The sequence below is a fragment of the Salmo salar genome, chromosome 09, assembly GCF_965601325.2.
Source record: "Salmo salar chromosome 09, fSalSal1, whole genome shotgun sequence".
Classification (NCBI taxonomy): Eukaryota; Metazoa; Chordata; class Actinopteri; order Salmoniformes; family Salmonidae; genus Salmo; species Salmo salar.
The window spans coordinates 26081147-26212044 of record NC_138299.1 but is presented as its reverse complement, the minus strand read 5'-3'; the positions used below and the strand labels follow the sequence as shown (position 1 = coordinate 26212044).

At 43.1% G+C, this 130898-nt stretch overlaps 3 protein-coding genes across 7 annotated transcripts; 2 read left to right on the top strand and 1 right to left on the bottom strand.

Moving 5' to 3' along the window:
• The first annotated feature begins 17333 nt into the window (after positions 1–17333).
• On the top strand, positions 17334–27729 carry LOC106610961 (zinc finger FYVE domain-containing protein 21). 3 transcript variants are annotated; one of them, XM_014210701.3, is made up of 8 exons: positions 17337–17531; positions 21353–21403; positions 22637–22805; positions 23346–23421; positions 23623–23714; positions 24112–24165; positions 25365–25495; positions 25615–27729. In XM_014210701.3, the coding sequence occupies exons 1-8, from the start codon at positions 17364–17366 to the stop codon at positions 25648–25650; spliced, it is 777 nt and encodes a 258-aa protein (XP_014066176.1). In that variant the 5' UTR covers positions 17337–17363; the 3' UTR covers positions 25651–27729. The 3 variants fall into 3 exon arrangements, with proteins under 3 accessions (XP_082811806.1, XP_014066176.1, XP_014066178.1); XM_082955680.1 differs by lacking the exon at positions 21353–21403 and having other exon boundaries at positions 17334–17531; XM_014210703.3 differs by lacking the exon at positions 24112–24165.
• Positions 27730–32756: 5027 nt separating this feature from the next.
• On the top strand, positions 32757–93017 carry brf1a (BRF1 general transcription factor IIIB subunit a). The gene is made up of 19 exons (XM_014210704.3): positions 32757–33042; positions 33697–33906; positions 39376–39456; positions 45332–45505; positions 49435–49466; positions 50621–50693; positions 55783–55932; positions 56753–56846; positions 56964–57090; positions 57224–57263; positions 57382–57474; positions 58231–58494; positions 69579–69640; positions 69788–69869; positions 74730–74785; positions 75726–75994; positions 89080–89131; positions 92170–92320; positions 92498–93017. Exons 2-19 carry the CDS (start codon positions 33723–33725, stop codon positions 92527–92529), a joined length of 2016 nt encoding a protein of 671 aa, XP_014066179.1. The 5' UTR covers positions 32757–33042; positions 33697–33722; the 3' UTR covers positions 92530–93017.
• On the bottom strand, positions 49297–54156 carry LOC106610963 (BTB/POZ domain-containing protein 6-B). 3 transcript variants are annotated; one of them, XM_014210706.3, is made up of 5 exons: positions 53785–54156; positions 53291–53564; positions 53005–53095; positions 52793–52911; positions 49297–52359 (listed from the first exon to the last, which is right to left on the bottom strand). In XM_014210706.3, the coding sequence occupies exons 1-5, from the start codon at positions 53807–53809 to the stop codon at positions 51327–51329; spliced, it is 1542 nt and encodes a 513-aa protein (XP_014066181.1). In that variant the 5' UTR covers positions 53810–54156; the 3' UTR covers positions 49297–51326. The 3 variants fall into 3 exon arrangements, with proteins under 3 accessions (XP_014066181.1, XP_014066183.1, XP_014066180.1); XM_014210708.3 differs by having other exon boundaries at positions 53812–54156; XM_014210705.3 differs by having other exon boundaries at positions 53291–54156.
• Positions 93018–130898: the final 37881 nt, after the last annotated feature.

Below are 130898 nucleotides of genomic sequence, written 5' to 3'. Positions count from 1 at the left end.
AAATCATATAGGTGGAGCAATTATTGTTTGTTTGTTGCTATGTCATATCAAAAATAATCTGTAGTGTTATCCATTGCAAATAAATGTTATTAGACCTACTTTTTCCTAAATGTAAGCAGGTTTCCATCCAACCTTTTTATGCGAGTACATGTCGGATAAAAAATGTAATGACAGGCCGAATGGAAACAAATGTTTAGATAAACGTTAAAAATGTCGACAAAACAAAATACGCTAGATAGACAATGTGGATCTTTTTTTGTGTCGGTATAATGAATTATGCGGGAAATATCGGTGGAAACGCGTTTATGCGCAAATATTGATATAATAACCATATCGAAGTAAACGTGGAGTCACGCGATGACATGTTGTGTGGTTCTCCCACTACTACTCGCCGGGAAAACATGCAGTTATTAGGCTACCGATGAAATAAATGATGATGAATTTAACAGGAGATCGCGCTCTTGGTTAGAGCGCACGTGCGAATACCAGAGTGGGCGCACGTGCGAATACCAGATTGGGCACGTGCTATATGGTGAGAGAACCATCAGCTGAGTTGAAAATGGGATGGAAACCCATTTAACGAGTATTTTTGTTATTCGGTACATGAGAATTTAACATCAAAATGTATGTTTATGTGCACTATGTCATTACTCACAGCCGTTTAATTGCAACAATGTAATGTGATGTAAACATCTCTGGTGGGGAAATGCGCATATCGTTTTTATTCTGATTTTTTAATATTCGCAATTTCGCATGAAAATCTGTTGCTAATTAGATGGAAACCTAAACTGTGTTCGAATACTCATACTAACCGCACTATTTGACGTAAATTGAGTATATAGTTTGCTTATTGGTCATAGTATGGATATAGTTATTATGCCAAAGATTCTAACATATTTGTTGTTGGTAGAGTATTTAATTGTCTTAAAATATAGTTCAATTTATTTTTGTAAGGTAAGAAAATATGGTGTTTTGTTTGTAAATGTACATTTTTGAATATGAAATTTGGCCAAAAGAATGAAATTAATTTCATAATATTGTTTCAACTTATTTCTATCGTAGGTAAAGAATCCAAGCAGTACATCTCTCCACAATAGTGTAAAACCTTCATGAACGTGTTCAATTATAATTCTACTGATGTCTTGCCACAGATTCCTTACATGAATACAATGACAAAAAAGATGCAACACTGTTTCTGGGTGGTCATTACAAAAGGTACAATTTGAATTTATGTTTTTCTTAAAGTTCTTCATATAGTGGTTGGCAGGATAATATTTATGAATCATTTAAAAAGACATTTCCTTAATTTTGTTAATAAGTAGGTATGTGTGTGGCAACATCCCAACTTTTTTCCAACAGATATTATCAATAAAACCGTTCCAGTAAGGCATGACATAAGGTATAGATAGATACAACATCCTGCTGAAACAAGGCTCTATAGCTCTATTGTTGTTGAATGGACCAAAAGAAAAACCAATCTTTCCTAATGATGAGTCAACAGGATTAATAGTAGGTATTTTCTGAGGGTCAGGTCTTGACACGTTCCTGAAAAATAAAGCAACACCTGGGGGAATGGTATCTAAAACAATTGCAAAATCTTTAGGTGTAAAGTGATAAGAATTCCTTATAATAAGTAAAAGAAGTTGGCTTACCAATAGGATATTATTTCGGAACCAATATATTTTTTAAAAAGTGTCTAGATTATTCCATATATAATATCTGTGTGGAGAAAAAAATATGCTTATAATTGAAGGACCATGACAAGAAAACCTGCCGATTAAAAGCCAAAATATTAGGTATAAAAGTGGAGACTTTTTCCGTGCTTTTAGGGCTGATAATGCGATTATTTCGGGAAATGGGCGTGGCTTCACAGCTTTTTCAGATTTGAAGAAACTGGCGGAAAATATGCAGCCGAAGTCCAACGAAAGCGGATACAAATTCATTGCTTGAACTATTTATGACAAATGTTAAGCAATGTAATCATGACTTTTGAAATAAGTTACCTTACATGTTATGTTGGCTGACAATTTGTTAGCGACGTTATCCTTACGAACCACATACCTTATTACAGAAGTATGTACCGGTATGTTAACTAGCTAACGTTACCTGGCTACTAATACATCAAACTTGCCAGTATATTAACTATATGCTTACTAACTATTCAACGTTTATTGACTTTATTATTCCCGTCATTCTTAGCTAAGTGCCTTCTGCGTTGTCAATGGGCTTTCGTTAATTCGCTCTGGCTATCTACTCCGATTTCAGATCACTCTCGTCTGAATGTACCAGAGCGCAGAATAACTGATGAATTTACAAATGTTCAACACCTGTTGAATATGGCCAGTGTCAGTAAACCTCGGCAAAATGCGTAATTAAGTTGTTGCCAGTAGTAGTTACAGTTACAAACACTCTGGATAACATGAAAACTGCCTAACCAGCTCTGCTAGGGCGAGTAAAATATTCAGAGTGAGGTGTTCTCATTTGTGTCTTCTGGAAGTAGCTAGCCAGTTAGCTTGGGTGTGTGACTGGTTTTAAGGTCAGAACGCTTGAATCAACCCTACTCCTTGGCCAGAGTGTCCAGCGTGCGCTCTGAATCTGACAACATTTTGAATTTACGAACGCCCAGAGTGCACTCTGGCACTCCAGATTGAATTGAAGAACACACCCAAAGTCGTAAAATGTCTAGCTAGTAATTTCTTATGCTAACAATCTAGCAAGAGGTTGCATATAAACAGCATCAACTTCCGGTAGACAGGTGAAGCTCTCAACAGCCGGGCTAGACAATCTGGACCCTCTCTTTCTAAAATTATCTTCCGAAATTGTTGCAACCCCTATTACTAGCCTGTTCAACCTCTCTTTCCTATTGTCTGAGATTCCCAAAGATTGGAAAGCTGCCGCGGTCATCCCCCTCTTCAAAGGGGGAGACACTCTAGACCCAAACTGCTACAGACCTATATCGATCCTACCCTGCCTTTCGACGGTCTTCGAAAGCCAAGTTAACAAACAGATTACCGACCATTTCGAATCCCACCGTACCGTCTCCGCTATGCAATCTGGTTTCAGAGCTGGTCATGGGTGCACCTCAGCCACGCTCAAGGTCCTAAACGATATCATAACTGCCATCGATAAGAGACATTACTGTGCAGCCGTATTCATCGACCTGGCCAAGGCTTTCGACTCTGTCAATCACCACATTCCTATCAGCAGACTCAACAGCCTTGGTTTCTCAAATGACTGCCTCGCCTGGTTCACCAACTACTTCTCTGACAGAGTTCAGTGTGTCCAATCGGAGGGACTGTTGTCCGGACCTCTGGCAGTCTCTATGGGTGTGCCACAGGGTTCAATTCTCAGGCCGACTCTCTTCTCTGTAAACATCAATGATGTCGCTCTTGCTGCTGGTGATTCTCTGATCCACCTCTACGCAGATGACACCATTCTGTATACTTCTGGTCCCTCTTTGGACACTGTGATAACTAACCTCCAGACGAGCTTCAATGCCATACAACTCTCCTTCCGTGGCCTCCAACTGCTCTTAAATGCAAGTAAAACTAAATGCATGCTCTTCAACCGATCGCTGCCCACACCTGCCCACCCGCCCAGCATCACTACTCTGGATGGTTCTGACTTAGAATATGTGGACAACTACAAATACCTAGGTGTCTGGTTAGACTGTAAACTCTCCTTCCAGACTCACATTAAGCATCTCCAACCCAAAATTAAATCTAGAATCGGCTTCCTATCTCGCAACAAAGCATCCTTTACTCATGCTGCCAAACATACCCTCGTAAAACTGACCATCCTACCGATCCTCGACTTCGGCGATGTCATTTATAAAATAGCCCCCCAACACTCTACTCAACAAATTGGATGCAGTCTATCACAGTGCCATCCGTTTTGTCACCAAAGCTCCATATACTACCCACCACTACGACCTGTACGCTCTCGTTGGCTGGCCCTCGCTTCACACTCGTCGCCAAACCCACTGGCTTCAGGTCATCTTCAAGTCTCTGATAGGTAAGGCCCCGCCTTATCTCAGCTCACTGGTCACCATAGCAGCACCCACCCGTTGCACATGCTCCAGCAGGTATATCTCTTTAGTCACCCTCAAAGCCAATTCCTCCTTTGGCCGCCTTTCCTTCCAGTTCTCTGCTGCCAATGACTGGAATGAATTGCAAAAATCACTGAAGCTGGAGACTCTTACCTCCCTCACTTGCTTTAAGCACCAGCTGTCTGAGCAGCTCACAGATCACTGCACCTGTACATAGCCGATCTGTAAATAGCCTATCCAACTACCTCATCCCCATACTGTATTTATTTATCTTGCTCCTTTGCACCCCTGTATCTCTACTTGCACATTCATCTTCTACACATCAATCACTCTAGTGTCTAATTGGTATATTGTAATTACTTCGCCACCATGGCCTATTTATTGCCTTACCTCCCTTTTCTTACCTCATTTGCACACTGTATATAGATTTTCTTCAACTGTATTATTGACTGTATGTTTTGTTTATTCCACGTGTTGATGATCAGTTACTTGAGAAGGAGACCAAGTCAAAACGCTGGACCGGGTGGATTCAGTTTATAGTAAGGCAGTTTATTAAGAGACAAAGATATTTGCCAAAGCGTGCACGGACTCGTTCGTTTAGCTCATAGGGAACTAGCGGAAGAGAGCCCCGAAACATAGTGTGCGTTTAATTTATACAATGAAATAACAGTGTGTTGACGTAGGTTGAGTCTAGTGGGTCCGCTCTCCTGACTGGTCGATGAGTGGAGGGACGGTCCATTCTCCGGGTGGTGTCGACTTCCCATTGGCCCTTGGCAGTGTCCTTTGTCCTCGGAGTCCAACACCCCTAAGTGTGTGTGTGTGTGTGTGTGTGTGTCTGCTAAGTCGTGTCTGGGTGGTTGCGATAGTCATGGGGTGTTGTTTTTTACACCAGTGGTCAGTTCGTGTGGCTAGGGCGCTTCCTGTTTTGTCATGTTATGTGAGTGCTGTTTTGTCATGTTATGTGAGTGCTTAAGTCAGCCATCTGTCTCTGAGTGTGCTCGTGATTGGTATCAGTTGGTTGCCCAATATGTCTCTGGAGCCCTGCTGTGCGCCGCTGCGAAGCATGTCGTGCAAATGCCCTCCTTATACATCACTAGGTAAAACGTTAGATTATCTTTATTACAAATCCCCCTCTTCACGTCTTCAAGACGTGACAAAGAAAAAGGGGAACAAGCTGCAGCAAAGCGGGAGTGAAAACAAACAAACGGAAGTACACAAATTTGTCAGAGACAAATTTTGTGAGTCCCCCTCTTCACCCTTCATCTCAGCAGATAGCTTGTCAAGTCTCAATAGGGATTAAAATCATATCATTCCCATTACAATCCACCCGTTTTGCTAGATATTTCACATACATTATAACACATCTATTTTTATTGGATTCAGAAATTTCACACAAATTCAAACTAATTCATGCATCCCAATAGATGGTCTCATCTAACATGTGCTCCTCATATTTGAATGAATCCTCCACCTTGCTCGGCGGTAGGTACTTGTCGTCTCATTGATCTGAACTTTGACTCGGTCCGTAGCTCACCATCTGCTCCGTTATCCATCTCGCTAGAGTTCTGGTGATTAAACCTCTTGCACACGGGACCAAACAACAACCACACAACCCAAACACACTCATACAGGTGAAAGCAGCCCATAATACAGTTCTTGCAACACTTTTCCATTTCCCAAACATGAGCTGTGTTATCAGAAATGTACGTACAGCAATGAACCTAATCATACTACCTACACCATCCTCTTTGCCCGTAACCTATCGAGAGTCAGTCTATTTTACCAGGTCATGAGGGAGGTGGCGGATAATTGGTCAGAGAACCTCTTTACTGCATCCCCTGTTTCATTCATGAATCTCTGTTGATTAAAAGATGTCATTAATTCAATCCACATTATTATTTATTGTCAACTACCAACATAATGTAGTGTTAAAGCCTTCACATATTTGATTCATAACTTTGTATTCATCTGGAACCTCCCTGAGGATGCCAATAGCATCAATCTAGACAAAGCTAATCCCATCCTGATCAAAACTCCTCCTGTACCTTCTTTAGCCTCCTACAACTGGTCTCTGATAGTTAATTCGAACTGGTTGGACCAATAACCCCAGGGCGCAAGTTCCTAACCACCCTTTTTGGTAATTCCTGTCGTATGCGTCCTATGCTGGTACTAGCCCACCCTTCATCAGTTGTAGGTGCTATGAGGTTAAACATTTTCTCCTGTGCTTTCAAACCTAAGTCAGTCATATTAACAATTACCTTTCCAGCCATTAAAATCATCTTAATTCTCGGTGCCATTCTTGTATCTATAACACTGGTGCTCATCAGGAATTTAGGTGAACCGAGGTGGGTTGGCTGAGTACTTCAATCTGGCCAACCCATATTCCTGTACAGTTGTCTGCTTCCCCAGAAAATTGTTTAATGTTTACCTTAAATTCTACATCTTGATCTTCTTTGATTCCTTATTCTGTATGTCACTCATCAGTGTATTATATAGTTTATCTTTTACTTCTTCTCAATGACAACGGTATCCTATGATTAGTACCCGTAGGTGTTGGATCTGAATGTATCAGAAAGATTAGACTATGATGCAGCTCAGAGTCTCTACTCTTCCCAAAAACCGTCAACCCTCTCCTGCCCTTAGTCTCTCTGCTTGGTACCGCCCCATACTCACACCTCTAGGAGCACACACAGTGATGAACGGTCGGGATAGGAAATCTTCATTAAGGAGGTAACCCCCGGACCGTATTGGTTCTCGGTTCTTCTCCTAACTCTGTGTGTGATCATCCATGCTCATATGTGTACATACCTTTTTGCAGTGGGTAACGTGGACCCAAGTGACTCGCTCAGCTTTTCTAATGGCAAAGGCAATGGTTTAACAGCACCTGGTATGGGCCTTCCCAACGGGACTGCTTCCAGTTTTTTCTCCTCAGGGACTGGATCCACACCCAGTCTCCTGGTTGGATTGAGTGAATCACCTTCTCCTGTAATTCACCTGTTGGACACAAAATCTTGGACATACGGGTTTGGTTAAAAAACAGTCTTCTCATGTGCTCTGCTAGTATTTCTTCACTTCTATGTCTACCTGTTCTGGTATCTCTAACTCTGGCATTCTATAGGCTCTACCTAATTAGCTAAAATGTCATCCATCATTTAAAGAGATAGATCCCAGTATCAACACTAGGGATACTATCTTGTCCTCATTTTTTAGTTACCATAATCTTGTCCACCAAGTAAGTTGGGAACACTTCTACCCATTTGCTATGCTTATCTGTTATTTTTAAACACCCCTTCTTCCCCTCAATTTGGAATAGTTCAATAAGTCCATTTCCAAATGTTGGAATGGAAATTCTACAAAAATGTTTTTGTTCTTGTAGCATCCTATCCTGTTCTATCGCCTGCTCTACCATACTCCCCCTATTTATACATGGCTCAAGCCATGTATCAATTTTGCTGCATTTCTTAACAATGTCTTTTGTAAGGTTAGTAAATTATCCTTATGTCAGCCCTTCTCTTGTAGGATTGCCCCCTTTCATATACCACATGTCCAATTCTCCCTGGGGCATTCATCCTTAGCTACCCTGTGCATTTCTCTATCAAGTGTCCTATCTTCTTTAAGATTGAACAACTTCTTTCAACTAAATTATCATATTTTTTCCTAGCGAATTTTACCAAACATAACTTAAAATCAAAACTATAATACATGCCTATGGAGCCGATAGTCTCTCCATGTATTAATATCCTAACTAAATGAACCTAACTAAATTATCCTGCTATCTTCTATTCTTATGTCTTTTCTGTCTCTCCAGTGTTATTTCTGTCCTCACCTGTTTATAATTTAACTATGCTGGTCTCCACTCACTAACCGTTATCTAATTCTTCTATGTTACTTTTATCTTCTCTTCCTTGTTTATGCTCTCCTCCTTCTACTTCCAACCCATCAAGGTCTCAGCAGTGCAGGGGAGTACTAAATGTCTCATGATCTTATTACATATCTACCTAAATTTATCTCGATACCCTCAATAATCCTGGATTCCCTACAGATGTCATATATTCCTGTCCTGTTGGCTTAGAATATATCCTAATGCTTGACATAAGTCTACCATTTAAAACTTATTTAACAACAAAATATAATATTACTATTATATTAATTCCAGTCTTGTTGTGTTAAATCTCTTCCACTAAATACAACCACAGCTGACTTCCTAAGGGAAAATAAACTTATCTAGATAATGTAAAAAGTACCCCTACTTATCAAACGATATTCACGTAACATAATCAGATCAAAATGACTAATCTGAACTACTCCCCAAAGAAAAATTATTGTACCCTTTTCGTAATTTTGTCTTCTCATTGGTTCAAATTATCAATTGTGTCTAAGAACTTTAACTCCATCATAATTATCAGTTCTCCAAATGTCCTTAAAGTTAGTATCCCAAATGACCTTAAATTCACCATCCAATGGCTTTTCATTGCGGCTGATCAGACCACAAAAGGAAAAGTCACCAGTGGGGTCAAAAAGTCATACCCCCTTTTCAGAACCGTTTTTTCTTTCTTACTACATTAGACAAATGAAAGCTAATAACCTTATCTAGATTTCGTATCTCAAGTTCCCAGAACATTCCCTATCAAAAGAATTTCACGTGTTTAATTAAAACTCAGAAAATAAAACTTTAAAATGCCATGTGTGTCTACCCCTTTAAGATATCCTGTCCCTAGGAATTTTTCCCCAAAGAGCTAAGCGCTCCATATTCCATAAAATAACCACTTGGTCAACATTTCCTCATACTACACCGATTCAGAAACCCAAAAGTTAACTACAAACAAAACCTAAAAATGCTTATACTTCCATTGTACTCCCCCCAATCATTAGTTTTAAACTTAATTGAACATGCGCTACCCTTGGATACAATACTGTACTTCAATCTATGAAACCCCATATTTTAACGTACTATTTAACCAATTTGACCCAAGATTGCTTAAAACCCTAAAACCCTTTCAGTTTGTCTGCAAACCGGCCCATTCTGTTTGCTAGGAATACCCTGCCATTATACACAACTGTGTTTAATGTGCACCTTCCCTGTTAATATAAAATTAACTCCACCTGTAATTCACTTTAATGACTTGACATTTTTCCACGTAATGGAAACAGAGTATAATGTTTAAATACATAAACTTCCTTTTCTAATTCACTGGTGTTACCTAAACATTCAAACCAAGAATCAATAACCAGCTTCACATCACCAAATGTTTTCTTCCAGCCAAACATAGCTCAGCGCACATAACCAATTCTCTTCTCATCTTTTGTTTTACCCGTAAGCAAAAATATAACCCACTACTCAACCAACGTTCTGCCTTACCTCTATAGTAAGATTAAAACCCAACTTCACAACTTCCTCTTCTCTTTCAGCTTCACATTTATGAAATATCCAAGACTTTAAAAGTAACATGTAAATCGCCATACTTATAAAAAATAACATCATTCAACTCTTTCTCTGTATTCTATTTCCAGCAACAGACAACGTATCATATCAAAATTCCCTCGTTATTATTTTCTAATTAGTTAGCCTTTCAATTTAAACTAATCAAGCTATCAAAACGTTACATTTATATCTTAAACAAACGCTAGCAACCGTATCTCTCCAGGCAAAACATATCTTCTTACATTTTAGTCCCATGGTGCATGGGCTGGGATCCGAACCCGGGCCTCCCGCGTGGCAGGCGTGAAAACTAAACTATTCGAATGCATACTCGGGTTCAGTGTCTTCCACCTGAAGCAAAGGAAACATTAGGCCCCTATCAGCCTGACCAGGGTCAATAGCGGTGGTGATCAGCCTAGTAGTGTACACTCACAAAAATAACAAACAGGGGAGCTGATATCCCCAGCCTCTCCCAGGGAGGGAGGTACCCCGACCCTGGGCGTGGTGCCTTAGGTCGTGGAAACGGAAGCCATTGTCCCATTTTCCCCAACTAAGGTTTCAGTGGTTGGAATCGAATTTATGTAGGGCGCGCAAATCGGCCCTGGTTTCAGTCAAAGTTCTGGAAGGGGTTGGGGCTGGAGTGCAATGTGTAAGGTGGTGCCAAGGTGCTCCTGATTTACCTTTGACCTGGACAGAGTGTGAAGTAACTTCCTTCACTTCGTACGGCCCAGTCCACCTGGGTTCCAGCCACTTTCTCTTGTGGACCTTGACCCTCACCCAGTCCCCAACTTTTACCTTCAGTGGTGGCGAGTCTCCCAACAGCTCCCCCTCTTGGACCTTGCGGATCTGTGTGGAGAGAGCTGCAGAAAGTTCCGTCAGTTTTCTCACATAATCAGACATTACAATTTGTTGTACATCAAGGGCGGGCATATGACCTCCCTCCCTTGGTGGACCAGCATATTCAAACCTGCACATACCTTAGCTATTTAGCCTTAAGGGTTTGATTGGCGCGTTCCACGAGGCCCTGAGATTGGGGCCTGCACACCGACCCAAATTTGTGTACAATCCCGAATCTCTCCTCCACCTGTCTATTATTACAATTTAATCAATAATTATTTATAATTAGAGGGGGATACGCGGAACGTCCAATCAACAATACAGAGCACACAATTACACGTATCCGACTATTTATTGATGCTCCTAGCTGATGACCACTTCAGCTAGCCCCAATCTCACGGATATTTCTAGGTTAAATACTATGCACCCGACTATGTATTGATGCTCCGGGCTGAGAGTCACTTCAGTCCGCCCCAATTTCACGGAATGCAATATCACTTGTACCCGACTATGTATTAATGCCCCACACCAAACGCCACTTTAGCTGGACAGAAACTCACAGATACACTTTTACCAATCCCAGTTTCACTGATGCTACTTGGTTACAAACGTGATCAATCCCAGTTTTACTGATGCGCCTAGTCGAGCGCTATTTCAACTAGTCCCAGTGTACCGATGCAACTTGACCTAACAACTAATTATCCGACTATATATTGGTGCTCCTAACTGATGACCACTTCAGTTAGCCCCAATCTCACAGATATCTCTGGGTTAATTTATTTGCACCCGACTATGTATTGATGCTCCGAACTGAGAGTCACTTCAGTCCGTCCCAATCTCACGGAATGCAATATCCCATGTACCCGACTATGTATTAATGTCCAAACCAAACGCCACTTTAGTTGGACAGAAACTCACGGATACATTTTCAGGCCTATAACAGCAAATATCCTTGTACTCAGCCTTAACGTTTGTCTATATAATTTCGTACAATATTAACAGTAATTCATACTCACGCCCAGTACTACTGATCAAAATTTGGATAAAGACTATAATACAATATGCAGATTTTGTTTTAACAGGCTCTGCTTTCCTTTTTTAGTTGAGCTCGTTGATCAGTTTCCCGGGGCAAGCAGAATCGCCGATGACTCCTGCGGACAGGTCACCCGTCCTTACGAGATTGTCCCGGACTTGTCTCCTCTCACATCAACCATTAATGGACCGAATTCAGGAGTTTGAAACCATCCTCTGCTACCAAGTTTTGTTGATGATCAGTTACTTGAGAAGGAGACCAAGTCAAAACGCTGGACCAGGTGGATTCAGTTTATAGTAAGGCAGTTTATTAAGAGACAAAGATATTTGCCAAAGCGTGCACGGACTCGTTCGTTTAGCTCATAGGGAACTAGCGGAAGAGAGCCCCGAAACATAGTGTGCGTTTAATTTATACAATGAAATAACAGTGTGTTGACGTAGGTTGAGTCTAGTGGGTCCGCTCTCCTGACTGGTCGATGAGTGGAGGAACGGTCCATTCTCCGGGTGGTGTCGACTTCCCATTGGCCCTTGGCAGTGTCCTTTGTCCTCGGAGTCCAACACCCCTAAGTGTGTGTGTGTGTGTGTGTGGTGTGTCTGCTAAGTCGTGTCTGGGTGGTTGCGATAGTCATGGGGTGTTGTTTTTTACCCCAGTGGTCAGTTCGTGTGGCTAGGGCGCTTCCTGTTTTGTCATGTTATGTGAGTGCTGTTTTGTCATGTTATGTGAGTGCTTAAGTCAGCCATCTGTCTCTGAGTGTGCTCGTGATTGGTATCAGTTGGTTGCCCAATATGTCTCTGGAGCCCTGCTGTGCGCCGCTGCGAAGCATGTCGTGCAAATGCCCTCCTTATACATCACTAGGTAAAACGTTAGATTATCTTTATTACACACGTGTAACTCTGTGTTGTTGTATGTGTCGAACTGCTTTGCTTTATTCTTGGCCAGGTCGCAGTTGTAAATGAGAACTTGTTCTCAACTTGCCTACCTGGCTAAATAAAGGTGATATAAAAATGAAAAACATGAAAGGATACCCAGTGTTGCCAACTAATTTTCAGGGTAAGTTGCTAGAGGCAGGTTGATTTTGTCGTGTCTTTGAAAACCATTAACTGAAGACATGTTTATCAAAATAACTCCCTGTAATTATTATCATACGATTATAATGATTAATCGTTTAACTGTAATTAACTAGGAGATCGGGGCACCAAGGAAAATATTCAGATTACAAAGTTATAATTTTCCTAATATAACTTTCCTATATTATAACATTATATATTATATTATAGTATAGGCCGATTATCTACTGGTTTAAATGGTGTATTTTACCTCGCGTCCAGTCTCATTCCAAACGTCGTAAATTGTTGTATCTGCACGAACCCAGTCTTTACTAAAAGTCATCCATACATCAATTGTCTTAAAATCATTTATTTACTAAACTAAGTAATTCACAGAAAGCATACAAACAGTAATTATCGTCATAAAGAATTGGTAGAGTAATGTGACCTAGTGGGCTAAACCGACATGGCTGGTGTCTTGTTAAAACAAGGGTCATAAAGGGCAGCTGAGAAGACACTACAGAGTTGATAAATATTAACAATTGATATGCTAATCCTTTGCACATGAACGCTCACTCATTCGGGAACAATTGCAATCAATATATATTTACGCTCAGTGTGTGTCGGGATCCTTGTTGGAGAGTTCTGTTCTGTTGGAGAGTTTTGTCCGCGTTCTGTCACTCGGTTAGAATGGATCTTTCAAAGTGACATTCATTAATGTCGTTATAGAATGGATGTTTCGTCGGTCTTCGCGTTCAATGAAAGAATTTCTAGCTGCAGACTATTAATTAATATCAAAGACTTGTTATTATTCTGTCGGTATCGATAGTCTAAAAGTTTAACCACGTGGTATGGTTAAAGTTAAGTAGAGGGATGCAGGGTCAAACCTATTGGCCAACTCGTAATGGAGTGGAGGCCTGGTCTCCTGATAGAAATTCTAGGTGGGGGTTTTATACTGGAAATAGCAAAGCTGTCACATGACGCCTTGTCCTGTCTGTGTCCCTGGGGGCGTGCCGATGACTGAGTTAAGCTTTGAACAGAAATACAATTCTATCACATTAACCTCAGTACATAGCATCAACATATTCCAAATAGCTTTATCCTTATTCAAACATTTTATACAACCATTAGATGTAAGTCTCATCGCTGAGGCTAGTATATAAACCTTAGTATGGTAATATGGCAATATTGTCTCTCGTGAGTTTCATAAAATTGTACCCAACGGACCAGTTCGTAGCTGGATTCTTCACCGATCTTTTATACCTTCTCCAGAACATAAATGTCGTTCGGTTACCCCGTCCTGTGAGGTGGAAGAATCCTTTGGTCTCTTCTATGAAACCACTCTCTGTCTCAAAACTAGGCCATGAGGCAGGACATTCTCCTTTGGAATTTTTACGACCCCTCTCACCACAGCAGCCTGGGTAGGGGGAGGTAGGTAGGGGAATGGTGCATAGAAAAGGCCTGGTGCAGAGGGAGGGGGTTCAACTGTGTTCTCTGTACCCAGAGAGAGGGCAACGTCATGACAATTTGTTGCTAAATGATGTTGTGATGTCATTGCGTGATAACGTAAAACTGCGTTATTACGTAGAATACACAATAACGTAACTCAAATTGACTGGCCAATACAGCGAAAAATATGATTTGACATTTGTTCAGGTACAGACTCCCACTCTTTTCTGTTCTTCTGGCTGTACAATTTTGATTGAGACATGTTGATTGATGTTGTAAGTTCTGTTCAAGATCAAACATGCGTGACCAACTATATTCATTGGGTTTGGCTCGTCGAACCCGTACTACTGCTGCTGCAGTCAGCCAACAATGATTTGCAATTTGCTGAAATTGCTGCAGGCCTGCTGCTGCCTGTGCACGAGCTGAGCGCCTGCTGCTGACGTCACTCACAATGCACTTTTGCAGCCAGGCATGTGTGTTGTGACTGAGTGTGTGACAGAGAAAATCGTTTTTGTGTCATTTAGAGGGAAAATGCATGCATTTGAGTCACTTTTCAAAAGTTGCTAAAAGTTCAAAATTGATGTTTAAAAGTAGCTAAATTTGTTGCTAGCTGCTGTTTGAAAAGAAATTGCCAGGTAGTCTGAAAAGTTGCTAAATCTAGCAACAAAATTGCTAAGTTGGCATCACTGATTCGTTTACAGTATACTAAAATTAACTAATAGTCTTCTTCTTCTATGAGGTTTAACGGCGGTTGGCATCCAATTTGTTGCATTACCGCCACCTACTAGACTGGAGTACAACTCCCTTATACTTTGCTTGAAAAATACAAATGTACTAAATAAATACCCTACCATCTAACACTACACTCGCTAATTTCAAAACTATATAAAATTAATACCACCCTACTCCACTAATTAAATGTATTTATTTCTACCTCATGCCATCATCCTTAAAGGATGGGACATCACCACTTAACACACCCTTTAACTTCTGATGTCAAGTCTCGCACACCCAAATACCCCTCTGCAGCTGCCACCACAACCTCAATTTTCTGCGACTTCTGTCTCATCCCTGCATTACAGCTGATAACCACTGCTATAAATGCTAAAAATCCAATTTTAATGAAACATATTACTTTTTGGCCTATCCTTCTGTACGGGTATAGCTCTACTACTCTCACCACTCCTACCCCTACCCCGGTCAACTGCCCAGCACCCTCCACAGCAACCCACGAAAGCCCCCACCATGTCTCCCTCACCCAAATCCAGATAGCTGATGTTCTGAAAGAGCTGCAAAATCTGGACCCATACAAATCAGCCGGGCTAGACAATCTGGACCCTCTCTTTCTAAAATTATCTGCCGAAATTGTTGCAACCCCTATTACTAGCCTGTTCAACCTCTCTTTCGTATCGTCTGAGATTCCCAAAGATTGGAAAGCTGCCGCGGTCATCCCCCTCTTCAAAGGGGGTGACACTCTAGACCCAAACTGCTACAGACCTATATCTATCCTACCCTGTCTTTCTAAGGTCTTTCGAAAGCCAAGTTAACAAACAGATTACCGACCATTTCGAATCCCACCGTACCTTCTCCGCTATGCAATCTGGTTTCAGAGCTGGTCATGGGTGCACCTCAGCCACGCTCAAGGTCCTAAACGACATCATAACCGCCATCGATAAGAAACATTACTGTGCAGCCGTATATATCGACCTGGCTTTCGACTCTGTCAATCACCACATTCTTATTGGCAGACTCGACAGCCTTGGTTTCTCAAATGATTGCCTCGCCCGGTTTACCAATTACTTCTCTGATAGAGTTCATTGTGTCAAATCGGAGGGCCTGTTGTCCGGACCTCTGGCAGTCTCTATGGGTGTGCCACAGGGTTCAATTCTCAGGCCGACTCTCTTCTCTGTATACATCAATGATGTTGCTCTTGCTGCTGGTGATTCTCTGATCCACCTCTATGCAGATGACACCATTCTGAATACTTCTGGCCCCTCTTTGGACACTGTGTTAACTAACCTCCAGACGAGCTTCAATGTCATACAACTTTCCTTCCGTGGCCTCCAACTGCTCTTAAACGCAAGTAAAACTAAATGCATGCTCTTCAAACGATCACTGCCTGCACCTGCTCGCCCGTCCAGCATCACTACTCTGGACGGCTCTGACTTAGAATACGTGGACAGCTACAAATACCTGGGTGTCTGGTTAGACTGTAAACTCTCCTTCCAGACTCACTTTAAGCATCTCCAATCCAAAATTAAATCTAGAATCGGCTTCCTATATCGCAACAAAGCATCCTTCACTCGTGCTGCCAAACATACCCTCGTAAAACTGACCATCCTACCGATCCTCGACTTCGGTGATGTCATCTATAAAATAGCCTCCAACACTCTACTCAACAAATTGGATGCAGTCTATCACAGTGCCATCCGTTTTGTCACCAAAGCCCCATACACTACCCATCATTGCGACCTGTACGCTCTCGTTGGCTGGCCCTCGCTTCATACTCGTCGCCAAACCCACTGGCTACAGGTTATCTACAAGTCTCTGCTAGGTAAAGCCCCGCCTTATCTCAGCTCACTGGTCACCATAGCAGCACCCACCTGTAGCACGCGCTCCAGCAGGTATATCTCTCCAGTCACCCCCAAAGCCAATTCCTCCTTTGGTCATCTTTCCTTCCAGTTCTCTGCTGCCAATGACTGGAACGAACTGCAAAAATCACTGAAGCTGGAGACTCATATCTCCCTCACTAGCTTTAAGCACCAGCTGTCAGAGCAGCTCACAGATCACTGCACCTGTATATAGCCCATCTGTAAACAGCCCATCTATCTACCTACCTCATCCCCATACTGTATTTATTTATTTATCTTGCTCCTTTGCACCCCAGTATCTCTACTTGCACATTCATCTTCTGCACATCTACCATTCCAGTGTTTAATTGCTATATTGTAATTACTTCGCTACCATGGCCTATTTATTGCCTTAACTTACCTCATTTTCACTCACTGTATATCGACTTTTTGTTTTCTTTTGTTCTACTGTATTATTGACTGTATGTTTTGTTTATTCCATGTGTAATTCTGTGTTGTTGTATGTGTCGAATTGCTATGCTTTATCTTGGCCAGGTCGCAGTTGCAAATGAGAACTTGTTCTCAACTAGCCTACCTGGTTAAATAAAGGTGAAATAAAAATAAACAAAATAACCCATCTTCCTCTACTTTCTTCACTGCCTCAGCATATGACATCTTCTGCACTACTCTAACCCTGGAAACCTCAACCTGCCTCTCTCGCACGGCTGAACTAATAGTATGTAGTATACTCATTAAGTATGTACTATACAGTATGTTCGTATGGGTATTCGAACACAGTTCGAGTTTGTGTAGATGTTTTTCCTAAAATGTCATGAAAAAATGTGGGTGGGATCAGAAAACCAAAACAACATTGCTTTTCGTTTGCTCTGGTTCATCACATGACATCAGTGAATATACTCCACGCATTTATATTGGACAACGGCTCTGTCCATCAAATACGATGAGTGTTTTTCAGTTTGATCTAAAAAGAGGTTCTGGAAAAATGTCTACAGTGCCTGATGGCAAGAAATTGGTCCGAAGCCCAAGTGGACTTCGCATGGTCCCGGAGAATGGAGCGTTTAACAGCCCTTTTTCCTTAGATGAACCCCAGTGGGTCCCAGACAAAGAGGTAAGAGACTATTGGAGAGGAAATAACAAGATAGCAACGTCGCTCGGACTTGACTCTGTCTGTACGGGACAGTAGCCAGTTAACGTTACTTATCCCACGATTGAATGCCAAAAGGCGAATGATTATTATTATTAAAAAAATATACGTGTGCTTTTTATTTTATTTTTTATAACTGCCTAGCTACTTCATTTGGCATGTGTTGGTTTTTAACAATGTTAAGCAGTTTGCTAGCTGTAAATGTGATGCCCTAAAAACACGCCTCTTCCTTCGATACAACTACGTCGCGAAGTGACTTTTCGTAGGTAAGTTAACTAGGTTAGGAGAGCATTTTCACTAACCCTTTTGCTAACGTACTAGGTTAATTCTCCTAACCTGTTCCGAAAAAAATCCCTTCGGGTCGTAGTTGTATCGAAGTGGCGTGTTCAGCTATAAATACCAAAGAGCTGCCTGTAGTGTTCTAGCTAGCTAGTAAGTTAGACAACATGGAGCCGTCACTACAGTAGTTAGTTAGCTACGTTGTCAATTAGCTAGCTGCTTTGCATCAGGTGCCACCAAAATACAGAACCAAAGATGCCTCAGCAAGTCATTGCAATTCATATGACTGCAAGTTAATTAGAAGTTTTTTTTCTCGCCGTCTCTACGAGATGTCCACATGCATCATGATCTAGCCTGGGCAGCCACCATTGGGCTCGATGTGTACAGCCGGATGAAACACTTGTGCCCACCGGCATCCGGTTCATACATTAAAAAAAATCTGGCTCCAAAGGCTTCGATTTCCTCCTTAACTAGATTTAATGAAGAGAAGGGGAAAATATGCACACTTTATTGACGTTCACCCATGACTGTGTGATTATGCACATCTCCTACTCAATCATGAAGTTTGCAGATGACGCAACAGTGTCTGTTACTGACAACAGTTACTGACAAGACCGCAAACAGGGATTAGGTGAGGGCCCTGGCGGAGTGGTGCCAGGAAAATAACCTCTCCCTCAATGTAAACAAAACGAAGGAGCTGATCGTGGACTTCAGGAGACAGCAGAGGGAGCACCCCCCATCCACATTGAAGGGGCCGTAGTGGAGAAGGGGAAAAGTTCCTTGGCACGCACATCACTGACAATGTGAAATGGTCCATCCACACCGTCAATCATCGCCTCTTCAACTTCAGGAGGCTGAAGAAATTTGGCTTGTCCCCTAAGACCCTCACAAACTTCTACGGATGCACCATTGAGAGCATTCTGTCGGGCTGTATCACTGCCTGGTACGGCAACTGCACTGCACCGTCCGCAACCACAGGGCTCTCTAGAGGGTGGTGCGGTCAGCCCAACACATCACCGGGGGCTGACTGCCTGTCCTCCAGGACATCTACAGCACCCGGTGTCACAGGAAGGCCAAGAATATCATCAAGGACGACACCATTTTGTATACCTCTGGCCCTTCTTTGGACACTGTGTTAACTAACCTCCAGATGAGCTTCAATGCCATACAACTCTCCATCCTTGGCCTCCAACTGCTCTTAAATGCAAGTAAAACTAAATGGATGCTCTTCAACCGATTGCCTTACCTCCCTTATCCTACCTCATTTGCACATGCTGTATATAGATTTTTCTACTGTATTATTGATTGTTTATTCCATGTGTAACTCTGTTGTTGTATGTGTCGAACTGCTTTGCTTTATCTCGGCCAGGTCGCAGTTGCAAATGAAAACTTGTTCTCAACTAGCCTGCCTGGTTAAATAAAAGTGAAATAAAATTTAAAAATAAATAACTAAAAAGGACCTCCGCCACCTGAGCAATACTGTTTTACCCACTTCATATGTATATATTGTATTATTGTCAAGGCTCATCCTATATAACTACTTGTTTTTTATATAGTATACAAATGTTTCTATTCATATAATATCCATAATGTTTATACACGCGATATACACTGAACAAAAAATGTAAACGCAATATGTAAAGTGTTGGTTTCATGAGCTGAAATAAAAGATCCCAGAAATGTTCCAAACGCACAAAGAGCTTATTCTCTAAAATGTTGTGCACACATTTGTTTACAACTCTGTTAGTGAGCATGTCTCCATTTCCAAGATAATCCATCCACCTGACGTGTGGCATATCATCAAGCAGATATTACACAGGTGCAGCTTGTGCAGGGGACAATAAAAGGTCACTAAAATGTGTCGTTTTTTTTCACACAACACAATGCCACAGATGTGTCAAGTTTTGAAAGAGCATGCAATTGGCATGCTGACTGCAGGAATGTCCAAAATAGCTGTTTCCAGATAATTAAATGTGAATTTTGCTATCAGAAGCTGCCTCCTATGTAATTTTAGAGAATTTGTCAGTACTTCCAACCGGCCTCACCACCGCAGACCAGGTGTAACCATGCCAGCCCAGGACCTCCACAGGCCACAATCAACAGCCTGATCAACTCTATGCGAAGGAGATGTTGTGCTGCGTTAGGCAAATAGTAGTCACACCAGATACTGACTGGTTTTCTGATCCACACCCCTACCTTTCTTTTTTAAGTTATCTGTGACCAACAGATGTATATCTATATTCTGAGTCATGAAATCCATAGATTTTCCTTATATGAACTGTATTTAACTCCATAAAATGCAACATTTTCAAAGATGTTACTATTTTTGTTCGGTGTACATATTTCCTTTTAATATTTGGGATTTGCGTGTATTGTTAGGTATTACTGCACTTTTGGAGCTAGGAACATAAGCATTTTGTCACACTTGCGAAATATGTGTATGTGACCAATACATTTTTGGGGGGGGGATTTGATTATCTACTACCATGCTAGTGTCTAATGCGTACGAATTCTACTTCTTGATGTTGCGCCCCGCATTCAGCCAGGGGTAAACAACAGACTGATGGCACCTTAATAGGGGAGGAAGGGCTCATGGTAATGGCTGGAGCGGAATTAATGAAATGCTCCACTCCAGCCATTTATTATGAGCTGTCCTCCCCCAAGCAGCCTCCACTGGTCTGATGCAACCTGACTTGCCTAGTTAACGCAACATCAGAAAGTATCATTCCTAGAATTCCAGTTATTAATTAGCCACTCTGGTATGGTGGTGGAAAAATGTGTTTCATAAAGAAAGTACACTTTTTTTGTTTGTTTCCTAACCCACATTCTCCCCATTTTTAAATCAAGTTGAGGTAATCAAAGCCTTTGCTGCCTAAATGGAGAATGTTTTATGTACAAACCTGTCGCTGGGGACAGTACCTGCTGTGCACATCAAGCCCAGATGATAGTGGAGATCCATAAAGCCCACTAGCGGCTACCCAGGCTAATCATGATTATGACATGGGTCCACTTTGGAAAACACTTGAGTGGGGGATGGCCATGAGTCATAGCTGTGTGTGAACCTTATAGTAAACCTGTCCAGCAGCTTGTCACACCTCACTGCCTCTTCACCCATGTGTTTGAATGGTACACTGATCTTTAAGATGCTGTGACGTGGTTGCATTAAAACAGTCAGTGTTCGGCTAACTTTTACTTAGGTCTCTCTTTATGTATTGTCTCTCTTGTTGTGCTGTCCTATATTTTGGTTTTTATTTTTAATCCCAGCCCCTGTCCCCGCAAGTGGTCTTTTCCCTTCTGGTAGGCCGTCATTGTAAATACGAATTTGTTCTTAACTGACTTTCCTAGTTAAATAAATAAAGTCTGGGTATGTTACTGTAAGCCTTAGGTTTGTGATCATCTTAGTGTAAAGGCGAGGTCTTTTGGTAATCCATCTAAACTGTTTATCAAATTGTTGTGTCCATGTTTGAACTTGAGTGAACCAAAAGTATGTCCTTTTCCTCTTTCAGTGCCCAAGCTGTATGCAGTGTGACAAAAAATATGACTTCCTTACAAGAAAGGTTTGATTTACTATGATCCCGTAATATACATAAGTATGTGGACACTCCTTCAAATTAGTGTATTCGGCTAGTTCAGACACACCTGTATAAAATCGAGCACACAGCCATGCAATCTCCATAGACAAACATTGGCAGTAATATGGCCTTACTGAAGAGCTCAGTGACTTTCAAAGTGGCACGGTCATAGGATTGCCACCTTTCCAACAAGTCAGTTTGTGAAATTTCTGGCCTGCTAGAGCTGCCCCGTTTAACTGTAAGTGCTGTTATTGTGAAGAGGAATGTCTAGGAGCAACAACGGCTCAGTCGTGAAGTGGTAGGCCACACAAGTTCACAGAATGGGATCATCGAGTGCTGAAGCGCGTAGCGCATAAAAATAGTCTGTCCTCTGTTGCAACACTCACTACGGAGTTCTAAACTGCCTCTTGAAGCAACGTTGGCGCAATAACTGTTCATCGGGAGCGTCATGAAATGGGTTTGCCAAGCAGCTGCAAACAAGCCTAAGGTCACAATGCCAAGCGTCGGCTGGAGTGGTGTAAAGCTCGCCGCCACTGGACTATGGAGCAGTGGAACGCGTTCTCTGGAGTGATGAATCAAGTCCGACGAACAAATATGGGTTTGGTGGATGCCAGGAGAACGCTACCTGCCCGACTGCATAGTGCCAACTGTAAAGTTTGGTGGAGGAGGAATAATGCTATAGGGCTGTTTTTCGTGGTTCGGTCTAGGCCCCTTAGTTCCAGTAAAGGGAAATCTTAACACTACAGCATACAATGACATTCTAGACAACTCTGTGCTTCCAACTTTGTGGCAACAGTTTGGTAAAGGCCCTTTCCTGTTTCAGCATGACAATGCCCTTGTGCACAAAGCGAGGTCCATACAGAAATGGTTTTCTGAGATCGGTGTGGAAGAACTTGACTGGCCTGCACAGAGCCCTGACCTCAACCCCATCGAACACCTTTGGGATTAATTTGAACACTGACTGCGAGCCAGGCCTAATCGCCCAACATCAGTGCCCCACCTCATTAATGCCGACCAACTCCATATTAATGCTCGTAATTTCGGAATGAGATGTTCGACGAGCAGGTGTCCACATACTTTTGGTCATGCAGTGTATCATATAACTGTATTTAAATGTTTAACCTGACTTTGAGCTATACTGTTGCTTTTGCCAATAGGATACATAGTTTTGCCTGTTATGACCTCTGCTTCCCTTCCTCTTGTTCTGTTGATGTTCAGCACCACTGTCGGCGGTGTGGCCGGTGTTTCTGTGATAAGTGCTGCAGTAAGAAGGTGGCTCTGCCCAGGATGTGCTTCGTCGACCCAGTCCGGCAGTGTGGCGAGTGCAGCCTGGTCTCCCAGAAGGAAATGGAGTTCTACGACAAACAGCTCAAAGTGCTTATGGGAGGTGAGTTCAAAGGAATGAATCAATTGTGTAAGGAGGATACCCAAACTCATGGATGGATGGATGGTGGTGAGTGAGCAGGGCTAGGTCTGAGGTGATGCTGCCCTGCTCTACCCCCTCCTGGCTAGTGAAGTGTTGGTGCAGACCAGTGTGGTTATAAATAGGCCCCTTCCACTCTGCTTCACTCAGCCAGGCCTGTAATTAAAAATCCATTTGCAGCATGGTGAGCTCCAGGGCAAGGGCCTGCTGCAGTGGCAGGGACCTGGAGAGAAAGCCTTGTAGCATTTTGGATTAATGGGGTCATGTTAGCCAGATAGCATGGTCAAATAATGCTGTATCCTTTGTCTGTCCACGAGAGATTATACTATGTAAACAATCAAATTAAGATAGATTTTACTTCTGGGTTAACCAAGATTAGCCTTAGTACAACATCACCAGTGGACTGGGAGGTATCTACAGTTGGATGGATTCTTATGGAGGGATCTTTGATTGGCATGCTTTTTTTATTTGACTCACTGATAATGACTCGTCTGTCCTACTCAGGTGGTTCTTTTATTGTCACTTTGGGCACCTCAAAGACGTCTGAGACCATGATGTGTCGTCTCTCCAACAACCACAGGTATCGTGAGTGTTTTACATTTTACACAAAGAGAAAGTATCTAGAATGGAGTTATTTAGGTTAATGCTGGAAGGACATATACTGTATCTGTGCTTTGATAGAACCACTTTAGAAAATGTACATTTTCCAGTTGAAAGACTTTCAGTACATCACTGTCTCACCTCTCTTGCTCTCTTTTTATTTATCTCCCTCTCCACTCAGGTATCTTTTCTTTGATGGGGAGAGCCATTTTGAGGTGGAACTGTCTCGGATCTCCAGTATGCAGGTGTTGACGGAGGAGTCCACTCCTGAAGGTAAAGCTCTGGATCAGATGTTCTCTGGTTGTTTGCTCAGCCTGGCTTGATTGCTCTCAGTACAGAGGGCAGTATGATGACAGTACAGCAGCGATACTATGTAGCTCGTTGAATGCTTATTGATTTAAGAGACATGGATTCCTGTGGGTGGAGGAACTAGCTCCATCTCCTCTTTATGACCGGATGTATAATCATAAATCCACAGTAGAATTCTGTTGACTGTGTCTTTTCATTGTATTGATTTGAAACCCCTTAACCCCTTAACTGATCTAACAGCATGGTAAGTATACTGAGGTGGTGGTTGTGCCTGACTGTTTCCTCTGCTTTAATTTTAAAACACTCTCTCCCTCTCTCCCTCTGCCTCTGGGCGGCCTGGCCTTTCTCCTTATGACCTTAGAGAATGACATTCACACTTACACAAGTCTGCTGGACAGTCAGTATATCTCTGAAGGTTAGCGCTTTTATACTCCCTCGCCCCCCACTCACCCTTATTCCTCCCCATCTTAAGTTCACCTGCCCCCAGAGTTTGTGGCCCTGCTTTTGATAAGGATGCCTTTGATATCATTGTACATGCATTTTATATCAGTGGTAGAACAAAGGCGACGTCCTTAAAATCCGTGTCCCGTGCATGCTTCCATGGGGGGGATTGTGTGTAACTAAACACCCAGAGTGAGTCTCATTGCCCCTCTAACTGTGACCAGGCTGGTGTTCATTAGGCAACACCATATCAAAATACTTTATTTGACAGTTTCCATGTGGCACCTTCCTATTTCACTCTGTTTGGGCTGTTTTCTTCCACTTTGTGCCTACTGAACACAACCCAGCTCACAGCTCAAGACATCCAAACATATTCCCTCATTCCTATCAACTTCTTCTGTGAACGTCTGATATGTTGTTTATTTTCTCAAGTCTATAGATTTCTTAGTGATTTATTGCACATGCCAGTCTTTAACAAATAAGCGCTTGCATGTTTTGTCTAATCAATGTTTGTTATTGTGTCCTTTTGAGATATGTTGTAAGGTTACTTTTTTTTTCTCACCAAGGTCATTAGTTTGAACACCAGCCAGGTAGCAGTTTTGGTTTACAAAGTCTGAGCTGAAGCTTTTAGAGTACATCCCAAGATAGTGAGTGTTGTTACTGTACCTTACTTAACAACCTGGTCTTATAGCATTTTGTATTATTCTGTACGAAAATCCGAGACGCTCCATTTAGTATTATATGTTACGTTTCGTATGGTAAATATTTGTGGATGTCCGTCACCCATTTCGTATGATATGTTATGAATTATAATTTGTATTATATTTTACAAATTTGCAAAACGTGCAATATCTTACGAAGTTGCAAAATGTACAATATGTTACGAATTCTAGCTAGGTGGCGAATGTTAGCTTGGGGTTGGGGTTAAGTTTAGGAGATAGGTTAAAGGGTTAGCCAACATGCTAAGTAGCTAAAAAGTAGTCCGTAGTTAAAGTTGCTAAAGTTGTGCGTGATGAGATTTGGGTTGGTAGATGTTTGTGTTATATATTCACCCACCCTGACCAACCACCCTAAGTAACCATCTGTCTTATGTAACCATACGTAACATATTTACATGTACTATGTTACGTCTGGTCTGAGACCAGGCTGTGCTTAACTGTGTGTTGTGTCCAGGGGGAAACTCCAGGGCCAGTGGCATGTTGCTCCACTGCAAACCCACTGGCTCTCAGGACCCCCAGCAGTTACGCATGGAGGCAGCAGACGACAAGAAGACTGCCTCCTCATGGCTGGCTGCTATGCACAAGGTACACCACATTAACAGGCTGGCTTGTGTTTTAAAAGGAAGATTATATTTGATACTACTGGAATTTAAACTTCAGACCTGCCATTACGTACTGTGTATGTTGTCTCTGTTCCCTGACAGGCTGCCAAACTGCTGTATGAAGCTCGGGACCGGTGACTCATTGCTAAGATGCCCAGAGCCTGAGAGTGATGGCACAGACCAAGTGTTTTCTTTCCTACCCTTCCGTCTCACATTCTCTAGATGCTGACAGTGCATTTCAGTCACAATCCATTGAACTATTTGGCCAACCACCCATCTAATGCTGCTATTCTTAATGCTATCATAGACATAAGCCATTTGGCATAACCATTTCCCTTCACGTAACGCTTTTAAGGTCATTTGTTATGTGATCTGTGACATAGTTCAAGTTAAGTTTCTTTGTACATGCTGTCTATACTCTACTTTCAGTGCTGGCAGATTTGGATCCTTATCCCTTCCTTAGGGATCCACAGATTATTCACTGATTCTAGTGGTATATACACACACACACACACACACACACACACACACACACACACACACACACACACACACACACACGTATGTGGACACCCCTTCAAATAAGTGGATTCGGCTATTACATCCACACCCATTACTGACAGGTGTATAAAATCGAGCGCACAGCTATACAATCTCCATAGACAAACATTGGCAGTAGAATGGCCTTACTAAAGAGCCCAGTGACTTTCAACGTGGCACTGTCATAGGATTGCCACCTTTCCAACAAGTCAGTTCGTCAAATTTCTGTCCTGCTAGAGCGGCCCCAGTCAATTGTAAGTGCTGTTGTGAAACGTCTAGGAGCAACAACGGCTCAGCCGCAAAGTGGTAGGCCACACAAGCTCACAGAACTGGACCGCTGAGTGCTGAAGCGCATAAAAATCATCTGTCCTCGGTTGCAACGCTCACTATTGAGTTCCAAACTGCCTCTGGAAGCAACGTCAGAACAAGAACTGTTCACCGGGAGCTTCATTAAATGGGTTTCCGTACAGATCACCATACGCAATGCCAAGCGTCGGCTGGAGTGATGTAAAGCTTGCTACCATTGAACTCTGGAGCAGTGGAAAGCGTTGTCTGGAATGATGAATCACGCTTCACCATCTGGCAGTCCGTTGGACGAATCTGGGTTTGGCAAATGCCAGGAGAACTCTACCTTCCCCAATGCATAGTGCCAGCTGTGAAGTTTGGTTAAGGAGGAATAAAGGTCTGGGGCTGTTTTTCATGGTTCGGGCCCCTTAGTTCCAGTGAAGGGAAATCTTAACACTACAGCATACAATGACATTCTAGACTATTCTGTGCTTCCGACTTTGTGGCAACAGTTTGGGGGAAGGTCCTTTCCTGTTTCAGCATGACAATGCCCTCATGCACAAAGCGAGGTCCATACAGAAATGGTTTGTTGAGATCGGTGTGGAAGAACTTGACTGACCCGCAGAGAGCCCTGACCTCAACCCCATCAAACACCTTTGGGATGAATTGGGACGCCGACTGCGAGCCAGGTCTAATCGCCAAACATCAGTGCCTGACATCACTAATGCTTGTGGCTAAATGGAAGCGAGTTCCCGCAGCAATATTCCAACATCTAGTTGAAAGCCCTCCCAGAAGATTAGAGGCTGTTATAGAAGCAAAGGGGGGACCAACTCCATATTAATGCCTGATTTTGGAATGAGATGTTCGACGAGCAGGTTTCCAAATACGTGCGTGTGCGTGTGTGTGTGTGTGTGTGTGTGTGTGTGTGTGTGTGTGTGTGTGTGTGGTGTGTGTGTGTGTGTGTGTGTGTGTGTGTGTGTGTGTGTGTGTGTGTACACACAGAGTTTATTAAATTCTTTAAATGTAGTCCCATACATAGAAATTTTGTATAAACTATTTTGTTAAATATTCCTATTTTATCACAAAATGCGGTGTATGTACTTTTTACAGCTAAAATATTTAGTATAGTTTTTGTAGCACTTGTGTATATATATATATATATATATAAAAAAAAAAGTTTATTCCTACACTACAAGATGACTTAAACATTTTGTTTTCATGTTGGGTTGCTTTACTTTTTATAAATGAATTACACAGCCACAACACCAACAATCTAACCCTTAATCTAAGGGTACAATATGCTGTTTAATGTAACACTTTTACTTTTCTGTTTTGTTGGCTTATATCCAAGGTATTACGCTTCACATACCAAATAAAATACTTAAGACAGGTTTTCATTTTTGACCAAATATTATTTGTATTATCAAACCAGAGAATTGTGGACATTTAGCCGGAATCTAGAAGGTTGCTGATATTCATTGTTTTAAAACGTTTTTTTATCAGGACTGTTCCCAAGTAGGCTGCACTAATCAATTGTATTAATATGGTAACAGGCATGTTGACATGGTGTTTGCTGGATGTGTTTGTATGATGCATTGTGTAAAAGAAAAAAGCATGCTATGGCTATTCACTTTGAGGTCCTTTGATAGTCCTTGCTTAGTTCACAAGAATGTTGTCTAATGCCCGATGTCCACCAAATGCATATGCGTTTTGTTTTTCCGGAAGTCTAGCCCGCATTTACCATACTTGACACACATGTACTTTGCTTTTCACAGACTCCAACTAGCTAGCTTTTATCTAGTTGTACTTCCGTTTGTACCACCGCACTGTACGAACGAACGAGTTGAAAATATTTACTTCTGCCGGAACTCAGTGGACATGAGGCGTAAGATGCATTACTATCTGAATTCACTCACTTTTGTATTTATCCTTGCCATACGGTTCAGGCTTATTTTGCTGGACATATGCTGGACATATAAACTGTTTCTGCATGATGCAGCAGTATTTGAGATGGCCAGACTCAATTATTTCTGTTATCTACATTCAGTGTTCACTCAAGTTGAAATTGGTAGTTTTGCACTAGATGGCATTGACACATTTAGCAGTTATGGTAAGTACCACTGCTCTTTATGGTCTCCCTTTTTACAGTCACTGTCCTAATAGTAATCCTATTACAATCGCTAATAGTATGTGTCAAGAAATGTCCATTATTTTAACTCAAATTAAATTGTAACTTCTCATAAATTGTATTTACAAATCATGACAATGATTGTTGCATTATTAAATGAAAGGTCAATAATAATTTTAACCCTAGGATGCATAGTAAACATGGCGCCCCAATAATGCACAGGCTGGGTCAAAATTACCCGCTACTGTAATATCTGTTTTATTTATATGGGTCTAAAATATTAGACATTTTGTGAGACATTATTTTGAGTGATTTGGACCTTTTCAATAATAATCGTATTGTTTGAAATGTTTTTAGTTGCTCAACGGTTTGATACACATTTCGATCAAATTTATTGGTTACATATACATGGTTAGAAGATGTTAATGTGAGTGTAGTGAAATACTACACTCGCACGAATTATAATATAAATTCATAACGGCTATTGAAAATAATAGCATTTTTCTTACAATCAATATTAGAGTTTCACATTAAACCTTTTGTGTGAAGAACAAAATAAAACCACCGTAAGCATGTTTTATAATATTTAAAAACATTTTTGAAAATCCAAAGTTCATCAATATAAATGACAACGCTAACAATTGTGAATTTAGAAAACATGAACACTAACAGGAACTGTGTGTGGGATGCTTACTTATGCTTTCTTAGTCCATGCATTTGTTACAAACCACAAGCATATGACTGTGCTCTTTGCAGACAGATGTATTGCACTGAGAACACCAGCAGCTGACTTTCCTATCCTTTTGCGCAAGCTGGCACCTCTTCTGGCCCTGGTTGCTCTGAGTGGTGGTGGCATGGCTCTCTTATCACCTCACATCTTTCCATTGCCTCAGTTCTTCTGTGGAGATGGTTGTCCTTCTGGAAGGTTGTCCCATCTCTGCAGCACTCCCAACAACCAGGCCTTTATGGTAGATTGGCCAGACGGAAGCCACTCCTCAGTAAAAGGCACATGACAGCCCTCTTGGAGTTTGCCAAAACGTACCTAAAGGACTCTCAGACCATGAGAAACAAGATTTTCTGGTCTGATGAAACCAAGATTGAACTCCTTGGTCTGAATGCCAAGCGTCACAGCTGTAGGAAAGCTGCTCATCCACTGTGACACAGTCGCTGGGGATGAACCTTCCTCTACAGTTTGCTAGGAAAAGGTCCCACAAATACCGGAAGGCTGCCAGGTGGTCTGTTGCCTTTCTGAACACTGGTCCTCTTGTCATCAAGAGAGATACTCTATCTAGAGAGTTTATCTGTATTTTTCATAGCTGTCTACATACCACCACATGGCACTAAGACTGCATTCAATGAGCTGTATACCACCATAAGCAAACGGGAAAACGCTCGTTCAGAGACGGCTCTCCTAGTGGCCGGGACTTTAATGCAGGGAAACTTCAATCTGTTTTACCTAATTTCTATCAGTATGTTAAATGTGCAACCAGAGGGGAAAAAAACTTGAGACCAACTTTACTCCACACACATATGCGTACAAAGCTCTCCCTTCCCCCTCATTTGGCAAATTTGACCCTAATTTTATCCTTCTGATTCCTGCTTACAAGCAAAAACTAAAGCAGGAAGCACCAGTGTCAATAAAGTGGTCAGATGAAGCAGATGCTAAGCTACAGGACTGTTTTGCTAGCACAGACAAGGAATATGTTCCGCGATTCTTCCGATGGCATTGAGGAATACACCACATCAGTCACTGGCTTCATCAATAAGTGCTTTGATTTTATTTGAACATCCACACTGAGCTAAAGAGTAGAGCTGCCTCTTTCAAGGAGTGGGACTCTAACACGGAAGCTTATAAGAAATCCCGCTATGCCCTCCAACGAACCATCAAACAGGCAAAGCATCAATATAGAACTAAGATCAAATCGTACTACACAGACGCCGACGCACGTCGGATGTGGCAGGGCTTGCAAACTATTATAGACTGCAAAGGGAAGCACAGCCGAGAGCTGCCCACTGACATGAGCCTACCAGACGAGCTAAATTACTTCTATGCTCGCTTCGAGGCAAGTAACACTGAAACATGCATGAGAGCACCAGCTGTTCCGGGCGACTGTGTATTCACGCTCTCCGCAGCTGATGCGAGTAAGACCTTTTAAACAGGCAAACATTCACAAGGCCGCAGGACCAGACGGATTACCAGAACGAGTACTCTGAGCTTGTGCTGACCAACTGGCAAGTGTCTTCACTGACATTTTCAACCTCTCCCTGTCTGAGTCTGTAATACCATCATGTTTCAAGCAGACCACCATAGTCCCTGTGCCCAAGAACACTAAAGTAACCTGCCTACTGACCCGTAGCACTCACATCTGTAGCCATGAAGTGCTTTGAAAGGCTGGTCATGCCTCACATCAACACCATTATCCCAGAAACTCTAGACCCACTTCCACTAGTACATCACTGGGGCCAAGCTTCCTGCCATCTAGGACCTCTATACCAGGTGGTGTCAGAGGAAGGCCCTAAAAATTGTCAGAGGCTCCAGTCACCCGAGTCATAGATTGTTCTCTCTGCTACCGCAAGGCAAGTGGTACCGGAGCGCCAAGTCTAGGTCCAAGAGGCTTCTACCCCCAAGCTTCTACCCCCAAGCCATAAGACTACTGAACATCAAATCAAATGGTTACCCAGTCTACTTGCAAAAAGAAAGGTCAGTTTGACGATTGCAATGGAGTGAATTCCATAGGAAATTCATACGGGTCATATTTGGCCCACATATGAAAACTTGGGGTAATGATGCAAAAACAATTTTTACTTCAAAAATAATAAATTAAAAAACAAAACTAGGATGTTAGAACATTAAAGACACGTTATTTAAGGAATTCCTGGAATATTAGATGCTGACATTTTTTCTTTTTGGGGGGGGGGGGGGGGGCAATACAGCATATGCATCCTAGGGTTAAAACACCAATTTAAACAGCCCACAGGTAATTTGGACTACAGGTTGAAAGGTCAGAGCAATAGAGAAATGTAAACCACCCTCAAATACATATTTGATTTTTTGGGATCCCATTAGCCGATGCCAATGCCAACAGCAAGTTGTACTGGGGTCGGCACATAATGAAAAAGACTACAGACAAAAGACTTTATAATTGACATACATTTAAAAACATGAACATGTAGTGAGTGTGCATCTATCAGTTACGCATACATGTCAGTACATACACACAAGTAGGTCACATGGGGGAGAGGCGTTGTGTCGTGTTGCTTTATTTGTTTTTTGAAACTAGGTTTGCTGTTCACTTGTGTTATAAGATGGGAGTTCCATGCACTCATGGCTCTGTATAATACTGTACGTTTCCTTGAATTTGTTCTGGACCTGAGGACTGTGGAAAGACCCCTGGTGGCATGTCTGGTGGGGTAAGTGTGTGTGTCAGTGCTGTGTGCAAGTTGACTGCAAACAATTTGGAATTTCCAACACATGAATGTTTCTTATTAAAACAAGAAGTGACGCAGTCAGTCTTTCCTCAGCTCTTAGCAAAGACAGACTCACATGCATAGTATTAAAAGTAGCCCTCTGATTACAATGAAGAGCAAGACTTGTTGCTCTGTTATGGGCCAGCTGCAGTTCTGGGCTCCCGAGTGGCGCAACGGTCTAAGTCACTGCATCTCAGTGCTAGAGGCGTCAGACAACCTGTTTCGAATCCAGGCTGTATCACAACCGGCTGTTATTGGGAGTTCCATAGGGAGGCGCACAATTGGCCCAGCGTCGTCCGGGTTTGACCAGGGTGGGCGGAATTCTAAATAAGAATTTGTTTTTAACTGACTTGCCTAATTAAAGAAAGGTTACATTTTTTATACATTTAAACACTAGATCCCTATGACTAGATAATAATCAATAAAACATATATAAAGCTGGAGCCTGCAAGACTTGATTTGTGGAGTGTGGTGTCTAAAAAGTATATCTTATGTTTAGAATGAGGTTATGATGCCACTGAAAAGAAAGATGTCAAGTCACAAGACAAGGATTTAGGGTAGTGTCTCTTTAAAAATGTCAGTCCATTGCGTTCAGTGATATAACTGTGTACATGGGTCGCTATCATGTGGCGCTAAAAGGGGGTGTTTGTAGTAGCAGTTTGATATTTTTTAGATTTTAGTATTTTTTTCTTCATACACTGGATCAACAAATATCATTACAAGTCACGTACAAGGCAGGAACATTCTCTGGTGATACATTTCTGTAAGAAAGGGATAGAGAATAATCACTACTGGGTGAATCACCCTCGAAAATCAGTTTGGACCAATCCATTTCCCAAGCATGAAAACGCACATGTGGGCTTGGCAATGAGGTTACAAGAAGGATTGCATGCATGGTAGTCTTTAGCTTGTTACCTCATTACAGTAAATCATGTGTGGTTTAGAATCCAAATAACAGTACATTTAAGCTATATACATTGTCTAGTCACTACAACACATTTAAATAGATTTAGCTGACGCGCTGGTTTGGAAATCTACTCGGGAGACTTGCTATCAGCTAAAGTTTGCTAGCCACATCGCTGTCAGCAGCATCGCCTTTGAATTGGCTGGTGCGTATTCATTATCCAGTATTTTCTCAACAATTCATCACCACCTTTTGGAAACCATGTTACCCATTAGGCTACACAGAATTATTTTGAATACCAAAACCTAACCTAGTGGATTGTAGAAAGTTTGCGGTCAGTGGTTCCAACCCTCACGGCTAGTGAAGATTTAAGAAGGGGTCGTAATTTCATTCAGCATCTAGGTACGAGATTAAACATGCGGAACAATCATTGACGGAAATGTCAAGCTCATTGGACCACTACAAGCGCATTTGACAGAAATGACACTTAAATGTACTGCAAACTAGTCAGAAAAATGATCACCAGGCTTTGCCACGTAACGTTAGCTAGGGGTGTAGTGGCGCATTTATACCCCAAGCGTCCAGGGTCAGGTTACAGAAGATTTATGAAAGTGTTAGTTAGGCTAGCTTCACCGGTATCATATTATTGTGATAGTAATTATTTCCAAACGTGATATGCAGTCACTCATGCCGTTTTAGTTTATTTAATTGTTGTGGCAGAAGGTTATGCTTGCTAGGCCACCACCTTTTGGCTGGAAGAATACATGACATGCTGTGTAGATTTTTATGTAGCCAATAAATGCAACTGTTACAAAATGGGATTTTCACAAAAATGTGTCCAATTTCTTCTGTTCCCCAGGCTGAGCAGTGTGAGCAGACTTCACCATGAGTTCAAGAGTGTGTAAGAACTGTGGGGGCACAGACATCGATGTGGACCAGGCCAGAGGCGATGCAGTGTGCGTGGGCTGTGGCTCGGTCCTGGAGGACAACATTATCGTGTCAGAGGTCCAGTTCATGGAGACAGGAGGGGGTGGTTCCTCTGCTGTGGGACAGTTTGTAGCTGGAGATGGTATGTGCAGATGGATTGTAGTTCGGTTATAATGACGAGCTACATTATTCTGAGGTAGCCCATTCATAGATGACAACTACCTTTTAGTGCCTACTGATGACGGTATCTTCTTTTTTAAGAGCCCTGATGCTTGCTCTAAACGTTAACACGCATCGCTCGCGGTACGTTTTGGAAACATAAGGAACATGTCTTTCAAATCAGCACACAAAAATTACTACACACCTTTTATAGGGTTAGTGTTCCCACATGGCCAGATCTCCATGTTACAGCACTTGTTTACGGAAAACAGCCAGTGACCACCTGTGCTAATGCTCTGAAACCCTGTGTGTTAGCTTAACTCTAGAGGAAGTGTAGTTTGTCAACTGGAACCACACACAGCGTATGGATCTGTGCAAATCAGATACAGTAAGCATGTCTTTTTTTGAATTTGAAATATTATTTCTTGCTGATATGAAAGAAGGGTTATATTTCAAAGTGTTTAGCAAGCACTGATTATTGAAGTTTCTAAACGTTAAAACACAGCGTTGGAATTGTAGTTCACACAGAGACAGCCGTGGAACCTTATGGAGAGAAGGGTTTTCGAGAGCTAAGAGACATTACTTATTAGAAGTATAAAAAACTTTTATATCCCTTTTATTCCTGCAGTTTTTCATGACATTAAGTTAGTCACTTGGATTGCAGAATGGTATTTTTGCAGAGTGCATGGCCCTGGCTAGTCTTTCCAGTAGCTGTGCGTGGGTGATATTTCTGAGGAAGCTAAGTCAGTAAGAAAGCCATATTACAACCGTTGTTGTGATATTTGCATTGTTTGCTCTCTAACCCATTCATTCATACGCCACCGTGATATACAATACGGATGTGATGACAAAGACAGTCACATGGTGGAATAAATTCAACTACATGTTTGTTTCATCACAAAACCGAATAGCGACATCTGTCATGTGAAGTCCACAAAGCAAATATTGCATGTTACAAACAGTTATATGACCTGCAGCATGTTCAAGCAAGTTAATGTTTTTGACAGTTTACTAAACAACGTACTGATTTAGAACCACTGAGTTGGCTACTGCAAGTCAGCACAAAGCCAACAGGAGCACTGCAGCCGCTATTCCACCACCATTTCAACTTAAACATTTAAACATCATGAAAACAAGGCTATATATACTTAGTTTAATACACTGAAAACAAACTTAAAGATGCCAATTACCCAAAACTATTTATTCCAATCAATTTAGCTAAATATCATGTGGCTGTCCATGGTACTTATTTCTGTGTGCGTGCGCAAGTAAAAAATGTTTTTGGACTCACCCTACGCCAATGCCATCCTCCTCTTTCATGTTGGCTAAATGGTCTATGGCTCTCATACAATACACTTAAAAAAATAAATAATCATAGGCTACCTAGCTAAAATGCTTGCTAGCCTTACTTCCTCGCATGGGCAACAATGGACCAGCTGAGTTAGCTAGCTATACTGAACAAAAACATAAACGAAACATGTCATGTTGGTCTCATGAGCTGAAATAAAAGATCCCAGAAATGTTCCATACACAGATTATTTCTCTCAAATTTAGTGTACAAATGTGTCTACATCCCTGTTAGTGAGCAATTCTTCTTTGCCAAGATAATCCATCCACCTGACAGGTGTAGCATATCAAGAAGCTGATATTACAGGTGCATCTTGTGCTGGGACAATATAAAGCCACTCTAAATTGTGCAGTTTTGTCACACAAAACAATGCCAAAGTTGTCTCAAGTTTTGAAGGAGCGTGCAATTGGCATGCTGACTGCAGGAATGTCTAACAGAGCTTTTGCCAGAGAATTGAATGTTCATTTCTCTCCCATAAGCTGCCTCCAATGTCCTTTTAGAGAATTTGGCAGTACATCCAACCGGCCTCACAACCCCAGACCACGTGTAACCACGCCAGCCCGGGACCTGCACATCTGGCATTCTTCACCTGCGGGATTGTCTGAGGTGGAGGGGGGTTTATTTCTGTCTGTAATAAAGCCATTTTTGTGGGGAAAAACTCATTCTGATTGGCTGGGCCTGCCTGCCCTCCCAGACCTACCCATGGCAGTGCCCCTGCTCAGTCATGTGAAATCCATAAATTAGGGCCCAATTTATTTCAATTGACTGATTTCCTTCCATGAACTGTAACTCAGAAAAATCTTTGAAATTGTTGCGCGTTGGATTTATATTTTTGTTCAGTATTGTTAACGTGAGCCTACTAGACTAATTCTAGGCTAGATATTGAACTTCAATCTTCTCAGGCCAGTGCCGCAATATATGAATTTATGGTTAGATCAGAATCGTTGTCATAATCATTGGCCTGTACAGAGAATTAAGTAAAAACCAGAAGTCCAATCTCCATCCATGACTTGACTTTTTCCACATTTTGTTGTTACAGCCTGAATTTAAAATGGATTAACCTTTTACGGCTAGGGGTTCCGCTAGCGGAATGTTTCGACAACATCCGGTGAAATGGCAGCGTGTGAAATATATAATTTTTTTTTTAAACGTTCATACATTCACAAGTGCAATACACCAAATTAAAGCTTAACTTCTTGTTAATCTAGCCACCGTGTCAAAAAGGCTTTACGGCGAAAGCAAACCATGCGATTATCTGAGGACAGCACCCCATCAAACAAACACATGACAATCATAATTCAACCCGCCAGGCGCGACACAAAACTCAGAAATAACGATATAATTCATGCCTTACCTTTGAAGATCTTCTTCTGTTGGCACTCCAATATGTCCCATAAACATCATAAATGGTCCTTTTGTTCGATAAATTCCGTCGTTATATCTCCAGAATGTCAATTTATTTGGCACGTTTGATTCCGCAAAACACCGTAAAAAGTTACCTGTAATGTTGATCCAAACATTTCAAACAACTTTAGGTATTTTTTTAACGTAAATAATCGCTAAAATTTAAGACGGGATAAACTGTGTTCAATACCGGCGAAAACAATGTGGAGCGAGCTTTCAGGTCGCTCGCCGAACCACAACAGTACACTAGACTCGACCCTCGTTCTGAACAGCCGTACTTCTTCATTACTCAAAAGAAAAACATCAACCAGTTTCTAAAGATTGTTGACATCCAGTGGAAGCGATAGGAACTGCAAGCAAGTGCCTTAGAAATCTAGATCCACATAGAAAACATATTGAAAACACTGCCACCTCAACAACAACAAAAATCCTGGCTGGTTTGTCCTCGGGGTTTCGCCTGCCAAATAAATTCTGTTATACTCAGACATTATTTTAACAGTTTTAGAAACTTTAGAGTGGTTTCTATCCAAATCTACCAATTATATGCATATACTAGCTTCTGGGCCTGAGTAGCAGGCAGTTTAGTTTGGGCACGCTTTTCATCCAAAATTCCGAATGCTGCTCCCTATCCTAAAAAAGTTAAATAGATTTTTTATTTTTTAGTTAGATTGGTGGTAAGGCCCTGCGATAGACTAGCGTCCTCTCAAGGTGGTGTACTTGTACATCAATCTGCCTCGCACTACAGAAACAGGCATCCTGCCCTATGAGCTGTTCTGGCTCTCGCAAGCCAAGGCTCGTGCAAGTCTACTTACTACACACAATACCCTAATATGACAAAGTGGAATTATGGTTTGCATTTCTTTTTTTATTAATTAAAAATGAAAAGATTTAATGTCTTTAGTCAATAAGTATTCAACCCCTTTGTTATGGTAAACCTAAAAGTTCAGGAGTAAATATGTGCTTGAGTCACAAGTTCCATGGACTCGCTCTGTGTGCAATAATAGTGTTTAACGTGATTTTTTTTTTAATGACCACCTCATCTCTGTACCTCACACACACAATTATCTGTAAGGTCCCTCAGTCAAGCAGTGAATTTCAAGCACAGATTCAACCACAAAGACCAGGGAGGTTTTCAAATGTTTCACGAAGAAGGCACCTATTGGTAGATTGGGGGGATAATAAAAATAAAAAGCAGTCATTGAATATCCCTTTGAGTATTTTAGGCCGTCATTGTAAATAAGAATTTGTTCTTAACTGACTTGCCTAGTTAAATAAATATAAATAATGAGGTTATTAATTACACTTTGGATGGTGTATCAGTACACCCAGTCACTACATAGATGCAGGCGTACTTCCTTACTCAGTTGCCGGAGAGGAAGGAAACTGCTCAGGAATTTCACCATGAGGCCAATGGTGACTTTAAAACAGCGTTTTAATGGCTTCGATAGAGAACTGAGTATGGGTCAACAGCATTATAGTTACTCCACAATACTAACCCAATTAACAGAAGGAAGCCTGTACAGAAGGAAAATATTCAAAAACCTGCATATTGTTTGCAACAAGGCACAAAAGTAATACTGCAAAAATTGTGGCAAAGCAATTAACTTTTTGTCCTGAATACAATGTGTTATGTTTGGGGCAAATCCAATACAACACATTACTGAGTACCATTCTCCATATTTTCAAGCATTGTGGTGGCTGCATCATGTTATGGGTGTGCTTGTAATTGTTGACTATTGGGGAGTTTTTCAGGATAAGAAAGAAACCGAATGGAGCTAAGCACTGGCAAAATCCTAGAGGAATGTCTGGTTGTCTGCTTTCCACCAGTACTTGGGAGAGGAAATTCAGCTTTCAGCAGGACAATAACCTAAAATACAAAGCCAAATCTACACTGGAGTAGCTTACCAAGAAGACAGTGAATGTTCCTGAGTGGCCGAGTGACAATTTTGACTTAAATTTGGTTGAAAATCTATGGCAAGACCTGAAAGTGGTTGTTTAGCAAGGATCAACAACCAATTTGACAGAGCTTGAAAAATGTTGAATAGAATAATGGGCAAATGTTGCACAATCCAGGAGTGAAGAGCTCTTCGAGATTTACCCAGAAAGACACAGCTGTAATCGCTGCAAAAGGTGATTCTAGCATGTATTGACTCAGAGGGTTGAATAGTTATCTAATCAAGATATTAGTGTTTCATTTTTCATACATTTTTAACAAATGTTAGATTTTCTTTTCTATAAATCGTTGACAAAAAAAATGACAATTATCCATTTTAATCCCACTTTGTAACACAACAAAATGTGGAAAAGGTAAAGGGTTGTGAATACTTTCTGAAGGCACTGTAAGCATTTTGCTGGACCCGCTATAACATCTGCTAAATTGTGTGTTAACAGTATCGTGATACTCGCTAGTACTGTGGAAAAGAAACAAAACATGAAGCAGATTTAACTTTATTCAGGAAAACAGCCCTAATGTTATTGTTATCATCCAGTCTCATATGTATTTATTTTCCAAGCTATGGCACACAATATCTCACATACAGCAGGTTTTTAAAGGACCAAAGAGTTGTCTGCTTTGTGTTTTCATTTTTGTTAAGGAGAAAAGGTTGGAAGTATCGTCACAGCCCTACTGTTTTGTAAATGTTAAAGATTGCGCTCTTGGTGTGTCGTGATGTAATGCTTCTCTCTTTCTCCTATTTATAGCCTCTGGAAGGAACCCCACTTTTGGGGAAGGGCTCTATACGGGCGTTGGAAGGGAGTCCCGGGCCCAGACCCTGCAGAACGGTGAGTTAATAATTAGGGGTCACCACTTGCATTCCTAAAGCATTGGTGTGCATGCATCATAATAACTCATTACACTTACAGCATGCATCATAATAACTCATTACACTTACAGCATGCATCATAAGAGCTCATTACACTTACAGCATGCATCGTCGTAACTCATTACACTTACAGCAGGCCTAATCCTCAAATGTGGGTGCACTAGGATATTAACCTTTGTTTTAATGCTGTCTTTCATGATGTCTTGAAAGTAAAGCATTTTGTCTTATACTAGACAGACTAAACTGATGCCATCTGCTTTACATGGTCCTCTTCCCCTCTTAAAGTGGCATCTGTATCGGCACCTTATTTCAGAAGCACAACAAACTTGGTAGGGACAACCCATTTCCTTTTAATGTCCAATGAGAGATTAACAGGGTGTGTCTACAGCAGAGCTTGGTTGGCACAAGCAAACATCCATTGCATGCTTGAATGCCTCAGGAAAGGGCTGATGTCATACGTTTCCTTTGTCTGGTCGGACACATTCAGTCAGTCTGTGTTGCCTAGTTTTGATGATTTCCTGTTTGTTTAGTCACGTTTATTTGGAAGTTACTTTTACTCGGCCATAGAATGTCAGTTATCTCCCAGTAACCTAATGTGAGTAGTCGTCTGCGGCTCCTGCTGCTCCCATGGTACTGATGATCAATATAGTGCTGGCTAACTGCTAAGCAAGAGAGAGAGAGAGAGAGTGTGTGTGTGTGGGGGGGGGGGGGGGCTTGCAAACATAGCACTGTCAGTGTGTCTGTAGGGATGAGACAGACGTTAGTCAGATTTTGTGGATGATGACTAATATATGTGTGTGTGTGAGAGGAGCAGAGAGACATATAGTTACAGCCGGGTATGAGTTTGTATGGGGTAATAGGTCTGTCATGCTGCGGGGAGATTTATAGTGTCTATGGAGCTCTGAAAGAACGAGTGGTGCTGTGAGGGAATGCTCTCCTCCATAAACATCCCAAGTGTCTGGCCAGGCCACCCTCTGCTCTCCCACCCACCCACCCACACTCTGATTAATGCAATCATCTTCCCCACTGGCACGGCTCCCGCCTCCCCCCGCCCCAACTCATCACGTCTCCTCACAATGACCAACAGGTTCCTTTTCCCATTACTGGAGAACATCTCATATGTCCTGCGTTCGACCCAAACTACCTCAATATATCGCTAGTGTGGGGCTTTCCAATTTTATCCAGCTGTCACAATAAATGTACCGGATGATGCTGGTTGGGGTTTGGAAAATGGATAGACAAAGCTGTATAGACAAAGCTGTATAGAAATCAGGATCTTTAGAGTTTGTCACAACTTGAGGGGAATGAGGAGGGAGTGGTATGAGTAGGGTTGCAAAGGGTCGGTAACTTTCCGGTACATTTCTGGAATTTTTCTGGGAATTTGCCATGGGAAGTTAAGCCCTGGAATTTGGGGAATTTTGCTTAAATTCATCAAAAAAGATAGCTTATAACAGTGAACCTTTGTGGGATACACGAGGCAATTCTAGGTCTTGTGGCATATTTTGGTGAAACTATCCCTAATTCAATGGAATTGCAACCCTTTGCATGCACAGTGCATTCTTCCATCACATGTACAGCTGATTCTCAAGATCTTGTGCACAAATGAGATGTTATTGAGCCCACACTATTACACTGTCTGAGCCAAGGACTACATGCTTTCTTGTAAGTTTTGATTACAATACTGTGTGGGGTGAATATATTTTATGACATACGTTATTTTTTGTTAACTAGTAAATAGTAGCCTACAACAAAGTGTGTTTAAATCATTTCTAACTTGTTAACTATTTCTGCTAGTTAGTTTTTACTACCATGTGGGTTTTTTTACTTTTCCCCCTAGTCATTACAGGAAAATGCCACAGGCACTATCTGATGTGTGGATACATTTCACTGCAGCTAATGTAGAAGGAAAAGCTGTGTACATTTGCAAATACTGTGCCAAATCATATGTGAAGAATGCAACAAAGATGCAGAATCATCTGGCCAAGTGCATAAAGTTCCCTCAGCGCTCACAACAAGCAACCTCTGACAAAAGTCCCCCTACTTCTATTCGAGGTGAAAATGATGAATCAGACACCTTATCCATAGCAACAGCTCATGGTCCTCCTGGAATCAGAGGTTTTTTGACTCAATGGAGGAACGTAGTCAGAGAAATGCTGATGAATGTCTTGCTCGAGCTGTGTATGCAACTTGTTCACCTCTGATGCTCACAGGCAATGTGTATTGGAAGAGATTTCTGAATATTATTCACCCAGCATACACCCCTCCAACCAGATATGCTTGATCTACTCATTTGCTGGATGCAGAGTTCAACAGAGTTCAAGTGAAGGTCAAGCAAATCATAGAGAAAGCAGACTGTATTGCTGATGGGTGGTCGAATGTTCGTGGGCAAGGAATAATTAACTACATCTCCACCCTTCAACCAGTATTCTACAAGAGCACAGACGCAAGGGACAACAGACACACTGGTCTGTCTCTACATTGCAGATGAGCTGAAGGCAGTCAATGACCTTGGATCACAGAAGGTATTTGCACTGGTGACAGACAATGCTGCGAACATGAAGGCTGCTTGGTCTAAAGTGGAGTCCTACCCTCACATCACACCCATTGGCTGTGCTGCTCATGCATTGAATCTGCTCTTCAAGGACATCAGGGCATTGAAAACAGTGGATACACTCTACAAGAGAGCCAAGGAAATGTTTAGGTATGTGAAGGGTCATCAAGTTATAGCAGCAATCTACCTCACCAAGCAAAGTGAGAAGAATAAGAGCACCACATTGAAGCTGCCCAGCAACACCCGTTGGGGTGGTGTTGTCATCATGTTTGACAGTCTCCTGGAGGGGAAGGAGTCTCTCCAAGAAATGGTCATATCACAGTCTGCCGATATGGACAATCCCATCAAGAGGACCCTCCTGGATTATGTATTTTGGGAGAGAGTGGTAGTAAGCAGCCTGAAACTCCTGAAACCTATAGCAGTAGCCATTGCACAGATTGAGGGAGACAATGCCATCCTGTCTGATGTTCAGACTCTGCTTGCAGATGTAAGAGAGGAGATCTTTACTGCCCTGCCCACTTCACTGTTGCTCCAAGCAGAGGAAACTGCAGTTCTGAAATGCATCAAAAAGCGTGAAGACTTCTGCTTGAAGCCCATACACGCCGCAGCGTACATGTTGGACCCCAAGTATGCATCCTGTCTGGTGCAGCAATCAACAAGGCCTATGGTGTCATCACTACCATGTCTCGCCACCTTGGCCTGGATAAGGGCAAGGTTCTTGGCAGTCTGGCGAAGTACACTTCCAAGCAAGGGCTTTGGGATGGAGATGCAAGATGGCAGTCGTGCCAACATATCTCATCAGCCACCTGGTGGAAGGGACTTTGTGCATCTGAGGCTCTTTCCGTTGTTTCCTCCATCATCCTCAAAATCCCACCCCCTCAGAGCGCAACTGGTCCTTGTTTGGGAACACGCACACCAAAGCAAGCAACAGGCTGACCAATACAAGGGTTGAACAATTGGTGGCCATCCGGGCAAATTCGAGGCTTTATGAGCCTGACAACGAGCCATCCTCAAGGTTGGAAAGTGACAGTGAAGATGAGGCCTCAGTCTGATGTTCAAGAGGTGGACATTGAGGAGGTCCAGGGAGAAGACATGAAAGCCTGAGAGGAAGACAGTCTAGAAACTAAAGCTTTGGTTATCATTGTATGTTGAAAACGTTTTTGGGAGATGCGATGGGTCATTGGGGATCATTCAATATTCCCTTTTGTTGTTCAGTGAAATCATCCCATGTGAAGTCAACTCATTTAATTTAAGTTCAATTCTTAACTAAATTGTTTTTTTATTTCTATTGGCAGGATTTAATAATTTGCAATTTTGTCTACTTATTAGGTAAAAGGTTTGTTTCTGTCTCCAATGCAAAAAAAAACATTACATTTTAAATGGTAGTAATATTAATTTGCATATATTCCTACAGAAAGTTTCCACCTCTGAAAATTCCCCAAAATGTGCATCCCTAGGTATGAGTAATTCTGGTGATGTGCGGATGCCCTATAATCTGAAGCAAAGGTAGGGGGAATATTTAACCTGTCTGGGAACCTGGGACGCTTGCGTCCCACCCTAGTCAACAGCCAGTGGAATCACGTTGCGCGAAATACAAATACCTCATAAATGCTATAACTTCAATTTCTCAAACATATGACTATTTTACACCATTTTATAGATACACCTCTCCTGAATCGAACCACATTGTCCGATTTCAAAAAGGCTTTACAGCAAAAGCAAAACATTACATTATGTTAGGAGAGTACCCTGCCAAAAAAAATCACACTGCCATTTTCAAAGCAACTAGCATGCATCGCAAATACCCAAAACACAGCTAAATGCAGCACTAACCTTTGACAATCTTCATCAGATGACACTCCTAGGACATCATGTTACACAATACATGCATTCTTTGTTCGATAAAGTTCATATTTATATATAAAAACAGCATTTTACATCGGCGCGTGACGTTCAGAAAATATTTTCCCTCAAATGCTTCCGGTGAATCAGCGCTACAATTTACAAAATTACTATTCGAAAACATTGTTAAAATGTAATATTGTCATTCAAAGAATTATAGATTAACATCTCGTGAATGCAACCGCATTGCCAGATTTAAAAATAACTTTACTGGGAAATCACACTTTGCAATAAACGAGGTGGTATGCTCAGAAAAATAGGCTAGGCGATACAGATTAGCGCCATCTTGGAACCATCTAAAATCATATAAACTATTGTAAATATTCCCTTACCTTTGATTATATTCATCAGAAGGCACTTCCAGAAATCCCAGGTCCACAACAAATGTAGTTTTGTTCGAAAAAGTTAATAATTTATGTCCCAATAGCTCTTTCTTGTTAGCGCGTTCCGAAGGCTACTCATAATGTACTGTAGCACGCGGGACTTGTCGCCACGAAAGAGCAAAAAATATATATTTACGTTCGTTCAAACATGTCAAACGTTGTATAACATAAATCTTTAGGGCCTTTTTCAACCAGAGCTTCAATAATATTCAAGGCGGACGATTGCATTGTCTTACTAAACGTTTCGGGAACAAAAGGGTTCCCATGGGCGCCCGTGTCATAGTAGTAATGGCCCTCCCCCTGTGACCAACTTTCCAAGCCTCTCTTTCGGTCAGTTTCTACCATAGAAGACTCAAACCACTTTGTAAAGACTGTTGACATCTAGTGGAAGCCTTAGGAAGTGCTAAATGAATCCTAACTCACGGTGTTTCTCATAGGCAAAGTGTTGAAGGTGATTCCACAAATCAGATTTCCACTTCCTGCATGGAATCTTCTCAGGTTTTGGCCTGCCATATGAGTTCTGTTATACTCAGACACCATTCAAACAGTTTTAGAAACTTTAGTGTTTTCTATCCAAATCTACTAATTATATGCATATTCTAGTTACTGGGCAGGAGTAGTAACCAGATTAAATCAGGTATGTTTTTTTTATCCGGCCATGCAAATACTGCCCCCTACCCCCAACAGGTTAATCACAGTAAGATGTTGCATTACCTCAGCAGCAGTAGTTTGCCACACCCATCTCACGAGTACCTGTGTGTATTCACTGGGACATCTGATTGTGTATAATGTCTGAGTGTTTTCATGAAAAGTTAATCAGGAGAGTGAAGGGCACACTGATTTCGAAACACCTGAACTGAACGTCAGGGTAATTACAATCCCTGTCGTGTGTGGATCTTTGTCTACTCTGTTTATTATATGCCTTAAGTGCCTATGAGGGTGCGTCTGAGTGTACGACTTCGAACTGTGTGTCATAACATGTCTGTGTTTGTCTCCAGGGAGACGTCAGATCAACACGCTGGGTCACCAGCTGCAGCTGAACCAGCACTGCCTGGACACGGCCTTCAACTTCTACAAGATGGCCGTGTGTAAACGCCTGACACGGGGCCGAAGGGTGGCCCACGTGGTGGCCGCATGCCTCTACCTGGTCTGCAGGACGGAAGGGACACCTCGTATCCTTACACACTGCAGAGAGGGGTGGGGGAGTAACAGAGGAAGGAGGGAAGGGGTTGATTTGAAAAAAGGGGAATGGAAAAGGTTTATGCTACAACCAAATAGTTGTTACCATTATACACTACACGACCAAAAGTATGTGGACACCTGCTCGTCGAACATCTCATTCCAAACTCATGGGCATTAATATGGAGTTGGTCCCCCCTTTGCTGGTATAACAGCCTCCACTCTTCTGGGAGGGCTTTCCACTAGATGTTGAAACAGTGCTGTGGAGACTTGCTTCCATTCAGCCACAAGACAATTAGTGAGGTCGGGCACTGATGTGTGTTGATTAGGCCCGGCTCGCAGTTGGCGTTCCAATTCATCCCAAAGGTGTTCGATGGGGTTGAGGTCAGGGCTCTGTGCAGGCCAGTCAAGTTCTTCCACACCTATCTCGACAAACCATTTCTGTATGCACCTTGCTTTGTGCACGGGGCGCGGCATCATCATGATGATACAGGAAAGGGCCGTTCACAAACTGTTGCCACAAAGTTGGAAGCACAGAGTTGTCTAGAATGTTATTGTATGCTGTAGCATTAAGATTTTCCTTCACTGGAACTAAGGGGCTTAGCTCGAACCATGAAAAACAGCCCCAGACTACTATTCCTCCTCCACCAAACTTTACAGTTGTCACTATGCATTCGAGCAGGTAGCGTTCTCCTGGCATCCGCCAAACCCAGAATCATCCGTCGGACTGCCAGATGGTTAAGCGCGATTCATCACTCCAGAGAACGTGTTTCCACTGCTCCAATGTCGTCGAGCTTTACACTACTCCAGCCAACGCTTGGCATTGCGCATGGTGATCTTAGGCTTGTGTGCAGCTTCTCAGTCATGGAAATCCATTTCATTAAGCTCCCGACGAAGAGTTATTTTGCTGACGTTGCTTCCAGAGGCAGTTTGGAACTCGGTAGTGAGTGTTGCAACCGAGGACAGACAATTTTTACGCGATACGTGTTTCAGCGGTCTAGTTTTGTGAGCTTGTGTAGCCTACCACTTAGCGGCTGTGCCGTTGCTCCTAGATGTTTCCACTTCACAATAACAGCACTTACAGTTGACCCGGGCAGAAATTTGATGAACTGACTTGTTGGAAAGGTGGTATCCTATGACCGTGCCACGTTGAAAGTCACTGAGCTCTTCAGTGAGGCCATTCTACTGCCAATGTTTGTCTTTGGAGATTGCATGGCTGTTTGCTCAATTTTATACACCTGTCAGCAAATGGTGTGGCTGAAATAGCCAAATCCACTTATTTGAAGGGGTGTCCACATACTTTTGTGTATATACAGTGCATTTGAAAAGTATTCAGACCACTTCCCTTTTTCCACATTTTTGTTACGTTATAGCCTTATTCTAAAATAGGTTTTTATTTTAAAAAATTAACCTGTTTTTGCTTTGTCATTATGGGGTGTTGTGTGTAGATTGAGGGGGGAAAAACAATTGAATCCATTTTAGAATCAGGCTGTAACGTAACAAAATGTGGAAAAAGGGAAGGGGTCTGAATACTTTCCGAATGCACTAGGGCTGACCTCAGGAGCAAAAATAAATACATATTCTCTCATGGTGTACAAGATATGTCTGATTCGCGCTGTGGACTGATCCATTGTGGAGGTCGTGGGAATGGAACAGTCCAGTCTAAGACGGGCTACTGAAATTGTATATGGTTATATTACATAAGAACAATGGCGCAACACTCATAAAAATAATATTTTATAACATGCGTTTTCCTTTCGTTGGATAGAGGCCGCTGTCAGTGGTTCTGAAACACATCAGTGCACTGTTGGCGCCTAGGCCATGTTGCTTTGTGCGTAATAGCAAAGTTAACCAGCATATTGGTGTTGAGAACAATGCCGGAGGCAGCTGCAGAATGAGGAGATGGTTTGGTATGATTTAGAAACTTGGGAACCAAGCTTGAGTTATCAATGCGGCCCTATCACCTTGACATGTTGAAATATTGTATCTTCACGCCTAGAATTAAAAACCTCCAGGCTTGCGTCATAACTCAATTTATTGGGAAGATAATAATTACAGGGGGCAGTTTGAGAGAAAACGAATCCCATCCGAATCATCCTCTGGAATAACTGACATTTTTGAGTAATAATGACATAACCAACGTTCTAGTAATACTAGTCCTGTGTGAACAGGTCTTTGGACACGTGCATGTGATGCATACTGTCACATAAAGAGAGCAAGGGTTGAGAGAATATAGAGTTTTTCCTAAACAAATTAGGTATTTCGGTAACAGAACTTTTTAGTCGGAAATGGCTGTTATAATATTGCGTCTTCAGAAACATGGACAGAGCGACTAACACTTTGGTCTGTGGTGGTCGCTGCAGCAGGGAGGAGAGCGAGACAACGGATGCTAGTCTGAGCCCGGCCCGGCCCGGCCCAGCACAATCAAATCAATTAATCAACCGTGTGCTTAAAGCATCAGACAAACTCAGTGAATACAGTTGATTTGATTAAAACACATAGGATGTGTCAATATATGGAAAAATACACATTTAAAAATGTCAACCAATCAATTGGTTGAAAGAACAGAACTCTTGGTCGACCAAGATTTTTTTTTTTTCGGGGACATGACTTGTGGTAATGTGTTTCACTCAGTACCCATTTCTGTACTGTCCTAATATTAAGCAGATCAGCTTTTATATCCCATTGTACGGCTGTTGGTTTATCGTTTCCTGTCATTGACTGAGTATGATATGGTTATGTAACAGCCAGTGGTTTCACAGGAAGGGCAGGGGACAGTTTTATCTGCTAGAACAGGAGGGAGCAGAGCAAAGCCTTTCCCATTACATTGTTTACGTGGGTCGTGGGTGAGGGTTGGAAAAAGAAAAAATGCACTTTTCCACAGTTGGGGAAAACAATCTGTAGAACTTTGACAGAGGACTGGAATGATGAGTAGAGAACAAGGAATCAAGAGGCAAACATTGTTCAGTGTCTAGCAGCTGAAATGGCATGGCGCTCAGTGAAGGGACATCTGGATATTTGCAATGATTGCTCAGTGGGCCCTCAATTTAATGCTAGTTAATACATTTAATGGGATCATTCCCACAGATGCTGTGTTGTTGGGAAGGGCCAGGTTATGGTCACATTCATGACCTTGATGAATGACAGCCAAGTATTCACGTCAAAATGAAACCTCCATGTTTTATAGGCAGGGCTTGGAAGTAAGCTCCCTCCCTCCTTCCCCATACTACTGAAATGGTAAAACAGGATGCTTGTAGCAACTGTTATCTCTGAGAAAATCAGCTGCACAGAGGGACTTGTTTTCATTATTATAATGACTTGTCTGTAATCTCATATCGAGACTGTATGATTATCTTTTCCATTTCAGTGGGGACCATAATCCCATTGTGAGGCTTTTTAAAGAGGTTTGTCGCTAAACTACTTTGGCTGCCCCTGGACACGTGCACCTGTCACCAGAGACTGATGCAGGGGCTGTGTTGGTCACCAGGAGACAAGTGTCTCCAGAGGCTGATTTGGGGGGGGGGGATTCTCCAGAAGCTGTTGCTCAGTATATATAGAAATGCTGCTGGCCTGAGGTGACACTTTCAATTAATGTACACTGTTGGCTGCACCAGAAATTATCCTGAAAATGTATTTTTTTTTTTTTTTAGTCATTTAGCAGACGCTCTTATCCAGAGCGACTTACAGTGCATACATTACAATGCATACATTTCATTTCATACAATTTTTTTCTTCTTCGTATTTCATATTCTAACATCTGTAATATTGTATTAATGAATGCTGGTTAGGAAGTGTGAAATACTTTTTATTGAAAATAACAAACATACTTGGCTGTACCATTTGCAGAGAATGGAAACCCAATTGATGTAATTGTGTAGTGTATTATCTTGTGGTTTTATTGATTTAACCCACCCCTTTACAGACATGCTTCTTGACCTCAGTGACCTCCTGCAGGTGAGTTTCCAATGAGTAGGCCTACACAAATGTTTCTCCATCTTTCTTCAACTCTGATCGAGTGTTTGCACTTCGACATTGACATTTAGCCCTTTTTTTGTTTGTTGGGAGATAAATAAAAACCTCTTCTGAAATATAATTGAACAGTCGGATACATCAAGGATGCTTCTTTTTATATTTTAAGTATAAATGATCCCATTCCCACACTGACCATTTATTTTTTTAACCTTCATTTAACTAGGCAAGTCAGTTAAGAACACATTCTTATTTTCAATGACGGCCTAGGAACGGTGGGTTAACTGCCTTGTTCAGGGGCAGAACGACAGATTTGTACCTTGTCAGCTCAGGGATTCGAACTTGCAACCAACCTTTCGGTTACTAGTCCAACGCTCTAACCACTAGGCTACGCTGCCTAGTGGTTAGATATAACATCCAACAAGATGGAAGTTGGCTTATGCAGTATGTTGAGCTTTGTAACTAAAGCCAAGGACTGTATAAATATACGCCCACATTTTTGTTCTACGTATAAAGTCAGTGTTAGGGTGGAGGGACATTTCTCAGACACAGCTGGTCAGTTGTATTTTTATGCTCTCAGCTGTCCTTGGAAGAGCTGACCCTACCCCCTGGTATTTGAAGGGTAGGAGTGTGCTATCCAGTCAAGGATCAGTGTGCTATGGGTAGATATTCCACAAATCCCCAGTTTGTGGTGCCCCACCCAGGCCAGTGATCACTGCCCTCCTCTCCCATGGGAATGGGAAGGCATTGTGACCCACCTCCCATCAATCTTTGAATCAGCTGTGTAGTGCTAGGGTTAAGAACCAAAACATGCACCCAGGGTGGGCCCCGGGACTTGTTTGGGAAACGCTGCCCTAAGGTCTGGAGCGTTAGCTGGAAAGAATGAGATGGTCGGAGATCAGGGGCTAGAAACTAGAGCTTTAGTCTACCCCTGTTCTGGAGAATCGATGGGCTTTCTAGATAGTACATCAGTTTAGCTTTGAGTTACTTACTAGAACAGATTTGATCACGAGCTACTCAATTGTTAAGTAACTCTGGATCATGTTATGAGGACATTGTGGACTTGACAGGGTGGGTTTCAGTGAAAGTTGCACTACCCTCCTGTATTTCTGCTCTTTATTCTCTTTTCCCTCCCTCAGGTAAATGTTTACGTCCTGGGTAGAACCTTCCTGATCCTGGCCAGAGAGCTCTGCATCAATGCCCCTGCCATAGGTACCTACCGTCTCCCTGCAATACTGTTGAATGTCTTTTTTGGAGAAATGCTGTTGGTTTAAGTTTTGTCTTGCTACTGAGAACCAAACCTATTTACCACTTATTAAAAGTGGTCAAATTAGTGACTTTGCGCCAACAAAGGCGTCATGAAGGTTTGACCACATCACTTCTACCAACCTGCCTGTAGGACTCATCTGTGTACCTAGAGGGTGCTCTAACAACAAAATAATCCCTCAAACAAATTTCACACATGCAAGCGAGTTATATAATGATGAGCAGCAACATCTGTGGCTTATCTCGCATAACTTTTATGATTTTCTGCAGGTTCATAAGCTCTCGCACAGAACATCAGGGTTGATCAGCATCAAGCCACAAACCATATAACCGTACTTTATGTACAAAAAAACCATTGCAGAGGCTGTCCACAAGTGCAATACGACTTTTTACAAGGGACTGCTTTTTGCAGTTAATAATTCAAATAAGTTTAAAATAAATAACAGCATTCCTTCACTTAAAAATAGTATTTTGTTTAGTGACATACCGTAGTGTCTTAATGCTACATTATTTAGAAGGCTTAAACATATGGATGTACAGTCCATATGTCCTCTACTTGTCCGTTATGACCAGTTCAGTTTATGCATAGAATACCAGCTCTGGGATCTGTCCCCCCTGCACCCCAGTCCCGTTGGTACTGTCCGAGGAGCACTGGAACTGAAATGTCACTTTTCCACACTGTACTTCTGTCATGCCCTCCTGGCCGAAATAGCTCAGCTCATTCCCGTCCAGCACGGCACTCACCGTATAGAAGACATCCTGCTCCACCTGAACCGGGTTTTCAAACCATACAGAAAATGTATTGCTTGATCCGTCCGATACAAACTTGGTCAGGTTCTGTGCTAGGGTCACCCGTTGACGCTTCAGTTCAATCTTGACGCTGTACTCTGCCTTCCCACCACTTGACCCGTACAGGCCCAGTCCAGCAATAAAGATCCGCTTGTCCACTGCAAACTGGATGCTGTCACAGCGGCCCCTGTAGCGCCACTGGTTGCTCCGGTAGGCTGACGACTGGAAGCGGTGGCACTTCTGGGGTGCCAGGCCCTGCCTCTGTGCCAGTGGGAAGTCCAGATTGGGCTTGGTGGCCGCTGTGTACCACAGGAAGACGTCATGCGTTTCCTCCAGTGTCAGGATGTCTGACTGGGCTGCCCCATCAGCGAACTCTTCCAGGGTCATAGTGGGTATGCGCACCAGGTAGAGTGCCTTGCCCAGGACAGATCTCTTGTTGCGGGTGGTTTCTCCCAGTCCTTGCCTCTTACACTCTGCTGTGGCCCAACTCATGACAGCATCAAAGACCACCACCTCCTTGGTGTTGAGGGTCTCTCTCTGCAGGATGATCTCCAGGGTCTGCAGGTCAATCTCACAGAAGCCCTCTGCGCCCAGGGCCAGCTCGGCCTGCGCATCAATCACCTCCCAGCAGCGCCGTGTCAGCTCAGGCTCCTCAAACAGACGGCTCTGGGACAGCAGCACACAGGCGTTCTTGGCCTCCAGGCTGGTCTCCAGGAAGGTGACGCAGGCCTTGGCCAGGGCGGGTACAATGTACTTCTTGGCAGCGTACAGGGTGGCCAGCACGGTGTCGGCCTCCAGGTCTATCGCATCACTGTACATGTACCTGAAGGGGACAAAATGGAGGAATAGAATGAGATTCTAGTTTAGTAAAGAAGGCAGATCATCAGCATGTGGAGAATTCATGACGGCTATTCCTTCTAGGAAATTAAGATGTGGACTTGGCACAGCTTCCACTATTCTCCCAAGTGGATAAAAAGCAGCAACGTTTCATTGCATTGGCGTTGTATGACGAATTGTTATAGTATCAACAAAAAGTCATTATCCTCTAGACTGCTTATTCCCTCTGGGTAAATCATTGGCTTTGAATGAGAAATGTTTCAAGATGAACAAAGAGCAAAGAAACCAGCAATTACAGTTCTCTACAGTGCTCCCTGTGCCCTTTGAGCTAGCATTTTGGCACTTGTCTTGCTTTGGATGTGTAATTTATTTTGAAGTGACATTGTGCTGGTCATGTTTAATATGAGTGAGTGGCTTACTTCAGCAGAATTAGAAAAGCAGCAGGTTCGACATCTGGGATATGGATTTCGGACGACTCCTCTGCAAGATCCCCGTAAAACATGGCACAGAAGACCGAGCTACCCACTGCCAGCACATACTGGAGGGAAAGAAAACGGACACATGATTAGTCACTCATCATAGGCGTGATGGTTCAGAAAAGTCAACTTCTCCAAATAGAGAGGGAGCTTACCTTGTGCGCTGGCACTTTCTTAGATTCACCGAAGGGACCAACAATGAAATGGATATCGGCCATGAGTTCATTGTTGAACATCACCGCGTTCCTAGAAGGGAGAAAATTTGTCAATGAGATATGACAACTTGGGCTATTCCATAAAAGGCTTTTGCAAGACAATATTATAGCATGCCCTACACAATGGAGCATTATAAATTGTGATTCCAATTATGGACATTGACTTGGTTTACAATAGCCATCTTTGAACTAAATCGAAATAATATAAGTAAGAAGCTGAGACTACCTCTCCCGTAGCGTGGGGTGAGAGGACTGCCAGCTCGGAGGTTCGACGTTGTTGTTGTTTATGTTTTGCTGGGTGGTCGGTGTTGTTGCAGTGGTTGTTGACTGGGTGACCTGCACATTGCTTTTCTTGTCAGTGCCGGTCACCGTAGTACCGTTGTTGGTCGCAGGGTACAGTTCTGCAGCCATCTTCTTCTTCAAGGACAGGGTTAGAATATCATAGCATACTGGTAACCTGCTTGTGTGTTTCCCAGTCGTTTTAGACTTTTTCAGTGTTTCTGGAAGTAAGAGTAAAAAAGTCAGACACTTCATGATCCGACCATGATGGAGCAACCTGCAATCTGCCGTTGGCATCGGCACACAAAGCGTTGGCCCTTTCCCTAAAAATAAACCACGAACTCCAGGATCTACTATTAATCTGCGTTGACAATTGATACACAAATCGTGACCTTTAGATGCAAGTGTTGCATAAATTCAGCGATTAAGAAGTCTACGAACCCCGAATCAATTGTAAGAGAAACATACAAAATATCCGTCCTGTGATTGAGGTTGTATAACAAGTTCAAGCAGAATACTCCTTTCTCATGTCATCCTCTCTTGCCACTGAGCTCTCCCCGAAACGTATTGTTTCCCTTTTTTGTGCGGATGGTAAATACAGATAATCGTTGCTCGCTTGGAGTCCGCTGTTTTCCTGCGCAAATCCTGGCAGATGTTTTTCTCGAAAAGCTACTGATCAACGAGGAAAAGGCGCGGGTTCCTCTTTAGCTGATGTATGGATACGATGTGAATTATAATTTGTCGGGTCTGGCGTTTTAGTTGCAGTGATTTTTATTTTTTATTTGATATAATCCTCTCGGACGCCCAGCTCGCTGCCAACAACAAATCAGATTTACCCATACTGTCAACGTCAGAAGCGCCTCCTCCAAGCCTCTGACCAGCTCTCGCTAATGCTGCGTTTGTAACTAAGTGGGAGGTGCTAATTTACCAGTTGTGAAGTCGTTAATACCAGTTGGATGCATTCACGTACTTTGAAGTAATTGAGAAACGCCAATTGGCTAATGGCCAACAAGCAATATAAACCATGAACTAAAAGTACACCTATCATGTTTGTAAACAAATTAGAGTTAAAATACCATATTAATAGATTGCTTTTTATAATTGTTTTGTATTTAACTTCCGAAAATGCTGTTATCAAGCTAATTTCCTTAGTAGGTGATGTTAGCATGTAGGAAAAGTGGGAGCTCAGTTCCCAACTAGTAATTACCAGTTGGTCGATCTTTCTAGTGAAATTTTCCATGTCATATTTGGTCAATTCCTACTTGGTTACGAATGCCGCATTAATTCAATGTGACGTCCAAATATGGACATTAGGCATCGGACTGAGATCGCCAAACTCTTAGTGAAAATATTGTTTCCATTTCCAACTCAAAAAATGTATATCCACGTCCTTGTTTCTGATGTAAATGATACATGTATTTAAATTACCGATTATAGCCTATGCGTAATCACGGCTTCATTTGGATTTAAACCATTCGTAATTTAATGTCCGATTGGTTTACTTGTGTAATATCTCCACTCGTCAGAAATGAGAAAGTTTGATGCAGAATTATTTGAGCTTTGTTTGATCCTGTTTTGCATTGTTTAAGTAACATCAGCCGCACCACTTTATTTCCACTGGATGCAAGCCACTCGCAAAAGCTTTGACAGCAGAAGACCGCACTTCTGTTTACCTTGGCTGAATGTTGGCGCGTTAGATTAGAGGGGACTGTTCCTGAAGTTTGCTTTGTAGAGACTTAACTAGAGCCAGCCCAGGAGACATGTTAGATTTGGAGATGGGGGTTGGGCTCCTACCATATTCTACTACCAGCAGCCTGCTCTACCTGGGGTGCATTCAGCAGGATGAAACGTTTTTGAACGTTCAGATATTTTTTTCTACAAAGAAACAGGCTTATCCCTCTGACATGTAGAATAAGGAATCATGTCAGCTCTATTCATGGCATTTTTATATGCAACGTTTGGCAACTGAATGTATTCCAGCTTTCCAACAGAAGGCTCTGCCACTGCCAAATGGGTCATTTGATTCTACAGTCATAACTTAATAATAATCTTAACTTGTATAGTGCTTTTCTTTACAGAAAATAATCACAAAGCGCATAAAAAGGAGACAAACAACACATTTAAATTGACATGATGGAGATTGAATGTCACTAGTTTGCTTCGGATGATGGAAAGGCAGAAGTTAAGGTAGTTTGGATTGAAAATGCAGTGTAGAAGTATTCGTCCTTATTGGTCACAATGTGTTCCACTGGGAATAATATGAATATATCCAATATTATTGACTTTTTCATTAAAGAAGACATAACCCTTTCTGATCAATGTCTACAGAGTTGTAAACAGTACCCTGCTGTACACCATTGAGACATCTGCAATTCATATATTAGCATAATAATGTTGCTTATCTGGGTTGGATCTCAGTTTCTCAATCTCCCATTCCAGACCCCTGCCTGTACATCCCTCGCTTTGCCCACATGCTGGAGTTTGGAGAGAAGAACCACGAGGTGTCCATGACAGCACTGCGACTGCTGCAAAGGATGAAAAGGGACTGGATGCACACGGGACGGAGACCCTCAGGACTGTGTGGCGCAGGTAACAATGAGCTCAGGTAAACCACACCACAGGTTACCACCACAATCACAGGTAGGCTAGTCCTTTCATGAATAACAGAAACTACAGGGTAACCATGTCCACTGGTATCGCTCACCACAGGGATCTGTAATCATAGCTCAGATCATGTGACCTTCGATCATAGGTGACCCCTAATCACAGGTAACACTCATAAGTAACCAGAGGATCCAATCAGTGACAATGTACTACAGTCTGTTCCCTACTTACTGGACCTGAACAGAACACTCCCTGCTTAATGTATTACTGGCAAGACATCCTGAAACTGAAGAACCAACTTCTCCAGGCATGTGGACATTTATGCTCCTGGTTCCACTTTTCTGCCTTTCTCGCTTTTCCTCAGCTGCAATATCAGATTAATGAATTGCTTATCATTAAATCATGTAGAGGATTCACTTACATAGAGGAAAGAGAAGTTTAGAAGAGCTTGTTACTCAATATGAAGTGATTGTGCGCGATAGACCATGGGATTTCTAAAAGCAGGCTACTAGAACAACAAAGACGATTCAAACTACTCGCGTAAGAACAGAACCTACTACTGAATTGATGATTTATCTAATGGCTTAGATTATTTGCATTTTAGTCATTTAGAAGACGCTCGTATCCAGAGCTTGCATTGCAGCGCTACATGTTCTACCAACATTAATAGATTATTAGAACGTGAATATTACAACAATTGGTGGGTAAATTGGAAAATATATGTGGATATTAAACTTGTCGGCAAGGTTTGTTTCTGTGATGGAGTATTTCACCTGTGTGTGTGTGTGTGTGTTTTTGTTCTCAGCCCTGTTGGTCGCTGCTCGCATGCACGAGTTCCGCCGTACCATCAAAGAAATCATTAGTGTAGTGAAGGTGTGCGAGGCCACACTAAGAAAGAGGTGAGCGCTGCTTGAAAAGCACATTACAGCGTCTTCCAAATGAAGTAGGATTAGCCTTGCATGTTCTCAGTCATCTCTATAAAGAGTATGCTGACGCTTTTCCTTCTCATGGTTCAGATTGAATGAGTTTGAGGACACGCCCACCAGCCAGCTGACCATTGAGGAATTCATGAAAGTGGATCTTGACCAGGAGTGTGACCCGCCCTCTTTCATCGCTGGCCAGAGAAAGAAAAGAATGAAGCTGGTGAGGAACTGCAGGAAGGATACAACCGTACCACCCTTATTTATCTCGTCCTATGTTTTAACTGGTGTTTTGTCTCAATATGGCACTGCTGTTTTTTACATTCACACCCCGATCTTGGGTTTTTTCCTTCTAGCTTGAAGAAGAATTAGAGAAGAAGATTGACGATGTTCAAGGTACGGTTATGAAAAATGTCTAGTCAAATGCCAACCAAACAATTCGTAAAAAATAAATATACAAAGATTGCCGACTCCACTCTGACTTTACAGCGTTGTCTGGGTTTTATCTCAACAGGTGAAATCCATGAGTACCAAGATGAGATTGAGATGGAGCTGGAGCAGAGCCGGCCCAAGTTGAGAGGGATGTACGCCTCCTGTGCAAAAGCCGGTACGACACTGAGGGGTCCTGCTGCGCTCAGCAGCCATGCAAGTTCTCTAGTTAGGACCCCCTGGGGTGGGGGGGTGTGTGTTTGTATCTCACTATGCTACCAGTCTGTCGCTAGAGCCTGATACTTCCATTTATCTAAATACTCAGAAAAAAACAAAACAATTGTTCACTCAGTGCAAATGAGAATGTTATGATGACGCACATTTGCCATTTAACTGTGATGAGCTAAACCCCCTCCAACCATCTGTGCCCCCCTAGCTGGTTGTGTTGCATTTCATTCTTAATCTCTGCACGGCCTCTGTAGCGGGGCCACTGGCTGGCAGGCTGGCAGCGTGATGTAGGCCTGTTGCTCTTCTGCCTGGGCTGGGAAGCACAATTATAACACACACACTGGGCTTTTATCAACACTAAGAGGGCTGTCATCATGATGATACTTTGACAGCTTGATGGTACCGTAGAATTAAACCAGGTACTTATTTTATAAGGTACCTTGTCTCATTACCCGGGTTGGTAGATTCAACCATAACTACATGAAGGACTCTTGACTTGATTGAAAACACAGATGTCATACAGTTTGAATTATTCTCATAATCAGCCACAACGACGACTAAATCAATCTGCCTTGAAATGCAATGTCAGTCTCTCTACTTGTTCTCTGCATCATTTAGTTTTTATCAGTTTAATTAGGAAATGTAATTGCATGTAGGATTTATAGGATTTTATTTGGATGTCTTGCTCTTTCTCTCCACCTCCTAGGCCCCCAGGAGGAAGAGGATGATGAAATATCTCTTCCTGATGGGGAGGAGAGGGAGGACGAGGAGCTAAAGGCGGTGGCCCAGCACCTCAATAAGGAGCTGTGTGACCAGGTGATCTCTGGAGAGGAGGATGGAGAGGGGCAGGAGGAGAGACCTCCACGCAGAGGCCCATCACTAGCCTCGCTCCTGGGGCCCATGCCCACCGCAGCCAGCCTTGGCCTCCCAGAGTCTATCAGCAAGTGCATCGGAGAGGAGAAGGAGAACGGTTAGCAAACCTTTTGCTTGCTCTAGATGCTTTTTTCCCCTGCTGTTAGTTGCATCGGAAATATTCCTTACTGCTCCTTCCTAATTTTGATATTCCACTGTCTCTCACTTCTCCCTCTACTCCATATCTAGAAATGTCAAGGTGTGGGGGATTTCAAAGGTGTAGGAGGATGTTGACTGTCTGTCCGGATGTGGTGAAGCAGATTGGTTTTCATGGTAGTGGGCATCTGGGGAGTGTAGAGAGAAGGTGACCAAAATCTAGTCATAGAAGGGAATGAGTTTCAAAACAAACAGAGTCAATCTCTATGGAAGGATCACTGTAGCCACTAAGGACAAAACATAATCTATTGTCAGAAGAATAGATTATTAGATGGGTTTGGTTTTAAAAGACCCACCATTCTGTGATTTAAAATGAGTCATCGGCTTGAATCATAAACTCAGCAAAAAAAGAAACGTCCTCTCACTGTCAACTGCGTTTATTTTCAGCAAACTTAACGTGTAAATATTTGTATGAACATAAGATTCAACAACTGAGACATAAACTGAACAAGTTCCACAGACATGTGACTAACAGAAATGGAATAATGTGTCCCTGAACAAAGGGGGGGTTAAAATCAAAAGTAACAGTCAGTAATTACTTCGCCACCATGGCCTATTTATTGCCTTACCTCTCTTATCCTACCTCATTTGCACATGCTGTATATAGATTTTTCTACTGTATTATTGATTGTATGTTTGTTTATTCCATGTGTCGAACTGCTTTGCTTTATCTTGGCCAGGTAGCAGTTGCAAATGATAACTTGTTCTCAACTAGCCTACCTGGTTAAATAAAGGTGAAATAAAAATAAATACAAAAATGTTCAGATGTACCGATCCTGTGCAGGTGTTATTACACGTGGTCTGCCACTGCGAGGACGATCAGCTGTCCGTCCTGTAGCGCCGTCTTAGGCGTCTCACAGTACGGACATTGCAATTTATTGCCCTGGCCACATCTGCAGTCCTCATGCCTCCTTGCAGCATGCCTAAGGCACATTCACGCAGATGAGCAGGGACCCTGGGCATCTTTCTTCTGGTGTTTTTCAGAGTCCGTAGAAAGGCCTCTTTAGTGTCCTAAGTTTTCATAACTGTGACCTTAATTGCCTACCGTCTGTAAGCTGTTAGTGTCTTAACGACCGTTCCACAGGTGCATGTTCATTAATTGTTTATGGTTCATTGAACAAACATGGGAAACGGTGTTTAAACCCTTTACAATGAAGATCTGTGAAGTTATTTAGATTTTTACGAATTATCTTTGAAAGATGGGTCCTGAAAAGGGGCCGTTTCTTTTTTTGCTGAGTTTATAATGCTTCTCAAATTAATGTATCAAAAGCTTTTATTGACTGACGTGAGTTTGAGTTATCTCTATGTACATTTGTCATGTGGATCTCATCCTCCATGTCCGTGAAAGGGGAAAATATAGAGTACCATTCAAAAGTTAGGACACGCCTACTCATTCAAGGGTTTTTCTTTATTTTTGCCATTTCCTACGTTGTGGAATATTAGTGAAGACATCAAAACTATGAAATAACACATATAGAATCATCTATTAACCAAAAAAGTGTTGAATGAATATATATTTTAGATTCTTCAAAGTAGCCACCCTTTGCCTTTGACAGCTTTGCACACTCTTGGCATTCTCTCAACCAGCTTCATGAGGTAGTCACCTGGAATGCATTTCAATTAACAGGTGTGCCTTGTTAATTTGTGGAATTTCTTTCCTTTTTGCGTTTGAGACAATCAGTTGTGTTGTGACAAGGTAGGGGTGGTATATAGAAGATAGCCCTATTTGGTAAAAGACCAAGTCCATATTATGGCAAGAACAGCTCAATTAAGCAAATAAACCACCAATAAGAGAAGAGACTTGCTTGGGCCAAGAAACATGAGCAATGGACCGGTGGAAATCTGTCCTTTGATCTGATGAGTCTGAATTTGAGATTTTTTGTTCCAACCGCCTTGTCTTTGTGAGACGCAGAGTTGGTGAACGGATGATCTCCGAATGTGTGGTTCTCACCATGAAGCTTGGAGGAGGTGTGATGGTGCTTTGCTGGTGACACTGAAGGTGACTTTTATTTAGAATTCATGGCACACTTAACCAGCATGGCTACCACAGCATTCTGCAGCGATACGCCATCCTATCTGGGTTGCGCTTAGTCCCACTGACATTTATTTTTCAACATGACAATGACCCACCACTGTCATTGCTGTGTAATGGCTATTTGACCAAGAAGGAGAGCTGCATCATATGACCTGTCCTCCACAATCACCCAACCTCAACCCAACTGAGATGGTTTGGGATGAGTTGGACCGCAGAGTGAAGGAAAAGCAGCCAACAAGTGCTCAGCATATGTGGGAACTCCTTCAAGACTGTTGGAAAAGCATTCCTGGTGAAGCTGGTTGAGAGAATGCCTATAGTGTGGAAAGTTGTCAAAGGGTGCCTACTTTGAAAAATCTCAAATATAAAATATATTTTGATTTGTTTAACAATTTTTTTGGTTACTGTATGATTACATGTGTTCGTTTTTGTCTTCAATATTATTCTACAATGTAGAAATAATAGTGAACCCTTGAATTGCGTAGGTATGTCAACTTTTGACTGGTACTGTACATTGGCTGACCTTTTGACTCATTCTAATAGAATACTTTTTAATATGTGGCTGATCTAGTGAGAGAGGATGATTTAAGCAAGTCGGTGTTGTTGTGTGTACCTCTTGGGGCTGCTTTCATGGATCTGTGTGTCTGCAATGGTTGTGTCATGGATGCAGTCTGCCAGTGGTGTCTCAGGCCTGGCTAATTGCAGTGTTGGAGTAGTGAACTACCTGTAGTTCAACTAATAATTGAATTACATATTGCAGTTTCTTGGTGGTAGTTGAAATTAATTCAAATCTTGGTAGTTTTTTCAGTAGTTAATCATTTATTTAATGCCACAGTGGTGTTTGGGCTGCCGAGTGGCGCAGCGGTCTAAGGCACTGCATCTCAGTGCAAGAGGCATCACTGCAGTCCCTTGTTCGTATCCAGGCTGCATCACATCCGGCCGTGATTGGGAGTACCATAGGGCGGCGCACAATTGGCCCAGCGTTGTCTGGGTTTGGCGTGGGTAGGCCGTCATTGTAAACAAGAATTTGTTCTTAACTGACTTGCCTAGTTAAATAAAGGTTAAATTAAATAAAACTACAATCGCCTTTTTATTTTTAGCAAAAAATGTGTGACATAGGCAATAATTTCCTTTTTTGGCATCAGACCTGCCCAATTCACACTTGAAACCTAATTCTCGCTTTATGTGTTTTAATTGGCTAAATCACACATTCTGTTGACATCTGACTACAGAGCGATGGTTCTTTGAAGTCTGACATTTCAGATTTGGATATTTTTTTTTCACAATGTAGTTTGGAAGTAGTGAACTATTTTTCTAACTTTACTTAAGTAAACTATATTTTTTCTTAAGGGTAGCTTAACTTCTTCCAGTGTGAAGTAATTGGTAGCTTGGTAAACTATATTTTCAGAGTAGCTTCCCCAAAACTGGCTAATTATGGTGGGTTTGGGAGGGGCGGAAGTTCAAGGGTCCCCAGCTCAACGTTTGAAGCATTAAGTGGGCAGAGTAGGACCTTGTCATTAATAAGGCGACTTTCATCTGTGTGTGATCAGTTATGTTTTCGTGCACTGTTGGTTTGGGCACGGCTTAAGAGGAAGGGGAGGAGGGGTCCTTTTGAGAGTCTGTTCATGTGTTTAAGACACTAAAGATGGAATTGAGTAGACTAAACCAATCTGTCATCCATCCCTAACGCCTATATTGAAGGTAGAGGTCTTCATGAGTCCAAAATGTTGGACCCGTTTCAAAATGGACCTGGGGCTTTCCCACCCGTACCTGATATGCATAAATTCATTCTTAAAACATAGAGACCTGTTCCGAATGGACCTGAGGACAACTAGAGTGTGGGGAAAGTAATTTATGCTACTTTATTAACTGGAGCTGATAAAGGGAGGCCGGGGTGCTGCTCTAGCAGGCAGGGAGGGGCCATACTGTGAGCAGATGACACGGAGAGATGAGACCGCAACCAAACAAGCAGACTCGCGTTATAGTAGACTAATAGTTGCCATAGTTAAGGTATTTATCATCCAATATGATTATGTAGTACCTGTCTTGACTGCATCAAACCGGGAGTTAACTAGCTAGGCTAATTGAGGCTGCAGTGAATATGCCTTCTCATCCTACAGTTACCCTCATTCAGAATATTAAGTAGCAGCCTACCTGTTGTGGTTCTTGGTCATTGTAGCCAATCCTTCTCCTTTTAACTTTTTAATTCTGTCATTTTTATTCCATCTTCCATTGATTAAATATCTCCTAACTTTTGCCACACACACAGGTTTTATACCTGTCGCCTTGTGCCACTTTGATTCATGATTGGCCAACAAGCTACTTGTGCCCTGTTCCACTCATGAAAAGCAAGAGCAGCAGCATAAATTATAAAATGTCTCTTTTGCTATACTGCAGCAGTTGCGTTTGGATCTGTATGGGCCCTTCCGGACAAGTGCAATTTTAACTGACATACCTGAGACCCGTGACAATCATATCGGATCCGACCCAGACCCGTGGTGTCATTTAGAATTCTCGATCGGGACCCGCTCTGGTCCCAGTTCCGGTCTCTGGTACAGATGACCTCTAATTGAAGGGTGGAAACCAGAGGCATGACTAGTGATTGTTACAGTAGGTGTGCTGAAGTTTAGATGCTTTAGTCTCTGAGTAATGGCATATTCATTTACACTTGAGTCAGGGAGAGAGCAGCCAGTCTTGGCAAAGCTTTGCGACTCGGCAACCACATGATAACTCTGTCGCAAAAGTCTATATAGTTTTGTCTTCAGGGAGCACTGTCCTTTACCATTAGAGCAGGCATTGATTGAAGGCCTGTGTTTTCATCCAGGCACTTAGTCCAAACAATGACTTTGGGCCTGACCTTAACAGCATCACTGAGCACAGTCAGCCTCTGGCACTTTTTAAACGGCTCTGCTTTTATGGGCTGATAATGTCAGCACTCCGCAAGGGCCATTTAAAGGTGTTGGGCCTCTGGATTTAGGTGAATCTTGGCACTTCCCTGAACCATTTCAGATGTTTGCGCAGAAAACAAACTTGTGCCTCATTTTCCCCCACATACCAGGTTTTGATTTGAAAGTCAATCAATCATTGGACAACGAAGCGCTCAATGACTGGAGTTGTCCACTGCCAGTGCTTAAAGCCATTGGTAAATAAGTAGACTCCTGCTTACCTAAGCAGGGCTCCTGACTCTCCAATTCTAAGACTACAGTTACTACTCTGTAACTTACAGCTAAACATAACAATATAATTCAGAGAGCGTAACGACCTCTGGTGTGTGAATATCTTAAGGCAGATCCAAGTGAAGTGAGAAGATCTCTAGTTGCTAATTTTGGGCTGTTAAAAGGTCTATTTAGAAGCTATTCAAGGTGGAATAGAATCAAATGTTCACTGTGTCAGCAGCAGCACCACTCTACACATCCGACCTACCTACCTGGGCTAGCCTTTAAAAATGTAAGCTATTAGAAAAACTGGTGTTTATCTTCCTTCCCATTTAACAAAAAGGCAATCATAGAGAGGTCAGATGAAGCTACACACACACAAAGGTCCTCCGCTCTGTCATTTACATTCTCTGCCTGACATCTGGAGATGCCTCAATTCCACAGTGAGAAGGCGGAGATGTGGGGTGTTTTACAATGCCTAGGGGCAGTACAGTCTGTAGGGCCAGGGCCAGCATGACAGATGGCCGGATGGCCAGCCCCTCGGAGGAAGGTGGGGTAAGGTGACTACTGATGACATCATAGAGATATGCATTAGAGGTCGACCGATTAAATTAAGGCCGATTTTTCAAGTTTTCATAACAATCAGTATTTTGGCCGGCAATTTTTTTTAATGTATTTTTAATTATTATTATTATTTTTATATAAATATTTTTTAACTAGGCAAGTCAGTTAAGAACACATTCTTATTTTCAATGATGTCCTAGGAACGGTGGGTTAACTGCCTTGTTCAGGGGCAGAACGACAGATTTTTACCGTGTCAGCTCGGGGATTCAATCTTGCAACCTTACGGTTAACTAGTCCAGCGCTCTAACCACCTGCTTTACATTGCACTCCACGAGGAGCCTGCCTGTTACGCGAATGCAGTAAGAAGCCAAGGTAAGCTAGCATTTAAACTTATCTTATAAAAAACAATCAATCAATCATAATCACTAGTTAACTACACATGGTTGATATTACTAGTTTATCTAGCCTGTTCTGCATTGCATATAATCGATGCGGTGCGCATTCGCGAAAAAGGACAGTCGTTGCTCCAACTTGTACCTAATCATAAACATCAATGTCTTTCTTAAAATCTATACACAAGTATATCTTTTTAAACCTGCATATTTAGTTAATATTGCCTGCTAACATGAATTTCTTTTAACTAGGGAAAATGTGTCACCTCTGCAACAGAGTCAGGGTATATGCAGCAGTTTGGGCCGCCTGGCTCATTGCGAACTGTGAAGACTATTTCTTCCTAACAAAGACAGCCGACTTCGCCAAATGGGGGATGATTTAACAAAAGCGCATTTGCGAAAAAAAGCACAATCGTTGCACGACTGTACCTAACCATAAACATAAACGCCTTTCTTAAAATCGATACACAGAAGTATATATTTTTAAACCTGCATATTTAGCTAAAAGAAATCCAGGTTAGCAGGCAATATTAACCAGGTGAAATTGTCACTTCTCTTCCGTTCATTGCACGCAGAGTCAGGGTATATGCAACAGTTTGGGCTGCCTGGCTCGTTGCGAACTAATTTGCCAGAATTTTACGTAATTATGACATAACATTGAAGGTTGTGTAATGTAACAGGAATATTTAGACTTATGGATGCCACCCGTTAGATAAAATACGGAACGGTTCCGTATTTCACTGAAAGAATAAACGTGATAGTTTCTGGATTCGACCATATTAATGAACTAAGGCTCGTGTTTCTGTGTGTTATTATGTTATAATTAAGTCTATGATTTGATAGAGCAGTCTGACTGAGCCGATGGTAGGCACCAGCAGGCTCGTAAGCATTCATTCAAAACAGCACTTTCGTGCGTTTTGCCAGCAGCCTTTCACAATGCATTGCGCTGTTTATGACTTCAAGCCTGTCAACTTCCAAGATTAGGCTGGTGTAACCGATGTGAAATGGCTAGCTAGTTAGCGGGTGTGCGCTAATAGCGTTTCAAACGTCACTCGCTCTGAGACTTGGAGTAGTTGTTTCCCTTGCTCTACATGGGTAACGCTGCTTCGAGGGTGGCTGTTGTCGATGTGTTCCTGGTTTGAGCCCAGGTAGGAGCGAGGAGAGGGACGGAAGCTATACTGTTACACTGGCAATACTAAAGTGCCTATAAGAACATCCAATAGTCAAAGGTATATGAAATACAAATCGTATAGAGAGAAATAGTCCTATAATTCCTATAATAACTACAACCTAAAACTTCTTACCTGGGAATATTGAAGACTCATGTTTTAAAAGGAACCACCAGCTTTCATATGTTCTCATGTTCTGAGCAAGGAACTTAAACGTTAGCTTTCTACCATGGCACATAATGCCCTTTTACTTTCTTCTCCAACACTTTGTTTTTGCATTATTTAAACCAAATTGAACATGTTTCATTATTTATTTGAGGCTAAATTGATTTTATTGATGTATTATATTAAGTTAAAATAAGTGTTCATTCAGTATTGTTGTAATTGTCATTATTACAAATTAAAAAAAAGTAAAAATCGGCCGATTTAATCGGTATCGGCCTTTTTTGGTCCTCGTATCGGCGTTGAAAAATCATAATCGGTCGACCTCTAATATGCATATGCCAAAAGCGGGAAGATTAGGATAAAAACATTCTAGTATGTATTTTAAGCCCATCTCTACCGGCCTATTACACTTTGTCAGGAAGTCTCACAAAACCCCTTTGTGATTTCAAATGTAAAACCAGGCTGATTGTGTTTCTCAAGAGCTGCAGTAGCGTCTCCTAGGCTTGGTGAGATGCTGCATCATAGTCTGTGACACATATCATATGAGCGAGTCGTGACTGGACATGATCCGTCTCCGTGGACTGGGGAGGAAAAGGGGATGCTCTGTCTGTAGCTCCCAGCCTGAGTGGAGATGACAGCTGCCGTTTACCACAGAGGAGCAGAAAGTCCTGTGCCTCAGGCTTATCTCTCTCTCTCTCGCTCTCGCTCTCTCGGTTTTAACTCACTGCGTGCATCAGGGCTAAAACTGTTTATTGATTTAGCATGGTGGAAACCAGGGAGCACAAACACAGGATTATGTCATAAGGACTGTCAAGGCACTATGATAACATATCTGAATGCTGTTTGATGTATGTGGTTATGTTAAAGGGTTGGAACAGATAATGAAGTGGGCTGTAATGCCTGGTGGGTCCCTGTCCCAAGGTTAGTGCTAGAGATGTGCTCAACATGGTGAACCAGCACACAGCTCTGCCACCAGCAGCATTATGAAATCTTTAACCATCAATCTCTCGCTTGCTCACTCTCGTTCTAGCCATCTCTCTCTTTCTCGCTTTCCTTCCCTCCCTCTGGCTCAGGGCAGGGGCCCAGGCAGGTGGCTGAGAGGGAGTAGTGTCTGTCTGGGCTCAGTCAAGGTTAGGGAGGTCATATTTTAATGGGCTCTTCTTGCCTCAGCCTGGCCTGCCCATCTCAGTCGGAGAATATTACACTTTATTTATTTCCTCTGCTCTGTTTGGTTGTTTTCAGCACGCAGCTGCCATGTAGTCTGCTTGACTTGACCACTGGGCTGGTTTTGCATGATGATGAGACTTGTCATGTTCTCAGGTTAAGGGAAAGCCTTGTTTGGAGCAGCGGTGTTGTTGGGGACCTCAAGGGAGTCTTGAAGTTTAGGTAATAGTGATCCACCGTGAGCAGCACCATGCCACTAGCTGATTCATCCTGACGATCATGAACTCTGGAGTGTTTTCTGGGAAGAGAGCGGAGAGGGGAGGACCACGCAGGTTCGAAGCACCGACGCTCTCTTCTAATTTGCTGGACCATACTTTTTTCTTTCTCCCCTGTCTTTTTCTCTCTCTGAAATATGGGCTCAAGGAGATCAGCTGCTCTCCATCACACACACACACACACACACACACACACACACACACACACACACACACACACACACACACACACACACACACACACAAAGTGAAGCTATGCGGTGTAGTATCTAATCTCTGACAACATCACATCAGAATTTGGTGTTTTTGGCTTGTGGACAGCCCCCACAGTTGACGATCTGACAGTGGTCTACCCTTTATTCCTCCCCTCTGTGGCGGATTTGGAGTGCGTTCTAGAGTGCTCCAGGGGGAGGGGGGATCTACTGGTAAAGAAATGTTCATTGGGAAAGGAAAGCCCTAAGGAATCCTGGGGCTCATGGCATTGATGCGCAGGGTGTGCTGTGTGAACAAAAACTGTAGAAGCCCATCTCACATCATGATGTCATTTTAAGAGGGTTTTATCAAAGGAGAATACAATGTAAATTGCACTGCCTTTTATCCTGCTGCAATCAACACTTTAATTCATTTGCAGCTAGTCTCGATTTACTGCCTATTTTTTTTTATACTCTCCGGTACATTATTATTCTTAGTTTTTTCCACATCACATACAGTATCATTATTTACTTGAATAATTTGTTTTGATAAAAGCAATGTAATTGTCATAGTTTAAGGAAATTAATTTAACTTGTCACCACCCCTGTTCTCATGCTCCTCCTTGCTCCTCTGGATGAATAGTGTGTTCTCTGTCCGTCTCCTGTCTGTGGCGCAGCGGTCTAAGGCACTGCATCTCAGTGCTTGAGGCGTCACTACAGACACCATGGTTCGAATCCAGGCTGTATCACAACCAGCCGTGATTGGAAGTCCCATAGGGTGGCTCATAATTGGCCAAGCGTTGTCTGGGTTTGGCCGGTGTAGGCTGTCATTGTAAATAAGAATTTGTTCTTAACTGGCTTGCCGAGTTAAATAAAAAAACTTCCCCTCACACTTCACTGAAGGGAAGTTTTGAGAGGGCTGGGCCAGACCGATTGGGACCTACTGAACACGACTGACTGGATTGCACCTTCTGTAATATTGTGTGTGGTGTGTCCTGTGCACCCGTCTCTCCTTAATTAACTGGGAAGCCTGTCTGGATGTGTGTGGCACGGCTTTGAAGTGTGCTTCTGTGGTGAGTGTGTTAACCTAGGGAAGCATGGCTCTCTGAACACGTCAGACAGAGAGGTGACAGAAGTTAAACGACTCCCATAAACGTGTCACATGTTGCCTCTTAAGACGTGACTCTCCTCTTCCCTTTGACTGAGACTGTGTCTGTGTGTAGGCAGGCGAAGGAGTCTCACTTTATTAGAAAATGGCTTATCAAGGAGATTCATCTGTGTGTGAAAGCTGTTCTATTTCTTTCTTTTTTGCCGAAGTCAATCCCACAATCCTTTTGTCTCTGTTATCAAAGGTAATCAGACTTTTCCTTTTGTGAGGGACTGGGAAAAAAACGTTCATCATTGAAGTGTTGAGTTCCCTGGGATTTGAGAACACTCCTGTCTTGTCTCGGCATAAAGGTGGCTGTTGTTTCTTCTCTTGACAACCTGAGCAATCACCAGAGGAAGGAGGGTAAAAATGGAAATGAGGCTCAGGAATCCATTGTCTCGCATCAAAATGCAAATTGACGTTTCAGCAACTCCATGAAAATAAAGCGTACCACAATCTTGAAAGCGTATTGTAATTGAAAAGACAATCTGTACAGGCAGATCTGCTTAAATCAGGCTTAAACCTATTATTTTTTGTTTTTAGAATTTGTGGTGCTTATTATTTACTGATAAACTCCAGGCACAATTGTTTTTGCAGAAATACACTGGATGAATTTTGTAAAGTGTTATCTGCTGTGGAATTGATATCTTTCTCCCAGAGTGAGTTGGCGTACCTGAGAACCTACAATACTTAACATTTATAATAATAATAATGTTCCAATTTATTTTTCAGATGAGGATGCTGAAAATGGAGAGCTGGACTTGAGTGGTATTGATGATGATGAGATTGAGCTGGTATGTACTGGATTTTAATTTACGTTGCACCTAATATTGAACCATCTATTCATTCTGACTTTACAGGATTGCCAGCAAATAAAGCCTGTGAATGCATAACTAAGGTCATTTATGTACTTTATGTAATTTATGTACCCTTCTCTGCAGTATCTCCTGAATGACAGAGAGGTGAAAATCAAGACTGAGCTTTGGCTGAAACAGAATGAAGACTACTTGAAAGAGCAGAAAGGTACAGCCACACCCAGTGGGTCTCTGTATTGCAAAATTCATGTGCCTAATAATAGACGTCATGTACATTTACCTTTTAATGTGGCAGGAATACAACCAGTCATATTTTCATCTGTCAAACAAATCACTTCAAAAAGTAGGCTACCTGTGCTTGTTCGCCCACTCAAATAATTCCAGCATCCAAACTGCATGTACAGCCTACTCACTCTATTTGATTAATGGAAATAAACATCTGTTACAAAACACCAAAATGTGTGCCTAATGACATTCAGCGATTGCCATTGATTAGGCCTACATTAATTGATGTGTCTTGCTGACAAATTGACCTTTTTTCTAGCCTGAAATTTCGGGACAGCTGAAATGGGGCTGAAACTGTCCCGGGGAAAATGGAACCGTCACCCTAACACACACGGTCAACTTACTAGACTAGGCTACAATGTGTATTACCATACATTTCAAATAGGCCTTACCGGTAGCCAGTGTGTAGTAGTAAAAAATATAGGTCGTAAACGGTGAAAAAAAGGAACGCTCCCGGTACTTTCAATGCATTTTTCTGAAAAAAGGTGGGTAAACAGCATTTACTGGAGTTTACCCTCCACTAGGCCTACACTACTGCCGGTAGCCTACCCTCTGTCAAGGCAATTTTAAACTCATGAACACACGCAGAATAGGTAGCATTCAATATAATATTACATTCAATATAATACATGAGTTGAATGAAAAAATGTTTTACACCCTAGTTTGTGAGTTGTCCATAATTCATGAGTTAATGCTTGGAGTCTTCACAGATCGTGTGACATAACACAACCTTTTCTTACATCAATGACATAAGTTATTTGTCATTATTAAGCATTTAACAATTGAATTAGAACAATGAACTTAAACCCTGTACAAATCATTGATCTTGGAGATCTTGGAAAATGTGCTGTAAGTGTAACTGTCTACGTAATTTTTCATTATGTGAAATTGATGACCACCATTGTTCCTGTACCCAAGAATGCAAAGGTAAGTGAACTAAATGACTATTTCCCCATAGCATTCGCTTCTGTCATCATGAAGTGCTTTGAGAGACTAGTCAAGGGTCATATTACCTCCAACTTATCTGTCACCGTAGACCCACTTCAATTTGCTTACCACCCCAATAGGTCCACATACGATGCAATCGCCATCACACTGCCCAATCCCATCTGGACAAGAGCAATACCTATGTAAGAATGCTGTTCATTGACTATAGCTTAGCATTCAACACCATAGTACCCTCCAAGCTCATCATTAAGCTCTGGGCTCTGTTTCTGAACCCCGCTCTGTGCCACTGAGTTGTGGACTTCCTGAAGGGCCGCCCCCAAGTGGTGAAGGTAGGAAACATCTCCACTTCGCTGATCCTCATCACTGGGGCCCCACAAAGGTGCATGCTCAGCCCCCTCCTGTACTCCCTGTTCACCCATGACTGCGTGGCCATTCACGCATCCAACTCACTCATCAAGTTTGCAGACGACACAGTAGTAGGCTTGATTACCAACAACGACGAGACAGCCTACATGAGGAGGTGAGGGCTCTGGGAGTCTGTTGTCAGGAAAATAACCTCACTCAAGGTCAACAAAACAAAGGACATGATCGTGGACTTCAGGAAACACCAGAGAGAGTACCCTCCCTGTCCACATCAACAGGACAGCAGTGGAGAAGGTGGAAAGTTTTAAGTTCCTCTGGTACATAACACTGACAAACTGAAATGGTCCAGCCACACAGTGTGGTGAAGGCACAACAGCCCCTCTTCAACCTCAGGAGGCTGAAGAAATTTGGCTTGTCACCTAAAACCCTCAAACTTTTACCGAGGCACAATTAAGAGTATCCTGTCGGGCTGTATCACCGCCTGGTACGGCAACTGCACCGCCTACAACCGCAGGGCTCTCCAGAGGGTGGTGCGGTCTACACAACGTGTCACTGGGGGCAAACTACCTGCCCTCCAGGACACCTACAGCATCCAATGTCACAGGAAGGCCAAAAAGATCATCAAGGACAACAACCACCCGAGCCACTGCCTGTTCACCCTGCTATCATCCAGAAGGCGAGGTCAGTACAGGTGCATCAAAGCTGGGACCGAGAGACTGAAAAACAGCTTCTATCTCAGGGCCATCAGACTGTTAAATGGCCATCACTAGCACAGAGAGGCTGCTGCCGACACACAGACTTGAAATCATTGGCCACTTTAATAAATGGAACACTAGTCACTTTAATAATGTTTACATATCTTGAATTACTCATCTCATATGTACAGTTGAAGTTGGAAGTTTACATACACTTAGGTTGGAGTCATTAACTTGTTTTTCAACCACTCCACACATTTCTTGTTAACAAACTGTCGTTTTAGCAAGTCGGTTAGGACATCTACTTTGTGAATGACAAGTAATTTTTCCAACAATTGTTTAGACAGATTATTTCACTTATTCACTGTATCACAATTCCAGTGGGTCAGAAGTTTACATACACTAAGTTGACTGTGCCTTTAAACAGCTTGGAAACTTCCAGAAAAAGATGTCATGGCTTTAGAAGCTTCTGATAGGCTAATTGACATCATTTGAGTCAATTAGAGGTGTACCTGTGGATGTATTTCAAGGCCTACCTTCAAACTCAGTGCCTCTTTGCTTGACATCATGGGAAAATCAAAAGAAAATCAGCCAAGACCTCAGGAAAAAACAATTGTGGACCTACACAAGTCTGGTTCATCCTTGGGAGCAATTTCCAAACACCTGAAGGTACCACGTACATCTGTGCAAACAATAGTACGCAAGTATAAACACTATGGGACCACGCAGCCGTCATACCGCTCAGGAAGGAGACGCGTCCTGTTGCCTAGAGATTAACGTACTTTGGTGCGAAATGTGCAAATCCATCCCAGAACAGCAAAGGACCTTGTGAAGATGCTGGAGGAAACAGGTACAAAAGTATCTATATCCACAGTAAAACGAGTCCTATAACGACATAAGCTGAAAGGCCACTCGGCAAGGAAGAAACCACTGCGCCAAAACCGCCATAAAAAAGCCTGACTACGGTTTGCAACTGCACATGGGGACAAAGATCGTACTTTTTGGAGAAATGTCCTCTGGTCTGATGATACAAAAATAGAACTGTTTGGCCGTAATGACCATCATTATGTTTGGAGGAAAAACGGGGACGCTTGCAAGCCGAAGAACACATCCCAACCATGACGCATGGGGGTGGCAGCATCATGTTGTGGGGGTCCATTGCTGCAGGAGGGACTGGTGCACTTTGTGGTGAAAATTACATAGATAAATTGAAGCAACATCTCAAGACGTCAGTCAGGAAGTTAAAGCTTGGTCGCAAATGGGTCTTCCAAATGGACAATGACCCCAAGCATACTTCCAAAGTTGTGGCAAAATGGCTTAAGGACAACAAAGTCAAGGTATTGTAGCGGCCATCACAAAGCCCTGACCTCAATCCTATAGAAAATTGGTGGGCAGAACTGAAAAAGCGTGTGTGAGCAAGGAGGCCTACAAACCTGACTCAGTTACACCAGCTCTGTCAGGAGGAATGGGCCAAAATTCAAGCTTGTGGAAGGCTACCTGACATGTTTGACCCAAGTTAAACAATTTAAAGGCAACGCTGCCAAATACTAATTGAGTGTATGTAAACTTCTGACCCACTGGGAATGTGATGAAATAAATATTTCTCTCTATTCTGATATTTCACATTCTTAAAATATAGTGGTGAACCTAACTGACAGGGAATTTTTACTAGGATTAAATGTCAGGAATTGTGAAACTGAGTTTAAATGTATTTGGCCAAGGTGTATGTAAACTACTGACTTCAAATGTATATACTGTATTCTACTGTTTCTTAGTCTATGCCGCTCTGACATTGCTCATCCATATATTTATATATTCTTGATTTCATTAAGTTACTTAGATGTGTATTAGGTATTTGTTGTGAAATTGTTTATTTATTACTTGTTAGATATTGCGGCACTGTCGGCACTAGAAGCACGCCCGCAATAACATCTGCTAAACACATGTATGTGACCAATAAGATTGGATTTGTTTCGCCGTGAAAACAGTTCTCATGGGCACACAAATCCCAGACAATGTAATCTTATGTCATTGCAAAATCGAATGCTTCTATTGAAACTATAATCATAGTGTCATTAACGTATACTTATTGGATGCACATTGGTGTCTAGCTCTAGGCTAGTGATATTGGTGTCTAGCTCTAGGCTAGTGATATTGGTGTCTAGCTCTAGGCTAGTGATATTGGTGTCTAGCTCTAGGCTAGTGATATTGGTGTCTAGCTCTAGGCTAGTGATATTGGTGTCTAGCTCTAGGCTAGTGATATTGTCGACCGTCAGCTGATCCAGGAAAGAAAACAAATATTGATAGACAATAATTAAGTGAAATAAATGTACTACTTCTGGCCCCGGATGGTACGGAGAACATCAGTATCTGCACGCACCTGAAAAACAAAGCAATGTGCGCTCTGAACAGCTGACTGACAAAAGCAAACAATGATAAATGAAAACCTTTATTCCAATGCATATTGTAATCACAAACGCATGGTGAAAATGAGGAAATGCAAAAAAAAATCTATGCATGAAGGAGCTCAGCTGAGGTCAAATTTCAGCACAACTGAGTGGAAAGCGCCGCCACATAAAAATAAACCATGACAGAGAGGTGGGGATGTTCATTTCATTGGAAGCTTTTATTTTCATATTTACCACTGCATTTTAAACCAATAGAAGAATTGTTAAATTAGCATTTATTTAGAGACTAACCCCCCCCCCCCCCAAGTTGACTCTCTACAAATAACTATATTTCCAATTGAATTCCCCCCAATCCATTTATACTTTCAGAAAAGGAAGCGCGGATAGCCAAAGAGAAGGAGCTGGGGATTTACAAGGACAAGAAGGTAAATCCTGACAATCTAAAGCAGCGATTCTCAACTGGTGGGTTGCAAACCAAATTTGGGTCTTAGGTGGTTTTGAATGTGTTGCGAGTGTCTGAATAATACAGATAAATGCTTCTTTATTTTTTTTGTCAAAATACACCAGTCTGAACTTAAACTACTAAAATCAGGTAGAAAGTGTGTATAAATGATAATGAACCTATTTTTTTCTTCAATCAGTTTTCAATTTAGAATTATTAGCGGAACCTTTAGTGGATTTGGTAGATATTTTTATCTTTTTTTTGGTCTCACACCAGTGAGTTTACATTCTTCATCAAGAATATGGGCAAAGTGGAATTATTGACAATTGAAAAAGGTGGGACTGTTGTTCCTTTGTCATATAATTGGTGCATTTAGTATCAATATATCATTAAACATTTTCCAGATTGCATTTTGGCAACAACAAAAAATCGTGACACGATTATTAGATCGCGACAGACAACCTGGTTCAATTTGGGTCCCGAGACTAAACCAGTTGAGAACCACTGGTATAAAGAAGCAGTGAGCTTGGGGTGGCCTGGATATATGCTAAGCTGTGGTGTGTCAATGTGTGTGCATGTTTTCCACTCTAGTGGGTTTCTCATTTCATGTCAGTATTTGGCAAGGCCCAGGCTCCTTGTTAGGTCCAACATCTGCTCTCTGGTTTTAACTAGCTGGATTAACTGCAGCGCAATAGATACCTAATGAGGTGTGGAGTCTTTGACAGCACTGATCCAACCACCTTATGCCATGTTGTCTAACTTCACAATCGGCCCCCTCCCGTAATACTACCGCATAACTAGAGCATCCCTTTGTTGTGCAAAGTATAGTTACAAATGTACATTAAGGTAAAGCACCAATTTGCATAACTAATTGCATTTGACTGGATATAGAGTGATTTGAAACCCCACTATGTGCCCTGCAGCCCAAGAGCTCCAAGAAGCGGGCTCCGATCCATGCCAGCACAGCCGACGAGGCCATAGAGAAGATGCTGGAGCAGAAGAAGATCTCCACTAAGATCAACTACGATATCCTGAAGGAGCTGAATGTCAAGCCATGTGCCAGTCCAGCCCACCAGACAGCAGAGTCTCCGAAAGGAGCCACCCCTGGAGCCCAGAGGCTGACTGGACGATACCGCAAACCCACCAATGTCCCTCTGAGCCTGGGCACACCACTCAGCAGCCTGGGCAAGAGGTGGGTGAAGCAGAACCACAGTGTGACTCAGTCTATCTAATAATACCACTGCTGTTCACTGTCATATATTGTTCAATATATTCAATATTGGCTGATTTAAGCTTCAAGACTGACGGCAGCAGTGTTGAATAAATGGGAGATGAATGGAAATGTGAGTGATGCAACAGTATTTTTGTCCTTCTCCGAGCCTCCTGTCTGTCACTAGGGGCAACATGTCCACTTCCCAGCCTGTTGAAGCGATGTTGCTGCTCTTCTCAATAACGATGAGGCGGCACTTTTCCTCTATCCTGGATTAATCACCAGCGACAACCAGACAGATGCTCGCATTCCTTTTTTTTTGTTTTTCTGGAAGGCTGTGGACTCACTCAGCCCGCCACTCACTCCCATGTGCTTCCCTGAGATTTACCTTCTCTCTCTGCCAGGATTTGCTTGATCTCATTCTCTTTCTCTCCCGCTTTCTCAACACACACATTCAGTATGTTATGATCCACTGTGAGGCTTTCTTCTAAAGTTAATCAGTTTCTTCAGTTTTGAGTTGTTTGTTGTTTAAAAAAACCTCAAATCAAATTTGTGTGGAACCATCTTGCAGGTGTACAAGTCTTAGACCCAGCTCAGCCTTGACCCAGCTCAGCCTAGAGCCAGCCTTTTAGTGACATCCAGGGGAGGCCCCCCCCCACCCCCCTTCCTAGTGCAGTAAGTGTTACTGGGGTCATCTGGTTGCAGCTCCTCCCTCCATCTGACCAGCCCCAACCCTCTCAACCCATTTTTCATGAGCTGAAATAAAAGATTGTAGAAATATTCCATACACACAAAAAGCTTATTTCTCAAAAGTTGTGCACAAATGTGTTTACATCCCTGTTAGTGAGTAATTCTCCTTTGTCAAGAGCTGTTTCCAGAGAATTTCATCTTCATTTCTCTACCATAAGCCACCTCCATAATTTTTGAGAATTTGTCAGTCCGTCCAACCGGTCTCACAACCGCAGATCACATGTAACCACACCAGCCCAGGACATCCACATCTTGCTTCTTCACCTGCGGGATCATCTGAGACCAGCAACCCGGACAGCTGATTTGTATTTCTGTCTGTAATAAAGCCCTTTTGTGGGGGAAAACACATTCTGATTGGCTGGGCCTGGCTCCTCAGTGGGTGGGCCTTTATGAACTGTAACTCAGTAGAATCGTTGAAATATAGCATGTTGCGTTTTATATTTTTGTTCAGTGTAGTTGCGCCAGTCAGAGTAGCCTAGCACTTCTTTAGAAAGCTGACGTTTACTGTAGGCCTACACACTCAAGACATCTCCAGTGTTTTTTTTTGCTGTTGAAGAGGGCTTCATGGATGAACCTTTCCCCCTTTAAGAATTACAATTTTCCCTCCAACTGTCAGTACATTAAAAAAAAAAAAAAAAATGCATTCATGTCAATAAATGATTCATCTACATTATGGTTATTGAATCATTCATTGTACACTTTCAACACTTGTTTTTCCTGAATGGAACAGTGCTTTTGCTAGCAGGTAGCTTTTAAGACTCTCATCCACTTGCTGAGAAAAATCTGAACTTTGCACTTTAGTTCTGCTTGCTCAACAAAAATAGTTTTAACCACAGGATGGGATCACACCATGGTTTATCCAAACAGTTACTTTTTCTATATCACTATGTTGATAATTTGGCATCTTTGCTGACATTGTACCTCAGAAATAGTGACATTCAAATGAAAACATGACTTGCCCATTGACTGCAGAAAGAGTCCCTTCACTGGTTGTTTGACGAGTACACCATTACTGGAGCTCTGAAAGGGTTGCTGTGGTTATTTAAAAGGCAAGTCAGGGAGAACTAGAAAAGTGGAGGAGAGCGGTGGCTGACAGTAAGTCCATTGTGCTGCCTGCTTCCAGAACTTACTGACTGCTACACTGAAGCATTGTGCTCCTTCTCACTTTCCTCCAACCACTGCTTGGCTCCCCCACACTCCACTCCACTTTTAAAGGCTCTCCCCTGTAGGAACTGGCCCTGCACAGTCTCAAGCCTGATTTATACAGGGTCTCCCATCCTCGGTCATGGCCAGCCTGGCCTCTAGGGAAGGCCTCTGAGCTCCCCCTTTCCCCAGCCCTTCACCCGGTCACAGGCCTGTACTTTACAGGACTCCCACCCGCCAGTCCTTCAATCCCTCCATCCCTCTCCCTCCATATTGCTCCACGCCTCTCCAGCTAGCTGCCAAACAGGGCCTCCCTGTTCCCTTCATTCCGACTGGAGGATGGAAAAGCACTCTTCCAGAAATAGCCCAGATAATTTCCCTCCAGTGCTTTTTTTTCTTCCCTCTTCTCCCTCCTTAATCTGTTCCCATTCAAAGCTGTTTTTCTTTCTTCTCTCTTTTTAAAGCCCTTTTCCCCATTCAACTTTTTGGGGAGGAATACTTGACTGCATATTTCACCAAGGGGAGGGGGGTTGTATGGTTTTGGTCTGTGTTGGGTTTCAGAAGTGTAAATCTAACCCTAAAGTTCTAGTGGAAGCTCTGATCCACAGTCTGGTCTAATGGAGAGGGTTGTGGCAAGAGTTTTTGACCATCGATTTTCTTTCTGCTGCCTGTGAAGAATTAACAACTTTCTCTGCATTTCTATTCAGCCTCTCAGAGCAGGTGTCATCAGCAGAGTAGTGACATCAGATCATCCCCACATGGACCAATATGCGTCACTTTATTTTCAGTCCACTCTAAAGAAGTGTTTTTCTACTAATAGTAGCAGCTCTATTGGGAGAGTATAATCTCCCTCTGGTTTCCAGCCCTTCCCTGGCCTCTCTCTGATCTCCCCCACTGCCCTGCAACACCTGACTGACTGTGACCACTAAGTATTTCCATGGGACGCCTCTGGATTTGCTTCTCGCAGGAACCAACTCTTTGGGTGCCACTGCCAGGCAGGCTCCATCCGTTACAATGCTACAGACCAGAGGGCATCCCATCCTACCTGAGGCATACGTTGGGCTGGACAGGAGGACTATAGACTGCTGGGAAACTGCATATTTTTCTCTGTTGGACATCCGGCTCCGCTAGCAGCAGCTTTCTCTCTTCTCGATTTTCAAACAGTTGTCTACAGCCAAACCTTTGTTCTACTAACGCTTTACCACAACTAATGGTCCAATGAAAGTTGGAATTTTTCGAACTAGAGTTCCAAAGTGGGCCGTTTGGACTCCATCCCACAGTATATCCATCCACAGCCCAAGAAGCACCACGGGAACTGTTGAGATGGGCAGAGTTGATATTACGGTCATGTGTTCCACAGCCTGAACCAGTCAAATAGTCTCTCTTGAGTAGTAACACATGGACTGGCGGATGCACTTAGTGCCTTTCTCACTATACATTGTTTTATACTCACCACTCATGTATTAGCACCTGCCTTGGTGACAAAGGGAGCCATCTTGTATCAAAGCACTTAGACAATTATTCTTTCAGTTCTGTGAGCCCAGGGGCATACTGCACAGTGAAAGTGTCTGAACCAGAGTGGTCTGTCTGGAGATCCCAGAGGAGAAGGACTGACTGTTGGCACCAGCTAAATCCTTTTCTCACTACTGCTGGTTTCTCACCCTCTGCCAGTGTGAAGTGCTCATCATCACATAGTGACGGAATCAAATGTTATTTGTCACATGCGCCGAATACAACAGGTGTAGACCTTACCGTGAAATGCTTACTTACAAACCCTTAACCAACAATGCAGTGCTAAGAAGAAGAAAAAAAGGGCAACAATAAAATAAGGCTATATACAGGTGGTACCGGTCCTGAGTCAATGTGCGGGGGCACAGGTTAGTCAAGGTAATTGAGGAAATATGTACATGTAGGTAGGGGTAAAGTGACTATGCATAGATAAACGGCAAGTAGCAACAGTGTTAAAAAAAAAGAAACGGTGGGGGTAGAAGCTGTTCAGAAGCCTTTTGGACCTAGACTTGGCACTCCGGTACCGCTTGCTGTGCGGTAGCAGAGAAAACAGTCTATGACTAGGGTGGCTGGAGTCTTTGTTGTTTGGGAATGCAGCCCAAAGGGCGTGGTAAACTCCATCTAAGGCTAAATACCGGCACAAGACCAATAGTAGACAAGTACCGTAAGGGAAAGTTGAAAATAACTTTGAAACCGCCTGGTATTGAGGTCCTGGATGGCAGGAAGCTTGGCCCCAGTGATGTACTGGGCCGTACACAAAAATCTCAGATTATACTTTCATATGTAGGGTAAATGCTTCCTCTTTGTTTCTCATTCACTGCAATCATTTCCCCATTTAATTTGTTATATTACTGATTTAATGTAACCTTAACATTATCCATCTCTTTTAGTCTCGCTCCTCTCATTCTTGGCTTTAACGATTTTCTTCTAATTATATAGTTGCCATCCCCCAGCACTAACCAGTTGCTAGCAACTGGCTAAACGCTCTCCGTCAACCGCCTTTTCAACTCCGGCTTAGTCTCATTGGCAGTAAGCTGATTAGAAATGTGTTAAGCCCAGCAGAGACTAATAGTCTAGCAGAGAGCGAGTCGGAGATGGACAGCAGTGGTGGGGGAAAGACTGAGGCAGTAAGAAAGAGGGGGAGTGAAAGTGGGAGTGTGTTGGAGTCTCCCCAAGTGTCTCCTGTCTGACCTTTTTAGAGAGGTGGAGGGGGGCGTCACGCCAATAGAGGAGTGCTTCATATGTCCCATTGTCTTTGGAGAGGTGATTTATACATGTCACATCTCCTCTGTCCAAGGAGCCACTCCCCACTGCTGATATCAATGTTCAGAGGGAAAGGGCTCCCTAGGAGGCTGTCGTCATTGGCAGCCGGCTCAATTTTGAACACCAGTTTGACCTCTGAACTTAAGGCAAGATATGTCCCCTTGCAGGACGAGGATCTAGGATGGTGCTTGCATATTTTGGGTTAGTGAGGCTTAAAAGTGATCACTGCTTAACCAGAATGAAGTTGCTTTATTTGGGATGTAGAATAACTACAGACTGTTACTATGGAAATATTGACACACTGGGGACCAACAAGTCGATAAGTAGTTTGTCTTTGGATGTAAGCTTTTATGGAACATCTGTAGCCTTAGATTTTAACCAGACAGATGTATTTTTCTGGGAGGTTTAGAAGCCACGACTAATGTTGATGTCCTCTGGGCTTTCTCAAAGGCTATGTATAGTTTGTCACTGTGACAGCTGACAGTATGGAGGTGTGTGGTGGTGGTGTGTTACAGCTCCCTAATGAATGAGCAGTGTTACTGTGTGTCTCCCCAATAATGAGCTGAGCTGTGTCCATGCTTACTCCAGTCCAAGGTGTGAGCTCATGGGGGATGAGGTGTGAGAGGGGACATGCCATGGGAGGAAGGATGGAGCGGGTCTGGGCAGGCATCTCTGTCACACCTACACCACCCCTGCCCTCATTAGAGAGGAGACGTCAGACATGTTTTCTTTTCTCTGAGGGAGAAGTAGATTTTTAGAACACATTCACTGTTCTAGCTGAAGTGGTGTCGCAATAATGAGTAGTGTTGTCACGATACCAGAATGATGATACTCAATAACAAAACAATCCCACGGCAAAAAAACGGCATATTAGCCAAAGTCACAGAATGGCTCTTGATCCAGACAGAGAGACTCAGCTACTGCTCTGTTCAATCGTTGGGCATCTTTTGAGTTCAATATTATTACATTATAATTGTTTTACCTCAAACATTTTCAGTGACAAACATGTATGCATTAATTAATCAATTATACAATCAATTTGACTACTTTTTACCAATCTAACTACATTTCAATGGTAAATCTAGATGTAGCCCAGGCCTATTCACAATACAGGTTGATGTATATTCAACAGTGTGCATGTGTTGAGTTATTGAGCTTATTTGGCTGATTTCATGGGGATACAGATGACAATCTGTTTCCCTTATATTTGGGACTTGCAATGCATTCGGATAGTATTCAGACCCCTTGACTTTTTCCACATTTTGTTACGTTAGCCTTATTCTAAAATTGATTACATTTATTTTTCCTCATCGATCTGCACACAATACCCCATAATGACAATGCAAAAACAGGTTTTTGTAAATTGTTGCAAATCTATAAAAAATGTAACTGAAATATCACTTACATACAGTACCAGTCAAAAGTTGGGACACCTACTCATTCAAAGATTTCTTTATTTTTAGTATTTTCTACGTTGTAGAATAATAGTGAAGACATCCAAAATATGAACTAACACATATGGAATCATGTAGTAACCAAAAAGGTGTTAAACAAATCAAAATATATTTTAGGTTCAAAGAAGCCAACCTTTCCTTTGACAGCTTTGCACATTCTTGGAATTCTCTCAACCAGCTTCGCCTGGAATGCTTTTCCAACAGTCTTGAAGGAGTTCCCACATATGCTGAGCACTTGTTGGCTGCTTTTTCTTCACTCCGCGGTCCAAATCATCCCAAACCATTTCAATTGGGTTGAGGTCAGGTGATTGTGGTGGCCAGGTCATCTGATGCAGCACTCCATCACTCTCCTTCTTGGTCAAATAGCCCTTACACAGCCTGGAAGTGTGTTGGGTCATTGTCCTGTTGAAAAACAAATGATAGTCCCACTAAGCGCAAACCAGATGGGATGGCGTATCGCTGCAGAATGCTGTGGTAGCCATGCTGGTTAAGTGTGCCTTGAATTCTAAATAAATCACTGACAGTGTCACCAGCAACGCACCATCACACCTCATCCTCCATGCTTTACGGTGGGAACCACAAATTCGTCTACTCTGTGTCACAAAGACACGGCGATTGGAACCAAAAATCTCAAATTTGGACTGTCTTTTGCTTGTGTTTCTTGGCCCATGCAAGTCTCTTCTTCTTATTGGTGTCCTTTAGTAGTGGTTTCTTTGCAGCAATTCAACCATGAAGGCCTGATTCACGCAGTCTCCTCTGAACAGTTGAGATGTGTCTGTTACTTGAAGTCTGTGAAGCATTTATTTGGGCTCCAATTTCTGAGGCTGGTAACTCTAATGAACTTATCCTCTGCAGCAGAGGTAACTCTGGGTCTTCCTTTCCTGTGGCGGTCCTTTATGAGAGCCAGTTTCATTATAGCGTTTGATGTTTGTGACTGCATTTTGAAGAAACTTTCAAAGTTCTTGACATTTTCCAGATTGACTGACCTTCATGTCTTAAAGTAATGATGGACTGTCATTTCTCTTTGCTTATTTGAGCTGTTCTTGCCATAGTATGGACTTAGCCCTATTTGGTAAAAGGCCATCTTCTGTATACCACCCCTACCTTGTCACAACACAACTGATTGGCTCAAATGCATTAAGAAGGAAATAAATTCCACAAATTAACTTTAAACAAGGCTCACCTGTTAATTGAAATGCATTCCAGGTGACTACCTCATGAAGCTGGTTGAGAGAATGCCAAGAGTGCAAAGCTGTCAAAATATATTTAGGTTTGTTTAACCCTTTTTGTTGTTGTTGGTTACTACACGATACCATATGTTATTTCATAGTTTTGATGTCTCCACTATATTCTACAATGTAGAAAATGGTAAAAATAAAGAACAATCTTGGAATGAGTTGGTGGGTCTGAACTTTTGACTGGTACTATAAGTATTCAGACCCTTTACTCAGTACTTTGTTGAAGCACCTTTGGCAGTGATTACAGCCTTGATTCTTCTTGGGTATGATGCTACAAGCTTGGCACACCTGTATTTGGGGTGTTTCTCCTGTTCTTCTCTGCAGATCCTCTCAAGCTCTGTCAGGTTGGATGGGGAGCGTTGCTGCACAGCTATTTTAAGGTCTCTCCAGAAATGTTAGATTGGGTTCAATTCCAGGCTCTGGCTGGGCTAGTCGAGGACATTCATCGACTTGTCCCGAAGCCACTCCTGCGTTGTCTTGACTGTGTGCTTAGGGTCATTGGACAGGTAGCCTGTTGGTTAGAGCATTTAACTAGTAACCGAAAAGAAAAGCTGACGAGGTAAGAATCTGTCGTTCTGCCCCTGAACAAGGCAGTTAACCCATTGTTCCTAGGCCGTCATTGTAAATAAGAATTTGTTCATAACTGACTTGCCTAGTTAAATAAAAGGTTAAATTGTCCTGTTGGAAGGTGAACCTTTGCCCCAGTCTGAGGTCCTGAGCACTCTGGAGCAGGTTTTCATCAAGGATCTCTCTGTACTTTGCTCCATTCATCTTTGCCTCGATCCTGACTCTCCCGTTTCCTCCAGACATGACGTTTGGCATTCAGGCCAAAGAGTTCGGTCTTGGTTTTATTAGACCAGAGAATCTTGTTTCTCATGGTCTGAGAGTCTTTGTGCCTTTTGGCAAACTCCAAGTGGACTGTCGTGCAACTTACTGAGTGGCTTCCGTCTGGCCTCTCTGCCATAAATGCCTGATTGGTGGAGTGCTGCAGAGATGGTTGTTCTTCTGGAAGTTTCTCCTATCTCCACAGGAACTCTGGAGCTCTGTTAGTGACCATCGGGCTCTTGGTCACCTCCCTGACCAAGGCCCTTCTCCCCCGATTGCTCAGTTTGGCCGGGCGGCCAGCTCTAGGAAGAGTCATGGTGGTTCCAAACTTCTTCCATTGAAGAATCATGGAGGCCACTGTGTTCTTGGGGACCTTCAATGCTGCAGAAATTGTATTAGCCTTCCCCAGATCTGTGCCTCGACACAATTCTGTCTCGGAGCTCTACGGACAATTCCTTTGACCTCATGGCTTGTTTTTCACTCTGACATCCACTCGCAACTGTGAAACCTAATATATCATGTCCAATCAATTGAATTGTAGTGTAGTGCCGAGGCATGTAGTAATCACGGTCTGCAGATAGACCCTACTTGTTTGAGACAATAAATCATTTTTGGGTAAAAACGTGAGAGGCCAATAAAGTGAATTATTTAAGTTTTGGTGGCAATTATCTTTAAAATCAGCATTATGTTATGGTTTGCACATTATCCCAAACGAAGTACTAGGGAGGTGAACTGATGTCAGCTTTAGCTGTAATCTAGCAATGAAAGTTTGCCTGTAAAGCTTGAAGCTACCGGTATCTTCTTGTGTTGTAAAGTGTTCTAGCTTGTATGGACATTGTTTTGCAACAGTAATGGTTTCAACATTTCTACATGCCGTGGGGCGCTAACATGATGCAGCCCAGACTCCCAGTGCCGGCTAAGTGGAGTAGGCAGTGTGGGCTGGCATTATTCGGGGGACATCACCTTCACTGATACAGACTTTTGATCCGTGGGACACATTTGATGTACTGAAAGCAACAAAAATTCTAGTATCAAATAGTTTTTTATGTTGTAGTATTTAAAAAGTACCGACTTTTCGGTATACCCTTCGTCACCAGTAATGAGAACATGGACTGTTTGGTATTTCTGAGATTGTCTCTGCCTGCCTTTTGGTGTGAGACAGTCTGCTCATCTTTTTTGACCGCATTGTCTGTGTTTGTGATCCTCCTTGTCAGGGTGGTAGTAGCGTCCCTGTAGTGTGTTATTAGTATGATATTAATGCGGTAGTAGTAGTGTGTGTGTGTGTGTGTGTCTGATCCTCCCAGGCTGTCTGTGATCATACTGAGCCTGTCATACTCCAAGCCAGGATGGTAGTAGTGAACCTGTAGTAGCAGTTTGATCCTGTCTGTGTGATCAGCCTGTGATCCTCCCCCTGGTGGGCATGGTCAGACAGATGCTGTCACTCTACCGGCTAATGCCACCATCCTGAGCCCCGACCCCATCCCTCTGACGTGTGCGTATCTAGCCCAGACCCAGATGCACATGGGAATGCAGGGCCAATCTCAGACCACACATGACTTCAAAAAAAGGCCACATATGACCCAATATGTCTCAAACATCCTCTTTAGAGGTCAGAATTCCCCAGGGCCACACAGCATGATCTCCCTTTCATAAATGCCATGTCTGTTTTGTAACAAACAAGGCTGGTCCTCTAGCCTAAACAATCATAAACATTGGACCCTCATACACTGTATGAGTTTGTTCTTACTCAAGCAGGTATTTTGGTGTGGGAGATGTTTCTGTTTGAGTGTGTTGTAGTGAGATGCTATAGTAGAGTATGAATGGTGTCAGTGCCATGTGGAGCTTCTTTTGGCCCTATCAGTGTCTCACGCTGCCAAGCTCTGCTCTGCTCTGTCTGTCCCAGAATCCACTTTAGGGTGAATGGACCGCGCTCAGCCAGCCCTGCCAAAGTAGTATCTGGGAGAATAAGTGTGTGTATACTGGAAAAGAGCGAGTGGGCACCACAGTTTTTTGTGGGCAGTTTCTTTATGCATAGTTTGATTGTGAGGGGAGAGGAACTTTGCCTCAGACTTCAGGCCCAGCCTGGAAAATGTAGTTTGAAGCCCTGATTTATTATCATAGTCCATATATTTATACCATAGCTTCCTCATACTACTAATTTAACTAATGCATTTTCCATCTCACAACAGTGAATAGATTACCTTATGTGTATAACTGTATGTGCTGGTGCCTCTAAGATCCTGTGATTGGAAACTAAAGTGAAAGGGACCCATTGGGGAACCCTGCTCACCCAGTCCTGTCTAGTACAAGGTCTGTGGGCTAGCCCCACTAAGCCCAGAATAGGCTGGTGCTGCTGGATGCTTTTCTAATAAGCTCTGACAAAGGGAGTGAAGATGCCATGCTTGCTGAACAGTGAACACACACACACCCTCTCCTCCACCCTTCTCCTTGTAAAGCAGATTAATTAAAAGTGCTCTCTCTCCACTCTTATCAGTGTGAGTAAGGCACTTACAGTAAGCCCCCAGGGGAGTATGTCTCACCAGGGTGGGCGGGCAGGGGGGGCAGAGAGCCTCCAGGAGAGATTCTAATTTCATCCACTGGAGATATTCTTCTCCAGGAATTACTGCTGCTGTTGGCACCCTTCTGTCTGTTAGTCTCTTGCACTCTTAGAATTCAAGTCAATTCATAGGGAAATGTGTACGAAGTGCAGCTCAGTTTCCACCAAATTTTGTGGGCGGTGTGCACATAGCCTGTCCTGAGAGCCAGGTCTGCCTACAGTGGCCTTTCTTAATAGCAAGGCTAAGGTCACGGAGTCTGTACATAGTCAAAGCTTTCCTTAATTTTGGGTTTGTCACGGTGGTCAGGTATTCTGCCTCTGTACTCTCGGTTTAGGGCCAAATAGCATTCAAATTTTCTCTGAACAAAAAAACATTCTTTCCAACGTGTTAAGTAATAATTTTTTTTTCTCTGTGTGTCTGCCTGGCTGTTAGAATATACAGTTGAAGTTTAAATACACCTGAGCCAAATACATTTAAACTCAGTTTTTCACAATTCCTGACATTTAATCCTAGTAAAAATTCCCTGTTTTATGTCAGTTAGGATCACCACTTTATTTTAAGAATGTGCAATGTCAGAATAATAGAATTATTTATTTCAGCATTCGTATACACTCAATTAGTATTTGGTAGCATTGCCTTTAAATTGTTTAACTTGGGTCAAATGTTTCAGGTAGCCATCCACAAGCTTCCCACAATAAGTTGGGTGAATTTTGGCCCATTCCTCCTGACAGAGCTGGTGTAACTGAGTCAGGTTTGTGCTCGCACACGCTTTTTCAGTTCTGCCCACCAATTTTCTATAGGATTGCGGTCAGGGCTTTGTGATGGCCGCTACAATATCTTGACTTTGTTGTCCTTAAGCCATTTTGCCACAACTTTGGAAGTATGCTTGGGGTCATTGTCCATTTGGAAGACCCATTTGCGATCAAGCTTTAACTTCCTGACTGATGTCTTGAGATGTTGCTTCAATATATCCACATAATTTTCCTTCGTCATGCTGCCATCTATTTTGTGAAGTGCACCAGTCCCTCCTGCAGCAAAGCAACCCCACAACATGATGCTGCCACCCCCGTGCTTCACGGTTGGGATGGTGTTCTTCGGCTTGCAAGCCTCCCACTTTTTCCTCCAAACATAACGATGGTCGTTACGGCCAAACAGTTCTATTTTTGTTTCATCAGACCAGAGGACATTTCTCCAAAAAGTACGATCTTTGTCCCCATGTGCAGTTGCAAACCGTAGTATGGCTTTTTATGGCGGTTTTGGAGCAGTGGCTTCCTTCAGGTTATGTCGATATAGGACTCGTTTTACTGTGGATGTAGATATTTTACCTTTATTTAACTAGGCAAGTCAGTTAAGAACAAATTCTTATTTTCAATGACGGCCTAGGAACAGTGGGTTAACTGCCTTGTTCAGGGGCAGAACGACAGATTTTTTTTTACCTTGTCAGCTCCGGGACTCGATCTTGCAACCTTTCGGTTACAAGTCCAACGCTCTAACCACTAGGCTACCTGCCACCCCTACTTTTGTACCTGTTTCCTCCAGCATCTTCACAAGGTCCTTTGCTGTTCTGGGATGGATTTGCACTTTTCGCACCAAAGTACGTTAATCTCTAGGCAACAGGACGCGTCTCCTTCCTGAGCGGTATGACGGCTGCGTGGTCCCATAGTGTTTATACTTGCGTACTATTGTTTGCACAGATGAACGTGGTACCTTCAGGCGTTTGGAAAATGCTCCCAAGGATGAACCAGACTTGTAGGTCCACAATTTTTTTCTTTTTTTCTGAGGTCTTGGCTGATTTTCTTTTGATTGTCTCATGATGTCAAGCAAAGAGGCACTGAGTTTGAAGGTAGGCCTTGAAATACATCCACAGGTACACCTCCAATTGACTCAAATGATGTCAATTAGTCTTTCAGAAGCTTCTAAAGCCATTACATCTTTTTCTGGATTTTCCCAACCTGTTTAAAGGCACAGTCAACTTAGTGTATGTAAACTTCTGACCCAATGGGATTTTGATACAGTGAAATAGTGTCTCTGTAAACAGTTGTTGTAAAAATTACTTGTCATGCACAAAGTAGATGTCCTAACCGACTTGCCAAAACTATAGTTTAACAAGAAATTTGTAGAGTGGTTGAAAAACAAGTTTTAATGACTCCAACCTAAGTGTATGTAAACTTCAGCTGCATCTCTCTCTGTGTTCTGTCTGTTAGAATATCTCTCTTTCCCTCTGTGTCTGTCTGTCGCTCCAGCCTTTGTCCGTTTTCTCAACGGTCATCTCTGCCATTCATTGCAGCCACGTGGTCTATTCTTCAAAGTTTTTTTTTTTCTCTCAGGTTACGGCCCTTCATATCAGCACATCCCCCTAAGAAGCTGGCTCTAGACCAGGTAAGATGTTACACATGCTTTTGTCTCTTACACACACACACTTACTATCGCTAAAGGTATCCAGATTTCCATACCTTCATACCGTGCCTGTGCCATCCCGGGATATACGGTATTACCGGTAGTGCACACAAGGGGCGCTTTTGAAAAATATATAAACGTAAAAAAGTCACCAGAATGCTACCAAAATGCTAAGAAGTACTAAGAAATTCTCATAGCAGATGCTAGGTAAATGGTAACGAGAGCTTGCAAACATTTACTACTAGGACAGGCAACCCAGCTCATAAAGTTATGCAAGTTTCTCAAAACGCAGTTTGCAGCACACACAAAACAAATATTAGGCAGCAGGGATCTTAATCCAGGAGGGGATTGCCTCTGCTGCTGTTACCAAGAAGCTTGATCTTGCAAGTTAGCAACATTAGCAAGTTAGCAAAACCCAGCTAGAGATCATTTATTTGGCACATCTTAGATAACTTAATTTATAAGTTATATAGCTGACAAATATTAGTGAATTTAATACAAGTGTAACTTGATCACCTCACTTAAATTGTGTTGCAGGAGTGACTCACCTTGCGAAGCTCCCATTTTGCTCATTGTGCTTTTTTGTAAACAAACGTGACTGGCTCAAACTGCTTTTTTGGGAAACTAGTACTGGTAAGCTTCATAATGGAAAAATGATCTAATGGGCTGAATGATGAACACAATCTGCTTTATCTATTACCTAGTGCTCAATTTGACTTAAGTACTAATATTCAAAGCCCAAAAACATCACTTACCAGAATGCTAACAAAATGCTAACAAGTACTAAGTGATCCTCATAGAGAACGCTAACTAAATGCTTACAAGTGCATTATGAACATTTTGTACAGTTTCTGACCTAAACTATACAAGTAACTCAAACGCTACTCAGTTTGTTGCACACACAAAATGATTATTAGCCAGCAAGGCTCTTGATCCAGGAGGGTATTCTCTGCTGTTACCAAGTGGATGCTTGATTTTGGAAGAAGCTAACCACTTAGCTATCTAAGTTAGCAAACCAAATGCACAACTGCAGAGCATTTAGCACATTTTAGACATAACTTAATAATTATAAGATATCTAGCTGGCAAACATTTAGTTGTGAATTCCATACTTATATCACCTGGCGCATGTTGCACGACAGTGACTGACTCACAAGGCTCCGGTCTCTCATCGTATGCTTGTAAACAAACACCACGTGACTGGGGACTACCGTAAGCTACATAATGTGACAAGTGAAGTGAAGAACGCAATGTTCTTTATCTCCTAACTTATTGCACCAGTTGACTGCAGGTATTCACTTAAAAAGAAGCTACAAATATTCAAATGTATAAAAATAAATAGTTTTGGCTTTACTGAAAAACCATCCCGTGGCTTTTTCAAAATACCCCAGTATAGGGTATATACGGTATACCGCCCAAGCCTACTATCGATAACACTATATCTTGAGAAAAAAAGGAATCATGATTCTTTGTCTCTACCTATGGTTTTCACCCATTTTGAATGTTATATCCTCATAAGATGCAAAACTCATCATACGGGCTGTATTTCTGCCTGCTTGCACGATGATGGTTCAGATACACATGAAAACATGAAATGACCCCGGGAATCGATAGAACATCACTCAGAGATGCACAAATACGATATAATATTCAAATTGGGTGAGTCTTTTCTTTAACCAACCCTTTAGTCTCCTATGGACCAGATGGGGGGGGGGGGGGGGGAGTGTTTCTTCAGCAGCAGGCTCACTAATGGGAGAGGACTGCGGCCATGTCCCGCTGAGTTGTTCACATGCACTCAAGCGGTGTGGGCTGGAACGTACAGGAGGGAGCCTCACTTTCTCCTGCACCCACTCTTCATCCCTCTGCTGCTGTGTCTCGCTCCATTCCCTTCTTTTGCTCGCTCTCTCTCACTCATGTGGTGTTGGCAGCCATGAATAGAATCTCCCAGTGCAGGCTACAGCAACCAGGAAGAAAACATTTGCCACGAGGGGCCGGGTCAACAAAGCTTGTTACTAAGCAACCCCTCACCACCCCCTGGGAACTGGCATAAAATGGCTTCTCTGATTGGTTGGGACGGGTTTGCTTGGAATTCATGTTATGTAAGGAAAGGAAAAGGAGCACAGGAGAGAGAAAGGAGATGTGTGCTTTGCTGTTGCCTGGCAGTTTTTCTGGTTCTCTTTGTATTTCCAAAAGAAATGTTCTAGGAGTAAATGGCACTTTGAGTTACCCAGTGCAGTGCTTCTGCCTGACAGTCTTGGCAATAAATGTCTGTTTAAACGTCAAGCTCAGAGAAACTGGCAGGCTCCTGTGATAAACCTCTGCAATAGAATAGAGACTAGCCTAATTTCACTGTTCCAGGCTTTAAAGCTGAGAGACAATTCAAGTTCATCCAGCCCTTCCCCCAGTGTAAGCTATGGCAGAGAACCACTGACTCATCACACTGTTATGACTGACCTGATTCCACCAAGGTCACCCAGTTCTCTCACCTTTAAAATTGTCCGGGGTCAAGATTGTTGAATCAGTATGTCTTCTCATTCCCTCTGAAAGGGTCTTTCAACACTCCCTGCCTCTCCCATAGCTCCTTCCCAGGACTCAGACCCTTCCTCACCACACAGTGGCCACCCACCCACTAATTAGTCTGGAGAATAATTTATATACTTTTTTTCTCCCTCTTGATGATAATTAATGAGACTTCCAGCTCATGTTATGAGACATTTTCCACACTGAGAGGCTGGGCCCAACAGGGTGTCCATGGAGAGAGGGAGGGAAGAGAGAGCCCAGCAGGAGCTTTAACATGCTGCTGCAGAGGGAGCTGAAATGGGTCTCCATCACACTGTGGATCCCCCCACCTGCCTCGCCCATACCCACATGCAGTAGGACTCGGATGGGGGATCAGGCTAGCTATAACCTCTGTATTGAACATGTATTCAGGCTTTCAGGCTCAGGTTGCAGATAGTGTGCAGAATCAGATTACCACTGATTTCGACTGATTTTGTGGATTTTTCCTTATTGTTTTCTTAGATAGCCAGCCCCCTGCCAGTGGCCTCTGAGGTGTCGCCCCACTCTGTGCTGGTCGAGAGTGGGCCTGTGGTCTATGATGATGTGGCAGATGAGGAAGAGGAGGATGAGGAGGAGCCCTGCGTCAGTGCCATGGAGCTGCTGGGAGGCAACGGTCAGTAAGATAGATACTTCAAACTAGCCTGGTAGCCAGATCTCTTGATCGGCATTATCTAACTCCTCTTGCATTGGTTGTCTTGCCATGTTGTCTGGCTATCAGGGTGTCTACATATGTTTGAAAACATGTATTTTGAGAGCAGTTGAGTAATCCTTCTGTCTTCTTTTATTCCAGAGTATGGATGTGATGATGATGATGGTTTCTAGCACTACTGGGTTTGGCCTGTTTGTCTGGACCATTGTGCTACTCCAACCCCCTGTCCCATTTGGAGATTGACTCATTGATTGAGACGGCGGACGGCGGAGACAGCTTTCATGCTTGCAGAATGGTGAAGAGGATGGAGATGATGACAGGATCCATTTCTTCTCAGGATATCTCCTTTATCTAGGAAAGAGGTTATGGGTAGTATTGAGCTGGATCGAACAAAGAGACCAACCGTAATGTCTCATATCGTACATTTCACGTCACTCAAGTATACACTACCATTCAAATGTTTGGGGTCACTTCGAAATGTCCTTCTTTTTGAAAGAAAAGCAATTTTTCCCCCCCCATTAAAATAACATCAAATTGATCAGAAATATAGTGTAGACATTATTGTTGTAAATGACTATTGTAGCTGGAAACGGCAGATCTTTTTTTTAATGGAAAATCTACGTATGGGTACAGAGGCCCATTATCAGCAACCATCACTCCTGTGTTCCAATGGCACATTGTTAGCTAATCCAAGTTTATCATTTTAAAAGGCTAATTGATCATTAGAAAACCCTTTTGCAATTGTTAGCACAGCTGAAAACTGTAGTTCTGATTAAATAAGCAATAAAACTGGCCTCCTTTAGACTAGTTGAATATCTGGAGCATCAGCATTTGTGGGTTCGATTACAGGCTCAAAATGGCCAGCATCCCGGCATCGCCTCTTCACTGTTGACGTTGAGACTGGTGTTTTGCGGGTACTATTTAATGAAGCTGCCAGTTGAGGACTTGTGAGGCGTCTGTTTCTCCAACTATACACTGTAATGTACTTGTCCTCTTGCTCAGTTGTGCACCGGGACCTCTGTCCTCATTCTATTCTGGTTAGAGCCAGTTTGCGCTGTTCTGTGAAGGGAGTAGTACACAGCGTTGTACGAGATCTTCAGTTTCTTGGCAATTTCTCGCATGGAATAGCCTTCATTTCTCAGAACAAGAGTAGACTGAGTTTGAGAAGAAATGTCTTTGTTTCTGGCCATTTTGAGCCTGTAATCGAACCCACAAATGCTGATGCTTCAGATACTCAACTAGTCTAAAGAAGGCCAGTTTTATTGCTTCTTTAATCAGAACGACAGTTTTCAGCTGTGCCAACATAATTGCAAAACCGTTTTCTAATGATCAATTAGCCTTTTAAAATGATAAACTTGGATTAGCTAACACAACGTGCCATTGGAACACAGGAGGGATGGTTGCTGGTAATGGGCCTCTGTACGCCTATGTAGATATTGCATAAAAAATCTGCCGTTTCCAGCTACAATAGTCATTTATAACATTAACAATGTCTACACTGTATTTCTGATTAATTTGATACTTTAATGGACGAAAAATGTGCTTTCCTTTTCAAAAACAAGGATATTTCTTAGTGGCCCCAAACTTTTGAACGGTAGTGTATGTTGTCTTTGCCTTAGCTTGTTACCCCCCCCCCCCCCCCCCCCATCATGGCTAAGTATGTCTATAATTACATGAAAGTGAAGTACACTACCTAATGTGTTGGGATCAGTCATAAGACAGGTATTAGTCCAATCAGTATTTCAAAAATCATGGCTACACATGAACAAAGTATGAAAGCAACTGTATGCGAGCTTGCGTCTGAAGTCGAAGTATTGCTATATTCATGCCTTGAATATGTAAAATCATATGGAGTATATTTCAGTTGAAATGCTCATGTTAATCGAGGTGATGAAGTTCAGCCAATGACATTAAGTCTTGAAACCTGTATTATCGTATTAGGTACATTTGAACTGGTAGCGTTTTGATTTGGTTTTGGGTTTCTTTTTCAACAGCTGCTATTTATTTAATGTGGTATGATTTCTCATTATTTGTTTTATGGAGAAGAATTCTGCAAACTATTTTGGACTGGATATTCACTAAAGTGTTAAAGCTGGAATCCGTAGCGGTGATACTGCCACGTCCGTTTGGGGTATTACAACAACAAAGACATTGCTTCAGACAACACGTTTTTTTCTTCTCGTAAATCATTGCACGTGCGATAGAACAGCATAGTATGTACTACGATTTATACATTTTTTTTACCATGATGCAGGATTGCTTGTTGCGCCTACCGCACATCTCAGCTTTAATTAATTGTACATAAAGCTGGCAAATATATTAATTGTTGATGAACTATGCAATGTTATCCATTCCAAATGAATGACATTGCGTTATGGATTTATTTTGTAAATGAGCTTTTATGATTTTATTTGGAAAATGTTGACTGGGAGGATTACTGGTGGTTTGTTCACTGTGTTGAAACAACTGTATTTAAGGAGATGTTAGGATGTGGCTAATGTTCACAGCCTCTCCTTCCACTTTGCTGCTACTGTATATAGACGGATTGGTTGATTAGCAACAAAACCGACGCGTGCAAAACTATGGGGAAAAACAAAGTTGGCTTAGATTGTTGACAAACTATATTTTGTTTAGTGTTATTGAAAACAGAAATAAATTTGCACAATGAGAACTACATCGTTACAGTTGTTGGTTAGCTAGCTAGCACATGTTTGACCATATTAGCATAGACATGACATCAGTGAAAACACCTAAAAACAAGACATGGTATCAAGAACGAAATAAAACTAGCTGAACAAGCCACTGACATTTCCCCACATGGCAGTTTCTTGTTATTGTTGCTAGCTATCTGGCCATCCAGAATCACAACACGCAGACTTCTGCCCCATTTTGAAGTGTGTGCATCATTTTCATGACGTCAAGTAACCCATCTGTGTTGAAGGTTACTTGTTTTGCATCTCAGTAAAGCTCCTACCAACAGGAAACTTTTGTTCTTATTCTCTTTTCTAATTTGTCTATCATCTTTTTGTTGTGTCTTGATATGTGTTAGAACTGCTTTTGACATGAATACATGAAACAACATGGTTTAGTCACAATTAGAGGAGAATGGTCACATCAACAGAGTTAAATGTTACAGTAACTTAGCTGCTGGCTAAAAGGCATCCTCAACCTATCATCTCCAATTGGATAAAGCAAGGTTTAGAGAAGGTAAGGTGTCATATTCCATTTTTTTTCTGAGCTTTTATAGTGGTGTTGGTTTTCAAGGCTATCAGATATCACCCTTGGCAGAGGTGTAGAGTTAACTTTATGGAGAGGTCTGGGTCTCCTCGCCCCCGCACATCAAACCCTGTCACTGAGAGGGTCTGGCTGGGCTGACATGTTAGAACATTACCACACTTCACCTCAGAGGCACGTCATCCTCTTCTCTCTTCATTGCCAGCTGAACCCAACCTCCCACTCAGATGGGGGCTTTACAGCACCATTGTATGTAGATATCACATTTTACTCCTCCAGAGCCATCAAAGCCTGGAGCGTAGGCTATTTTTCAGCTTTTTTCAGTAAAATTTTATGACCTTATCTGATATACTGTTTTATGATATGTAAAATGGCCACCCTGTCAAATAATATTTGTGAAACAGGTTTAGGATTAATATCACCCACTCCCCTTCTTACAGTGGCCCTAAGGGGCAAACCAGCTTTCAAAATAATAGGCTGCGAAGTTTGGTAAAAGGCTTCAAAATATGTCAGGGTCTGAATTAGCCCAAGTTCAGGTCATTGTTTTTTAAATTGATATGGTTTTTTTTTTTCCCCTATTTGATAAAGTTTCACGCAAACACTTTGCTGAAAACAGACAGGGAGCAGGTCTCGAACCCTCGGCCTTCTAGCCCGAGGTCCAGAGCGCTATCGACTGTGCCCCAACAGCATGCTCAAGAGGCAGAGTAGATATCCGCACTTATAAACTGATAGTTACCAGTGTTGTAGCTCCAGTTCTATGAGTGGAGCGGAGCCCCATAGGGGAGCTCTGCTCCTAGTGGATTACCCCGCTGCCTAGGCAGCGAACAGCCTGAGAAATGAGGCACACACCTGCAGCCAATAGGAGTACAGGTGTCCCTATATAAGGGGATGCTTCCCCACAAACAGCCTCCCCAAAAATTATCTTCAGCGAGAATGGGGGTTGGCAGGGCCTTAAGACCTATGGGGCTCCGCTCCACTCATAGAACGAATAGGTCTAATCCACCCATCTCAGTCCAGAGACACCGCCAATGACTAGTGGGCAGATAAAACAGAATATGAGCTATACTAAACTGTACAAGCAGATCGATAAACTCAAACTCTGTCCGTATTAAAGATTGGTCTAATAGTACTGTAACACCAGTTACAGAAACTATATCCCTAATCCTTCCGCCCAAACACAGTCATAGACTTGTGGGTAAAGATACAACACATGAACCCCCAGCCAGGAGTCATGTCATGTAGTCATTCTAATAAGAGAAAGCAGACCTGATGGAAACCCTGTCCATTGATCCTACTATTTCCCTCATCACTCCGCCCCTACACAGTGATACATTGGTGGGAAGTCTAAACATTCCCTTCTGTACTGACAGTGTCAGACAAAGGTCATGTCGCACATGTCTCACTCCCTAATAAAAAAGAGCGGACCTAATGGGAACCCTGCCCAATCGTCCTGCATCTTTTCTTAACTCAAGTTCTCCCTTCAGCCATGCTGAGTACAGAACGAGCTAGAAAGCTAAACGACATGTCTAACCGGTAAAGTTAGATAAAAGGAGACGGTGACGACCCCGACGCCACTGCTCAAATATCCTCTACCGCTGTTCCTCTGAAAAGGGCCGTAGACTCCGTTACTCCATGAGTGGAGTGGGCTCGGAGGCCCTGAGGCAGTGGCTGCCCTGTCGCCTCATAAGCCACCTCAATGCCTTCGCAAAGCCAATGAGACAACCACTGTTTAGAAAGTTGTCTACCAAGTGTACTAGCACCGTGACACAAACAGCTGAGGCGATGACCTAATTATCGCTGTGCACTTAGCACGCGAAGGCGCGCACCGGGCACAGGCGATGAAGCCTCTCCTCTCTCTGCTCCGCATGGGGAGGGGGGGAGAAGGCCCATAACTCAACGGTCTGTGACCTATATGGGCTCTTAATAACCTTCAGCATAAATGCCGGGTTAGGATGTGACACCGCTCTGCTCAAGTCGCCATTGATGGCAAGGCAGTCAGGTCTCGTCAAAAGAGCACACAAATCCCTGACACCCTTGGCTGTAGTCAAGGCAAGCAATGGTGCCGTCTTCAGAGACATCATGAGGGGGATTTGATTCAATGGCTCGAACGGTGTCTCGCGGAGCGCCTCGAGTACCAAAGTTAAATCCCACTGGGGCAGCGTGGCTCTAGCCGCTGGCCTAAGCCGCCGCGTTCCCAATAGAAACCGTTTCGCTAGAGGGTGGCTGAAGACTCTCTGCCAAACCCCTCATGACAAGCTGAAATCGCTGCCATGAACACCTTAATGGTAGTGGTGAGCGCTGCTTGTCAAACATGAACTGTAGGAAAGAGAGCACGCTCTCGACCTGACAGCACACGGGGTCTACATTCTCTGTGGCACACCATTGTGAAAACACGTTCCATCTGCTGGCATACATCATGGATGTGGAACTGGCACCTGAGCCCTGTATGGTTCTGATTACTGAATCAGATAACCCACGGCGCTCTAACCTGTCCCTCTCAGGGGCCAGAGCCTCAGTGGTTGGCCGATTTATCATGCCCTCTGCCTGAGAAAGCGTCCTCTCTGTGGAATTGGCCATGACGGCGCAATCAACATTTGAGTCATCTCCGCTTACCACGGAGCTCCTGGGCGATCGAGAGCTATCAATATGATTGACAGCCCTGCTGTTCTCACACGGGCTAGCAGTGGGAGAATGCAGGACAGCGGTGGAAATGCGTACAGGAGAACATCTGGCCATGGTTGGTGCACAAAAGCATCTATCCTTAGTGGCGGTTCGTCCTGGGCTCATAGGGAAAACCATAGGGGACACTGCGCGTTCACACGTGACGCGAACAGGTTCACCTCGGCTCTCCCGAGCCGTTCCCATATTTGGAGAACAATGTCGGGGTGCAGCTGCCACTCGCCGTCTCGGGGACTCCCTCAAGACATAAGGTCTGCTCCGACGTTCTGAATGTGTGCTGCTGTCAACGAGCAAAGGTGCTCGTGAGCCCACAGCCACAATTCCTCTGCCAGCCGGTTTAGTGCAGGAGACCTGACTCCGCCTCAGCGATTTATGTAGGCTACTGTGTTTCTATTGTCCGACCAGACCAGCACGTCGTGACCCCATAGGGTAGACACGAAGTGGGTCAGAACAAGTAAAACTGTCTCCAACTCCAGGAGGTTGATGTGGCATCCCGAGTGAGGCCACACACCTCCTGAGCGCCCGAGCCTGACATGTCCCTCCCCATCCAGTCAGACAAGCTTCTGTAAACTGTCTGGAATTCCAATCACTGAGCAGCAGCAGCTGAAAAATGAGCTCCTACAAATATTGAATTTTACATGGTTTTTAGAGTGAAGTACATCGGAAAAATCAAAAGAAAACTGCAAGACTGAATAGGAGAAAAAACAAGCAACAAACAAAGAAGATAGGCTTTTGAAAAAAGTTACTATTTTTCATAAAATTGTAGTTATCTTAGCTAGCTGAATTGTTTACCAGTTGCTAAGCAGTTGCTAGGGACTCTTTTGGAAGAAGCTAGCTAGCTAACGAAGAATAACAAAGAATATCTAGTTAACAGAAGAAAAGAAAGAGAAAATCAGGACAGAAGAAAAAGGATATCAAAGTGAAACAGTTCTCTAAAGACACGAGACAATAATACAAGAAACAACACTTCTGTAGCTTGTCAACTATGTGTCTGTCTATCCCTGTTCTCTCCCCTCTGCACAGGCCATACAAACGCTTCACACCGCGTGGCCGCTGCCACTCTAACCTGGTGGTCCCAGTGCGCACGACCCACGTGGAGTTCCAGGTCTCCGGCAGCCTCTGGAACTGCCGGTCTGCGGCCAACAAGGCTGAGTTCATCTCAGCCTATGCTACCCTCCAGTCCCTAGACTTCCTGGCGCTGACGGAAACATGGATTACCACAGATAACACTGCTACTCCTACTGCTCTCTCCTCGTCTGCCCACGTGTTCTCGCATACCCCTAGAGCATCGAGCCAGCGGGGTGGTGGCACTGGAATCCTCATCTCTCCCAAGTGGACATTCTCTCTTTCTCCCCTGACCCATCTGTCTATCTCCTCATTTGAATTCCATGCTGTCACAGTTACCAGCCCTTTCAAGCTTAACATCCTTATCATTTATCGCCCTCCAGGTTCCCTTGGAGAGTTCATCAATGAGCTTGACGCCTTGATAAGTTCCTTTCCTGAGGATGGCTCACCTCTCACAGTTCTGGGTGACTTTAACCTCCCCACGTCTACCTTTGACTCATTCCTCTCTGCCTCCTTCTTTCCACTCCTCTCCTCTTTTGACCTCACCCTCTCACCTTCCCCCCCTACTCACAAGGCAGGCAATACGCTTGACCTCATCTTTACTAGATGCTGTTCTTCCACTAATCTCATTGCAACTCCCCTCCAAATCTCCGACCACTACCTTGTATCCTTTTCCCTCTCGCTCTCATCCAACACTTCTCACTCTGCCCCTACTCGGATGGTATTGCGCCATCCCAACCTTCGCTCTCTCTCTCCCGCTACTCTCTCCTCTTCCATCCTATCATCTCTTCCCTCTGCTCAAACCTTCTCCAACCTATCTCCTGATTCTGCCTCCTCAACCCTCCTCTCCTCCCTTTCTGCATCCTTTGATTTTCTCTGTCCCCTATCCTCCAGGCTGGCTCGGTCCTCCCCTCCTGCTCCATGGCTCGACGACTCACTGCGAGCTCACAGAACAGGGCTCCGGGCAGCCGAGCGGAAATGGAGGAAAACTCGCCTCCCTGCGGACCTGGCATCCTTTCACTCCCTCCTCTCTACATTCTCCTCTTCTGTCTCTGCTGCTAAAGCCACTTTCTACCACTCTAAATTCCAAGCATCTGCCTCTAACCCTAGGAAGCTCTTTGCTACCTTCTCCTCCCTCCTGAATCCTCCTCCCCCTCCCCCCCCCCCCTCCTCCCTCTCTGCGGATGACTTCGTCAACCATTTTGAAAAGAAGGTTGACGATATCCGATCCTCGTTTGCTAAGTCAAATGTCACCGCTGGTCTTGTTCACACTGCCCTACCCTGTGCTTTGACCTCTTTCTCCCCTCTCTCTCCAGATGAAATCTCGCGTCTTGTGACGGCCGGCCGCCCAACAACCTGCCCACTTGACCCTATCCCCTCCTCTCTTCTCCAGACCATTTCCGGAGACCTTCTCACCTCGCTCATCAACTCATCCTTGACCGCTGGCTACGTCCCTTCCGTCTTCAAGAGAGCGAGAGTTGCACCCCTTCTGAAAAAACCTACACTCAATCCCTCCCATGTCAACAACTACAGACCAGTATCCCTTCTTTCTTTTCTCTCCAAAACTCTTGAACGTGCCGTCCTTGGCCAGCTCTCCTGCTATCTCTCTCAGAATGACCTTCTTGATCCTAATCAGTCAGGTTTCAAGACTGGGCATTCAACTGAGACTGCTCTTCTCTGTGTCACGGAGGCTCTCCGCACTGCTAAAGCTAACTCTCTCTCCTCTGCTCTCATCCTTCTAGACCTATCTGCTGCCTTTGATACTGTGAACCATCAGATCCTCCTCTCCACCCTCTCCGAGTTGGGCATCTCCGGCGCGGCCCACACTTGGATTGCGTCCTACCTGACAGGTCGCTCCTACCAGGTGGCGTGACGAGAATCTGTCTCCGCACCACGCGCTCTCACCACTGGTGTCCCCCAGGGCTCTGTTCTAGGCCCTCTCCTATTCTCGCTATACACCAAGTCACTTGGCTCTGTCATATCCTCACATGGTCTCTCCTATCATTGCTATGCAGACGACACACAATTAATCTTCTCCTTTCCCCCTTCTGATAACCAGGCAGCGAATCGCATCTCTGCATGTCTGGCAGACATATCAGTGTGGATGACGGATCACCACCTCAAGCTGAACCTCGGCAAGCCGGAGCTGCTCATCCTCCCGGGGAAGGACTGCCCGTTCCATGATCTCGCCATCACGGTTGACAACTCCCTTGTGTCCTCCTCCCAGAGTGCTAAGAACCTTGGCGTGATCCTGGACAACACCCTGTCGTTCTCCACTAACATCAAGGCGGTGACCCGATCCTGTAGGTTCATGCTCTACAACATTCGCAGAGTACGACCCTGCCTCACACAGGAAGCAGCGCAGGTCCTAATCCAGGCACTTGTCATCTCCCGTCTGGATTACTGCAACTCGCTGTTGGCTGGGCTCCCTGCCTGTGCCATTAAACCCCTACAACTCATCCAGAACGCCGCAGCCCGTCTGGTGTTCAACCTTCCCAAGTTCTCTCACGTCACCCCGCTCCTCCGCTCTCTCCACTGGCTTCCAGTTGAAGCTCGCATCCGCTACAAGACCATGGTGCTTGCCTACGGAGCTGTGAGGGGAACGGCACCTCCGTACCTTCAGGCTCTGATCAGGCCCTACACCCAAACAAAGGCACTGCGTTCATCCACCTCTGGCCTGCTGGCCCCCTTACCTCTGAGGAAGCACGGTTCCCGCTCAGCCCAGTCCAAACTGTTCGCTGCTCTGGCACCCCAATGGTGGAACAAGCTCCCTCACGACGCCAGGACAGCAGAGTCAATCACCACCTTCCGGAGACACCTGAAACCCCACCTCTTTAAGGAATACCTGGGATAGGATAAAGTAATCCTTCTAAACCCCCCCCCCCATTAAAAGATTTAGATGCACTATTGTAAAGTGGTTGTTCCACTGGATATCATAAGATGAATGCACCAATTTGTAAGTCGCTCTGGATAAGAGCGTCTGCTAAATGACTTAAATGTAAATGTAAATGTAAACACTGGAATGTTGGAGGACACTGCCTATTAGGACCCCTTGCGTCAGGACGCACGATGAAAGTGCTTCACTGGGTCCAGTCGTAGTTGGGCAAACCATCGCTGTGCTCTGTGCAGAAGTCCCAGCGGAACCACGGAGTGGGCAGACGACATGAGACCCAGTGTCTAGCTGTAATCCCAGGTAGACAATCTGATGACTGGGCCAAGGCATACTCCTTTTCCAATTCACAGCGAACCCCAGACGTGTGAGATGAATCACTGTCTGTGTCGTGTGTGCGATCGCCAGCTCGGCTGACGGGGCGAGAACCAGTAGGTCATCTAGGTAGGCTAGTAGCCTTATCCCTTGACGACGCAACGGTTCCAATGCCGCCTCCATGCATTTGGAAAAGGTGCGAGGTTCCGGGGCGTACCTCTAATGACATCCACGCATACTCGTACGCCACCCCTTGGAAGGCGAAACGCAGAAACTTCCTGTGACGCGAATGCACCGGCACATAAAAGTATGCGTCCTTTAGGTCTATGCTTATTCAAAAGTCTTTGTTGTGGATACGTCCAACAGATGTTTTGTCGTAAGCATTAGAAAGGGTCGTTTGCCCTCGTTCCCCCCAGTCTTTTTTGGCACTAGGAAGTAGGGTGAATATAGCCCGCTTTTGGGGGTGGAAAAGGAGTGCTCATGAAGGACAACGTCGAGACCAGGATATCGACAGCGGGTTCATCCTGAGTCTTTTCTCTTCTAGGCATCTAATGGGAGGCTGATTGTGGGGAAGGATCCCCTTATATAGGGACACCTGTAATCTATTGGCTACAGGTGTGTGCATAAATTTCTCTCAGGCTGTTCGCTGCCTAGGCAGCGTGGTAAACCACTAGGAGCATAGCTCCCCTATGGAGCTCCTCGTTATAGAACGAGGGTCGTTACAACTCCATCCTTTCAAAGAGCGCATCCTCGCGCTAGCTTACGACTCAACATCGTATAGCAGGTCTCGAACCCTCGGCCTTCTAGCCCGAAGTCTAGCTCGCTATCGATTATGCTCCACAAGTTTTCAATTATACCTTCTTCATAATGTATATGACATTAACAAATTTGCCCCCCAATTTTGTTAGCAGTTAGTAATGCTGTACCAAACTCACTAACGCCGTAGCTAACTAGCTAGCATTGATAATGACCTAGCTAACTAGATAGTGCTGCTAACGTCGTAGCTAACTTGTTAGCACTGCTAACGATGACGCTAACTAGCTAGCGTTGTTAGCTAGCATTGCTAATGATGTAGCTAACTAGCTACCGTTAATAACATCATAGCTAACTTGTTGTCGTTGCTAACTAGATAGCGCTGATAATGATGTAGCTAGCAATGGTAACATCGTAGCTAACATGTTATCGCTGCTAATGACTTAACTAGCTTGGGATGCTAACGACATAGCATTTTACCAAACTTCGAAGGCAAAAATATTTATTCCCTTTTTAACTAACTTTGTAACCTGAAATATTTTGCAGGTCTTTGACATATCTGCAGGCCTTTGAAGTATTTTTTGATGGCCTTTTAAATATGTTGCTGTTTTTTTTACCAAATTACCAAGCTAATTTGCCCCTTAGGGCCGTCGTACCTTTTCTCATGTCATCTAAATCTTCATCTTCTACACAAAAGTTTGACATTGGTATTTTTCTATATGTTACTGTAGAGAAGTTCATTCTTTCAGTCTGGTAACACCAGTCACCTTTAATGTCTGTTGAAGGAAAAATGTGTTGGTTGTGTAGTTTTGTGGTATTATGTGACCTTAATTCGCTTTCACAGTGCTAACAGACAAGAAGGCCGGGTGGATTCATTCTTCAGCATGTTTTTATGCTAGTTGACTAAACTGCAATTTTCCTAATGCCGATGAGACTTTTGGAGAGGACCTCTGGCATTGATAGTAGATTCAGAGAGGTGAAGAGAGAAAGCCCACTCCTCCTTTCCTCCCCCTTTACCCCCTTGTTTCCTGCTCTCCACACTCATAGCCCAGGCAGATGAACATACAGTACATGAAGGCAGCCGCAGCATGACCCTCCCTCTCCTCCTTCCTGGTTGGTTCCCTCACTCTGACAGCTGCAGTTTAGCGGCAGCGCTAACTTTACCCAATGGCAGCCAGCTCAAAGGCACCTTGCTGGGCTCGGCCCTCCCATCCCTCCCCTGCCTGCCTGCTCAGACTCTGCTGCTGCTCTGCCAGAATAATTTCCCTAATAATCCCACCTGCCTTGAACTCCCTCCACTTCACTCTGCCTTTCTCTGCATCAGCACTTTGATTCTCCCTCCTGGCTCCCTCACCCCAATTATTTCCTAGGACCTTAGCTTAAAGGGATTCCTTTACCCTCTCTCTTTGTAATCTCATTGTACACCAACCTCCCTGCTGTAGGCTATGCTGTCCACTGTGGAATATAGATGTGGGTGTATTCTGTTGCTCTGAATACCTATTATAGGCATTATCATCTGAGAAGATAAAGATTGTCATAGACAGATGCTGTCATCTTTTGTCAGATTTTTGCTGACATCATACAGGTATGACTGACATTGAATGGGAGTGACCTTTGAAGGACAGGAAAGTGTTAAGAGTAGCCTTACATTATGTAAGGAGTTTAACACCAAGTTATGTTTTATATTTACATAACACAGTTACATGTCTTGTTTCACTTCTGTAATACCAGTGGCATAGTTAATAACCTGTTGGGGCTACAGGTTAGCAATGAACCCCGAGTCGGGATTGCTAACAAGGCTGGAAATTCAAAACATCAAAAATCTAATAATTTCAATTTCTCAAACAATCAACTATTTTACACAATTTAAATGATAAACATCTCCTTAATCTAACCACATTGTTCGATTTTCAAAGAGGCTTTACGGCAAAAGCTTAAAGTTAGATTACGTTAGGACAGTACATAGCCACAAAAGTACAAACATCCATTTTCAATTCAAGGTCAGCGTCACCAAAAGCAGAAACCAGCTAGAATTATGCACTAACTTTTGTCAATCTCCATCAGATGACACTCCTAGGACATTATGTTATACAATACATGCATTTTTTGTTCCATCAAGTTCATATTTATATCCAAAAACAGCATTTTACAGTAGCGTGAAATTCAGATTTTTTTCTTCTCTGAAATGCTTCCGGTGAACATAACAAAATTACTATTCGAAAACATTGGTAAATTATAATATTGTCATTCAAAGAATAATATATTATCATCTCGTAATTGCTACCGAATGGCCAGATCTCAAAATAACTTTACTGGGAAATCACATTTTGCAATAAACGGGGTGCTATGCTAAGAACAACAGGCTATGCTATACAGTTAGCATCATCTAAAATCGATAATAACATTGTAAATATCCCCTTACCTTTGATTATCTCCATCAGAAGGCAAGCATCCCAGGTCCGGAAGGCATCCCAGGTCCGGAACAAATGTGGTTTCTTTTGACAAAGTTCATAATTTATGTCCAAATAACACCAAGTACTTAGCGTTCATTATGCTCCCACAAAACGTGGTGGGGGGAGTGTAAAATCACGCCGAAAAGCAAAAAAAACCTAGTAAATAATCTATTTATGTTCGTTCAAACATGTCAAATGTTGTTTAGCATTAATCTTTTGGTCCATTTTTAACGTTAAACATCAGTAATATTTTCACACAACCTATCCTATGTCTAGATAAACAATGATGACAAACTCACGTTTCTCAGATTTATGCGCAGGCGCAAAAAAATGAAGTGATGACATGTCAACTTCCTTGGATTCTAATTTGCTCTCTGTTTATCATAGACGCTTCAAACAACTTTATAAAGATAGTTGACATCTAGTGGAAGCCGTAGGTGTTGCGAAATGAATCCTTTCTCACTATGGTATCTATAAAACAATGACACTAAATAGTACAGTCACAAAATTCACATTTTTTTTAAATCTATTTTTCACAGGTTTTTGCCTGCAATATGAGTTTTGTTATACTTACAGACACCATTCAAACTGTTTTAGAAAATTCAGAGTGTTTTCTATCCGGATGTGTTAATAATATGCATATCCTAGCTTCTGAGTTGGTGTAGGAGGCAGTTAAAAATGGGCACATATTTTTTTCAAAATGTCTCAATACTGCCCCCGAGCCCCAACAGGTTTTAAGGGAGTAGAGAACTGCTGCTTGGCTCTCGAGGCATTCAGCCTAACTTAGTTTTGGGAGGTATAGCAGAGTCCAAGCAACAGCTACAGCAAGCGCTTCTAATTCACAGACATAAATCCTTTGGCCTCATCTCTGTAAACAACATGTGGAGCTGGAGGAGGAGGGCTAAATTGTTTCTCTGTGGCAACAGATGAGTTTGCCTTCAGCTCTAGGCTCAGTTTTGATTTATGGTCCCATCTCTGTAATTTAATTCATTAAGGGATTACTGAACCCCATCTGTGGAGACCACTCCCATGGCAGCCCCTCGCTATCACACACACACACCAAACTCCCTCTGTCAGAAACCCCCCATCACAGAGAGAAATTAGATCTAACTCTCTCCCCAGACCTCCAGCTGTGTGTGTACGTGCATATACTATATGAGTGTGTGTACCTGTCTGTTCCAACATACAGCTCCCTCTGATCTGTGAGCCCACTAATGCCTCCTCTGCCCTCTCCACCTCCCCCTGAGTGCACCCACACAACAGGGTCTCACTGTGGGGTCAGAGCCTGGTGCCCTTGGCCTTGACTCCCCTGTGCTCCTCTGTTCTGTTGTGTTGCAGCTAGCCTAGCAGCCTTATAATGATCTCAAGTCAGATCTGATTCGATGGCGCAGGTGGATGATACTGTTTAATTACAGGGTTAGAGCCATGCACAAACCCACCTGTGAGAGGGAGGGATGGAGGGAGGAGGAGAGAAAAAAAGATGCTGAGACAGATTGAAAGAGACAGAGGGGTAGACAGAGAGAGGGCGAGGGAACTGACTAGCGCATGTTGAACACCTGGCTCTTGATTAGCGGGTTGGAACAGAGGGAGGGAGAGCGAGAGGGATGATTCTGATTAAACAGACCATGTGGGCTCTGTCCTCTCTCAGTAGGAGTTTCATCAATCTCTCTCTCGCCCGCTCGTGGGCGCGGAGGGGTCTATATAACCCAGTTATTTCCAGAGGTAGTGTCGCCTCGTCTACAGAGCATCCTCATTTATTTGTGTGCAGTGTCCCGGACACTGGTACATGGGCAGGTGTTGACTGTGGATCATTCAGCAGGGTTTGGCTCATGAGACTGCAGTGTGAGGGCTAGAGATAGACCGACCTCTGTACAGCTGCCAGACTCCAGCCCACCCTCTCCTCCCTTCTCCTCTCCTCCCTCCATCCAGGCCAGACCAGGCTTCATCAGGGTGCCCTTGGGAACCAAGCCAGGAAACATCCAGCCTCACACAGCTGCGTGTCCACACACTCTAATACAAGCGCACACACACATTGTCTGGTGGATCTGGGCTGAGAGCCACCCAGACAGACAGGCCCTGAGACCTCGGAAGAGGATAGGAGCTGAGAGCCCTGGTCCCTGCCAGACCACAGGTTCTCATCACAGCTGCATCAGACACGTGCCCGCCCATCCACAGCAGATTCATAATTTATCCCAGACCAGGCAGTGAACAACAACAATCTATAATTTGTATGACTGTTCACACACAGCATTATATTACATACATATTCACTGACTATGTATGAATGTATCCATATGACCTTATTTTTCCTGTCTTTTGTGGAGCATTTAGTTTTTTCAGTCTGAATGGCTACATGGATACCATCATGTCACTGCATGTCTAGTGCTATGATGATACCTGATGTTCTGTTACTTTGACATCCAGCGAGGATCTCAGTTCCCTGGATAATATCTTGTCATCTGGGCCACCTGTTATGTGAAGTACTGGGATTTGTCCTCTGGCATGGTGCCTACAGGCGCACAGTGAGAAAGTGGACATTAGCCAACCAGCTGTGGTCTTGTCTCTCAGCCAGCTCTGCTCTGCCTTGGCTGGTCTCTCTGGCCAGTGTACCTCCTGCCCAGTGTCCTGTGTCTGTGTCTAACCAGCCTCATCTCCATCCACCATCTAACCACCTCTCCCATCAGTCTCCAGTCCTCTCCTAGGATCACCCACCACTGTGCTCCATCCTGGAGTGGCATGGTGCATGGTGATGGCTCCACAGCCTGGCTATTCCAAGATGGGAGCTGAAGTAGAGATGAACAGGCTGGCTGCTATATGAGCTCTGACAGCCACTGCCTGACTGGGGGAGCAACAGAGCTTTACCAAGCACACTGTTACCCTGCTCCAGTGACCCAAGCTGAGGAACCACTGTGAAAACCCTGGGGTGTCCATGGCACCCTGGGGTGTCCATGCTGGAGCGTCATCTCGCTCAGCAGGCTCGGGGGGGGGGGGTAAGAGTAGATGCCCTAACTCCATAACTCGACACACCATTTCATCTTCTTTGTTCTAAATCTCGCTCACTGAATTGGTCCTCACATTCCTCAGTACTACTGTGGACTTACTATATGTAATGTATCTATGGGTTTATAGTGGTGTGTTTAGTGTAGCTCTCTGTTGTTGTTTTGCTACCCTGCAGTGGAGATCAGGTGCCTATTCAGCCCTCTGATTCTCTGCTCCAAACGCCCCTGCCTTGTCACAGCATGTCCCTGAGAGGAGGGAGGAAGAGGAGATGAGATGGTTGTAGGAGGACGTTTGTGCCTGTGGACTTTACTCTAATTGCCTATTTGGGTGTGGGTTTATTAAGTGTTATCCTACAGACGGGCAGGCACTGGGATGGACTTATGCTGTAATAGCCAGTACATAAGAAGAGAGGAGTCAGAGGAGAGAGTAACGATTAGCCTTCCACAAAACCTCACCCCCCCAAAACACACCTCTAAGTGGAAGATGAGTCATCTGTGAAACAATGAGAAAAGGACTTTCACTGGAGACACTAAGGGCCCAGAATGAACCAGAAGAACACCCATGCTCCAGTTGACATGATAATGATATCCATCCAGGGACTGTACTGATTAGCCATGGAGAACGATATAGCATTGCACTGGTGTTTTTATATCTTCCACCTACAGACATGCTGTAAGCACTTTGTTGATTATGGCACCTTTCAGTGAAAAAACACCACAGCAAGACACTCTAAATGAATTCCCATTCCCTGCACAGATATTTCCTACTCACACACTCATCTATACACTCACAACAAGACCAGCCAAGATAACAATAGAAACCTCCTTCAGAGGAATGTAGCATGTAAGACAATCTTCTAAATCCTCCATGTTCTGCTTTGAAATGTAAAGAACGCAAGGTAATCAGAACACCATGAAGTGTTTCTCAGGGAGACTGAATATCGGCCAAATCAACACGCTGTGCTGATTCTGAAGGACTAATATAATGATCTATTGTTATTCCCAATCATCCTGTTCACTCTGGTTGCAAAACTGCCTAAATAACTTTTTTCTAGTCAGTGATCCAGATTCTGAATATTTCAATATTGAGAGCCTGGAAATACTGTAGCAGAGGCACCTGAGTGGCGCAGCGGTCTAAGACACTGCATCTCAGTGCTAGAGGCGTCACTACAGACCCTGGTTCGATCCTGGGCTGTATCACAAACAGCCGTGATCGGAAGTCCCATAGGGCGGCACACAATTGGCCCAGCGTCGTCCGGGTTAGGGGAGGGTTTCGCCAGGGTAGGTCGTCATTGTAAAATAAGAATTTGTTCTTAACTGACTTGCCTAGTTAAATAAAGGTTCAATTAAAATCAGATAAACCAATCATTCCTCTGCTATTGGTGTCTACTGGAATCCAGTTAGTTTGAAAGGCTACAGTAATCATTTTCATCTTCTTGTAGGATGGGCTTTTCCTCAAGGACGTGCTCATAAACCCACACTCAGCTCAACATCACATTAATCCATATCAGCCATAATAAATAATGATCTCTATTTATAGCCTCTAATTAGCAGGTATCCCAAGTTGGTCCCACACACTGCTAGAATGATGGTAATATTTAAATAAGACTTATTGGGGATAATACCACACGCCCTATTTGAATGTTTGCATACTGTATACGCAGTCACAGTGTCGCTTATTGCATTTCATACCATTAATCAAGCTCTTTAGTAGGGGCCAATCAAATGGGTTCAAATCATCTAAGCGTGGATATGTTTACAGTGCCTTCAGAAAGTATTCACACCACTTGACTTTTTCCACATTTTATTGTGTTACAGCCTGCATTTAAATGGATTCAATTTAGATTTTGTGTCACTGATCTACACACAGTACCCCATAATGTCAAAGTGTAATTATGTTTTTAGAAATGTCTTGAGTCAATATGTATTCAACCCTTTTTTTGTGGCAAACCTAAATAAGTTCAGGAGAAAAAAATGGCACATGAGTTGCATGGACTCACTCTGTGTGTAATAATAGTAATTGACATGATTTTCTAATGACTACCTCATCTCTGTACCCCACACATAAACGCAAAAAAAGAAATGTCATCTCACTGTCAACTGCGTTTATTTTCAGCAAACTTAACATGTGTATATATTTGTATGAACATAAGATTCAACAACTGAGATAAACTGAACAAGTTCCACAGACAAGGTGACTAACAGAAATGGAATAATGTGTCCCTAAACAAAGGGGGGGTCAAAATCAAAAGTAACAGTCTGTATCTGGTGTGGCCACCAGCTGCATTAAGTACTGCAGTGCATCTCCTCATGGACTGCACCAGATTTGCCAGTTTACCCCACTCTTCCACCAAAGCACCTGCAAGTTCCCGGACATTTCTGGGGGGAATAGCCCTAGCCCTCACACTCCGATCCAACATGTCCCAGACGTGCTCAATGGGATTGAGATCTGGGCTCTTTGCTGGCCATGGCAGAACACTGACTTTCCCGTCTTGCAGGAAATCACGCACAGAACGAGCAGTATGGCTGGTGGCATTGTCATGCTGGAGGGTCGTGTCAGGATGAGCCTGCAGGAAGGGTACCACATGAGGGAGGAGGATGTCTTCCCTGTAGCGCACAGCCTTGAGTTTGCCTGCAATGACAACAGGCTCAGTCCGTTGATGCTGTGACACACCGCCCCAGACCATGACGGACCCTCCACCTCCAAATCGATCCCGCTCCAGAGTACAGACCCCGGTGTAACACTCATTCCTTCAACGATACACATGAATCCGACCATCACCCCTGGTGAGACAAAACCGCGACTCGTCAAAGAATAGCAATTTTGCCAGTCCTGTCTGGTCCAGTGGCGGTGGGTTTGTGCCCATAGGCGACATTGTTGCCGGTGATGTCTGGTGAGGACCTGCCTTACAACAGGCCTACAAGCCCTCAGTCCAGCCTCTCTCAGCCTATTGCAGACAGTCTGAGCACTGATGGGGGTATTGTGCATTCCTGGTGTAACTCAGGCAGTTGTTGTTGCCATCCTGTACCTGTCCCGCAGGTGTGATGTTCGGATGTACCGATCCTGTGCAGGTGTTGTTACACGTGGTCTGCCATTGCGAGGACGATCAGCTGTCCGTCGTGTCTCACTGTAGCGCTGTCTTAGGCGTCTCACAGTACGGACATTGCAAATTATTGCCCTGGCCACATCTGCAGTCCTCATGGCTCCTTGCAGCATGCCTAAGGCACGTTCACGCAGATGAGCAGGGACCCTGGGCATCTTTCTTTTGGTGTTTTTCAGAGTCAGTGGAAAGGCCTCTTTAGTGTCCTAAGTTTTCATTACTGTGACCTTAATTCTCTACCGTCTTCAAGCTGTTAGTGTCTTAACAATCGTTCCACAGGAGCATGTTCATTAATTGTTTATGGTTCATTGAACAAGCATGGAAAACATTATTTAAACCCTTTACAATGAAGATCTGTGAAGTTATTTGGATTTTTACGAATTATCTTTGAAAGACAGGGTCCTGAAAATGGGAAGTTTTTTTGTTTGTTGCTGAGTTTACAAATATCTGTAAGGTCCCACAGTCGAGCAGTGAATTTCAAGCACAGATTCAACAACAAAGACCAGGGAGGTTTTCAAATGCCTCGCAATGAAGGGCACCTATTGGTAGATGGGTAGAAAAACATGAAACCAACAGTGATTTTTAAAACAGTTAGAGTTTAATGGCTGTGATAGATGACTGAGGATGGATCAACAACATTGTAGTTACTCCACAATACTAACATAAATGACACAGTGAAAAGAAGGAAGCCCGTACAGAATAAAAATATTCCATATTCCTGTTTGCAATAAGGCACAGAAGTAATAATGCAAAATGTGACCAAAAAATTTACTTTTTGTCCTGAATACAAACGTTATGTTTGGGGCAAATCAAGCACACCACATCACTAAGTACCACTCTTAGAGGCGGCAGGGTAGGAGCGTTGGGCCAGTAACCGAAAGGTTGTTGAATCGAATCCCTGAGCTGACAAGGTAAAAATCTGCAGTTAACCCACTGTTCCCCGGGCGCTGAAGACGTGGATGTCGATTAAGACAGCCCTCCGCACCTCTCTGATTCAGAAGGGTTGGGTTAAATGCGGGAAGACACATTTCACTTTAATGCATTCAGTTGTACAACTGACTAGGTATCCCCTTCATATTTTCAAGCATGGTGGTGGCTGCATCATGTTATGGGTATGCTCTGTAAGGACTTTGGGGATAAAAATAAATGGAATAGAGCTAAGCACAGGCCAAATCCTAGAGGAAAACTTGGTTCAGTCTGCTTTCCAACAGACACTGGGAGATAAATTCACCTTTCAGCAGGACAATTATCTAAAACACAAGGCCAAATATACACTGGAGTTGCACACCAAGACAACATTGAATGTTCCAGAGTGGCCTAGTTATAGTTTTGACTTAAATCAGTTTGAAAATATATGGCAAGACTTGAAAATGGCAGTCCAGCAATGATCAACAACCAACTTCACAGAGCTTGAATAATTTTTTTAAAGAATAACACTGTACAATCCAGGTGTGCATAGCTTTTAGAGACTTTTAGAGAGGCTTTTAGAAAGACGGCTTTAATTAATAAAACTATGACATTGCAGAGTATTTTGTGTAGATCAAATAAAAATAAAAGACAAATCAATTTTAATCCCACTTGGTAACACAACAAAATGTGGAAAAAGTCAAGGGGTGTGAATACTTTCTGAAGGCACTGTAGGCCTGTGGGAAGGGTGTGTGTATGGTGTGTGGGTATGCTTGTGGGAATGCCTGTTCAATCTCTGCAGTGAGGGATTAGGTAAGGGTCAATACTGTCTTAACTTCACTGCCATCCACTTTCTGCTGTTCTCCCATCAGCTCAGCTCTGTTTCATTATTAACACCATTATTGTGGAGACAGACATGCAGGCATCTGTTAATTTTGTTGGGAACCGTGTGGAAGTAAACACATTTGCTTGTGACCATCTGTCCAAGCTCAGATCTGCATGGGAGCTGGCATACATCATATTGCAGAGAGAAAGTAAGAGCGAAAGAGGAAGACAGAAAGCAGAGGGATAGATAAACAAAAAGAGGAAAGACCGAGACGGGAGAGAATAATGGGAACTGGGCGAGACACACAGAGCCTGTCCAACACAATGTCTGCCAGGGCTGTATATTACCTAGTAGTTGTCTGTTTATATAATCTGTCTGTCTGTCTGCATACTTGCTTATGTGATTGTTAATTTGTTCGGTCTAGCCATGCGCTGGCATGTGAGGATGTGAGTCTGAGCTGAATCATGGTCTCTCTGTGGTTGGATCAAACTCAGTTGTCCCAGCCCCAGCTGTAGTTCTCCTCAGTGAATCCACAGTAGCCTGCAGCACCATGTTTTACCACGGGAGGGGCATGCACAACCAGCTGCTCTAAGAGTCTCCTCTTGTAAATACTCAGGTACTCTTTTTTTCTCTTCATTGGAAGAGGCAGTAATTAATTAGAACATTTGGCTGGGTAAATGTTATTCTCTGTGTGCACAGCTGCTGGAACTGGGAGGGTGGGTGTCTGCACACGCTACTCCTCTGAGATAGAACGTCTGATTTCTGAATCTGTCTGCTTGGTCGGGTCTCTGTCAGGCTCACGTCTTCAGTACCAGTCAACCCAACACCTCACAACCACTTATGTATGTCACATCAGAATGAAAACCTTACACAAGCCTCACCAAATGTGATACAGTATCTCTGCTTTGCTGTTTTGGAAAGAGATCGTTGTCTTGTTCTATTTCCAAGTGAAATCCTCCCCTCCAACTACTCTTTATAGTCAGCTTCTATGACGGTTCAGGGAATCTCAACATACCTCATCCTTCATCCTCACACACAGCATCCTGGGAGCTGGGGACGGCTGGAAATATGTTTGTTTCCTTAATGTGGATTAAATTCAGCTGGAAGCTACTTTCATCAACATTCCCTCTACTAAGTGTTTTCCCAGCTAACTAACGGTACAGCTCCATTAGGGTCAACAATCAGTTATGCCCTGGACACAGTATCTTACTGTACCTTACTGGTCATTATCTCATTGTATTGCACAGTTATAAGGCAGGTAGGTTGTATTCTCTTCAGTTATGTTTATGTGACAAGGTAGGATCCAATGTTTTGATCAGTGTTTCCCAGGGAACCCTGAATAGTCGGACATGTAGAAAGTATAAACGGAGAGAAAGAGGCAAAGCGAGAGGCTCCACTCCTGTCAAAATCTGTCCAAGCAGACCAAGTGGGTATTTTTTGTATGGAGGTCTATGAGAGAGTGTTGAATTTGGTGAACACATTTTTTTATTGCTAATTTGCTAATATAGGCTTATTTGATCTAAAATAAGTTCCGTAATGTTTAGGTTGTTATGAATATATTGATATTTACCAGATCTAATGTGCTATATTCCTTTCGCATTTCCACAAACTTCAAAGTGTTTCCTTTCAAATGGTACCAAGAAAATGCATATCCTTGCTAAAGGGCCTGAGCTACAGGCAGTTAGATTTGGGTATGTCATTTTAGGCGAAAATTTTAAAAAGGGTTCGATCCTTAAGAGGGAACAGGAGGGGACTTTCTCCGTCAAGTTAAACACAGAGTTCACATCTTTCTTGGACAAAGTAGTCCAAGAAACATTCTTGAATAACGCCCTGATCATCCACATTCCTGATGATAACTGACAACTGCAAGCAGACTGGTGACACCATAGGTCCCAGAGCGGGGGGCAATTTTTACCCCCTGGGGCCCAGAGTTTTTCCTTATCTGTTAACCTACCCATGAAAACTCTGGACCCTATAAGGTATGACAGTGATTAATCAGTTGTAAAAAGGTTTTATAGGGGCTATGATGGGACCAGTTTTTCCTAATCAGGTCACATGGTTTTAAAAAACTGAAGAAAAAAACTCCAGACCCTGGGGGGATGAAAACCCTGTCAAACTGCAGCTACCTTATACTTGTTCATATTAATTATATTTAGACTAGATTATATGCTGCCTGCTGAACGATCGATGTTCTTCGAGTCACTGTACCCACCTTTCGACCAAGGCTCAGACTTTCCAAAAAGCAGGCAAGGCCAGCAATACAGGCGGCTTGATGAAAGGCTCCTGTTAACCATCTATACTTTTGATACCAGTTGGTATTGAACGCCCTCACCTTTTCGTCCTTCTTCATGAAGCTGATCTCAGGCAGAGGTCGACCCTCACTTTTAGTTCACACCATGTACTCCAGAGAATGAAAGGGGTTCTTCAACAAAAAATCCACAACGTTTTCGGCAGCGTTGGCCATTCTACCATTCTGGTGGAGAAAACTGCACACTCGCGCTGGTAACTAGCTACTGAAGTTAGTGCAATTTATTTAAATTTGCCTTGCTAACTGGACACAAAAATAAAGTTCTACAACCAAGAAAACTATTTATAATATACTTCCTCTGTCTCCTGTTAATTGAAATAACTAATTTGAATTGACTATTATAAAAAAAATGCTCAACTATCACTTTTCACTCTTAATCTCTATCCAACAATGTCACCAAGCTTCTCAACACACAGAACCCTCACAATGTTCTGTGGCACAATCACAATACAAATCACTAGGTTCATTTTCTGATCCTAATTCTATGATTGGATGGACAACATGTCAGTTCATACTGCAAAAGTTTTGATTGGTTGGAGGACGTCCTCCGGAAGTGGTCATAATTACCATGTATGTCTATGGAAGGGGGGGTGAGGCCTACGAGCCTCCTAGGTTTTGTATTGAAGTCAATGTGTCCAGAGGAGGACGGAAGCTAGCTGTTCTCCGGCTTTACCATGGTGCTACCCCAGACAGTGCTTTTGAAGTTACCGTAGACCTTCATTGCAAAACAGTATATTTTAATCAATTATTTGGTGACATATGAATATATTTAATACAGTTTTATCTAAAAAGTATAACTTTTTTCATGTTTCATTATTTTAATTTTTATGAAAATTCACTGAGGATGGTCCTCCCCTTCCTCCTCTGAGGAGCCTCCACTGGTTCCTACCCTCACATTTAACTGTATAATGTAGGATAGGTGGTATTCTCTTCAGTTATGTTTGGTTGGATGAATGGTTTGTACTCGCAGGCAGGGAGAATGATGGAAGTTGCCTCTGTAACAGTAATGTGATGGCCAGTCTGTCTGGTACAGTTTGGAGAGAGGGATGTAAGGGAGGGGTGTAAGGGGGGGGGGGGGTGATCCAGCCTCAGGGGGACATCTGGGAGTGGGGCTGCGCTCCATACTGATCAGCCCGGCTTCCCAGAGCTCCCAGGGATCGTGAGAAAGGTGGCGTGGCTTGAGCTCACCCATCCAGAGTGTGGGCCAATTGATTTTAGCTGTTTCTGCGGGGGATTTACCTTTGTACTAATTAGCCATGATTCCTACAGTGTTCTAGCTCTGTAGTCTAAGCTGCTATCAGAGCAGACAGGAGCAGGTTGACTGTGAATACACACAGCCAGGCTTCGGTGAGAGGGATGCTTTTGTGGTGCTACTCAGCTACCTACAATAGAATGCCATTGTTATCCATGTTAATAGCATGTGGAGGTATTCTCTGGTGGCCAAATTGCCAGTTACAGCGCTGCTAAATGAAGCTTGTTACTTTCTCAACAGGTGGATCAATGTGTCAGCCTGTGTGGATGTGTGGGAAAGTGATCACTTGATATTACCTGGCGCAGGCTGTCAGTGTTGTCAGCTGTTAAATGGCGTCTTCAAAAGCATCTGTGTCACAGTCACACTTTCCTCCAGTACTATGATCAGTGTTGGCATGCCATACCAGCCATGGGGCTGCATGCATAGGCTCACAAGCTTTCCCATGAACACAAGACGATATGTTAAATCCACCCACCTCTAATGCCCATGACCTCTGATCTCTTATAGAACAGAGAGTGAAATATAATAAGTGACAAAAAGTGAATTCAGTGTGTTAAGTATTAAGCGTAATTCAGTCCACAGATGCAGCGACACGATAGTCCGGTGTCCCATTGTGACTAAGCTATGCTGCTCTGAGACCACCATCTGAGGGGGAAGCACAGCCTGAATGTGCACTTCGCCAAAATTCCCAACCAATGCGTCTCCTCGTACTGACCTCCTTTTCATTTGACTGTACTTGAGAGTTGGAGAAATTGCTTGAGTATGAAAGCCAACGGTCCGATATTCTAGAACACTGCTGTGCGTACGCATAAACGTTTTAAGACTCTGTAGGCGATTTATGTGAGGATTTTACTTAATGTAGACATTTAGGACAGCTCTTTCAACTAGATGACTATCTACCATGTAGTGATCACAATATAATAGCCATATCTAGGAAAACCAAAGTTCTAAAGGCTGGGCCTAATATAGTGTATAAGCGGTCATACAAGAAGTTTTGTAGTGATTCATATTTTGATGATGTAAAGAATACATTTTTTAAATTTTTTTATTTATTTCACCTTTATTTAACCAGGTAGGTTGGTTGAGAACAAGTTCTCATTTACAACTGCGACCTCGCCAATATAAAGCAAAGCAGTTCGACACATACAACAACACCGAGTTACACATGGAATAAACAAACATACAGTCAATAATACAGTAGAAAAGTCTAAATACAGTGTGTGCAAATGAGGTAGGATAAGGGAGGTAAGGCAATAAATAGGCCATGGTGGCGAAGTAATTACAATATAGCAATTAAACACTGGAATGGTAGATGTGCGGAAGATGAATGTGCAAGTAGAGATACTGGGGTGCAAAGGAGCAAGATAGATAGATAAATAAATAAATAAATAAATAAATAAATACAGTATGGGGATGAGGTAGTTGGATGGGCTATTTACAGATGGGCTATGTACAGGTGCAGTGATCTGTGAGCTGCTCTGACAGCTGGTGCTTAAAGCTAGTGAGGGAGATATAAGTCTCCAGCTTCAGTGATCTTTGCAGTTCATTCCAGTCATTGGCAGCAGAGAACTGGAAGGAAAGGCGGCCGAAGGAAGAATTGGCTTTGGGGGTGACCAGTGAGATATACCTGCTGGAGCGCGTGCTATAGGTGGGTGCTGCTATGGTGACCAGTGAGCTGAGATAAGGCTGAGCTTTACCTAGCAGAGACTTGTAGATGACCTGGAGCCAGTGGGTTTGGCGACGAGTATGACGCGAGGGCCAGGCAACGAGAGCGTACAGGTCGCAGTGGTGGGTAGTATATGGGGCTTTGGTGACAAAACGGATGGCACTGTGATAGACTGCATCCAATATGTTGAGTAGAGTGTTGGAGGCTATTTTGTAAATGATGTCGTTGAGGATCGGTAGGATGGTCAGTTTTACGAGGGTATGTTTGGCAGCATGAGTGAAGGATGCTTTGTTGCGAAATAGGAAGCCGATTCTAGATTTAATTTTGGATTGGAGATGCTTAATGTGAGTCTGGAAGGAGAGTTTACAGTCTAACCAGACACCTAGGTATTTATAGTTGTCCACATATTCTAAGTCAGAACCGTCCAGAGTAGTGATGCTGGATGGGCGGGCAGGTGCGGGCAGCGATCGGCTGAATAGCATGCATTTAGTTTTACTTGCATTTAAGAGCAGTTGGAGGCCATGGAAGGAGAGTTGTATGGCATTGAAGCTCGTCTGGAGGTTAGTTAACACAGTGTCCAAAGAAGGGCCAGAGGTATACAGAATGGTGTCGTCTGCGTAGAGGTGGATCAGAGAATCACCAGCAGCAAGAGCGACATCATTGATGTATACAGAGAAGAGAGTCGGCCCAAGAATTGAACCCTGTGGCACCCCCATAGAGACTGCCAGAGGTCCGGACAACAGGCCCTGCGATTTGACACACTGAACTCCATCAGAGAAGTAGTTGGTGAACCAGGCGAGGCAATCATTTGAGAAACCAAGACTGTTGAGTCTGCCGATAAGAATGTGGTGATTGACAGATTTGAAAGCCTTGGCCAGGTCGATGAATACGGCTGCACAGTAATGTCTCTTATCGATGGCGGTTATGATATCTTTTAGGACCTTGAGCGTGGCTGAGGTGCACCCATTACCAGCTCTGAAACCAGATTACATAGCAGAGAAGGTACGGTGGGATTCGAAATGGTCAGAAATCTGTTTGTTAACTTGGCTTTCGAAGACCTTAGAAAGGCAGGGTAGGATAGATATAGGTCTGTAGCAGTTTGGGTCTAGAGTGTCTCCCCCTTTGAAGAGGGGGATGACCGTGGCACCTTTCCAATCTTTGGGAATCTCAGACGATATGAGAGGTTGAACAGGCTAGTAATAGGGGTTGCAACAATTTCGGCAGATCATTTTAGAAAGAGAGGGTCGAGATTGTCTAGCCCGGCTGATTTGTAGGGGTCCAGATTTTGCAGCTCTTTCAGAACATCAGCTATCTGGATTTGGGTGAAGGAGAAATGGAGGAGGCTTGGGCGAGTTGCTGTGGGGGGTGCAGGGCTGTTGATCGGGGTAGGGGTAGCCAGGTGGAAAGCATGGCCAGCCGTAGAAAAATGCTTATTGAAATTCTCAATTATAGTGGATTTATCGGTGGTGACAGTGTTTCCTATCCTCAGTGCAGTGGGCAGCAGGGAGGAGGTGCTCTTATTCTCCATGGACTTTACAGTGTCCCAGAACTTTTTTGAGTTTGTGCTACAGGATGCAAATTTCTGCTTGAAAAAGCTAGACTTAGCTTTCCTAACTGCCTGTGTATATTGGTTCCTAACTTCCCTGAAAGGTTGCATATCACAGGGGCTATTCGATGCTAATACAGAACACCACAGGATGTTTTTGTGCTGGTCAAGGGCAGTCAGGTCTGGAGAGAACCAAGGGCTATATTTGTTCCTGGATCTACATTTTTTTGAATGGGGCATGCTTATTTAAGATGGCGAGGAAGGCACTTTTAAAGAATAACCAGGCATCCTCTACTGATGGGATGAGGTCAATATCCTTCCAGGATACCCAGGCCAGGTCGATTAGAAAGAGTAAAAGGAGCAGGTTTCTGGGTGCAATTGAATAGGTTCAAGGCATAATGTACAGATAAGGATATGGTAGAATGTGAGTACATTGGAGGTAAGCCTAGGCATTGAGTAATGATGAGAGAGCTATTGTCTCTAGAGATGTGTAAAACAGGTGATGCCACCGCATATGTGGGAGGTGGAACTAAATGGTTGGTTAAGGCATATTGATCAGGGCTAGAGGCTCTACAGTGAAATAACACAATAATCACTAACCAGGACAGTAATGGACAAGGCATATTGATATTAGGGAGAGGCATGCGTAGCCGAGTGATCATAGGGGTCCAGTGAGTGGTTGGGCTGGCTGGAGACACGGCGATTCAGACTGCTACAGCCTTCCCTGTGTCTCAGTTGGTAGAGCATGGTGTTTCCAACGCCAGCATGGTGTGTGTAACACCAGGGTTGTGGGTTCGATTCCCACGGGGGGCCAGTACAAAAAAAGAAAAAAATGCATGAAATGAAATGTATGCATTCACTACTGTAAGTCGCTCTGGATAAGAGCGTCTGCTAAATGACTAAAATGTAATGTAAGCTAGCAGGCCGGGGCTAGCAAGCTAGCAGAAGGGCCTTAGAGGGACGTCGCGACGGAGGAAAGTCTGTTTTAGCCTCCGCGTGTGGTGACGTCGATAGTCCAGTCGTGATGGATTAGTAGGGTTCCGAGTAGCAGAGGGGTCCAAGTCCAATTGGCAAAATAGGTATAGTGGCCCAAGAAATTGGCCGATGGATCTATTCAGCTAACAGTCCAATATGCTCTAGACAGCTAGCGGTCCATGGCTAGCGGGTAGCAGCTAGCGGGCCGCGCCGTGGAGGCCGGGTATTGTAGCCTAGGAGTGGCTGATGGGCCTCTTCAGCTAGCCGGGAGAATGGGCCTAGCATGGGCTAGCTCCTGGCTAATTGGTGCTTGCTTCGGGACAGACGTTTGCCAGGAGTAGTCACTCGAGTTGCAGCTAGCTAGCTGCGATGATCCGGTGAAAAGGTTCAGAGCTTGTGGTAGGAATCCGGGGATATGGAGAGAAAATATGTCCGGTATGCTCTGGTTTGAATCGCGTTGTACAAACTGGCGAGAGCTTTCCGAGCTAAAGGTTAGCTGATGACTGGCTAGTGAGCTGGCTAGCTTCTGTTGGGGGATTCCGGTTCCGAGGTAAATAAAAATACTTTAGAAAAAACAGATCCACACCACATTGGGTGAGGCAGGTTGCAGGAAAGTATTTTGAAGTTGAGGTTTAGAAAAATATAAAAAAGGTATGTGAAGAAAAAGATATAAAAAGATATATACATGAGACACGGCAAGACGAAGGACAAAGACGTTTGACAGCTACGCCGTCTTGGATCAATGACCATTTGCTGGTCTGTGGTGTGTAATGAGGAGCAACCAGAAGCTGCACTTGATGTATTTATGAAACTACTTATTCCAGTTACTAATAAGCATGCACCCATTAAGAAAATTACTGTAAGAACTGTTAAATCCCCTTGGATTGATGAGGAATTGAAAAATTGTATGGTTGAGGGGGGATGAGGCAAAATGTATGGCAATTAAGTCTGGCAGCCCAACTGATTGGCAAATGTACTGCAAATTAAGAAATCATGTGACTAAACTAAATAAAAATAAACTACTCTATGAAACAAAGATACATTACATAAAAAATGATAGTAAAAAGCTTTGGGGCACCTTAAATAAAATTTTGCTAAGAAAAGCCAACTCGGCTCCTTCATTCATTGAATCATATGGCTCAGTCATCACAAAGCCCACTGATATTGCAAACTACTAAAATTACTTTTTCATTGGTAAGATAAGCAAACTTAGGGAAGACATGCCAGCAACAAACGCTGACACTACACATCCAAGTATATCGGACCAAATTATGAAAGACAAGAATTTTACTTTTGAATTCCATAAAGTCATTGTGGAAGAGGTGAAAAAATTGTTGTTGTCACGTCCTGACCAGCAGAGGGACTAATTGTATTATAATTTGGTCAGGACGTGGCAGAAGGGTATTTGTTTTGCATGGTTGGGGTTGTGTGTGTTATTAAAGGGGTGTTTGGTTTATGTAGTCTGGGGTTTGAGTTTATGTTCTAGTGTTGGTTTTCTATGGTTTTCTAGTCTGTCTATTTCTGTGTGGTTTGTGTGGCTCCCGATCAGGAACAGCTGTACGTCGTTGTTCCTGATTGGGAGTCATATATTAGATGCTTGTTTTCACCTGGGGGTTTTGTGGGTAGTTATCTTTAGCACTGCTGTTACTTTAGCCTGTTAAACTGTCTTCTGTCATTCTTCGTTTTTGTTGTTTTTGGTGTTCACTTTATTTAATAAATAAACAAGATGAGCATCCACATTCCTGCTGCGTTTTGGTCGTCTCTACCCAACGACTATTGTGACAGTTGTCTATCAACCATGACAAGCCAAGGTCGCACCTTGACTACTGTTCACTCGTGTGGTCAGGTGCCACAAAAAAGGACTTAGGAAAATTGCAATTGGCTCAGAACAGGGCAATCTGGATGGAAAATTACTGAGAATAATAGCAGCCGATATTGTCACTCCTATTTGCCACATCTTCAATGTAAGCCTACTAGAGAGCGTGTGCTCTCAGGCCTGGATGGAAGCTAAAGTCATTCCGCTACCCAAGAATAGTAAAGCCCCCTTTACTGGCTCAAATAGCTGACCAATCAGCCTGTTACCAACCCTTAGTAAACTTCTGGAAAAATTGTGTTTGACCAGATACAATGCTATTTCACAGTAAACAAATTGACAACAGAATTTCAGCATCCTTATAGGGAAGGATACTCAACAAGCACAGCACTTACACAAATGACTGATGATTGGCTGAGAGAAATTGATGATAAAATGATTGTGGGGGCTGTCTTGTTAGACTTCAGTGCAGCTTTTGACATTGTCGATCATAGTTTGCTGCTGGAAACACGTATGTGTTATGGCTTTACACCCCCTGCTATAATGTGGATTAAGAGTTACTTGTCTAACAGAACACAGAGGGTGTTCTTTAATGGAAGCCTCTCAATATAATCCAGTTAGAATCAGGAACTCCCCAGGGTAGCTGTTTAGGCCCCTTGCTTTTTTAAATTCTTACTAACGACATGCCACTGACTTTGAGTAAAGCCAGAGTGTATGCGGATGACTCAACACTATACATGTCAGCTACTACAGTGACTGAAATGACTGCAACACTCAACAAAGAGTTGAAGTTAGTTTCAGAGTGGGTGGCAAGGAATAAGTTAGCCCTAAATATTTCTAAAACTAAAAGCATTGTATTTGGAAAAAAACACTCACTAAACCCTAAACCTGAACTACATCTTGTAATAAATAATGTGGAAATTGAGCAAGTTGAGATGACTAAACTGCTTGGAGTAACCATAGATTGTAAACTGTCATGGTCAAAACATATTGATGCAGTAGTAGCTAAGATGGGGAGAAGTCTGTCTATAATAAAGCAATGCTCTGCCTTCTTATTAACAACACTATCAACAAGGCAGGTCCTACAGGCCCTAGTTTTGTCGCACCTTGACTACTGTTCACTCGTGTGGTCAGGTGCCACAAAAAAAGGACTTTGCAAAATTGCAATTGGCTCAGAACAGGGCAATCTGGATGGAAAATTACTGAGGATAATAGCAGACGATATTGCCACTCCTATTTGCCACATCTTCAATTTAAGATGCATGGCTGGCACTTGGATGTACACAGAGAGCTAATATTAATAATATGCATGTCAGTCTCTCCTAGCTGAAAGTGGAGGAGAGATTGACTTCATCACTACTTTTATTTGTGAGAGGTATTGAAATGTTGAATGCACCGAGCTGTCTGTCTAAACTACTGACACACAGCTCGGACACCCATGCATACCCCACAAGAGGCCTCTTCACAGTCCCCAAGTCCAGAACAGACTATGGGAGGCACACAGTACTACTTAGAGCCATGACTACATGGAACTCTATTCCATATCAAGTAACTGACGCAAGCAGTAAAATTAGATTTAAAAAACAGATAACAAAACACCTTATGGAACAGCGGGGACTGTGAAGCAACACAAACATTGGCACAGACACATGCACGATAACATACGCACTATACATACACATGGATTTAGTACTGTAGATATGTGGTAGTGGTGGAGTAGGGGCCTGAGGACAGACAGTGTGTTGCAAAATCTGTGAATGTATTGTAATGTTGTTTTTTTTTAAATTGTTTAAACTGCCTTTATTTTGCTGGACCCCAGGAAGAGTAGGTGCTGTTTTGGCAGCAGCTAATGGGAATCCATAATAATAACAAAATACAAATACAAAATACCACAGTAACCTGGTCTCATAGACTATACGTAACATAGTTAACATTAATCCGCCCACTCAAATGTGTATATGTTTGGTATGGTTACAGAAGACAGAGGTTACATAACCTCTAGAAGTCTAAGCTGTTGGGGCGAGCAAAACTTTCTATATAGTGCTCATATTAGTTTATCGGTCAAACCGTTCGGACGCTACAGAAGTTTTTGTGAGAAGACCGATTTTCAGGATGTCTCATGGTCTGACAAACACCGCTGTGGCTCGGCCACCTTCCACCGGAGATCCGGAAGGCAGACAAGGCAGAACAAGATGGTTGTGGATGGAATTGCAGAATCTCCACATGAGACTGAGGACAAAGTGAGGGAAATATTCTCGGAGAAACTGAAGATGGACCACAGGAAGATGAGGTTGAGTGCGCCCACAGAACTGGAAAACGCACCACCGGCCCAGGTGACAGGCCCAGGCCAATAGTGGTCAAGTTCCTGAGGTTCAAGGACAAGTTAGCTCTTCTGGAACGAGCCAAGAACTTGAGAGGAACGTATATTTCCTTTAATGAAGACTATCCTGAAGATATGCACCAGAAGAGGAAATAACTTATCCCAGTGCAGCCTTTGATATTATTGACCATGACCTGTTGTTAAGAATTTACTGTATGTGTTAGGGCTTTTCAACCTATGCCATAACTTGGATTCAGAGCTATCTATCTAATAGAACTCAGAGGGTTTTCTTTAACAGAAGCTTCTCTAATGTCAAACGCAAAGTGTGGTGTACTGCAGGGCAGCTCTCTAGGCCCTCTACTCTTTTCTATTTTAATCAATGACCTACCACTGGCATTAAACAAAGCATGTGTGTCCATGTATTGGTTCTTCCCTGTGGCTCAGTTGGTAGAGCATGATGTTTGCAACGCCAGGGTTGTGGGTTTGATTCCCACGGGGGGCCAGTACAAAAGAAGAAAAATAAATAAATAAATAATGCATGAAATTAAATGTATGCATTCACTACTGTAAGTCGCTCTGGATAAGAGCATCTGCTAAATGACTAAAATGTAAATGTATGCTGATGAATCAACAAAACACGCATCAGCAACTACAGCTAATGAAGTCACTGAAACCCTTAACAAAGAGTTGCGGTCTGTTTTGGAATTGGTGGCCAGTAATACACTGGTCCTGAACATCTCTAAAACTAAGAGCATTGTTTTTGGTACAAATCATTCCCTAAGTTCTAGATCTCAGCTGAATCTGGTAATGAATGGTGTGGCTGTTGAACAAGTTGAGGAGATAAATTGACTTGGTGTTACCTTAGATTGTTAACTGTTATGGTCAAAACATATAGATTCAATGGTTGTAATGATGGGGAGAGGTCTGGCCGTAATAAAGAGATGCTCTACTTTTTTGACACCACACTCCAAAAGCAAATCCTGGAGGCTCTAGTTTTGTCTTATCTTAATTATTGTCCAGTCGTGTGGTCAAGTGTTGTAAAGAAAGACCTAGTTAAGCTGCAGCTGGCCCAGAACAGATTGGCACGTCTTGCTCTTCATTGTAATCAGAGGGCTGATATAAATCCTACTTGAGGAGAGACAGACTGTATCACTTGTTCTTTTTATAAGAAACATTGTGTTGAAAATTCCAAATTGTTTACGTAGTCAACTTACACACAGCTCTGACACACACAGTTATCCCACCAGACATTCCACCAGGGGTATTTTCACAGTCCCCAAATTCAAGAAAGCATACAGTATTATAAAGAGCCATTATTGCATGGAACTCCTTTCCATCTGATATGCCGAAATGAATAGCAAAGCTGGTTTCAAAAAACAGATAAAGCAACACCTTATGGCACAACGCTTCTCCCGTATTTGACCTAGATAGTTTGTGTGTATGTATTATGTAGGCTACGTGTGCCTTTTTTAAATGTATGTTGTTCTGTCCTTGAGCTGTTCTTGTCTATTAATGTTCTGTATTATGTCATGTTTTTTGTGGACCCCAGGAAGAGTAGCTGTGTCACTCCCTGATCTGTTTCACCTGTCCTCGTTATTGTCTCCACCCCTTTCAGGTGTCGCTTGTTTTCCCCAGTGTATTTATCTCTGTGTTTCCTGTCTCTCTGTGCCAGTTCGTCTTGTATGTCCAAGCCTACCAGCGGGTTTTCCCATTTTTCCTGCTTTGCCTTTTCTCCTTTTTCTAGTCCTCCCGGTTTTGACTCTTGCCTGTTCTGGACTCTGTACCCGCCTGCCTGACCTCGAGCCTGCCTGCCACTCTGTACCTCCTGGACTCTGATCTGGTTATGACCTTTTGCCTGTCCACGACCATTCTCTTGCCTATTCCCTTTGGATTTATTAAACATCTTAAACTCCAACCATCTGCATCCTGTGTCTGCATTTGTCATGATATAGTGTCATGATAAGCTGCTGCTTTCGCAACAGCTAATGGGGATCTTAATAAAATACCAAAATCTATCCCACAGCAGGAGAGTGAGAACATTGCCTGTTTGGGAAGATCGCTGTCAAAAAGCTAATTTAACCACCCAAACCAGACTGCTTAACTCCAAAGTTCTCCTCCACCCCCCCCCCCCCCCCCCCCCGGTTCACATAAGACAAAGAATATATTCAGTAAAGGTTCCTGCTGAATTTTGCCAATTGCCAAGCAGATTCAGACTCCCCTGTGTGCTGTTTTCATGAATACCTTGATGGGATTCAATATCCATCTTGTCTTTTTCCTGTCTGTTATGGGTGACAAACTACCAATCCGGGCTCATGTTGCAATGTAGCAAACGTCTGAGTTATGCTGCAAAACAGTTTCAGGATGATGTTTCTGACATGTTCATTTGTCTTGGCCCGCTCACTCTCACACCCGAGGAGGACTCAGTACGCCCCATTCCCTGTGTGCAGTAGTGCCCTGAGGTTCTGAGTCTCTGTGTGCTGATGCAGCTGCAGCATGTCTGCAGACAGTGCACAACGATCCAAAAGTTCACACTCAGAATGTGTGAACAATTAAGGATGGCGGATGTTAATTTCTCCCTCTTTCCGCATTGTAACCTTTCCACTAAATTGGAGGTGCCCTCATGCTGGTTCACTACAGGAAGTTGCATACAAAACTTCCTGTGGATGTCATGACTCACACAAACAACAACAACCACTCTGAAAAACACATTGAGCGACTTCCTGTGGGTCCAGTGTCTCTGTGAGAGAGAGTGATGTCTCTGGAGACACACTAGGTAAACTGGTGCACATATATCTGCATTGTCTCGCTCCCCCAGGGGACGGCACATTGGACTATCTGATGTTGTGCCAACACTGCGTTGATGTCTTCTCCATCATCATGCTTGTTTCCCCCTCATCCCAGTTACAGGAAGTGAGGAAGTCTCCAGGAGAACCATGATGAATACAGGGGGGGATATAGGTCATCAGATTTCACAGCCACCTGGGACACAGTCATTGTGTTTGATTGATTTCTCTATAATAACACAACCTGTTTCTGTCCCATAGCTGTCATAGAAGCAATTCTAATGTTAATGTGATCTGAGGTTGTCTGCTCTCATGGGGGTTGCAGCATTATTCTGAGATGTGATATTGCTGCTGAATAACACATTGAAATTGGATAAAATAACCCATGTTACGGAATGTGTGTGTTGAAGTCTTTCAGTGCAGTGCTTCCGGCCGATGAGAGCCGGGCATCCTCCCTGTACTTGCCTTGGATCAGTGCAGTATGATCCTGTAGATCAGAGAAGTGACACTACTGCCTTCTAGCTAACAATTTTTTTTTTGTAATGCTTTTTAAAAAATATATTTTTTTTTAATTTAACTAGGCAAGTCAATTAAGAACACATTTTTATTTACAATGATGGCCTACACCGGCCAAACCCGGACGACGCTGAGCCAATTGTGCGCCGCCCTATGGGACACCCAATCATGGCCGGTTGTGATACAGCATACACTCTCTCAATGACGGTCTCCCCTTTCAGAAACAAACAATATTTGCCCCAAATAATTAAGACATTGGCACTGGGGAAATTGAGAACTCTGAAAATGTTTTCATTCTTATTCTGTGTGCAAATGTTTCCTGTACAGAAACAAGACAGATACAGTAGACGGGCAGCAAGCAAATACACGCCCCTGTCAGGTTCTACACTAGATGTGCTACAGGGTGGGTGATATCATGCAAGAGAGACGGAATTAATTATTAATGTGTGTTACTTCACTAGGCTGGATAAATAATTCAATGGGTGTGGAGAGTACAGATGATCAGGCTGGATGAGTGTAGGCCTACTGTATATTACACGTTACTGTCATTGTAAATTGTGTTCTCAATGATCTACCTGACTAAATAGAGGTTAGATAAAACACAGAGACACTGTCTATAGCCCACTCATACACAATCCTGTGTTTTAGGACACACACCACAGAACTGGTGGGCCAAAGGTCGGATGATCAGACATGTCTGATATTAAATGAGTAGGTGTTGAGCATTGCAAATATGCATGCAAGAGCGTTATGATGTTGCTTCAGACAATTATCTCGAATCGGATGACTAAATCCCAAAGTGAGTGTCTGGACTAGTGTGGGTTTAGGATTTGGAAGGTTGAAATCTAATTTTGACAGTGGAACATCCCACTCAGTTAACTCAGAAGTTTAGTGGGAATTTCACCCTTCCTTTGATTGCACATGCCCATATCATAAATATTCTACCCCCCTTCCAACAGTCCCCATACTAATCCCTAACCCCCAAACCAAAATACCCAGCCTGGTCGTAATATCTTACGAATTGTAATTCATAACATATCATACTAAATAAACAAAAATATAAATCGAACATGTAAAAGTGTTGGTCCCATGTTTCATGAGCTGAAATAAAAGATCCCAGAAATGTTACATCCCTGTTAGTGAGAATTTCTCCTTTGCCAAGATAATCCATGCACCTTGTGCTGGGGACAATAAAAGGGCACTCTAAAATGTACAGTTTTGTCACACAACACACTGCCACAGATGTTTCAAGTTGAGGGGACGTGTAATTGGCATGCTGACTGTAGGAATGTCCACCAGAGCTGTTACCAAATTTGCGGCTTATGGTATAGAAATGAACAATCAATTCTCTACCATAAGCTGCCTCCAACGTCATTTAAGAGAATTTTGCAGTACGTCTTACCGGCCTCAAAACCGCAGACCACGTGTTACCATGCCAGCCCAGGACCTCCACATCCGGCTTCTTTACGTCTGAGACCAGCCACCTGGACAGCTGATGAAACTGTGGGTTTGCACAGCAGGAACATTTCTGCACAAACTGTCAGAATTCGTCTCGGGGAAGCCCATATGTATGCTTGTCGTCCTCACCAGGGTCTTGACCTGACTGCAGTTCGGCGTCGTAACCGACTTCAGTGGGCAAATGCTCACCTTCGATGGCGTATGACGTTGTGTGGGCGAGCAATTATCTGATGTCAATGTTGTGAACAGAGTGCCCCATGGTGGCGGTGGACTTATGGTATCGGCAGGCAAAAGCTATGAAAAAAATGTAAATAAAGAAAATGGACAACGAACACAATTGCATTTTATCGATGGCAATTTGAATGCAAAAAGATACTGTGATGAGATCCTGAGGCCCATTGTCGTGCCATTCATCCATTGCCATCACCTCATGTTTCAGCATGATAATACACGGCCCCAAGCTGAAATGGTCCCAGTTCTTCCATGGCCTGCATACTCACCAGACCATTTGGGATGCTCTGGATCAATGTGTACGACGGCGTGTTCCAGTTCCTGCCAATATCCAGAAACTTCGTACAGCCATTGAAGAGGAGTGGGACAACATTCCACAGGTCACAATCAACAGCCTGATCAACTCTATGCAAAGGAGATGTTTCGCTCTCCATGAGGATAATGGTGGTCACA

What these genes read in the sequence shown, in the direction of transcription:
- LOC106610961 (XM_014210701.3), top strand. Translation starts at nt 17,364, where the DNA reads ATGAGTGTTTTTCAGTTTGATCTAAAAAGAGGTTCTGGAAAAATGTCT. An exon ending in CGTCTCTCCAACAACCACAG is followed by an intron (nt 23,422 to 23,622) that starts GTATCGTGAGTG and finishes CTCTCCACTCAG; the next exon opens with GTATCTTTTCTTTGATGGGG. An exon ending in CAGTCAGTATATCTCTGAAG is followed by an intron (nt 24,166 to 25,364) that starts GTTAGCGCTTTT and finishes TGTTGTGTCCAG; the next exon opens with GGGGAAACTCCAGGGCCAGT.
- brf1a (XM_014210704.3), top strand. Translation starts at nt 33,723, where the DNA reads ATGAGTTCAAGAGTGTGTAAGAACTGTGGGGGCACAGACATCGATGTG. An exon ending in GGCCCAGACCCTGCAGAACG is followed by an intron (nt 39,457 to 45,331) that starts GTGAGTTAATAA and finishes GTTTGTCTCCAG; the next exon opens with GGAGACGTCAGATCAACACG. An exon ending in AGAAGCTGGCTCTAGACCAG is followed by an intron (nt 89,132 to 92,169) that starts GTAAGATGTTAC and finishes TTGTTTTCTTAG; the next exon opens with ATAGCCAGCCCCCTGCCAGT.
- LOC106610963 (XM_014210705.3), bottom strand. Translation starts at nt 53,640, where the DNA reads ATGCCAACGGCAGATTGCAGGTTGCTCCATCATGGTCGGATCATGAAG. An exon ending in CACCCCACGCTACGGGAGAG is followed by an intron (nt 53,096 to 53,290) that starts GTAGTCTCAGCT and finishes TCTCCCTTCTAG; the next exon opens with GAACGCGGTGATGTTCAACA. An exon ending in AGAAAGTGCCAGCGCACAAG is followed by an intron (nt 52,912 to 53,004) that starts GTAAGCTCCCTC and finishes CTTTCCCTCCAG; the next exon opens with TATGTGCTGGCAGTGGGTAG.